The sequence below is a fragment of the Planococcus citri genome, chromosome 1 (genome assembly GCF_950023065.1).
Source record: "Planococcus citri chromosome 1, ihPlaCitr1.1, whole genome shotgun sequence".
Taxonomy (NCBI): Eukaryota; Metazoa; Arthropoda; class Insecta; order Hemiptera; family Pseudococcidae; genus Planococcus; species Planococcus citri.
The window spans coordinates 20,421,594-20,557,564 of record NC_088677.1 but is presented as its reverse complement, the minus strand read 5'-3'; the positions used below and the strand labels follow the sequence as shown (position 1 = coordinate 20,557,564).

The window sequence follows — 135,971 nt, the reverse complement described above, 5'->3', positions numbered from 1 at the left end:
AAAGTAACCAAAACAATGGCAAAACCAGAGCAAAAAACAAAACGAGAATTTTCGGCTACAAAGTAACGATTTTTGCAAGTTCTGGCAAAAAAAATGACGAAATAAAAACAGACTTGTTTTTTTTAGCAATTTATGGCAAAAAAATAGGACTTCGTGTTTATTTTTGAAAAAAAGTATGACTTTGGAATTTTTTTGCAAAATAGTGACAAAACACGAGCAAAAAACAAAATATAACAAAATATGTTCTAGTTTCCTATTTCAAAAGTTGAACTACAATAAAATTTTGAAACTTTTTGGTAAAAAATTTTGACTTTTTGACAATTTTCGGCAACAAAGTCAACGTAACGATTTTTGAAATTTCTGGCAAAAAAAATTAACAAAATAAAAAGAGACTGGTGATTTAAACAAAAGAATGGTTTTTTTGGAATTTCTGGCAAAAAAAATAAGACTTTGGGATTATTTTTGAAAAAAAGTAGGAATAACTTCGGAATTTTTTTACAAAACAGTGATAAAACACGAGCAAAAAACAAAACATAACGAAATTATATTTTCTGGTTTCTACAATTTTGAAACTTTTTGGGGAAAAACCGTGGCTTTTTGACAATTTTTGGCAACAAAGTAACGATTTTCGCAAAAAAAATATATGAGCAAATAAAAACAAGACTGATGATTTATAAGCAAAAGAAATGTTTTTTTGGAAATTTCTGGCAAAAATACAGGACTTTAGAATTATTTTTGAAAAAAGTATGACTGGATTTTTTTTGTAAAAAAGCAACCTCTTTTCCAAAATTTTGTAAGAAGCGAGAATTTTTGGCAAAAAGTAATTTGTCAATTTTAACAAAAAGCAGAACTTCTTGGGAATTTTGAACATTTCTGCCAAATACCCAAGTGAGGCTTTTGAATATTTAATAATATTAAAAAGCAAACATTTGACAATTTTAACCAAAATCTGTAATTTTTGGGAATAGTTAGCAATAAAATGATCCTTTTTTTTTTTTTTTTTTTTTTTTTTTTTTTGAAAATTAAGGTATGTTTTGTTTGTAATTTTTGGCTCATTTTACGTTTAAAAAAAAAACAGACTTTTCAATTACTAAAAAGCTAGAATTTTCGGCAATTAGCAAGACTTTTGGAATTTATGGTCATTTATGGCAAAAAAGGTACCTTTTTTTGCAATTCTTTATTGCAAAAGAGAGACTGTTTTTGTACAATTTTTCGGTTAAAAAGTGAGACTTTTTGGCACTTTTTTTACGAAAAATGTGAGACTTATTGGTAATGTTTGGGAAAAATGAAAAATTTTTGGAATTTTTTTGCGAAAAAAATGACAATTTTCAGCAAGAAACAAAATTATTTAAAAACTTGGAAAAGCAGGCTTTTTTGCATTCAAAATTTAATTTGTTTCAATTTTTTTAAAAAGTATACTTTTAAAAAAAATTACTTTTCTTACTAAAGATATAACTTTAGTAAGAAAAGTAGTCGAATCAAGTCCTCCCCGCCGCCATGAAATGATCACATGCGCTGAAAATTTAATGTTTTGATAGTCCAAAATTTTTAAAATTTTCACACAAATATATCATCAGGATTTTTTTTTGTAAATCCTTAAATTTAATTTGCTTTAGAGGGAGGTGGTAATTCATATTTGCCAGTTTGACAGAAACACATACCTAATTTTTTTGAATTAGTAAAAGCAGTTTTTTAAAATTAAAAATTCTTTTCAATTTTTTGTAAAAAATAATCAAATTGGATCACGGATAAATGAGTAAGTAATTGAATATTGTGTTAAAAATCCATTTTTGAAAGTTTGACATAATTTTAGCTATTTATTCAGTGACTTTTACCCAATTCGTTCGCAAGTATTCTTCAAGTTCAGTAGAAATTTCAAAGAAAGGTCTTTTTTCTTTTTTCAGTTTTTGTTTCAAATCTGACAGATCGGATTTTCTCATACAAAAATTTTTTTGGACCTGATGATGATGAAACCAAATCGAAAAAGCATTCAAAAATACATCACCAGCAAACATTTTACGACCCATAATGCATTTTTTTTCGATTTTTGACGAATTTTTAAAAATTTTTGGAGAAATTTGTCTCAATTATTCTTCAAAAGTTCGATTTTCATATAAGTATGTCAGAAATTGTTCATTTTTTCAAAATTTTGTCGTCGAAACATCCGCGTTGATTAGAATTTTATTTGTAGTTGAAACCTCCTCTATTTCTCATTAGGATTATTTTTTTAATTTGATGATTTTCCAAACGAGTCGATTTCAAATTGAAAGCTAAATAAAAAATAAAAAATTTGGCAATTTGGAAGTTGGAGCAGAAAAAATAGCAAAAATAATTTGTACAATTTTCGTCTAATTTGGATTCTACAGGGGTGCCCAAAAGTCAGTTTAACGCCATCAAAAGTCACATATAATTTAAGAGCTAAGCCTCCTAAAGAAAAACTAATGACATTGATCTGATAGGAAATTTCATTCTCTACAATTTTCTTTCGGATCATTTTTCTCTAGAATGCACCGTTCGCCGAAAAAATCAACTTTTATGTCAAAAAACGCAAATTTCAAAAAAAAAGGAAAAAAATTGGGGGAAAAATTTAAAATTAATTCAGCTTTTAATTGTCATAATTTTATGAAATATAAATGATCTTTTCAGAAAAAACACGTCAAATTTTTTTAATACAAGAACGCCAGACCTTTGAGTGGGAGGAGTGCTACCAAAATCAAATTTTGTAAAAATGAAAAAAAAATCGAGTGATATGTCAAAATTTAAATTTTTTGGGTCGAGAAACGCGAATCTGAGGTCATTTTTTCCCTCAGACCCCTCGGGGGCCATTGAGGAGGTGCTACTAAAATCAAATTTTGTATAAAAATGAAAAAAAAATCGAGTTATATGCCAAAAATGTAGATTTTGGGTCGAGAAACACGAATCAGAAGTCCTTTTTCCCTCACACCCCTCGGGGGCCATTGAGGAGGTGCTACCAAAATCAAATTTTGTATAAAAATGAAAAAAAATCGAGGGATATGTCAAAATGTAGACAAATGCTGTCAAAATGTAGGTTTTGTCTACATTTTGACAACATTTTTCCAGGTGGTTTCCTTCTCAAAAAAAAACTTCTTCAAAAATTCTAGACTAAATCCACCTTATTTTTTTCTCGATCTTAATAACGAGCTCATCCACTTTTTTTTGATCATTTTGGAAAATTTCGGAACTGGAAAAAACCGGCTCAACCTCAAACTCACACTTTTCAAAAAATTATTCGGATAAAACAATCAATACATTTTGATCAACGAACTCGTTTATTATAAAATGAATACTTAACAAAGATCATTAGTCATATTGTCATAAAAAAAATAATAAATACGTAAAAAAAATTGCAACTCGAGTACATCACCATCTGTACATAAAAAAAATACAATATAAAAAAATCCTTAAAATTATAAGCTCATTAGCTTCAACTGTAAAATACCAAGATAACCGAACACAGAAAAAAATATTATAAACAATGGTCCTTAATTTTATTATGCCCCCACGGAAGGGTTTTCTCCGAATTAGGAATAACGAATCTCTTATCATCATTGCAGTATAGATTCAGTTTACTCACCAGTTGCGTATAAACGTTGAATCTGACCGTATTGATATGATGCAAAATACTGGAAATATTCTCCAAGTAGGTAGTAAAATTGGTCATATCGTTTTCTTGTTTCAGGGGTTTATCATCTTCGACGACGTAACCGTACGATTTCGATTTGGTGCCTACGAACTCGAGCAATAGCTTACCGCCGAATAGGTCTTTGAATTTATCCATTAATTTGGCATTACGTAACGGAATCTGGTACCTGTTACAATCCGGGTAATCGCTCGTATCGAACAAATCGAGATGAGATTTAATATCTTGATACAAATCGTCCGTGTTTACTTGATAAATAAATGAATTCGTGCACGTGTATAGTAATTCGACGTTCGTATCGTAGGTAGGCTTCATGAAAGCGTAATGGAAATTATACATGGGAAGTTTGCAATACTCCAGGATACAGAATCCGAGGTGAAAAGGTTTATCGTATTTTACTCGAAGTTTTTCCGACTCGATCGCGACGAGATTTTCATTGAAGATGAAACTGGTATGATAATTAGGTAAATTGATATGATACTGAGCACCTCGTTTATTTTTCACGTTATCCCAACTCGAGATTAATTTGAGATCGGTTCTGGTATCGATATTTTCCAGCGTTGTCTCCAGTATGGATTTGTTCATCGAGTCGTAGAATTTCTTATGGAAATATTGGACGGAGTTCACGCTGAGGTTGTGATTCGTGTCTATGTACGATTTCAGCCATTTGGATTGTTCGAATTCCAGTATTCGATGGATTTTGGTGAGAATGAGACCGTTGGATAAGCACTGAGTTAAATTGCGCAGATGTAGAATGTAATTGGATTTATTCTGAACGCTGGCGATGAGTTTGGTATCTTTGGACGATTCGAAGGTGTTTTGTTTCTCCGGGCAGAAGGGGAAATCGCTGTGAAGATCGTGGATATGATCGGGGTATTCGAGATCTACCTCGAGAACGTATCCTGTAGGTCCGTCTTCTGGAATGTTTCGTACATCGAAGGAGTTTATTTCCGATTCGCTTAGCCATCGGAATTTACCAATTGGAAGCGATTGTGACATGGCCCAACCGTACAGGTCGTTGGCTGTCAGATACATGAGATAACTCGAGTCCTTATCCGAATCGTAGTCCAGCATGTATTTATTATTGGCGGCAGCTTTACGTTTCGAGCACTGCGACAGGCCTCCTCGAATACTGTTCTTGAAAAATTGCAGCATTTCGAAATCAGTCAGCAATTCGACGCTGGCATTGGTCGTTTTTAGCATCGCGTCCCAACTGAAATGCTGTACGTTGTAGTAATAAACCGGATCTAGGAGGTAATTCGACATACAGGTTGTTCTAAAGCTCTCGAAAACATCGGTCAGATGTAAAACATCGATTTTCATGCACAAATCGGCGTAATCGCCCAAGTTCTCGCATTTGAACTTGCCCCAGATGGTTTGAATTCGATGGTAATCGTCGTCGCTGAGCTCAACGCCGGATAAAGTATCGGTGAAATCTTGTTTGGGCGGAATCGAGCGGATTTCGAACGCAGATTCGTTACCATTGAGCAAATCTTTGGGAAAAATACCAGGTACTTTGACGAATTGCAGTTCTTCTTCGTCCGGGAACTCGATACCGAGCAGACGGAATTCCTCGTTGGTTAAATTCCTCGCCAAGACTGGCAGATTCGCAGCCAGGAATCGATACGAGTCGGTGAAACGTACTTTTACGATGGTTTTATCAACTTTGACTCGTTTGCTGAATGAAATACGTTTCTCACTCGAGTATGGAACGGATTCGATTTCATCTTTATCATATCCTACTTCGCGGATTAAGAAATTGGCGTGGTGTTCGGTGAGTCGATGCAGAACGACCGGAACGAAGAATTTTAATCGTTGATTGGCGTTATTACGAGGATGAGTAGGATCGTGACAGAACTCTGCGTATTCGTAAACCGGTTCTTCTGCATCCTTCGCAGCGAACGGTTTGTCGCAAACTTCGCATTTGGAATCTTCGACGGAGATCTTTGGATACGGAATCGATTCGGATATCTCGTGCGATTTATAACAGACGTAAATCCACTCGAGATCTTTCTGCAGTTGAGACCAAAACACGCTGATACAATTCGGACCGTGGTAAAGTCGTAATTTATTGAATTCCGAATCGAATGAGCAATGAACGTAGTAAGCGAACCCGTAAGGTTCGTGGAATGTACCGTATGAGGATGTCGACGAGTCAGCATCATCCGCAGACCATCCATTTACCGGATTGGCCAGTGTATCGAAATTAGCGTAGATGACGAAAGGCAGCTTGATGGTTTTATGGAATGAGCGAAATTTCAAGTATCGTTCGTCTTCGGGTAACTCGACGACAGTTTTGCTGCATTCGAGTTCTTGGTGAGTTTGCAGTTTCTCGTTGGAATTGAAATTCATCAAGCAACCGTCGCAAATATATTTTCGCGATTTTTTATGATTTATTTGACTGCCAACCAATCGACTCATGTCTTTAATCCAGCAATAGTGGCCTTCGCCGATATCGTTTCGAATATACAGCAGATTAATATGGTGTTCTTTTCGTTTTCTCGTGTGATAAACCGGTCCGATGATTTTTTCATCTTCTAGTCCGAAAACATTTACGCTGATGAGCGGATTAAGCGATTCGAATTTAGGTATATCGGTGATCTTCATCGGAAACGTGATTTCATCCAGAAGCAGCATTTTACTATAATGAGGATAGGAGGTTACTCGATCCGGATGTTTTTGACGGCCTACTGGGAACAACGCGGACATGATGGACCAAGCGAAGCAGGCTTTATCGTAATTGGTCACGTTGATAACGGCGTGTTTCTGTTTGACCCATTGGGGTAAAGCTATGTACGAAGATCCGTAGAAAGGGTCGTATTTGGCGACGTTGATTTCGACGAAATCCACTTCAACGAAAGTCCAACCAGAATCGTATTCTTGGAACTCTTCGCTTTGATTGACCAGTGGCTTTATTAACTGATCGTAGAATATCTCGGTGAAATCTTCGCCGTAATCGTAGATCAGGTTCTTCGTATTGAACACTTTATCATCGATGGAAGACGTATCCTTCATGTATTTCACATGCAGTTGTAAATTGAACTTTATAGCTTTGTATAATTGAACGTAATCGTCGATGATTCGAAGCATGAGGGTTTTCGTCGTTTCTAAGTAGTTTTTAATATCGTCTATATCCTTCTCGGTGTAAATTTTATAAGTCACGATTCGACTATTAAAAGCAGTCTTGGTTATTTCGACGTTGGCGTTGACTGGGCCATTTTTCAAAGCTTCGAGATGCTGGAAAGATTGCACGTGGTGTAGGAATCCGTCCAAGCCGACGAAAACGTCGCATATTTCGCATCGTTTCTGAGTCGAGGGTTTTTTCAGGGGAGGTTCCTCGAACGACGAATCGATGTCTGGATGGAGACGTTTGATATGTACGATTAAATTGTCTTTTCGTTTGAACGTCGTGCCGCAGTAAGCGCAATTAATCGGTTCGGGTTGCTTGACTGAATGCTTCGTGTCCAGATGACGTGTTACGTTGTATTTTTTGCTGAACGTAGCGTCGCATTTATCACATTTGTAGGTCATTATGGTATCACAGACGATGAAAGTTCTCACAATTGGAAAAAAATCCGATTTTAAAATCACGTAGTACTCACGAGTAATCGTTTGAGATGTACTCGAGCTGCTTCATTGCACGAATAGCACAAGTGATAACGATGGATTCAGTCGTTCGAACTGCAACAGGTGTAAAGTAAAAGCGATATAATTATCGTCTTAGGTATCGTAGTAATTACTCAAAGGTGATAAAAATACTCACAAATGGTTAAAAAATAAGTTATTTTCAACGATTCACCAATGCAACATATCGGAGTGAAATAGATTGATTACTTCGTTAGAGTAACTCGATGACGATGTGAGATTATCAATAAACCAACTCATGGATCAATTTGTTCTGTTCAACTGCGAAAGATACTAAATAAAAAAACGTTTTCGACTACTAAGTTGAGCATTTATGATTTAAGTAATCGTCAAGCTACTCACGTAGGAATGATTTAGAGTGTTGTCTAGGGCTACGTGAACGATATGCCTGGATTTCAACGCAACAAGGTAACATCTTCAGGATCGAAACTTTTTCACTGAAATTATAATAGGTACATATTGAAATTACCAATAAAAGCATTCGACTAACGAAAAATATCTTATAATGTATTAAATTTATGCGAATACTTACATTGAGTTGATTTGCAACTGGTTCTTATCACACGACCGTAGAAAAGAAACATCAAAAATTGGAACTGATTTTAGTCCATTTTTCGGTACGTTTTCACTGGTGAGGAACTGGGCACGAAATCGTAATCTTAATTGAGAGAAGATTTTAATAATACAAACGTGTATTTTAAATTTTAATGAATTTATTTCTTTAAAAAAGCTGTGTTACTTGTGTATTTAGCAACTAGTGGTTGACGGTTTCTAATCGAAATTTTTGTTGATCAAGGTTAGTTTTGTTGAAGTGTGTTATGTTGACACACATGTCGCACTATTATGCTCTAGAAGCGGGCTATTTCGTTCACTTGTTCAGAACGAGACGAACGAGAACGTCGAGAACGAGAGTCGAGAACTGCATTGATGATTGAAAAAGGAACTTCAAACTTCAAACTCAAAGTTCAAAGCTTTTTAATCTTTGAGGTTCAAAGTTCAATTTCAATATTTGAATCAGAATCTCAAAATTCTCAATGAACTGAACACTATAAATTCTTTGTGGTTGTACTCGTACTCGTTGTAAATTAAAATTATTGAAGGTTTGAAAACTTTTTCGATTTAAAAGCAGGGCTTAAAACCATTTGGATTTTATTGGTTGTTGTGGTAGGTGGTTTTTAAAGGACTCAAAAATATTGGTTTTTGGTTATGGTTTCTGAATTGGTTTTTCAATCACAGTTTTTCTGGTTCTGGTTTTGAAATGGTTTCAATTTTTTTTTAATATAGGTGGATGTGGTTTTGGTTTTGTAATAATACTTTTTTTTGAGGTAGTGGTGGTTTTTGATATGAAAAACCATTTCAAATTTTCAAATGATTTTGGTGGTTGTGATGGTTTTGATATCAAAAAATTTTGGAATTTTCAAATAAATTTACCAAAAAACAAATTAAGGTACGAGTATTGTCTGATTTGAGACCAAAAAACAGAAAATTTTCATCACTGGTCTGGAAAAATTGAAAAAAATTGCAGAAACCAAAAAGAACCATTTCATGAATTGGTTGTTATTGGTTATGGTTACATTTGAAAATTGAAATGGTTCTTGTGGTTGTGGTTTTCTCCAAAGAACACAATTATTTGGTGGTTTTGGTTTTTTCAATCCAATTTTTTTTCCAACGTATTGGTTTTTGGTTGTTGTTGTTTTTGAAATGTGTAGAAAGAAGCTGAAATGGTTGTGGTAGTGGTTAAAACCAATTGAAAAACAATGGTTGTGGTGGTTTTATTTGGTTTTGGTTTTGGTGGTTTTAAGCCCTGTTTAAAAGGAACTTCAAACTTCAAAGTTCAACTTCAAAGCTTATAATCTTTGAGGTTCAAAGTTCAATTCAATATTTGAATCAGAATCTCAAAATTCTCAATGAACTGAACACTTTATGAATTATTCTTTGTGGTTGTAAATTAAATTATTGAAGGTTTGAAAACTTTTTCGATTTTTTTCTGTTAGGTATTTACTATTATTTTCCTTTTTTTTCAAATTCCAGATATTGAATACGTACGTGGTGATTTTGTTCAATTATTTTTGATATTTCGATTGAATTGAGTATAAATAATGTCGAGACAAGAGAGACAGAGACAGAGACAAGCGATTGAAGCATTGCGACGTGAAGTCAAGACTCAAGATTCATCTATCCAAGCAGTTGACGGAGGCAGATGACTGAAGAGAGCAAATGACTCAAATGAGAAACATAATAAACTGCAAGAGAATATGGCAACTTGGTAACTCTATTACGCTCTCCGCAAAACCTGGAAATCCACCCTAAGGAAGATGAAGTTGTGCACATTGTGAAATCTGTTGTCACAAGTTCCGATTTCGAAGGACGTATGCGAATGTATTGAATAGGGATACTATACTTTTTCTAAGATTTTCTAAAGTCACTGATGTGTGTTTATTCTTCTAAAATTCTAAATTCACTGTTGTATTTTGTATTGGTCATTCTGGTTTTTATTCGCCTCATAAGCAAATGTTTAATGTATTTGACAAATGCTTTCGAAATTGCCTTTGCGGCTTTGCCTGTGAGTGTGAAGTATAAGATTTAAATATTAAGTAGGTACCTATGTATTGTTGTATTTCATGAATCTTTCAATAAAATTACGAAACTAAAGATTAGATTACAGTTTATTTATTTTAAATTTTAAGCAGAATTTTAAAATAAATTTAAAAAGATGCAGCTCCTGAAGGCGAGCAAGCCGTTCATTTTCATTTCGTTCATGCCGTTCGGCGTTCACTAGAGTTCGTTCACCCTAAATTCACCTTCACTTCACCAGAATATTTACTGCGGGCCTGCGGCCTGCGGCTAGAGAAACTTTTGGGAAACCAGTGACGATGAATTCTAATAAAATTGAATTTTTTTTTTTATTGATAAGTACTTAATTATAAAATTACGGTAAAATTGGGACTTATTATTAAATATTGGCGAACTCTCCATTGCCTCAGAAGCTAATTGCAATAATTTAAACAAATACCTACTCTTGCACTTCGCTGTTAAAAATATGCGAATGAATGGAAAAAAATTTCCAAGTAATGGTGAAGAATTGCAGAAATTCTCCGAAATTTTTTATACTATAGTAAAGGAAATTTCATCCCCTTTCCATCGGTGTAATTTTTTTCAGGATCCGCATACTCGACCCCGCTTTAAAAATCATCCCATGCATAATTTTCAATAATCTTCAAATACCAGTATTCATATTTGTCATAGTGATCGAGTAATCCTCTATTTAAAATACAGAAAATGAGAAAAGATATTAAAAATTTCGTTGGATAGCAATTATTTGTTAAGACGAGATTAGGTAATTAGTTTTTTCCGAAAAAAAAAAAAAACAGTTACATAAAGATAAAAATAATTTACAAAAGTAACAAAATTTAAATTTATTATGTTTCCAATGAACACAAGTGAGAATACATGAGAGTAAAAAATGAGTACCTGAAAATAAATTGAAGTAAAAAGCAAGAAATTTTTTTGGGGGGGGAGGGGGGGAAGTGACAATTTTTGTGAAGGAATATGAGGCTTTTCCGAAATTTCGACTAAAGGTGATTCATTTTCTTATGCATTTTTTGAACGTTAATCACATTTGATGAACAATCTGGATTCTGCAGTCTCAAAATCAAAGGGCATGAGTGGATAAGATGGGTGATTTGGACTTTTGTTCCTAGTGTAACGAAATCTTAGGAGTAGGTAAGTACCATTGAGGCATGTTCACTGACGAAGTTTCAGACCTCAATTGTGAGTGGTCCTTGAGTAATGAGCTTTTTACTCAAAATGGTTTTTATTTTTTTTCTCTAGATTGGCTTGACCGATTTCTTTCAAACTTGAACCAACTTACAGATCATCAAAAGGGCTTTAATTGAAAAAATTGACAGCTCACCCCCCCCCACCATTTTACCCCCTCCAAATATTAAAATCAAACTTTCAACCCCTTCCTTACCTAAGAACCCCAAGAGGTAAACTTTTTAAACCAACATTTTTAGATGCGTTTTTAACCCTAGAATAACATATATTTTGCTCAAAATTTTATTTTATTGGGCACATGGTAAAAAATGAGAAAAAGTGAGGGTGCTTAATGATTTTTATAGAGTAGTAATGAGAACAACAGAATAAGGATGAAGTTGACGTGATTCTTCCCATACTATTACTGTTTATATCGATATTTGACGATAATCAGAGTGCCAAATCAGTCGGACTCTTATTTCAGCATCCGTGCCCCGCCCCCGCCCCCCCCCCCAATTTGGGGGTAGAACAAAACTAGCAATATGGGTGTCTTTTTCATATAAATTGACCCTCCCAAACACGAATATGAACTCGAAATAAGCATCAGACTCTTCTGAATACCATATTTTGAGGGAATGGGCCTAGATGGGAAACTATGTACACTCGCAATGGTGTAAGTATTTATAGAAAAAATTCAAGTTGGAATAATGTAAGTAGGTATATCTACATCAGTTTGAATCATTTTATTCGGACAGTAGGTTGTTGCTCCCATATCGCAGCAATCATTTATTACTTGAGTATTGGAAGATATTTGGCAAGAATACCCAGACCTGCTCAAATACTGAGCAAAATTTTTGACTTAGATGACACTTTAACCTCTATTGATGAAAATAGTGATGCAGAATTTGGAGACGATGATGACTGATTTTTTAAAATATTGTATAATACCTCCTGGTTATTTTCTTTTATCCTTACATTTTTATTGTCTACTGTTTAGATTTTTTCATTGTAGTTGAGGAAAGCTCAATCTAATTCACTTTATATTGCACTTATCCTCTATAAATATGGTATTCAGAAGAGTCTGATGCTTATTTCGAGTTCATATTCGTGTTTGGGAGGGTCAATTTATATGAAAAAGACACCCATATTGCTAGTTTTGTTCTGTCCCCCAAATTGGGGGGGGCGGGGGCACGGATGCTGAAATGAGGGTCCGACTGATTTGGCACTCTGATTATCGTCAAATATCGATATAAACAGTAATAGTATGGGAAGAATCACGTCAACTTCATCCTTATTCTGTTGTTCTCATTACTACTCTATAAAAATCATTAAGCACCCTCACTTTTTCTCATTTTTTACCATGTGCCCAATAAAATAAAATTTTGAGCAAAATATATGTTATTCTAGGGTTAAAAACGCATCTAAAAATGTTGGTTTAAAAAGTTTACCTCTTGGGGTTCTTAGGTAAGGAAGGGGTTGAAAGTTTGATTTTAATATTTGGAGGGGGTAAAATGGTGGGGGGGGTGAGCTGTCAATTTTTTCAATTAAAGCCCTTTTGATGATCTGTAAGTTGGTTCAAGTTTGAAAGAAATCGGTCAAGCCAATCTAGAGAAAAAAAATAAAAACCATTTTGAGTAAAAAGCTCATTACTCAAGGACCACTCACAATTGAGGTCTGAAACTTCGTCAGTGAACATGCCTCAATGGTACTTACCTACTCCTAAGATTTCGTTACACTAGGAGCAAAAGGCCAAATCACCCATCTTATCCACTCATGCCCTTTTCACCATCATTAATAATTGATGTACCTATGTAACTTTTGGCCTCCTTTTTTTGAAAATTTTTAGATTTTTGACCTTACTAAATTTTAAGATTTTTAACCTCTTTTTTTTGGAAAAATCCGTACTATACTTTTTACTTTCAAAACGATCGATTAGGTACCTAATGGTCTTTCTGAACTATTCTGGAGCTGGATTTTTGAAAATGTACAACTGATGACGTCATTTGATTTCGATTCTAAACGATTAACAATGTTTTAGAGGGTGACGCTGCGAATATTTAAATTAAAAATTTGTAATTTCGCTTGTCAAAAGGGATTAGCGATGTTTGCTAAGTATCACGACAACAATATCGAGTCGTCGAGCGACGCCCGCGCTATCGCCATCGAATGCTACCGTCACCTATCAGAATAAAATTACTAGTCGCCTACTCTTGATTTGAATACGCTTTAATTATCCCCTTACCATGATTTTTGTATCGTAATAATGATTCAAATTAAATCCTGAAATGATGAATTGGGTAAAAACATTCTCTACCTGGATAAATCAAAATAAATTGTTTGAAAAATGTCTCATTTCCACATTAGAATTGTTCTACATAACCCCCCCCGCCCTTTTTCAAGAAAAATCCTTTGTTGGACTCCTAAATGACGTTGGCTCTCTTTTATGGAGCCCCCACCCAATCTGGGAAAAATAAAAAAATATGAAAAATTAATGTTTGTAGATTTTTGGAAATTTTTCATTTATCGCCAGAATTTTCCTGAATAAGCTTTGTTTCAACAAAACCCTTCCCCGAGTCTCCCAAATAATGATGGTTCCCTATAAAACCCCTCAAAATTGAAAAAAAATCAACGAATAATGAGAAATTCATATCTGTAGTCTGTACACATTTTTTGAAAATGTTTCGTTTCTGGACAGAATAAGTGCCTACTTTTAAATAACCACATTTTCAAGAAAAACACTCCTTGGTCCTCCGATAATTCTGGTCCCCTTGTATGAAGCCCCCAAAGTTGAAAAATATCAAAAATTGATGTCTGTAGGTCCTAGGTACAGACCACTGACCATATTTGATATGTTGAACAAAATACTCCAAAATAATACCCTTAAAATTTCATACAAGTACCTACCTAAAAATTGGTTGGTTACTTTTTGAACAATACACTGTCAAAGTGAACTTAAAATGAATAACATAATCAGATGTTTGACATTTTGATGCTATTTTAGGAACCCCTGCTGGCTGTTATACTGACGATCGGGAAAAAAAATTTTCAATCGTTTGCGCTTCTGCTAATAACAATCAGAAGCGCAAACGATTATTTGCCAAACGACGAAGGGGTAATAAATAACGAAAGGGGTGAAGATGGAGGGCAGAGTCCGAGCAAAGAGCAGGTTCACTCGTATAATCCACCAAACTGAAATCAGGTAATTAGGGGGACATTGTAACAAGATTCAAGATAGAAAGACGAAATGGACTCACTTCACTTCAATTTCAACAGGTTGGTTCAAGTCATTTTGGAGCCTCCAGCGACATTTTGAAAATTCCTACAGCTTACAGAAAGTTCAAGAACTTCCTTTAATGCAATTTTGTAGAAATTTGAAGTTTCAAAAATTTACTGAAGGCTCCAGTAATTTCCAAAAAGTTGCTGGAATCTCCAAAAGGACTTAAAATCTAGCTGCAATCGACATCGTACTGGATTGAAATTAGGTAGTTTACAGAATAAATTTCCGCTTTCCAACTACATTTGATGAAATTTTTTGGAAATTTCAAGTTTCAAAAATCTACTGGAGGCTCCAAGAATTTTCAAAAAGTCACTGTAGGTTCCAGAATGACTCAAACTCGCCTGAAATCCATTTAATAGTGTGAATTTGATGAAATTTTAAGTTTCAAAAATTTGCTGGAGGCTCCAGAACTGCTCAACACGGTTTGAAACAATTTCGAATCGATTTTGCCGGTCGAAAATAGGGTATTTGCCAAATTTCAGTTTCCTAGGTCAATTTGGAAAAAATTTTGATTTTGTTCATCATTTTTGGCTTAACTTAAATCTGATTTTTAAGAATTCCCCAAAAATCGAAAAATGCACTTCAGCGCTTGAAATTTCGGGTGCTGATAATTTTTTACATGTTCTTTCGATCTAGCTTTGTCCAGGTCAAAAAATTTCGTCAGAGTCTTATGTTGGAATTTGTAAAGCAAAATCTGCAATTTTGGCTTGACCTCAATATGGACAATTAAATTGTTGTCGCTCTCGCTCATGCGAGTTTTTTCTTGTACGTAGGCGAGTGAGTGAGTAAGTGAGAGAGTGAGTAGCATACAGTTAAGTAGGTCTAAGCATGTATTTCAATTACATTTAATTACTTTGTAATTTTCATTCAATGCTTCAAGTTTACGCGATAAAAACAAATAATTCAACGCGTTTATAAAATACGTAGAAACACATACGAAGCATACATCGCGCAAAATTATCAAAACGGCTGCTAAATACACAGAACCCAGATTCGAGATGACTGTCAATACAAATTGACATTTACACACCAACGAGTTGTTGCAAAAACCTGCAATGAAAAAAATATACATCTAAATGAAAATGTCATCTTCAACAATCACTAATCATTAGTAAGGTAGGTAATATAATAATGGCGTGTCCGGGGAATGGTGGTACGTAAACTTCAGACCAGGTACGAGTAAAAAAACACGTAAGATGAACAAGTTGCCTGTCTTGAAAATTAAAGGGGCAAAATACGTTTTTAAAATCTAAGAGCCAAAATCCAATTTTGACCATGGGGGTCAGTAAGACCTTGAAAAATGAACAAAATTACCTACCTATTATGTCTTTTTTCCCGAGAAAACGGACCACTCGGGGAGCCCGCTTAAGGATCTGTTGCACCCCCCCCCCGGTCGATCCTCCGGGACAACTTTTTTCTTAAAGGGAGAGTCCTAAGGAACATTTCTAACCCTTTTACTAAAAAAAAAGTGGCCCTACTTACAAAATGGCGGACATTTTGGTTGACAGGTCAGCCGAAATTGCAGAATTTGCGTTCCAACATAGGGAGGTCGAAAGATCAGGAAAAAATTCATCAGCTGTCAAAATTTCAAGTGCTAAAGTGCGTTTTTCGATTTTTGGTGAATTTTTGAAAATCAAATTTAGGCCAAAAATGAGGGGAAAAATCAAAATTTTACCAAATTGACCAAGAAAGCTGAAATTTGGAATATATCCTATTTTCGACATGGCAAATCGATTGGAAACTGTTTCAAACCGTTTTGAGCAGTTCTAGTGCCTCCAGCAGATTTTTAGAACTCGAAATTCCCACAAAATTTCATCTAATGGAGTTGGATAGCCGAAATTTACTCTGCAAACTAATTTCAATACGCTACGAAGTCAACTCCAGGGGGATTTCAAGTCTTTTAAAACGTAAGTAGCGTATTGAAATTAGTTTGCAGAATGAATTTCGACTCTCTATCTCCGTTTGATGAAATTTTGTGAAAATTTAAAGTTTCAGAAATCTGCTGGAGGCTTCAGTAATTTTCAAAAAGTCGGTGGAGGCTCCAAAACGACTTAAAATCCCCCTGGAGTTAACTTCGTAGCGTATTGAAATTAGTTTGCAGTATAAATTTCGGCTATCCAACTCCATTAGATGAAATTTTGTGGGAATTTCGAGTTCTAAAAATCTGTTGGAGGCTCCAGAACTGCTCAAAACGGTTTGAAACAGTTTCCAATCGATTTGCCACGACGAAAATAGGATATATTCCAAATTTCAGATTTCTTGGTCAATTTGGTAAAATTTTGATTTTTCCCTCATTTTTGGCCTAAATTTGATTTGATTTTCAAAAATTCTCCAAAAATCAAAAAACGCACTTTAGCACTTGAAATTTTGACAGCTGATAAATTTTTGCCTGATCTTTCGATCTACCTTTGTACGGGTTAGAAAATTTTATGCTAGTCCTATGTTGGAACGCAAAATCTGCGATTTCGGCTGACCTGTCAATCAAAATGGCCGCCATTTTGTAAATAGGGCCACTTTTTTTTGAGGACGAGAGCCAGAAATGTTCCTTAGGACTCCCCCTTTACGGAAAAAGTTGTCCCGATGGATCGATCGGGGGGAAGGGGGGTGCAATAGATCCTTAAGTGGATTTCCCAACTATAACCGGGTATGAGTAAAAAAACACGTGAGATAAGATGAACAAGTTGCCTATCTTGAAAATTGAAGGGGCACTATACGTTTTCAAAATCCAAGAGCCAAAATCCAATTTTGATCATGGGGGTCAGTAGTACCTACTTTGAAAAATGAACAAAATTACCTATTATGACTTTTGGTCTCAGAAAACTGAGGGAGGGTACCCCCAAAAAATCAAAAATGTTTATCCCTCCAAGTAAAAATAAGGGCCATCCTAGTGATTACAATACAACGAACCCCCCTACCCCCACCACCACAGTGATAATCTCCGATTGGATTAGAATGAAACTCGGACTGATCGAAAGAGAGCCTCAAAAATCTCCAAACCAACCCCCTTCATTTTCAGCTGCTCAAGTTGATTTTTTGATTTTGGCCAAAGACACACTTCTAGATATCCTGATCCACTCATACCATCATTGGCCGGATCCGGTTGTCCAGTCAGAAAACATAATTTTTTTCGTTTTTTTCTCATCTTTTTGGTGAATTTGAAAAACGACAGTCTCTCCCCCCCCCAACCATGTACAAACTCTTCAAAATCAACTTGAGCTGCTGAAAATTGGGAGATGAGGATTTTTCGAGGTCCTCTTTCCGACAGTCCTAGTTTCATTCCAATCCAATCGGAGATTATCGCGTGTGCTGGAGGGGGTGGGGTTCCCTTGTTAGTAGGTACTTAACCATACTTACTTAGTAGGGCGAATATGAGATAGTAAAAGATGCCAACGGCCGAATTTGTAGCATTCCATGCGGATGATTCATCTACAAAATATCGCATAATTCCAAATCCGGTACTGTACCTGCAACCGGAGACGCAAACTCGATAATTTTCTAACCCTAACGCTAGTACCATATTGAAGATGCGACAGCTACTGTACTCGGTAGGTACTTACGGTGAAGTGAGAACTGTGGAACAGCTCATCGCTGGCGATAAATCGCATAAAGCTCGGTAATTAGGTTCGGCTCGTTTAGAAACGCTGACGTGATAAGCGTAAACTGATAAGAGCAATCCGATTAGATTAATCGTTAGCAAGCTTTTATTTCCGATATCTCTGGTCGACGACCCATTGCCATAAATTCGCATCTCGTCTTGCTGCATCGCACTGTATGACGTCTGGTTACCTTATCTTTATTTACTCGTAAAATACTACCGACCAGTGACCGTTGATGTTTACTCTAACGCTGTTCACGTGAAAATCATCTCAGTTTTTCAGCAGCCCTGCTACTGAAATTGAATATACATAATATACATAATATTTTGTACATAGGAGTAGGTATAAGTAATAGGTAGGTATCGTATAAGCTGAAGTGCGTACACGCCCAAGGGCCAAGTACAGTGGTATAGCCAGAAGGAAGGTGCAAAGGGGGCCACAACCCTCCCCTTGAAAGTGAAAATTTGAAATAAAACATGCAAAAATGGACGCTTTTTCATTTTAGTACACATTTTTTTAAAAAAAAACTTTTGTAATTTTACCTTCATTTTTTTATAAAATTATCCCATATCACGAAAGGTTTTCTGAAAATTACTTCTAATTTCGATTTTTCATGGCTAAAAGTGTGGTTTTGCCCCCTCTTTGAGAAAATCCTGGCTACGCCTCTGGCCATGTGGCCAAGTAGGTACCTACGCAAACATGCTGAGGAAAAGAATAAAGAATACAAGAGTACAAATAGGTATGCAATGTAGGTACTCACCACTTATACGAGTATATGTAAAGTACACGTATCAACACCAACAAATCGTAAAATTGATAGAGCCGATGCTTCGCTAATCGCTTTACTAATTTAAAAGCTGCCAACGTAATATCGGACCAAGGACCAAGATTGGCACGCGGTCGCGGTCGCAGTCGCAATTTAGATCATCAAAGTGGTGACGCCTGGCGCAGCGCGGTACAGCCGCAGCCTCAGCTCAGCGCACCCACCGACCTTTTGCCAATTAATTACGTATTTTCGCATCTTCTTCGCATTTCAGGCTTCACGCTTCAGTCAAACTCTTTATTTGGTAGGTATAATGTATAATAATCGTTAATCGTGTTTGTTTTTTCCGTTTTTTAGTCGAGTCTTTTTAATAATAGTAAGGTCTTAATTTAACAAAATAAAAAAATTTTAAAAAAAGTTCATTCGCGTATTCTGTTGAAAGCAATTATACGATTCATGAATCATGATTGATTATTTTCTACACGTCCATACAAAGAAAGACATTTAGCTTAGATGTCCATTTATCCATCTGGATAATCTGGGAAACCGAGGAAAGTCAGGGAGTTTTGCAAATCTAAAAAACTCAGGGAATTACGCGAAATCCCTGGAATTTTGGAAAAATGCACCTTATGAAACACAAAGCACCAAGTATGGAAATAACATATCATAAAGTTTTGACTTTTAAATTTTAAGAGTTTTTGGATGTTTTAATTTTTTTTTTTAAATTAAAAAAGTTTTCATTCAAAGTTTAGCTTTGTTTCATATCCAAAGAACAGGAATGGTAGGTACTCGGTTACTTATTGTTTGCATAACTAAGATACTCAAGTTAGGTACTAATAGTAACTTTTGGTCACTTCTTTAAAATTTTGGTTACTAGAAGTTACTTTTTCTGAATTTTTTTTTCTCAAATTTCCTTATTTTTCAAAATTTTAATCAAAATTCTCGAAGAAAAAAAAATTGCTTGGTTAAATTTATGTAGATATGTTTCATTTTTTTCAAATCGTTGTGATATCATTTAATGCTATCTCTTAACTGCGACATTTCAGTTGAATTTTTTAAAATCGAAATGTAAAGTTTCTGTTTTTTGTTTTTTTTTAAATGTTGAATCATTATTCTTGAATATTTTCTCTTCTTCGCACTTAAAATTTCAAGAAACTACTGATGACAATAACATTTTTAAAAAGTTGAGATCAGAAAAACTGCATGAATTCTTACATTGAAATTGATGTTGGGTATTTTCTACTTTTCGAGACCACACATCGCTCGGGCTTGTTTTCTTTTCTTTTTCAAAATTAAAAATTTCTAAAAAAAAAAAAAAAAAAAAAACAGCGTTTAACTTTAAATTTTTTAAAGTGAAAAATTCAACTTCTCACATAATACGTAAGTATTGTTTTTCACTTTTTATGCTTCTCAAAAGTACAAATTTCCAAAAGTTTTTGCCCTCGGTTCTTTCGAACCAGCACTCTTTTTTTTTCAAAATCAACTTCCTGAAAAAAATGTCAACTTTCGCCCTTTCTTCGCTCGGCTCAATCTGTTTCCCGTTTTAAAATTTAAAAAAAATCACATTTTGGGCCCCCAAAAATCCAAAACATAAAATGAAAATTTCAAGGAGTCATAAATTATCAATCGGAAAAATTTATTCCTCCCCCCCCCCCTTATATCATGTTGGCAAATTTTCAGTGGAACCCCCTCCCTCCTCCCCTTCTCAAGAAACTTCTACAGTATGACGCAAGAGTATAGTGCCCGGTGACTTTTATTTCTAAGTGGAAAGAGCAAGCGAGATGAATGAAGCGGCGTTGAGTAGGGAAAAATAAGAGCGTTGAAAAGTGACCTTGAAAATTTCAGGCCCATGCACAGGGTGTTCACACTGTCCACGAATTGAAAAACCAGTTTGGTCAAAAAATTCAAACCGGTTTTTATTGGCGCAATGTATTCTACACACTAAGGCGACAAAAACGTGATATGAATTTTTTGAAACCGGTTCATTAATTCGCACCCAGTTAACACAAAATACCCAAAAATTGTAGATGGCGAAAAAAGCTTGAAACACAAGTTGTAGAGAGTGAAAAATTACACAATTCTGTCAAATCACATTTTGAAACCGGTTCATTAGTTCGCATTTAGCAACCAGTATTTGACAAGTGTGTGAAAAATTGAACCATTTTTGCTGATCAGATTTTGAATAGGTACCTATTATAGCTAATTAATTAACAACCCAGTATCTTTTCGATGGCTTGCTGCGAATAAATGAACTGGTTTCAAAATGTGATTACACAGAATTGTGTTATTTTTCAAACTCTACAACTTTTGTTTCAAGCTTTTTTCTCCATCTACAATTTTGAATAATTTTCGATAACTGGTTGCGAATTAATGAACCGGTTTCAAAATCCGATCAGCGAAAATGGTTCAATTTTTCACGCTCTACAAACTTTTGATGTAAGCTTTTTTCTCTATCTCCAATTTTTAGGTGATTGTCAAAAACTGGTTGCTAAATGCGAGCCAATAAACCGGTTTCAAAATGTGATTACGCAGAATTATGTTATTTTTCAAACTCTACAACTTTTGTTTCAAGCTTTTTTCTCCATCTACAATTCTTGGGTATTTTGTGTTGACTGGTTGCGAATTAATAAACCAGTTTCAAAATCCGATCAGCGAAAATGGTGCAATTTTTCACATTCTACAACTTTTATTTCAAGTTTTTTTCCCTATCTCCAATTTTTAGGTGATAGTCAAAAACTGGTTGCTAAATGCGAACCAATCAACCGCGGTTTCATAATGTGATCAGACAGAAGACAGAATTGTGTAATTTTTCACTCTCTACAACTTTTGTTTCAAGCTTTTTTCGCCATCTACAATTTTTGGGTATTTTGTGTTAACTGGTTGCGAATTAATGAACCGGTTTCAAAAAATTCATATCACGTTTTTGTCGCCTTAGTGTGTAGAATACATTGCGCCAATAAAAACCGGTTTGAATTTTTTGACCAAACTGGTTTTTCAATTCGTGGACAGTGTGAACACCCTATGCATGGGCCTGAAATTTTCAAGGTCACTTTTGAACGCTCTTATTTTTCCCTACTCAACGTCGCTTCATTCATCTCGCTAGCTCTTTCCACTTAGAAATAAAAGCCACCGGGCACTACTTTTGTGTCATACTGTGTATGGGATGGGCCCTGGCCACAGACCACCGTGCTCAGCACGTTAAAATTTTGATTAGGTATTGTCACTTTGTCAGCAAAATTACAATTTTTTGAAGGCAAAATTACGTGATGCACTCTCTGGTTTTTTGGTCAGCTCTTTTTTTTTAAATTGAAAATTTGTTAGTCACTTTTTTTGAGAAAAATTTGAGTACAATCCCTGGAAAAAATATCCAGCTTGAAGAGAAATGCATAAAAAAATTACCCCCCTCTCCAGCAACTTTTTCTTTAATTTAAAACCCTCCGTTGGTCGCATAACTGTCTCACAGACCAGTTGAGGTTGAAACCCCATCCATCATGTGGGTAGGCGTATTGGCATCATTTACGTGCAAGAAACACTGACGCGGCACAAAAATTGCCTACACAATTTTCGAAGGAGTAAATTTTAGAGATTGACCAAAAAACTTTCACCTTAAGGCGTTTTTTTCGTAGATACGTCATATTGATATTTGATATGTATAAAAAATGACCTTAAGGTGAATTACTGAAAAAAAAAGTTTAGGATGATTTTTGAATTCAAACTCGGTTTCAGTAAATTATTTATTTATCTATTTATTAAAAAAAAATATTGAAAAGTTTGCATTTTTACATTATTCACTTCAAGCTGAGTTTTGAACTTTGACTGAATGCAAAAAATGCCCTTTCAAAAAGTAATTAGGCAAATTTGACACTACGCTAACCTTTTTGGCCTTTAAAAGGCATCAATTATGCCAATTAATACAATAATCAGTGTAAAAAAATGACCCGGTCTGACAGACTGTTATGCGACCACTCACGAAAAAAATTGGATGCCACTACCGCAAGGTTAAGTACGGGCTGAGTAGGTATAAAAAATTGGAAAAAATGGTCTGGAAAACCTGGAAAATTAAGGGAAAATGACTAGCCAAAAATAATGTACAACCTGTGATTGCGTTCTACGAGTTTCTTCTTTCTTTGATTTGATTTACTTTTACTTATTAGGAAAATAAAAGTATTTTCTGCTTCTAAATACTTACTCGTTGTTGTTGTTGTCGTCATTTTTACTGGCATGATTGTTGATAATTTCATTAAATAATTTTGTTAAAAGACATAAAAAAAAGGAATTGAAGACTAAAACTTCATATTTCTTATTTTCAGGATATAAAAGAATGATAGAAAATGGGAACTGAATAAATGTCATCATTGTATTTGTATGTAGGTACTTTCAATGTGGTTGTGGATCTAAAAAAAACGATCAAAAACAGAAAATGATGAAAGGGCGTCCATTCTCATTTTCAATAGAGAAAAAAATAGAAAACGTTTTCAAAGCTTCAATAATACTCCAAGTTCAAAGTGTTCATTGAGAAAAGGAAAAATATACTGAAAAGACAAAAGTTCCTTTTTCAATGCAATCACAACGTTCCGAACAAAAACGAACTTCTAAATACACAAACAAAAATATCGTTTATTTAACATTAAAAGTAAGACTAACAAGAGAGACAGAGTAACATATGGCATACGTTGAGAATTACATATTATAGTCTTTAATAAAATGCAAAAGTCTTGCCTGGAAAATTACCGAAGGTATTTTTTTTCAATAGATAAAATGGAAGAATTATTGCTAAAATTTCTTAATTATAATATTCGTTGTTTGATTATTATTCAATTTGACTGATTCTTTCCATTTTATACTACGTTAAAAAGAGGTAACAAAGCGGAAACCGCAAAATAGCTGTGAATCCATTCGTATGTAGTTCCAGTCTCTAGTAAACTGATCGTTCCTTTCAACCAATATTATAGTTTAAAACGTGACTAGAAAAATAATACAGTTTAGGTGAAATACTCACGATACAAACAGTAACAAACGAAACGCGAAAAAATAGAAATAAAAAACACAGAAAACAAAATGTAAAAAGCGCTGTAAACTCAACAAATAAAGAAAAAAAAAGTGAAGAAAAACGACGAAAAAAAATCAAGTCATATCAGCGGTAAGAGCATTTGGAAAAAACATTTTTCGATAAAAAAGCGATTAAGTATAATAGGTAGAGGTACTTAAAAAATACAATATGGTAAGTGAATTTATTAATTAGGTAGGGTGCGTATCGTAGAAAATCATCGAAACAATATTACACCTTCCATGCCATCACAACTTTACGAAATGGGACAAACAGACCGCAATTTTTTTCACTAAAATGGAAGAAAAAATATGATTATCAAAAATTATGGTACAAAATTGAAAAAGAAAAAATTGAATTTACCATGAAAAATATCGTAATTCTTGGAATGTTCCGTCTGTTTCACCCAAACTTGGAGGTAGCAGTACACCGATGTACGGTTCTGATATACCCGGAATGTTTCCGACGAATTGGATTCTTCCTCCGACTACTCTACCTTCTTTATTGATTACTTTAACGAAGTAATTAATTTTCAAGTCGTGGACAGATCTAGCGATAAATGGCCTGGCTGAGAGCGGTGGCGAAAATTCTGTAAATAAATATAAAAATGTTAGTAAAAGGTACTGATTTTTGTTCGGTTATACATACATATATCATTCTATAGGTACCTAAGAATAAATTCGGCACCGAATGAGTACGTCCAACGTAACGATAACCAACATATGGCCAATCTATAGCGGTCAACGTAGAATCTATCGATTTCCTAACACATTCTTCCGATTCGTCTATGAGTGAATCTGTCGATTCTTCGCCGCTTTCAGTATCAACGTACATGTTCGGTAATGACTGGCGAGATCCTGTATTTTTTGAAAGGAGTGATTCTGTAAAATGAGAAACGTTTATGAAATAAATTGTACGAAACCGTAGCTAAAATTCAACATGAATTCGAACGTTTACCTTTGAAGGAAACTTTAGCCTTTGGTTTACGATTAATGGACGTAACGCTGGCATTTTTCAAAGTCGAATTGGAAAAAGTCTTGACGCTAAATTTATCTGGTAGTGGGTAATAAAACTGAGTCTCTGCGTTCGCCGAAGGAGAATACGATAATGCAGCCGAATGTCGTCTCAACGTAGGCGAAGGAGGAACGGATGAGGTACGATTAACGTAATACGCATCCAGAGAGTACATCGATGGTCTCCAAGATTGTCTTCGTTTGGCATGTAAATCTTGCGCCGATCGGTCTTGATCCGATGCGTACGAATTTTCGTAACAATTCCAATTAGAATTACTAGAGTTAGCCACTTGGAACTCGAATCTAGAATACGACGAACCAGTGCTAGCTAAAGCTGGACTTTTCAAGTACTTCATGGCGAAAGGAGTCTGTAAACCGGTGCTAGGTAAACGAACACCGTTATGGCATAAATGATCCACACTTCTCGATAGCTCCGGTACCATGCTAGTGAAATTTATATCGGATAGTAATATTCGTCTAGCTTCTTGCGTTTTTTCGGTCAATTTCAACGGAGGTTTTTGATGATGTTCTTTTATAGGTATTGCGAATTTAGACGGTAATGTGGGGAAGTTTTGAGACGCTTTGTTATTCACTAGGAAACTTTCAGATTTCCAACTAGGCGGTACGGCCGAAATATCAGTCTGGGCTTCGGAGTCGCGCATAGATGCGTTATTCTCGTTCAGTACAGGTCGCACTAAGCTTACCACAGGTTTGACCGGAGCCTGAGCTAACCTGCTGGTGGGTTTTCTTTTGACGGGATGGTCCTGCTTCTTGAGCGCATTACGAAATGAATTACTCAATCCGGCTTGACTGATTGGACTCAGCAATGTGTCTTCGTCTTTGTAAACTATACCGCATTTGGAAATATCAGTCTCGACTAAAACCGATTGCGTCGCGATACCGTGATGATTAATTTCCGACTTGGATTCGTACGGTTCGCCATCGTCGGAAATAGGCTCGAGTTCTTCGTGTAAACTTATAACTTTGGTATCTTCGGTGGTGAATATCAGTTCGATATCGTCGACTTCTTCGGACTCCTCTGAGTCGGTTTTAGTTTTGAAGAACATGAACTGATTATCCTCGTCGCTTTTTTCCTCATCTTTGGAATCATCTCGTACGTTACCATTGGCTTCAGGTGGTAACGGTTCGTTCGTCTCGTTTTCTCTGTCTTCGGTTTGCGTATCTTGAGAAATATTATCCATCGAGAAGCATTTAATTTTGGCACCACGATCGAATAATGTGTTCTTGTTTTTAGCAGCTAAGATCTTACGTCTTAGAACGTGGTTCTCTAATGATAATTGCTCGATAGCGATATCATATTTACGACTAGAACTCCGACTGGGTACTTTTTTCTTCAACAGATGCAGTTCACTTTGCGATCTTTCTAAAGCTGTCCTTAAACAAACCACTGTTTGGTGCAAAGCACGAACTGCGTTTAAACATTCATTATCAACGGGAACTGATTTTAATTCCGTTCTGATATCGTTCAACTTTCCGCAAGCAGCCATTTGATACACCTTTCCTCATACTCATGTCGAGTACGTGAAAAAGCTCCATTTGGATTACATTCTATATGCCATTAAACTGTAACGAAAAACAAAAGTTGTGTACAAATACTGCAACAGATAAGCATTTCAATTAGTAAATTTGGTCGATACTCTTACCTCGCTCGAATTGGCAAAACCTTGACACGAAATTCAACTTTTGAACGTTACACTTTGAAAGATTCGATTGATTTCTTCGAAAACATGAGAAACGCTTAATTGATTTTCGTTTTCCACGAAAGTTTTATTGAAAATTAGGGTTATCTTTGGATTATCAAAGCGAATTTATCCTATAAATAAATAGACAGCATAGGGGATAGAGGGAAGACAGAAATCTCCGCGCTATTTCGCTCACCTCCGCTTGTAGAGACTAGAGAGCGCAGCTGTTTTACTTCTCGCTGTTTTCCATTTCATTTTTCATTCAATTTTGAATTTTGATTGAATTTTTACTTTTGAAATAATGTAATGGACATGGACTAATGGAAAAAAGATTTGACCTGTAATAACTTTTGATAGAAAAATGCTAGACTAGAACATTGTTTGGGGGGGGAGGGGAAGACCATCGTGAGGAGGTTGAATGGGTGAAATTCCAAACCAGTGTTGTCATAACGAAATTTTTTTTTCGTTACGTTATATCGTTTCGTTTCAGATTTGTGAAATTTTTCGTTACGTTATTTTTCCGTTATTTCGTTGCACAGATAATTCCGTTACGTTATGTTTTTCGTTTAACGTTATTACATCATTTTGTTTTTCCGTTATTTCGTTATTTCGTTTCGTTTTTCGTTATAGCACAAAAATGCCCAAATTGGGGGTTTCTCTGAAAAAAAAAACTGAAAAAAGTACAGGGTTGGTCAGTATACCTAAATTGTACCTTCATTTCTCAGTAACTTTATGCAATTTCATTCCAACTTTTAAGCACTTTTCTCTATTTTTGCAACATTTTTTTAATAGGTGAACTTTTATGTCAATTGAGCCACTTTATGCAAAGTCAAAAATGAGCCCTTTTCTACAAAGTTTGTTCAAAATTCCGTTAAAAGGAGGAAAAATTTAAAATTTGAAAAAAAGTCTTACCTAGAGCCCTGCGCCGACAGCAAAATGATCGAATGATCGGCGGCGGCTACAGTACGCGCAGCACTGTGGCTGGCGGCGGAACCGATTCCAGCCGAAAGTCTTGGCGGCTGCCAAAATTTTGCTCGGCGGCGGCTCAGCCGGCTACAAAGTTGAAATTTTGGGGTAATTTTTCGTAAATTTTAAAATTACCCCAAAATAAAAATTGGAAAGCAAAATCAAATTCAACTTCTCAAATGAAAATACCAATTTTTTCCGAGCTGAAAAGATTGGCTGTTTTTAATGACGAAAAGTTTTGATTTTTGTTTTTGAAAAAGTCAAAATATTCGAAAAATCCTCCTGAAATTTGCTGATTGAGTGAGTTGAGCCGGCTCAGCCGAGCAGATTACTCGGCGGCGGCTGCGGCGGCTGAAGTAATTTTTGAAACGGCGGCGGCGGCTTGAAAAATGTTTGAAAAATCGGTGGCGGCGGCGGCGCGGCGCGGCGGCGCAGGGCTCTAGGGCCCTCTTACCTATTGAAAAAAAAAGTAGGAGTTCAATAGGACTAATGGGGCCAGTATAGGACCTGTTAGACACCTTGATTTTTCGATACATGTGACATGTGTATATTTCTGCTCATAAATTTTTACATAAATTTCATTTTCAAGTACAGTGTATTTTTCAATTTTCAAACCAACTTTTTCAATTTTTTATTGATTAATCATTTTTTAATCATTTTCCCCAAAAAATTGAAGAAAAAAGCGAAAAAAAAAACGAAAAAATAACGGAATTTTTTTCGTTTTCCGTTTCGTTATAGCATTAAGATTTTTTGTAACGTTATAATTTCGTTACGGTTTCTTCTGCAACAAATTTCGTTTTCGTTTATCGTTACGTTATTATAACGGAAAAAATTCCGGTTTTTTCCGTTTTTTTGTTTTTTCGTTACGTTATGAATAACGTTATGACAACACTGTCCATAGGTATTTGTAGTTTAAAAAGTAATATTCGATTCGCCATTCGGAGAAAATGTTGACCTTTTTTTGAGTTATTCAACTCATGAACTCAAAAGTTGACGACGTTGTAGGTAGAAAGATAATTAGATATCGATAATTCAATATCAAATTACCCGCTATCAAAATTAAAAATTAAAAAATCAATTCAAATTCAATAATAAAATAAGTCATACTTCACGTTACTCAAAATTTTTACTGAGTAGGTACTTACATAGGGTTTTAAACTGTGGAAATGTTCATTGATTGATTTCATCCAGAATCCTCTTCATTTTATTTTTTTATTTTAGGTCTAGCTTTCATGATTTGAAAGTTATTTGAGTTTAATCAAAGTTGTAAAAACAAGTGAGCGCGGTATGAATCAGAAATTCAGCCTTGAACTTTGATACCTTTTGAATTAAGTATAAAAGCTAAAGCTCTGATCAAAATTCAAAAAATCAAAATAAATAGAATTAGATTTCCAACATTTTGGTTTTTAATATGTCTACCTATCACATTAATTGTGTGATCATGATCACTAAAAATTTCTCGAGCAATTTTAATTCAAAATAGGTACATAAAATTTCTCCTTTTAGTCCTTTAGGGGAAACAAATTGCTTTGAAGAGTGTAATACGCCAATAAGGTACCCTGCCCAATTAACCGAATCACAAAAATGTTGAGCTTTTAAAGGAAAATCATTTTGAAAAATGAAAGTTTTGTAAAAAGCTCAAATTCCTAATTTCCAACAAAACAAAAATGAATATAAATTAGAAATTTTTGTCAAAAATAAATAATCCAACAACACGAGTACGAGTACCTAGGTAAAAAACATTTAGTCAAAAGCACGTCTTTTATTTCTGAAAATATTTTCATTTTATTACCTAGGAAAAAATTGGACCGAAATATGACACAAAATTGGGTGAATTTACGAGCTTTGTAGTGGGAGTGGGGGTATAACTAGTAATAAAAATATTTTTGTTTTGAATAACTTTTGAATGAGATAGAGTAGAACTCTGGGGAAAAACCATAGTGAAGAAGATGAAAAAATAAATAAAAACGCTGAAAATCTCCCATTTTTATTCCTTTTTAGTTTTTTTCACCAAAAATACAAAAAGTGACTGAAAAATTTGAAAAAAAAAGTTTGTAATTGTATAAGTACCTAAATACTTATGTTTTAAATAGGGTGTTTTTAAACTTTTTTTTTTTTTTTTTAACTTCCGAACTCAGAGTTTGAGTGACGTGAACTTCTTCACGATGGTTTTTTCTCCAAAGTTCTAGCATTTTTCTATCGAAAGTTATTACAGGTCAAGTCAAAGTTGCAACCACGCGTTCGCGAGAAATATGTATGAGTACTTGTAGAACAGCTACGTTCTCTACAAGCGGCGATCAGCGAATGCCGCGAATGGGACGGATTTTATACCACGGAGATTTCTGCCATCCTGTCTATAAAATCGTAATATTTATTCACGAAAATGTTAACTTCCTGGCAGGGACTGCAGGGTGTATGTCTGCGATTTCTACGGTGTAATACGCCGTTACGTCATTATAAACAGCTGAACAGGTAGGTATCGTCCTATTCAACGAATAACCTCGTAGAAAATTTCAAGTTCGAGCTTCCAGTTTTCCAGGTGTTTATTGTCCTTATGTGTTTTTATGGATCAAAATTGTAAATTTTTTTAAAAAACTTTTTTTCTCATAATTTTATGAGAGCGGATAGCAAAGTTCAATGAACTAATCGTACAAGAAGTTTACTCTACTTTAATAGATGAGTTTGGTAGAGAAAATAGGTAGTTGCGCCCTATATCTTTTTCCTCGCCACTTCATTAAATATTCATGAAATGAGGTTGTCAATAGCGACGTTTCCTTTTAAATAAACCTTTCGGCTCATCGGCTGTCTTATATACAGGGCGTTTAATAAAGCATGGGCAATAATTTCACAATAGATGCAATTCGAGTAGACGAACAAAAAACGTTATTATGATAAGTTGCCTATCTTGTAAAATGAAGGCACTATGTGCAAAACTGGAAATTTACGAATTTTGAAAAATTCATCAAAAATAAGAAAATGTTTGTATCAGTCAAATAATGTCCATACCATAACCCATAGTACTCGAGTGGACTAAGTAAAGAGTGGACGAACAGACGTGTTATTATGACCGATTGTCCTTTTTTTTTTTTTTTTTAAATAAAAATCATGTATATATTGTCAAGTATTGCGGTACACTTGTACCCACTCCACCACCTCAACGTGCCAGAGGCTTATATGAGGGGATGACCAATTGCCTATCTTCAAAATTGTAGGAGCAAACTTGATTCAAAATTTCCAAATTTAGAGTGCCTCAAATTTGAATTTCTAAATTATGCTAGTCCCTTCAATTTTGAAGATAGGCAATTGGTTATACATAATAACTTTTTTTGTTCGTCCACTCAAGTACTATGGGGTTAGGGGCATCATTTAAATATAATACAAACATTTTCTTACTGTCTATAAATTGAAGAAACTATCCCATTTTTGAACTAAAATTTACCTATTTTAAAAAATTCATCAAAAAAAAGATGTTTGAATCATTCAAATGATGTCTTTAATTCACATGCAGTACTCGAGTGGGTGAACAAAAAATGTTACTATGACCAATTGCCTATCTTCAAAATTGAAGGGACCAGCATCATTTAAAAATTCAAATTTGGGACACTCGTTTGGAAATTTTGAATCAAGTTTGCCCCTTCAATTTTGAAGATAGGCAATTGGTCATAATAACATGTCTGTTCGTCCACTCTTTAGTCCACTCGAGTACTATGGGTCACGGACATTATTTGACTGATTCAAACATTATCTTATTTTTGATGAATTTTTCAAAATTCTTAAATTTCCAGTTTTGCGGAGCACGTAGCGTCTTTATTTTACAAGATAGGCAACTTATCACAATACCGTTTTTTGTTCGTCTACTCGAGACTTGTACATTTCCTGAAACATTCATACTTCCATTACATCTGTTAATCCTTCGAGATGATTATTGTCGGCGTATCCTTGAATCATATGAAGAGAAAAAAAGAGGTGCATTTTGCATCGTAGAAGAAGAAAATTACGTGTGCGACGTAATAGGTAAGTATATTCATTGTTTAAGCATCGAGCATCGAGCTCGCGAACTGTTCTGTTGTAGTAAATTAAACGAAGGCTCGTGATAGCCGAAAGCCAACTGGGCTGCTGTGTTGTTTCAATTTCAAATAGTGCATTACGCGATCGAGGTTACTCGATGCATATCGTAGACAGAGAGGTACCTCGTGTACCTACTTGTAATTGTAACGATCAATCAAAACTATTTCGAGCATCGTATATTGGTGTACTCATATTCGCGCAGATACTCAAATTGCCTCAAAGCATAAGCATCCAGCTAGCTTGAATACCCAGGAGAGGCGACGGAGAGAATTTTTGAATGCATAATGACGAAATTGCACGTGTATCTGATCTACGTATGATGCGATGCCTATTACGTATTTTAACGAAACTTCATCTAATAGAACCGGTTTCGTCGTCTGTATAGTTCTGTACGCTGTGTACCTACAGCTACATATCGACGTCTAGCAGGCAATTGAACGCGATTCGAAGGAAGAGACTCAAAGAAGGGGGCCATTTATGATGCAGAAAACCAACACCGAATCGAACTCAACGCATACTTGAATAAATGCATAACGTAAACGTAGTATGTATTGCTTATGCAACCTTCGTTGATTATCACAACGCAGCGTACCTATCGTTACAAAATTGGTCAGAAACACCTATGAATAACAATAACATTGAAATAGGGAATTTTTCTTCGAGATATGATAAGGATGACTCACGATCGCGAATCAATTAACCATTTTATTTACATCGTCATCCTGTTACGTATTTTGTGTGATTGACGACGACATGACTAACCGGTTCACAAGTGTATATTGTCGACTGTCGTTGCAATGACACCGATCTCTATACTTAGTTGAATTTTTATTCAGTTTTTTGAAAATATGTGCTATTTACGGTTTAATTTTCAACAGGCGTGAATCCATAATTGGAAGAATTGGGTATGCTAATTAACGGGTCTTTGGGATGTCTCATCCGCTATGGAAGTTGGAAGCTCAAAGCTCTACACTTTGAAGAAAAGGAAAACTGAGTGAAGAAAATTGCCTAATCGAGGGTAGATACAGGTTCAGATACCTGCTATTTCACTTTTTTTGTGCGTTGAAATCTGTCTCCGAATACCTCGTCGCTCAGTCCTATCTAGTTTGGAATTTGATTCGGCGAATGATTGAATAGCCTGTTGAATGTAGGTACCTCGCATATCGCGTGAGCTCGAGTTCGAAGTTTTTCATTGTAAGTAGGTACTACATGTAGGTACACGAATCAGGAGCAGATTGGTTCCATTTGTCGATGCCTCGATGGTTACCTTTTACCACACCGAGCACGTTAATCTTATTACGAGCAATTTATCATAACATCTGCTTGAGCAGATACCGCAGTAGACCAAGATAGAATGAAGAGGATTTTTTTCTCTTTCTCATTGCTTTCACAGATACGTCTCTCAAATCTCGGAGTCGAAGTTGTTGGAAAAAAAACGCTTTTGTGGTTCCTATAAAAAGAATGTGTGTGCCTATTACCTTTTCCACTTCCTCTCGTTGTTGTACGACGACGTAGGCAAATAAAACCAACATTTCGAGTTTTTTTTTGTTTATACACAAACTGTCAACTGTAGGATTTTTTGTTTTTTTTTGTTTTTCGCGAACCTATTTACATTTTGCCATTTTGATTTTTGTATGTATTTGTATGACGTGATTGTACCGAAGAAAAGAGTTCTGTTTGTCAACAGAGATCCAAAACCTGAGAGGAAACCTCCTCATTCTGTGGTACCTACGTTTTTATTTCAATCGTTGTGAAATCTTTTTAAAACGAAGATCCTGTGACGGTTTGTTTTGGTATTTAGTCTAGTTTGTGGCCACTGTGCTGTCGCGAAGACCATTTTATTATTTATTACTTATACGAGTATTTAGACAAGGAAACTGTTTCCAAAGGTTTAGTTTGGGTGACTGATGTCGTTGTTTGAGGTAGGAAAGAGGAACCATGATCTTGGATTTTTTTTTGAATTGACAAAATAGGTAGGTACCTACTGGTTGAATGAAGTGAATACTGAATGTCAATGTGTTTCGTTTTCATCGCATTGATACGTCATTCATTTATTTTTTTAAATCTGTGATTATGAAAAAGTGAGAAATTGAAAGATTGTTCGAGATCATTGTTCAATTGTTGGTAGTTTTCAATGGGAATTGTTTTCCTATTGATAATTATAATTAATTAGGATTGCTATTCGTGTGGACTGGAAAAAAATCATCCAAGTTCTTGTAGATTCGTTAAATTCCTCGTTTAATCGCCTAAAAGTGGTCGATTTTCGTTTCTGTGTCAAATGAAGACAAAGAAAGAGGAAATACCATAATTATTGTGAAATAGGTATGGATCGTTATTAAAATATTGAGTACATCCCCCTTCATTTCTCGTTAAATTTTCGTAATTTTCGTTCAATTTATTCAATGTTCATAATTATTTTTTTTTTGGCCTGAAAAGTAAAAACTCATTTTAACTCTTCTCATTTCATTTCGAATTGTTTATTGTATCACGCAGAAATACCACAATGAAATGGATCGAAAGCAACGTACCACGTTCATTTTTTTCTCTGTTCCAGCTGCAGCCAGCAGATCTACAATGTCTCCACCAAAACCAGTTACGGAAATGGAAGACGAAGATGAAATTAACGTATAACGTAACAAAACGTCATCTCTGACAGGAAAAAATGAAAAAAAAACACAATGGAAATGCATCTGTGAACAAATACCGCGATTTCAAAGTAAATATTAACACACCGTTGAACACGTAGATTTCGTTATCTTTCGGCTTTTTGTTCATTTGGAGTGACATATATTTAACGTACTTATTTCGAATCAGCTTTCGTGTAAATATTTTCGGAATGATATCATCGTACGTTGGTATTTCTTCGACTTCGAGGCGATTTCCACTCCACTGTAGTCTTGCTCTCGATTAAAAATGCCAGACGTCAATTATCGTCATCGTCAAGCCGCCAGGTAGTTAGTCTAAGTCTGGGTCTGAACTGGTAATCATTCATGCTTTCTTCCATCATTGTCGTACTAGGTACAGGGTGCCCAGAAATATCGAGTACCCCTAAGAAAGTTTTTCATTAAAAATATAGGTTGGCAACATGAAATAGATGCATATGATTGGTGGAATGTTATCTCTCCAGTCCAACAACCAATCATGTGCTATCATTATTATCATTCAGTTCACTGTGACCAACCAAAGTATTTTAGTAGAAAACTTTTTTAGGGGTACTCGATATTTCTGGGCACCCTGTATATTTTGATCCACATTTCAACCGATCTTCGAACAGGTTAGTAATAGTAACTGATAGGAAAATACCACTTCTGTATGAATGAATATTCGTTAGTATTGTTTAAAAAAAAACTACGTGTGTATGTAATGTATAGATACATCTACCTACTTACTTGAAAGTCTTACATGAATTTCTACTTTTTTTCATTTTTTACGAGTAGGCCACATCAGTACCTACCTATTACATTACTCGCGTGCAAATTAGAAATATATACCGTACCTATTACACTATAGTGTTTTCTTTCTTTCGTTTAATTTTCATGAGAACTCAGCGAAATATGCAAGGTCGACAGCTCGTTCAACGTGTAATATTTGCATTTTTGTATAGGTTTAGGTAAGGTACTCATGGAAACAGAGTGAACTGTACCGCTACCCATTGCATTTACCTGTCTGTCTGTTCTCACATCGTCGTATAAATTATCATCGCAGTAGATGGGAGTGGTCATTGTCTATTTTAGCTACTGTAAACCGAGTTAATTAAATGAAAAATGATACAATAAAAGCTACCGAAATCATTTCGGAGATCATATTATAATTACCCAATTTGGTAACACTTACTCAACTACATACTTACTTACCTACATTTTCTAGCATTAACAATCAACGTCTCATAAGCTGTACTTTCAACTTTTGATTAAACACCTACCTATCAAGAAATTACAAACCTACGAATTCTTCAATCTGTGTCCAAGAATGCTTCTTTTGAGTATACAGGTTTAGGTAGGTGCTGTACTAATAATTCATTCCTGATAAACTATTATCGTTTTCTCAAGTAATCTGGATCTTCTTCTTGGACTCCTGCATATGCTTTCTTCACACTTACTCCAGATATTCAAGTTAATGTTGTGCGATGAATTGATATTGTCGAGGTGCAAATACTCGTTCTTAAATTACTTGAGTATGTACGTAAGTATTCAATATGAAAATCTCGGGCATAATCTGTTTAGCTACAATAGCTACATCTTTACACGTCGGGCGTCTCGCTCTAATAACTCCATAAATCCGGAGATAACGAAGTTGCAAAATTGCAAACTGAAGCAATTGCACACATCTACCGATCAACTTACATTTTTTTCAACATCCAGTGAGATGTAGTTGGATATATGTACTAGACAGGCAGGTAATAATTTTGAAAAGGAATTACTTACTAATAATATTATACATCCAATATTGAAAAGATTGCAAGTGGGTAGGTAACTAGGTATAGAGATAACCATCCCTATCCGCACGAAACTCAAACTCTCATGAGCCTCACTCGAAGATCACAGTTGCACTGATTATGTTCTTGTAGATTTTATAATTACTCGTACAATCATGTAACTATGTAATTAGGTATGTGACTTATTATTAAACCAGACACAGGCATGAAAATCGAGAGATATGGTTCCAGAATCTCGACAGTTAGCTTACTGTGTAATATGTTTCTGAGGTGTTGAGTGTTCATGCGACGACTGTGAGAAATTAATTCGAACGTGGAATGTTTTCACTGAACATATATTTTCAACAATTAATGCTCAAATATGAAATTGTTTCATTTTACTCGACAATAAAATTCTCCAAAGTAGTAAAAAAAAAAAAAAACAAGACGAAATAAGACGAATTAACGAGTTAGTCAGTTTCACTTTTAATTCACTTTCCAGTTATCCAAGATTTTTTCACCAATGTTTTCAGATCATGATTTCTGCGATTATTTTGTACTACAAAAAAAGGGAATACCCAACCATTTAATTGACATTTTTTTATTCATTCTTGAGGTAGATCTTTTATTCTATGTTGAATGGCCAAATTTCAAGATCTAGCGCCGTTGGTTTTTTTCCATTGATTTTTAACAAATTGATGATCTGAAATGTTAAAAAAATTGTTTAAAATGCGAGAAAAATTGTTAAAATGACATAAATTACAATAAAGAAAAGCATGAAAGTTCATATCGTAAAATGAAATAAAACTTGTGTAAGTAAAGATACCTACGTTTTTTTTTTTTTTTTTTTTTTTTTTTAAAGTTTGGGAGGTTGGAACACATTATAAACCTACAAAAGATGAATCCTCGGACATAAGAAGAATCCTCAGACAGAGTAAGATACCATACGCTGAAAATTAAAAAATTAAAATACCTAATACAAAATGAAACTTTTTTGAAAAAATTGCCACATTAATAATTATTAGCAATGCAAGAAAACGTCGACATAAAAATTTTCAAAAACTTTCACGATAAGTATTCAAAAATTGTTTGACCATTTTTACCACATTTTGAACTGAGTATTCTGCGAAACTTTATGATGATAGTTTCAATCATTTTTTTTTTGCAAAATTTCAATTAATTCAATTTGACATTTTTAGTTTTGAATTTAACCGTCAAGTTCTCCGGTCCATTCGGTCCAACGAACGCATGGAATTCTTTTCAACCTCCTACTTTTTCCAAGTTTTTTTTTCAATGTACTATAGTAGTACAACATACTATTATTATTAAACGAATACCTGTATGAGAAGTCGAAAACCTTGCAGCGGGGAACTGAAAGGTAGCTTGACGATAGAAAGAGGTGGAAACGAAAGCCCTACTCAGTGACGGCACAACAGTCATCGTGCATATCCGTACTGTGGACACACCTTGTGTAATTTTTATAGTTTTGTAATTATTTTTTATTAATTTTTATACGGTTTTGTGTGATTTTTTTCATTTGTTTTTATTAGTGGTGATTTAGTGGTGATCTACGGTGCAGTTCTGTGTTCGGTTTTAGTGATAACTTAGTGTAACGTTTTGCACAATTATTTCACGATCTGAGACGATCGAAGGAAGTTATTCGCGTATGTTATGTTTTGGTGTCGATGTACGAAGTTGTATTTATGCGATTATGCGATTAGTTATGAAATGCTGACCGGCGGCTGATTTTTTTCGCGAGAATTTGTGTTACTAATGGTTTATCGTAGCGTAAGATGACCGTTATTTTGAAATAAGCAAGCGTAGTCGTAGTCGAGCTCGAGAAACGCACTCGAGTGTTACTCATCCTGTGTAGTGTCTGTGTGTACTCTACGTAAAAATAACCTGTTGTGTTTTGCTCATCTCTTCCACTCTTCCTCTTCGCATGTACGTTGATTTTGATACGAATATGAGTTTTAATTGTGTTAGTGCTAGTGTTGAATCGCGATAAAGGCGATTAAAAAAATGCAACTCGTGAAATGATGCGTTACTTTTGGTCGTGGTGTTCGGTTTTGGCGACCTGTTCAATTCTAGTCATTCCAGTGATCGCGGATGTTTATGTAGATAAATATGCTCAAGATTCATTCTCGTATCGTACTACAGATAATGCTAACTCGAAATACACCGAGTTATCAGCTAATGTTATATCAAACGCGAAGATCACGCTGGAAAAACAGCTCAGTCCGTATATTGTGAAGAAGGATATTGAAATCGAGCAATCTGGAGAGCTTTGGATTGAACCCGGTGTCAAAGTTTTCTTCGAACCTGGATTCGGTATCACGGTTAGAGGGATCTTAACTGCGAAGGTATGTTTCGTTATGCTATAATTTAGTACCTACTTATTGCAATGTCTGTGTTGAAAGAAGAAACGTGAATCGTGAAATAAACAAACCGAGCTCGGGTCAGTGATAGGTAACTGATAAGAGTCGCGTGCATTGTGCAGTTCAACACACCTGGAGTATTCGAATAGAAATACCTTATACCTGGACAATACAATACCAATGTACCTATGTCTATGATGGGTTTGTTGGGTACATTGCACGATTCAATATTCATAATAGAAATAGGAATGAAGAAACAAGTGGAGACTGGGGATGAGCTGCTTTGGATTTTTGGGGTGAATTTACCCTACGATGCTGCTAAATGCCTTCGATTCAACTTGACCCAAATACCCTATGAACTTGAATTTTTGAAAAATTGGTGATTCCAAGTACGTAATGCTGATTCTTTAGTGTATAGTTGGGGAGCCCGCTTAAGGATCTATTGCACCCCCCCTCGGTCGATCCTCTGGGACAACTTTTTTCTTAAAGGGGGAGTCCTAAGGAACATTTCTAGCCCTTGTACTCAAAAAAAGTGGCCCTACTTATAAAATGGCGGTCATTCTGATTGACAGATCAGCCAAAATCGCAGGTTTTGCTTTCCATCAGGCAAAAATTCATCAGCTGTCCAAATTTCAAGTGCTAAAGTGCGTTTTTCGATTTTTGGTGAATTTTTGAAAATCAGATTTAGGCCAAAAATGAGGGAAAAAATCAAAATTTTACCAAATTGACCAAGAAAGCTGAAATTTGGGATACACCCTATTTTCGACATGTCAAATCGATTGGAAACTGTTTCAAACCGTTTTGAGCAGTTCTGGAGCCTCCAGCAGATTTTTAGAATTCGAAATTCTCACAAAATTTCATCGAATGTAGTTGGATAGTTGAAATTTACTCTGCAAACCAATTTCAATACGCTACAAAGTCGACTGCTGGTGGATTTCAAGTTACTTTGGAGTTTCCAGCGGTTTTTTGAAAGGTCGAATGGCGTTTTTTGAAAAATTGAAGTTTCCAAAAAGTGGCTGGAAGCTTCAAAACCATTTGAAACCACCATGTAGTCGACTTCATATCGCATTGAAATTAGTTTGCGAAGTAAATTTCAGCTTGCCAACTCCATTTGGTGAAATGTTGCGGAAATTTCAAGTTTCAAAAATCTACTAGAGGTTCCAGTAATTTTCAAAAAGTCACTGGAGGCCCCAAAATGACTTGAAGCCACCTGAAGGGTGTTAAAATTGGAGTGTAGAGTAAATTTCAGCTTTCCGTCTCCATTTTTGATGGAATTTTGTAAAAATTTAAAGTTTAAAAAATCTGCTGGAGGCTCCAGTAATTTTCAAAAAATCGCAGGAGGCTCCAAAACGACTTGAAATTTACCTACAGTACTTCGTAGCGTATTGAAATTATTTTGCAGAATAAATTTCAGCTTTCCAACTCCATTTTGATGAAATTTCGAGTTTCAAAAATCTGATGGAGGCTCCAGAACTGCTCAAAACGGTTTGAAACAGTTTCCAATCGATTTGGTATGTCGAAAATTTCTTGGTCAATTTGGTAAAATTTTGTTTTTTTACCTCATTTTTGGCCTAAATTTGATTTTCAAAAATTCACCAAAAATCGAAAAATGCACTTTAGCACTTGAAATTTTGACAGCTGATGAATTTTTGCCTGATCTTTCGATCTACATTTGTAGGGTTTGAAAAATTTTGTGCAAGTCCTATCCTGGGAAGGAAATATGGATTCTCAAAGAGTGGCCCATTTTTCAAAAAATCATGGTTTTTTCCTCAGGTGTCTAACAGGTCCTACTAGTCCTATTAATCCTAGGTACTAAAATCCTACTTTTCAACAATTTTATCCAAAAGACCTACTTTTTTCAATAAGAGTTCGTCAAATTTTCAATTTTCTCCCTTTTTTCCGGAATTTTGAACAAATTTTGTGGAAAAAGGCTTGTGTCGACTTTTTTAGATTTTGAATTACACATTTTTGAGAGCTTTTGCTCTTCTTTTCTCGCATACATCGAAAACTTATTGTTCAAAGTCAAGAAATATTCAAGTTTGAATTAGAAAAATAAACTCTTCTCTCCATAAAGAAACCTTTTGTTTTTACTTCTGAAAACATGATTGAATTTTTGAACGCTTTTGGCCTCGCTTTTCTCAGACTTGTTTACGTTTTTTTTTCAAGCTTGAATTTAAAAAAAAAATAATTATCATTCGAATTTTAAAATTTTGAAACATAAAATAATGAACTTCTTCATTCATCACACCAGAAAATATTGTTTTCATATTCCTCAAAATACTAATTTTTGAGAGTTTTTGGCCTCGCTTCGCTCGTGCTCATTTGATTTTTTTTTTACATTTTCAATTCTACAACGAGAAATAAAGATTAGAATTAAAATATTTTGAAGCAAATGAAATATTCACATTCGAAATTGAAGAATTCGAGTGTAATTTGATTTTAAGCGAACATGATGTGATATTCATAAATTTTTAAAATCTTTAAAGAGAAAATGGAAGTAAACTAAAAATTGAAGTGAAACGTTATATTTTTGATGTCTACGTGTTTAAATAAAATCATAAGGTGTTTGAAGACATTTTTTTTTTTTTTACAAAAATTTGGCTAAAAACTTGAATTTAAATTTTGACCCCCCCCCCCAAACCTTAAAAATGCCATAAGTGCTTGAAAAATGACCTACTGAAAGTCCTGCTAAAAGTCCTATTCAAGTCCTACTTTTTCATTTTGAAATTTTGTTGACACTCTGCTCTATTGAAACTGAAACACTGAAAACTGAAGAAAGCAAAAAAACTGAAATATAAAAGTTTTACCATCACTGCATTTCTGAAACTGGAGAAATATTTTGGAACACAGTGATGCCAATTTTTTAGTTATTATTGCCAAATTCAAAAAAAAACAAACAAATTTGATGGGTTTTTGGCTTTTTTAATATCGATTTATTTCTTCAGACGTGGTTCAAATTACGATTCAATTTTTTTGGCCCAGGTTCTTTTCATTAGACGACAGTGCTTCTAATTTTTTTGCGAGATTTTGCTCAAATCTTGAGAAATTTCATAAACGTTGAATGTTTTCGCCATTGTTGGCAAGTCGACTTCAATTTTACTATTTTGATTATTTTTTAGAAATTGTTAGACATCCTCTTGTTCTTTTTGAAATTTTAGAATAGTTCATGTAATTTCATGCAAATTTTATTCTATTGTGATAATTTTGATCAACTTTCTCATTGGTCATTTTATATCATTTTAACAAATTTTAAGGTTGTTTCGTGTAATTTTTGATATATTTGTTAAAATTCTATCAATTTTTTTGGTAATCTTTAGCAATTTATTTTTTGTAATTTTTACTGAATTTCATTCAGTTTGGATAGTGTTCGATCAATTTTTCTTTCTGAATTCCTCCGAAATTCCATCAATTTTTGGTACCTTTTTGAGTGGTTTTTTGCACAGTTTCATTCCATTTCGACAATATTTGATCACTTTTTCGTAATCTTCAATGATATTCATCAGTTTTTAATCAATTTTAACTATCTTTATTAATTATTACATTTCAACGAAGGGTCAGCATTTTCAGACAATTTCATATTTTTTTTGAGGGGGGGGGGGGACTTGAGGCCTTGTCAGTTTTCGTATTATTGCCGTTTCGATGAAAATGTTCTCGAAAATGAATTAAATTAAAATATATTTTGCTAAACTCGTTAAAGCGTATAGAAAAATTAACTATTTTGAATTTTCCTAGCTCTGTATTTAGCGGAACTGGCGGAAGGGAGGGGAGGGAGAGAAAGAATTTTGACTCCTGATGATATAATTTACGTTGTTCCCTCTTCCTCCAAGTGCAATGAAATCGTTGATTTTTTGATATTTTTTGGTCGATTCTCACTATCAGACCAAGAGGTGTAGGAAATGGGATCAAGAACTTTTGATTTCACGAGTATTTCCCCCTCCTCTTCTCATTTTCTAGTATAGGTCAATAGAGACATTATAATAGTCTCTATTTTCGGCCATAGCTTACCAATGCAGTGAAGAGACAATTCGATGGTAACGAGAACGACCGACTCTACACGTCCATAATCGTGACATGACAGAGTATTTCGGAATGAGAAAGGAAAGAAAAGCAACAATATTTTAAACGATGTTGAAAAATCATGACGACGAGGAAACAACACGTTGACAACAGTACCTTAGCTGAATACAAACAAAGAATATGGTATTTGAAAAAGAAAAAAATTCATTTGGTTAATGGCATTTCAACGTCGTCGTCGAGTAGGTGTTAGCAACGGTATGATACTCGGGTTTAATCATAATGACCCTTCGAGACCTCAGGTCGATGCTGTAATGACTCGTCATCGTCGTCACATGCGTGATAACGGAATTAATGATACTCATTTTTTGCCTATTTCTCGTATTCGTAGTATTGTGAGTAAGAATTAGTCTCCGAAGAATTGTGCGGTTTGTCATCAATACCATAATAATAATGCTATGAATAAGAGAGGAACGAGGAGAAAGATGAAATATGGGTGATTATTACATTCATTTCCAGTAATATTGCTGATTTATGTCAATTTTGGATTGATTACTGCTGGTGTTTTGAATTTGATGAAAATTGGTATTGGTAAACTTTCTATTGTTCGAATGAATGAAAAAAATTGTTGAATTATCAAACTATAGGTATCTAACCTACAGGTACGGTTTGAAGAATTATTCAAGCTTTCTTAGCGAGGCGACGCACTAAATGTGCTCCACTGTGTATTGTGTTGGAATAATGGAGAAAATAGGTTTCGTTCTCGATTCTTGTTTATGTACCTTACGATAGTAAGTGATGATTATACATAGAAAATGGTATACGATGCGTAATTCAAGTATTTAGTCATCGGTATCGTCATCTTGGAATATTCTATAACAACGAGTGAAATCTACTGCCACTAGTGTGTCGAATATGCCGAAACTTTCGTTCGTATATGCTTACGTTGCATATAGTACGGCATAATAATATGGCATAAATATGGAGTAATTGCCCTCCCCCCCCCAAACTGATCCTCCGGGACAGCTTTTCTTTTGAAGGGGACATCCTGAGGAACATTTTGATGCGAACTTGCCAAAAAAAGTTGGCCTTACTAACAAAATGGCGGCCGTTTTGATTAACAGGTCAGCCAAAATCACAGATTTTGCTTTCTAACATAGGACTCGCCCGAAATTTTTTGAACGGGACTAAGCTAGTTCGAAAGAGCATGCAAAAATTTCAAGTGCTTAAGTGTATTTTTCGATTTTTGGTGAATTTTTAAAAATTAAATTTAAGCCAAAAATGAGAATAAAAAATGAAAAAATTGACCTAGAAAGCCGAAATTTGGCATGTACCCTATTTTCGACCTGCCAAATCGATTCGAAACATGCTTCAAACCGTTTTGAGCAGTTCTAGAGCTTCCAGCAAATTTTTGAAACTTGAAATTTCCACAGAATTTAATAAAACGAGACTAGAAATCCAAAATTCACGCTGAATTCCAACTTGAACACTCTATTAAGTCGACTGTTGGTGATTTCAAGTTATTTTGGAGCCTCCAGTGAATTTTTGAAAATTCTTGGAGCCTCCAGTAGATTTTTGAAATTTGGAATTTCCACAAAATTTCATCAAATGCTGTTAGAAAACCGAAATTTATTGTGTAAACTAATTTCAATACGCTATAGGGAACTATCGATGCATTCAGTAGAAATTCAAAGGGTGGGAGAGGGCGGGAGATGAACTTTTCCCCCCAGTTAAAAAAAATATCCCTTTTTCAACATATCTTCTACATCGTTGCACGATCTTTAAAAACACCGGTAATAGTACCTAGTTACTTCCTCTTCGAAACACAACGCAGAATAATAAACGAGAAACACGCCTGGTGGTGCAGTTTTGTACGTATTCGATAATTTCACTCGTCAATGAAAAAAATTGCTATTACATCATTACCAAAGTGTATAATCATAGTACATAAACAAAGCTTAATTGTAGGACAACGAAAACCACCACAGCACAGCACCAGGATTAAATACCTTTACCTACTAGCGAAAAAAATTAGCTAACCTTGACCGAAAGATGGTACCTAAACCTATACCTAGAAATTTTCACGATTTTAGGTGTGACCGACCCGAGAACGCTGTATTGCTATACTAGTAGGTACGTATATTTTGTATTATAGGTAGGTTTAATTCGGATACATACAGGACGTAGGTCTACGTACTGGGTGCTCAAACCGCTATGGCAATTTTAATTTAACCAATTAAAATCTCATCGCATAAAACTTAACGGTAAAACGCCTGTAAAGATGATAAGCGAAAATTCCTCTCATAATTCATCTACGAGCACACCTCACAAGTCCATAACGACCAGAGCAGAAGATGATTAAAATCTTTAAATAATTCAGTCCGTATTTTTAAACATAATAAAATCGTAAATACAAATAGACTGTACTTGACTTGGTGGCTCGTAATTCGCTTCAATAACTCATACTTTCGGTCTGGTAAAATAGGTACATATCCCCCTCTCCCCAATCGAAAGAGTTGGGGGTCGAATAACCGTCAAACGATGCATTACTAATTGCTCCAGCACCGTATGGTTACGATGACCGGATACAATAGTGGTATGTTTTATTTACATTTTTACAAACAGGTGAATTAGTAGGTACTGGGTAAGTGGGTACATACATATGTATATTGAACCCATTCACGTACGTATCGGTCTCTGCAGTAATTTTTTCCACATGTATTAGGTGGTCATAGGTACATACTATAGTCCGGCGTATATGGAGTAACTGCAGCCCTCTTCTGATCCTCCGGGACAACTTTTTTCTTAAAGGGGACATCCTAAGGAACATTTTAAAGTAAACTTGCTAAAAAAATTGGCCCTGCTAGCAAAATGACAGCCATTTTGATTGACAGATCAGCCTAAATCATAGATTTTGATTTCCAACATAGGACTCGCATGAAATTTTTTGAACTGGACAAACCTACTCGTAGATTGAAAGAGGACGCAAAAATTAATCACCAGTCAACAATTCAAGTCCTAAAGTGCATTTTTCGATTTTTGGTGAATTTTTGAAAATCAAATTTAATCTAAACCAAAAATGAGAAAAAAAATAAAAATTTTACTAAATTGATTTAAAAAGCAGAAATTTGGCAAGTATCCTATTTTCGACGTACCAAATGGATTCAAAACGGTTGGAAACCGTTTTGAGCAGTTCTGGAGCCTCCAGCAGATTTTTGTACCTTGAAATTTCCACAAAATTTCATCAAATGAAGTTGGAAATCCAAAATTCACGCTGGATTTCAATTTAAGCACATTATAATAAAGTCGATTGCCGGTGAGTTTAAGTCATTTTGGAGCCTCCAGCGACTTTTTGAAAATTCTTGGAGCCTCCAGTGGTTTTTTTAATTTTGAAATCTGCACAAAATTTCATCAAATGCAGTTGAAAATGCGAAATAATACCAATACGCTATGAAGTTGACTGCAGGTAGCTTTCAAATCGTTTTGAAGTCTCCAGTGACTTTTTGGAAATTACTGGAGTCTTCAGTAGATTTTTCAATGCTCGAAATTTCCATAAAATTTTACAAAACCGATCTGGAAATCCAAAATTTACTCTACGAACTTATTTCAATACGCTGTGAAGTCGACTGTATGTGGTTCCTAGTCGTTTTGTAGTTTCCAGCTACTTTTTGGACTTTCATTGGCAATAAGATATTTTATTTATTATTTTTTTTTCAAAATCGGTGTATTCCAGACTGAAACATATTTTTGTCCATCGATTTCAAAATCCTTTGAAAATGTGAGAAATTACCTTACAGTTACCCTTCCGTCTCCATTTGAGATAGAAAGATGAAATTCAGTTTATACTCGATTTTTGACATTAATTCCGAGGTGGATTGCAGGCAGTCTGAATCCGTTTTGGTTTTAAAAACTTCTGTTTTGGTAAAATTTTGTGGAAGTTTTAAGTTTTAAAAATCTGCTGAAGACTTCAATAATCTCCAAAAAGTCGCTGGATCCTCCAAAACGATTTGAAATCAACCCGCGCTGGACTTGATAGCGTATTGAAAGTAGAGTGCAGAGTGGATTTTGGATTTCTAGCTTTGTTTGGTAAAATTTTATGGAAATTTCGAACGTTGGAAAATTTGCTGGAGGCTCCCGTAATTTTCAAAAAGTCGCTGGAGGCTCCAAAACGACTTGAAATCTACCTGTTGGGTGGAAGAAGTTATTCTGAAATGTTTAAAAATTAATAATAAAGATACTGATTTTCAGTATTTTTGGGACATTTAAGCCTTGTCTATCAGCAAAATTGAAAGGCCAAACACAATTTTAGAATTCAAAATTCATATGTAATATACATATTTTATCAAAATCTAGAGCACGAAAAATTTGGAAATTTTGAATCAAGTTTGCCCCTTCAATTTTTAAGATGTGATTTTTTTTTCTATTCTAGGAAAATTGTAAGTGTAACAAAATGACCAAACACCCAATACACGTGTCAGTTCATTGTTTCCCATTTATGACTAATCGCAGTACATACATATCCGTATGTATAATAGTCGTCCATATTCGTGCAGCGATTTGGTTTATGTGTTCTGTAAATTACTGACATTTAACTCGAAATGACACAGTTGCATTGGACAGTTGAACTTATAGTGACGGAAACATAGTCACGGTTTGATTGTCACGTAGAATCGAGAAAAAATATTCCCTGGGTCTGAGTGAGTACAACTGCATTTTTCTGTTCAGTGAATTCGTGTGATATTTATTCGTAGGTACATATAAACAATTGTGTACTTACAAATGTTATTTAATTGCTGCGTCAGCGTTAGGTATAGGTACATATCTTTGCGGTTCGGGCTACTTTTTTTCCAGATGGTACTAGAAAGAGTAATTTTTCGATTGGTTAGAATCTCTTTGGACGACAGTTTCAATGTGTGGAAAGAATTTTTTGATTGTATAAGGCAATAGACTCGATCAAGGACGTGTAAACTGAACATCATTATGTTCGACGATTGATTGGTGATGCGATAGTGTTGTAGATGTAGGAGATGTTGACCAATGACGAGGTGAGGTGAGGTACGTGCTGCAGAAGGTACAATGTGTGATAATCGTATAATACTCGTAACAGCAGCGTTGAGCGTATCCGAAAGCAAGTGTACGAGAGTGTAATTGGTAGGACGATCGAAAGTATCTGTGGCCATTGTTACGCTCGAAACGTCCATCAAAATGAGTATCATTTCACTTTTAACGAAATTATTCGCCGTGCTGTAGTCTTAATGAGTAATATAGACACGTTTGTACATATTACACGTGTGGTAGTGAGTTGTAGGTAGGTAAGGTATGGGTATAAGTAGACCATACGTGATATTTGAATTTTCCATTGAATTGCAACGTGTATCTACATGAATAGATAATAAAAAACACGTTTTAATCGTTTATTTAATAGATAAACAAAAGAATTAAAATTAGTTCGCATTAAGCGATGATTTTTTTCCCTTTACCTATACCCTACCTGTCTGTTCACTTCTTTGTTCAAAAACAAACACTTCCTGAATAGTGCTTTAAACTGGGGTCAACAGAGTGAATTCGAGCAGAGAATTGTCACTTCTGAACGGTTGCGATATCGCGAAATTAACCTCTCCTAAATGGTCGATCAATTTTGCAAAATGTATAGGATGACCGAAACAGTATCGAATTATTATTTTTTTTTTATGGAAATTGTTCTGCGACATAACTGTAGCGAATTTCCGCGTCAATGTATCGATAGTCAGTCTTAAGTCTATAGTAGAATAGAAATGTGTCTGCTGTCTGGTATTGTAATCGCTGTACTTCATTTTGTGATTTTTTTTCTTTTTGTGTACGCAGGGCGAACCTCAGGAAAGGATTGTTTTCACCTCGGCTGCCAACACCAATGAGAATTTGATACCTGAATCGAGCGAATACCTCAAACGTGTCCGATTAGTCGATGGGCCTAATGTTTTCACCGGCAGATTGCAGATTTACCATAATAGTCAATGGAGATCCGTGTGTACTAATTCCAGTGTGTAAGTATCTAAAAAATTTATCGCATGCAGAGTACTTACTTGATTAGTGAATACTTGAAATTACCTATTTTTTTTTTTTACAAAACTTACAAGAGAATCGAAAAATGAGCTCAAAGTAGACCATCGAAGCAAATTTCAGCCAATGAAATCCATTTTTTGATTTTTGGACGAATTTTTAAATTTTCATAATTTGGCTTCTTTTTCACAAAAAAAAAACCAAAATTTGATCAAATTAACATTAAAGGCTGAAATTTGTGTTAAAGCCTATTTTAGACCTGAGAAATCGATTGATGATAGTTTTGGAGCCGTTTTGCTGCTTTCGAGGATTTTTGGGATTTTTCTTTTACTAAAAATAATTGCGAAAAATTTTCTTTTTTTAAAGGGAAAATTTTCGAAGTCTTGACTTTCTTTATTGTTGAAAATTGCAAAAAAGTTTCGCCATTTTGCAAGAAAACCTTTAGTAACCAAAAAAGCTCAAAAAAGCTCAATAAGGTGACAAAATGGAAGCTAAATATTTTAATGTAGAAAAAAATCACAAAAAACACGACATTACAAAATGAAGTGTTCTGGTTTTTAAACTTGAAAAGTTGATCTATTTTGCAACGTTTTCATTAAAAAAGTACAAGATTTTCAACATTTTAATTGAAAAAAAAACTTTTGGCAAATTTGAGCAAAAAAACATGATTTTACAATTTTTGGAAAAAAATGATACTTTTTGAAATTTTTTGAAAACAATCAACAATTTTGAGCAATTCTGCTGAAAAGCGTTTTGGTCAATTTTTGGTAATAGAATTTGACAATTTCAGCTAAAAGCAGGCCTCTTTGGCAATTTCTGGCAAAAAAGGGAGACTTTTGTGTAATTTTTTGGAAAAAAAATTATCAAAACTTTATCAATTTTGCAAAAGTGAAAATTGTTCTTAAAAAGGAAGAGTTACAATAATTTCAGAAAAAATAGGATATTTTTGGGAAATTTTTAGCAAAAAAATACTTTTTAGCTTTTTAGAGATTTTTTACAATTTTTTGACTAAAAACAAGACTTTTGGTGGCTTATGGCTCCTCTCCATTTCTCTAAGAATAGTTTTAAATCATGGATATGTTTTTATCTCTAGTTAAAAGTCTGGCATAATGTCAAGAATTCATCAAATTTTTTTCCCAAGTTCTCAAAAATCAAAAAATTCGTATTTTTTTAAAAAAAAGCTCACTTTTGGAATTTTTGAAAAAAAAAAACAAAAATTTATGATAGTTTTTGGAAATTTTTAATAAAAAAGCCAGACTTTAATTTTGCTAAAAATCGAGAATTTTTCTCAATTTTTTGGCGAAAAACAAGATCAATAATTTTATAGCAAAAAAATGAATTTTTGGCAAAATCTTTTTACTCTTTCTATCGGTATTAGTGGACTGTCGTGTGTCGTACCCAAAGTCGCCGAATTTGGAAGTTTTTTTCATCAATTAATGCGAAGAATCTGCCTTAAAAACAATAGTCTGATTGAATATGGTAGCTAACGTGATTTGGTCATTTCTGCAGATGGACCAAGGCCGATGCTAGAACAATCTGCAGACAGTTGGGATTCCAAGAAGGGAGATTTTGGAAATGGATGGATCGCGAAACTGGTACCTTTCGACCGAGGCTGTTACTGGAGAAACCAGATTGTCGAGGAATCGAAGCATCCATTTTCGATTGCAAATGGCAAAACAGACAACTTGGATCTGGCGTATGTGGTGAGTATCATTGATGGGTATTTATGCTTGGTTTAGTTATGCAATATGCACTTTCCATGAAATGAGCTCTGATGAAATTTTTTTGGATACTTACATAAGTTCAATTCTGATATATTTATTATTTTTTTTGAGGGGGAGGATGGTTGGGAGAGGGGAATAAAAAAATTATTTTAATTGATTCGGGTGGTGCAAATTAAAGCACATGCCTAATTTATTCATTGTATCTCCGTTTGGTCAAATTTTGATTTTTCTTGGGAAATAGACATTATAAAAATTCTTTAAAATTTGGAAAAACGAAATTCGATAGGTACCTATGTACTTGAAATTTTACCTGGTTTTAGATTTTTGATTTCTGTTTCAATTTTTCTTGTTTCGTCCGAAACATTTTCCTTCAAATGATTAAATCAGCTGATTGCGATCTAAGATTCGTATGGAAGTACATAATTAATCATTCGATGCCTTACGATTTGCAGATTACCATCCAGATATCGGGGTAGAATGTGCAGCTCGTCACGAACCTCTGACAGCCCTCAAACACTGGAGAGGAATCCATTTTGAAAACGCAGCCTTCGAACGCACACTTACGCAACAGACCGCGTTATACGTGAGAAAATCCTTATCGAAGCTCGTAAACGTTGATCTCAGGTAAACAGACAATAACTTGATAATCGATAATGTTTTTGTATCTTTATGATTGAGGCCTTTTCGTACCTTGTATATGATATGATAGCATTGTGTATTACGAGTACTTGCAAGTGACGATGTTCCGGTATTGTAACGTTATCTTTATCTTTACACGCGACAGGAAAATATTTATTGTTTACTTATCACACAAAATGAACGACCACGCTTTACGATTGGAAAAGAATTCGTCGAGGTGGTGTTGGCAATTGTATGTACCTGCCTCTGCCTATCTATACTCTAAACGTGCCGGTTATGGATATCGCGTACTTGACGACATTACATTAAATTGCAACACACGTTCGTTCTCATCGTTCGATCGTTATTCGTAGAAAAATTTATTGAACTTGTTCGATGAACGAGTAGAATCCACGAGATGACCTTGGGATTTTATTGCGAAAATTTTCTTTTCGTTATATTCATATTATGACTGGACATATGATGAGTCGTCGATGGTGAATTTCGCTCCAAAGTTTGTTTAACGTAGCCTACTTGTTGATATTTTGTACGTAATTTTGAGTATTATTCATCGCGGAAATACTCTACATGACGAGTATAGGATCACTTGTCGACGTCGTCGTGAGCTAATAAAAGATAACACGACCTCAATGATACCGATTAATCCGATTTCGGCACCGATTTCGTAGCTTTCGCAGTCAATGGGACATGGACAAACACCTCTTTTATTGCCTACTTAGGACTTACCCGATGGTGAATTTTTTTCGGATAAGAATTGTTTGGGAGAAATACTTATCAATTGTCGATGTTTCAAGAAGAGATATCTGGCTGTACTCCAGGAACACTTAAAAATCGTGTAGGAGGTGACTGAGAAGTGCTGTAAACGCTTATTGCAATTAATGCACTTGTAACATTTTTAGATAAGAGATAAGGAACCACTAGCTGAAATTTGAAAAATAAAGAGATTGCCAAGTACCTACTTCGTTTTATAAGATGGAGTGATTTATTCGTTAGTTTGAAAATGAATCACTCTGAATTATAGAAACTCTGATAAAATATCTCGGAATTTGAGCAAAATTTTGCGAAAATTGGTTAGGTCTAGATTATTGAACATAAGCAAAAAATTGATCCGATATTCGTTAATAAATTGAAAAATTACATGGAGCATTGTAACATTGACATTGCAAAGAATCACCATAAATTGACCAAGTATGCAATAATATTTGCATTGAAATCCCTTCAAATAACTCTCTGTGTAAAGAAGAACATCTCCGGCCCTTCAAGCGACGTTGGCCTCCCTCCTCCCTTTCCCCTTTAGTTGAAAAACATGAAAAAATAAAGTCAAAACTGGTTGACAATTTTTAATAATAAAATCGAATAAATATTCGATAAAAATTTTCTACTCCTCGACCTCCCAACAAATCTTAGCCCCCTCCCTGTTTGGAGCCCCAAAGTTGAAAATGAAAAAAAGGAAAGAAACGAGAGCAAAAATACTTTTTCAAGCAGATTTTTTTAAAAGAAAAATTTCCATCATTTTTTATAAGTACATAGGAAATTAGGTATATATATTTTTAAAATTTTAAAAGGCTGCTTTCAAGAGAGTCAATATTATTTAGTGTTGGGGAGCTTTTTCTTGAAAAAGAAATGCTTCAGGACAATTCTGACGCAAAAGTTGAACATTTTTGAAAAATTTTCAATTTTGTGGAGTTCACTTAATGGAGGACCAATATTACATCATGAATTGAGGCGTAGAGCTGGGATTTTTATACAGAAATATGTTGAACATAGGCAATATTTCAAGCAATTTTTTCACCCAAAATATGCAAAAACTTTAGTTTGAATGATGTACCTATTCCTGAAAAGAATTTTTCAAGCTAAAAAACACGACAACTGTTAATTTAATTTCAATAATTATTTCAGGAATTTTCTTGATGACATTTTAGCAGTGTTGCAATTTTTTGAACAAAAAAAGTTTTAAAAATCTCAATTTTTGCAAAATTTCCGTAAATAGGTACCTATGCAAAAAAAAACAACAAAAAAATACCAGAGAATTCTCAAATCAAATAAGTACAGAAATATGCAGCTTTCCCCCCTAAAATATGCTAAAAATATATGCAATGTGGTCTGAAATTTGCAAAATGATACTGGGCTCAATCGTCAAGAAATTTCACGATTCGTGGATGAGATCTTATCAAATATGAATTTTTTCTAGTCCATAGGAAAAAAATATGCAAACCATAAAAATTCCAGCTCTAATCATGAGATATTATGAAGCTGGAATTATTAGGTATTGAAAATTCATAGAAAAATTTCACCATTTTTTTTTTCTATTCAATTTTTTTCCAACGTTTGGAGATACTCTATACAAGTGGATCTTTATTGCTTGGGGAACGTAGAAGGGATTTTATTTTTTAAAAAAAGGTTATTTAGAAGAATTCTTGAGCAAAAATCACATTTTTGAAATTGTTTCAACTTGGGGAAAAGTTTTCCTCTAATTTCCAGTTAGGAAGCTGAAATTTTCGGTGTTTTTCTGCCTTGAAAACCAACAACTATAGAGGGCGATAAAAAAAATTTCCAAGCAGAAATAAGGACTCTGTGTCTCCCTCTACATCTTCATGTCATGTGTAGTTGATTTTGAAAATGAGAAAAATTGATGTGGAAACTTAGAAAAAAATGTGTGGAAATTATTCATTCATTGATAAACGTGGGACACCTTTTTTCGATTTAAGCTGAATTTGTCGAAAATTTCTACCTTGAAATCGTAAAAATTGATCAGTCAAAAAATGATCTGGTATCGTTCATGCGTGTTACGTAAATTACGACTCAATTACTTTTACCCGATAAAATTTTACTTTAATTTATTTTACTACAATTGCTAAGGTAGATACCTTTTACCTGAGCTCGTTGAGTGTTTTCAAAATAACCGAACATACTTGTAAGTGCTCGTACTGGAATATTTTACAATGTAAACGCGATCTCGTGTACGATTTCTCGATAATAAATAACATTTTCTTGTTTTCTAGTGATGATAATATCATTATGTTCATTTTTTTTATTGCAGCTATGCCGGCTCCGGTTGGAACTACAGCGCAATTTCGGCTTTGCAAATCGAAGGCGTACCACCGGTCATTAGTTCATGTTCGATAAGTTTTTCAGCATTTAACGGTATCAACGTTACAGATCCTCAAGCACCTGTGACCATCGTCAACTCTACAATTTCAAATAACGGAGGTAATTTGTCGTATAATACCGTTTCCGGTACTCGCTACTGTCGTCGTCGTTGTACTTGAGTATTACTATATTTAAGTCGTGGAAGGCATAAGTTAGATATTCAGGTATTTTAGAAGGATTAATACGGATTACTCGCGAATCGAGTACCATACTCGAGAACGAACTGTTGAACGAAGGAAACCTATACCTACCTAAAAAAAAAACTGAAGCTGTAGGTACCTATCTACGTTTGTTTTCGTTCGTCAAGCATCGGTGACTGAGGCTTCGAGTTGAATTATTAATAATTTACATCCGTTAATTAATCGCCTTATTAATTGCCATCGATGTCTCGATGAAGAATATTATGACGATTACGTTTTAAAAAAGGGAACGAAGATGTGGCACAATTCGTCACCTAGATATTTCTTCGTTCATCTGCGAGTGCCTCTGCCTATGCATAGTAATGAATCATATTCGTGGGTGCTGCTGCTAATGCGAAAGTAATTATATTAACACAAGAATTGTAACCGACGACCTACGAGTATTTTAATGTTCATGTTTTACGATACGATTCCTCGTGACATTCGGATGATAGAGAGGGCCAGAAGGAGGAGTACTTACTACTTAACCCTATTTTTTATTTCTTTTTTGGTACCTGAATGAATTGCAGCTCGATTAAAAATTATAAAGTCGATAGTCGAATGCAAATACTCGTGAACCTGCAACACCATCGTAATCATCGTCATCGGTAGCTCTATGATGAAAAAAAAAATGTCTCCTATCGAGGTCATTAACACGATTGAGGTCGTAGTCGGATTTTTCGACCGGTGTTGAATTTTCATCGAATCATTTACCTATGTCGAGTAATTTGCGCCATCGTCTCTTTCGTGTGTACCTACTAAACCGCTGCTCCGGCGTGCTTCCTCAGTCTTTCCTTCCATCTCTATTATCCGTGTTGTTCTAATTTTCTCTAAACGAATCGGTGTACTGAAATGTTCTAAACATAGAAAATACACCGATTCACTCACACGACGGATAGAGGAGAAAGATCGTGATTTAATCGTACAAATAAGATGGAAAATACTCGGCTTACACAATTTAGCAACGAGATCGAGCGATGGATGGTGATGGTAATTTTTACGCGAAATTCGAAACGTGCACGAGTCAAATTATATTGGAGAAATCTTTTCTGTACACGACTAGTAAAATAAATGTATTTGTACCTATAAATAGCTGACAATATTCGATGAAAAATAATACCTATTTTATCTGTATCTGTTCGCAGGTTACGGCGTGTATATAAATTCGACTGTCGGAGGAGCCCTGCTTGAAGGATGTACCGTAGAACAAAATCAAGCCGATGGTGTGAAATACGTTCATCACGAAGAACCCGTATACAGTGTCGAGAGAAGCCACAATCCTTTGGATTTCTGTACCTTCCCAACGACATCCAGTCAGACGTTTCCAATTACTGTGAATTTTGATCAGAGTTTGTACGCGGCGCAAGCCAAAGAATGCCATCAGGTTTGTTGATATAGTGATACGTGCTGATGAATATTAATGTGTAGAGCTATACGAGTATACTATAGGAGGCGAATGGAATTGTCAATGGAGTAGAATAGTAGAATTTATAGCCTGGTTTGGTTTTCTGGAAAATCATTACGGTTGTGTGACTTGTGATTGGTTGGTATTGATGGAGAGTTGTTTGTATATGGTTGTTTCTTTCGAGTCCTCATTTGATGAGATTTTTCTTCGTGCTAGGAAAGAACTGGAAGGGGTGACTTGGATAGAATCGTGAGGTGTATAGCTTGAAAGCCAGCTAAAAAATTTATTTCAAGACTAATTTCTGCATAACCCTCCAAATTGGTCTATTTTTTCATAGGGAATGAAGTTTTGGCAAATCAATGAATTATCATTCCAATGTAAACGCTGAGGTCTTCCTAGTTCCTTTTTTATAGATTTCAATTTTCAACCTCGCCCTCCCCCCCCAAAAATTCAGATATCGAAGATTGTTGGTAGGCATTTGAGATGACAGAATGTTCACATAGCAATGATCATTACTCAGAATGAATCAAAAATAGACTGAAAAACGGGATGGGGAGAACAAGGGATGTATCCAGCCGGGGGGGGGGGTTAAAAATGTCTAAAAATTATTTTTTTCAATGGTGGTGAAAAAAAAATTTCGGGGAGAGGGCGATTGTGGGTTATAAATTCAACCGTTCGGGTTGAATGGTGCTATTTCACTAATCTATGGTCCGACCTCTTGAGGTCATTGACCCGCCTGTCTAGACACTCAAAGGTCACTAAAATCTGTCCGCCAGTTTTCACAAGGTCATCAACCCGTCATTTTTTTTCTCTCAAGGTCGTTAGTCTGACCTCCTGTCTGGCCTTTCGAAGTTGTATGAGGGCCTGTCTCTGAATGTCCAAGGTTGTCTGTTTGTCTGTCTGGCCTCTTCAGGTCATTTACCTGTCCGTCTGGGTATCGGTTTACTTTTCGACAATTATTGGCAAAAAAATGATCATTTTTTTAAATTTCTGCCAAGAAAGCAACATTTTGACAATTTTGGCATTTTTGGCAAAAAAACGAAACTTTTAAGCAATTGCAAACAAATCACGAAAAAGCCCGGAACATTTTGTTTAAAAGGTTAAAAAAATTACTTTTTGACAGTTATTGGCAAATTTTTGCCATTGCCAGAAAAGTGAATTTTTTCAATTTCTGCCAAGAAAGCAACATTTTGACAATGTTGGCAAAAAGCGAGACTATTAAGCAATTTTTGGAGGAAAAATGAGGCTTTAACTTTTTAGCAATTTTTATCAAAATAGTTGGACTTTTTCGCAATTTTTCATTTATTTTTTTTTTTTGGTAAAAAAAAGCATGATTTTTCAGCAATTTAGTACTTAGGGAAAAACTCCAAATTCTGGGTTAATTGCTTCAGAAATGAGAAATCCAAACTGTAAGAGCCGAAGCCAAAACGAAAAAAAATTCTGAAAAAAAATTAAAAATACCGAAATACCAATTTTAAAATAATTTCAGTATTGGTTTACTTTTTGACAATTATTGGCAAAAAAATGATAATTTTTTTAAATTTCTGCCAAGAAAGCAACATTTTGACAATTTTGGCATTTTTGGCAAAAAAGCGAAACTTTTGAGCAATTTTTGGAAAAAAAGAGGCTTTTTGGAATTTTTTGCAAAAAGTCGACAATTTTTAATAGTTTTTGGCAAAAGACAAAACTTTTTTTTTTGGCAATTTTTGACATTTTATTTTGGTAAAAAAAGCATGATTTTTCAGCAATTTAGCAGGAAAAAACCTTAAATTCCGGCTTAATTGCTTCAAAAATGAGAAATCCAAACTGCAAGAGCCAAAGCCAAAAAATGAAAAAAAATCTGAGAAAAAAATTGGAAATACCGAAATACTTACACATTTTAAAATAATTGAAGTACTGGTTCTCGGTAAGGTCATTGACCTGTTTGTCTAGCTTCTCAAGATCGTCTGTTGATCTGTCTGTCTGTCTGTCTGTCTGTCTGTCTAGTCTCTTGAGGTCATTGACCTGTCAGTTCGGCCTATTAAGGTCACTGACCTACCTGTTAAGGTCATTGACCTGTTTGTCTAGCTTCTCTGCTTCTCAAGATCGTCTGTTGATCTGTCTGTCCAGTCTCTTGAGGTCATTGACCTGTCAGTCCGTCCTCTTAAGGTCACTGACCTGTCAGTATGGCTTCCCAAGGTAGTCTATCTGCCTGTCTTGCTTCTTAAGGCTATTGACCCGACTTTTTAGAGGTCCTAATTTCTTTAATACAGAAAAATATTTGCTTAAAAATTTGGTGGTCGACGGTTCGAAAAAATTCAGTGGTTGTTGACGTTTGTTTGTGGGTTATGAATTCAGTGGTGAAAATTTTGTAGACCAACTTCTCTGAGTGAGAAATGTTTGTTAAATGATTTAATGTTTGAGGATTCCCTCCATTGATTCTATTACCATCAGCAGTTTTCATTTCGAATTTTCCAAGTCTCGTTTGCGTAAATTTTATTTTTTAGAGTAAGTAATTTTTCACTTAATTATTAAAATTGGATCATTTTTCTGTTGTGTAGACTTTTTACGCCAGATCAGGTCAAGTTCTGACCCTGTTCTTCAAACACTTACGCAAATCGAAGCAGGGTGCGGCTCGTATCGAACTATACGACGGTTTCAGCAACACGGATAATCTACTAGCCATCGTCAACATCCAAAATCTGACAAGACCCCAGTCTGTATCGACCACCGGAAGCAATCTGTTCATAAAATACGTAGCTGAAGCCCAAACCGAAGCTTTCGCCTCGGTCAATATCATCTCATCTTCTCGTAAGTGGACTTTTCAAATCCGATCATCTTGTATCCAGTGTTTTTTTTAACAATCTCGTATTAATTTTCGTGTTCGTTTTTATCGCAGAAAAATGGTACGATCTGAGCATAATCGACTCGAACGTAGCGGACAACAATGGACGCGGCGTGATGGCGGAGAACATCCAAAGCCAGCTGTATCTGAAACGAGCTTCGGTTTCGAAAAACAATCACGTAGCCGGAGTACATGTTTTACACGGCGCAGCCTACGTAAACGTATCCGAATCACGAATAGCTTTCAATTACGGCGACGGTGTTAACATAAGCTACGCCGGAGGCGTACGTAATATCTCTGAATCGTTCATATCGTCCAATCAAGGACACGGTATCGCTGTCTGGCTCAATCTGACCAAACGCAGCGATACCATAGTTCGGGAGCAGTGGCAACCCTTCGAAGAATACACGCACATTCCATCCACGCAGCAAACAGTCGTCGCGTACAATGAAATATTCAAGAATCTCGACAGCGGTATTTTGGTAGGCAACTTTTGCGGTAACTCGATCGTCAACGTGACCGGAAATTGGTTCAATAACAGCTTGGGTAATTGTATCGAGATACAGTCGTGCTGGATGAAAGAGAAAGATAAAGGCGGACATTTGATGACGGTGCAAATCGGCCATAATTATTTTTACGGTAATCGAAAACTCGGTGTCAAGTTATCACCTTTGGTCAACGCCGAAACAGTCGTCGAGTATAATTATTTCTCCAATCATTCGTTCGGAGCGATCCTCATCAGAAATGGATTGAACGAGCAGCTCATCAGGCTGCCTAGTAAAGCGATCGTGGAACATAACGAGTTCAGAGACAATAGCGGAGTATACGTGGTCAATATAGGATTATCACCGTACAGCGAAACGCAAAAACTTCTGTTCACTTTCAACGTTGTCAAAGATAACGATATCAAGGAACCATTCGGTAACGGATTCGATTCCAAATTGATACCCAGAAGCAAGGTGGCCGCTCCGGTCGTCGTATCGAGTGAAAATACTCACATCTATAGGAACATCATTTGGAATCCTGATTCTCGTTACGAGGTCGGATCTCATCTCGAAGACCAGAGTTTGGTCATCAATTGTACGCTCAACTGGCTCGGTACAACTAGCGAAGAAAATATTTACTTTAGATTATTCAATCGAAAAGATCGATATAATTTGGCCAGAATCGAATACATACCGTTCCTGCTCCATAGCAGTAATCCGGCCACTACACGTATTCTGGAGCATTCGACGTACGTGCCTTTTTTCCATAAAACCGCATCGAGGGCTATTGGAGGCGAAGTCGATGGTGTGGAGACGTTGAAGGCTGCTGAGTACATTGTCGAACGCGATATCAACGTGAGACCTGGTGGAAGGCTTCTGCTCGAACCTGGAGTTACTCTTCGGTATGTATATGGGAGATGATTTTTCGAAATACATGCGAGCATATGTTGGTGGCGATCTAACTTCTCTGTTTGTTTGCAGATTCCCTCCTGGTATAGGTGTTATGGTTGCTGGTAAATTGGAAGCTAAAGGAAGATCATCTAACAAGATCACGTTGACTTTGAAGGAAGAGAGGACCGAAGAAGTCGAACAACCACCTATTGCCGAATCGGATACAATGTCTCCGGTGACCATGATGGCAGATGAAGCAGTATCGAATGAGCCACCCAAAGTACATGTGAGGTTGCACGGAGGTGTTAAGCCGACCGAGGGTAGATTGCAGGTGCGTTCTGGTTTTTGTGATGTATTTTTGACAAAATTTAGTTTTAAAATTATAGTACAAAATCTAAGAATAACTCGTATTGGTCTATTTCAGGTCTACATCAATGGAAAATGGGGCACGGTTTGTAATTACGGATGGACGATCGAAGCTGCATCGCTGGTTTGTCACCAGCTACGTTACGTGTTGAATCCAAACGACTGGTTTTTAAGCAATTCGGAAATATCGATGTCTGGTACTTCGGATCCTGTTTTGTTGAGGTGAGCGTGAGCGATTGAATCACGATGTGATGTATAAATGAATTCTGTATTATTTTATATCTAATGGCTGTTCTGTGTTTTAGTAACGTGAAATGTACGGACGAAGATTTGAATATTTTGGATTGCAAAGCGGAAAAAGAATCCGAATTCGAGAACTCGTGCAGCCACGATTATGATGTTAAAATGAGATGCTACGAACCCGGTTGGGCTGGATTGAGATTCGGAGTATTGGCCGAAAGAAGTAATCTGCAGTATTTGAGTGTTGAACGAGCCGGACTCCTAGATTACGCTACTAATCTGTTGAAACCTGGTGAGATATTTTTTTAATGGCTTGAATTTAAATAAAAATTGAATTTTTGAAAACAACGTGCTCTAAAATTCTCGTAATTTATCATCAATTTTCAGTAACTTTTTGAAAATTCAAAAATTGTTATGTATTAGTATTTTTGGTGGAAGAAGGGGGGGGGGGTGCGTCAAAAATGCTGGATAATATTTGTATACCAATTTTTTTGGTCGAATTGGTGGAAACTAGTTTCCTCAAATCAAACTTCAACATCTCCAGGCAACCTGGTGCCTTCAGTGCAAGCTCCAGTGTGATTTTTATTTGCTTTGTAAATTTTCGAAATTCTTTCAAAAACCTAGAAACATTTCAAAAAAGTTTTTAGCTTATCTAGAGGGCGGTTTTATAGTAAATTTTCGCTTTTTCATGGTTCCACCACCCCCCTCCATTGTTGGATTTTATTGCATAATAATTCCCTGTCTTTTGATTCTCCCCTGGGTTCATAAAAAGTGGTATCGAAAACTTCCCAAAATTGAAAAAAAATCGAAAAAATGCGATGGAAAATTTTTATTGAAAATCATCTGTTTTTGTTGTGAAATCTGAATTTCTTTGAATTTTTTTCATTTTTTGGATTTTTAGGATGACTTGGTTACAAATAGGGCTGAAATTCTCTGGAATTATGCTGAAATGATGGAAGTCTCGATTTATGCCAAAAATAGCGAAATGTCCCGCCTTTTGTCAAAATTGCCACATAGTTTGGCTTTTTGCCCAAAATTTACAAAAATCTCGCATTTCAGCAAAATTGTCAAAAGATCTCACATTTTTTCCCAAAATTATTCAAAATCCTAGCTTTCTGACAAAAATTACCAAAAAGTTGCTTAAAAGTTTCGCTTACTCGACAAAATTAGCAAATTTATTCCTCCCAAAAATTTTTTTAAAAAAAGTCCAAATTTTCACTAAAATTATTCAACTTTTGCTGTTAGACAAAAATTCTCGCCTTTTAACAAAATTAATGTACAGACGTACTTTTTTTTTCCAAAAATTACCCAAACGTCTCACTTTATTGTCAGAAATTGCAAAAAATAATTATTCATTTTGCAAAGTCACAGGAATAAAATTGTCACTTTTGCTTTTTGACAAAAATTCTCGTTTTTTTTTTCAAAATTTGACAAAAACTTGTTTTTTTATTTTTTAAAAATTCACTAAGAATGTTTTTTTTTTACAAAAAATTCCAATTAAAAAAAATTGTTTCTTTTTTTCAGAAATTGTCTAAAAGACTTGTTAATTTTCCAAAAACTGATAAAAATTCTCAATTTTAAAGAAAATTGCAAAAAATTGTTTTTCTGTAGAAAATTAAAAGTCATACCTATACCTACTTTTCTAGTGAAATTGTCAATTTTGCATTTTGATAAAAATTCTCGTTTTTTTTCAAAATTCTCTAAAAATTTGTGTTCCTATTTTTCAAAAATTCTCTAAAAATTTGTTTTTTTTTACTTTTTTCAGAAATCGTCCAAAAGACTTGTTTATTTTCCAAAAATTGACTAAAATTCTCAATTTTTAGCAAATTGCAAAAATTTTTTTTTCTGTAGAAAATTAAAAAGTCATACTTAAGTACCTACTTCTTCAATAAAATTGTCAGCTTTGCATTTTGACAAAAATTCATTCTCGTTTTTTTTTTAAATTTGACAGAAAATTTGTGTTTTTTTTTATTTTCCAAAAATTTATGTACTTTCAAAAATTGTCCAAATCCAAAAGTCTTGTGTATTTTTCAAAAGCTGATAAAAATTCTCAATTTTTAAGAAAATTGCAAAAAATTTTTGAAAGTCACAATTTTTTCCAAAAACTATCCAAAAATTACGATTTTTTGCCTAAATTGACAAAAAGCTCCTCTTTTACTGAAATTGTGAAAATCTTGTTTTTTTACCAATACGTTGCATAGTTCAACTTTTTATTTAAATTGAACATTCTATTTTGTAATGTTCTGTTCTGTTTCTTACTTTTTGTCTCTTTTTTTGGTTACGTTTTGGTCCTTTTTTAGGTTGACAAAGTTGTTTTTTTAAAAATAAAAATGGAGTGCAGCACTGATTTTCCTTTTTTAAATTTTTCAACTTTTGGTGGCTCTTGGGTCGACTTTATTTTTTGTAGTAGGACAAAGAGGAGAAGGGAGGCTAAAATTTTCAGGATTTTTTCCCCCATTAAACCGACAGTATTACAGATTACAGATTAGGTAGAAGAAAAAAAAGTAAAAAAATTCTCTCAAGGCATGAATTAGGTTTCTGAGCAATTTTCGTTGGTTTGTGCTTCATTTCATTTTTTTGATTTTTGAATAATTGGGGAGGATTCTGTTCAGGAGATTCAATATTTTTCGGAAACTGGTGGAGGTTTTTCTCTTGATGAAAAGATCATTTAAAACGATTCTGACGCAGATTTAAGAATTTTCGATGAAAAAGCATTTCATTACATTTTTTTTTCAATTTTGAGAGCTCCTTCTGGGTAGACTAATTTTTTGTTAAAGAGGGAGAGGTATACATTTTTTAGGAATTTGAAAAAAAAATTGTAAAATGAATTTCATTAGTACTCACAGAATATTCTAATTTGTATAGCTTCTTACAAATTGACGAGATTTAGAATTTCGAAAGCGATGAAATTTTGAAAAATTGACCAAAATAATTGCTAGAAAGTACGTTTTGGGGCAGTTCAGCTCGCTGAATTCGAATCCGTGATTTATGCATCAAAATGATATGGTAATGAAATTTTTTTGAGCTATCAGGGCGCAGAAGAACCGTCAAAACCCATTTTTTTGATCACTGGGGAGGCTCCATTGCTCAAAAAGTGCTGAAAGTGGGCCACATATTTTAATGATCAAAAAAGCGAGAAAAAAATTTGTGAAAATTCGAGTAAAAAGTAGGAACCTTAATTTCTTGGCGAATTTTGTTTCTTCTGTACAAGTTGAGAATGCTGAGATGATATTTCAGAAAAATTTTTCACTCAGTAAATTGGATTAATCTAATCGACGTGTTTTGATTTACAGCTCTTCAAATCGATTTTAACCGTCACTCGTTGGAAAACGTTCAACTAAACCACAATCTGGATGATGGATTGGGTATCATTTACTCGGACTTGTATTCTCCCGGAATGACGAACGTGATTCGCGAATGTACGTTTCAATATAACGAAGGAGCTGGCATGAGCATCAAGCAGTTCGGAGCCAAAGTATCAGGTATGAGACCATTGAAACTTCCTTCGATCGAGTACTTCACGTAATTTTGAATAATTTCATTTACTCGTATACTTACTTGTTCGCAGATTCGTCGATATCTAACAACAAGGTAGCCGGAGTACGTCACGATCCGGTGATAAATGCCAAACAACAGAAAGAGATTGCCGGATGGTTCAAGATGGCTTCATCGGATGATACAGTCTTGGTCACTTATAATCCGCAGTTTTTACCCAGACTTGATGAGAAAACGGTGATTGATTTTGGAACCGAAGGAGAAACCAAGCATTTCATCACCGAACGAATTCATACAGCTCAAGCTATCAATAAGACGTATATATTGAAAGTAGGTACTTAAATGTAATCTATTTATTTAATAATTCTAAAATCAATATTGATATTTTATTTCCTCCTCGTCCAATCAGGCTAAACCGAATCACTACGTTTTGGGTATCCAAATACTGAACCCTCCTCATAACGAGAGCACCGAAAAAATCCTCATCTACGATAATCCAACCATGGTGGAGACAGCTCGTATTTGGGACCTGAAACGAGACCTTATGAGTTTTCCAACCACTAGTCGAACTCACGGAATTGTTTTGAGATACGAAAGTGGACTGAATGCGATGGGAAATGTGGTCATCGTGATTACTTGTACTTCAGGTATGCGTCATTTCCTCTTCGATCGTCGCGGTAACGTTCAATGAAGCGTATTAATGTCGATATAGATACCTACTCGATAACCAATCGTCGACTATTTAATTGAGCAGAATGATTCGATGAACTATTAATTTATGGCAATATAACAACGATGAGATGATTTCCGATACTCGTCATACTGATTGCATCGTCAGACAGTTAATGAATTTTTTTTTTCGATTGTTGCAGCTCGAAAGGAACCGAAATATCCTCGTTTGTTGAATTACGAATCGTTTCCAACGCTGCTTGTAACTAAATCACGTATTAGAGAGAATGGTGTTGGGATATGGAGTTCGTATTATAACAGGTATGGTTTTGAAATATTAATACAGAGTACATAGATCAAGTCAGTTGTAAAAATATTTTGTTGAATCATTTTTGTTTTTCAAACTACCAGTTATTTATCGGAATTCGGAGATCATTATTTGAGAAAAAGTAACGAAACGTTAGCTTTGGTCGATTGCGATGTAACGAAAAATGAAGGAGAAGTTATTCTGGTCGAATCTTTGATATCTACGTGGTTCTATCAGCAATCCAATATTTCCGAAACCACCATCATTGTAAACAACAGCCAGATATTCAGCAATAGACGAGGATTCAGGCAATTTAATTGGTAATCTATCCATTCCTAGTCCGAAAAATCTTCCATTTTTAATAAAAAATTCCTAATGTAATTCGCGATTGTTAATTTTTTCAGGGATCAGCGTAACTCGACCAACCTTTTCCATTGGCATTTTTACAAAAACACCATCAATCAAAATGAAGCCGGCGGATTCGAAATCATGTTACCTTATGTGTGGTCTTATAACGAAAATTATACTCATACCGTCGTCCAAGAAGATAACTACTGGGAATCGAATAGAAATTTCGCTTTTATCGTCGACGGTCACTATGCTCAGGTCAATTTGACCAGAAATAGTTTCCAGAATAACGATTGCAAAGGTATGCGTTCCTCTTGTTCTTGTTTCGTTCATTTTTTCTAAATTATTTCAATATTATCGATCATCTATTGAACTTATATATTCGCAGAGGGCTTGATATCATTACGTGGAATGGAAAAATCGATGAGTATCGCTGGAAACAAGATTACCGAAAATAAAGGCATTTATATGGTCGAATTCAAAGCGAACAGTCAGTCGGAAATACGAGGCGAACTACGCGCCGTATTTTACGAAAATATTCTCGAACGCAATACTCCTTCGAGAGATGATGTGAGTATATAGAGTTTGCTGCCTTGCTGGAATTGAACACCAGAACTCCATAATGTGTAATTTTTTTGTAATTTATTTAGCGTACCAGTGTGATCGTTTTCGATGGTATTCAACGAGTTCGAATCAGACGTAATCTTATATCGTCCAATGGTCTGACATACGCGTTGGTAGCCGGAGTGAAAACTGCCCGAATTGATAGCGCTTTAGACGTTTCGGATAATTGGTGGGGTACGACGGATTACTGGAAAATCAAGAAGCAGATATTCGATTTCGATGACTGGAACGATCACGCGTTGGCCAATTTCCAGCCTCATTTAATCCAAAATGATTTCAATTCTCCGATATCGGTATGTTTTACATCTGCGTGCTAATCTAATTTTATTCGAGATTTTCCTAATGACCTGTATTTCGAGTGAGTTGGTGCGGTTTTTTTCAACCTAGGGTGTCTATTAATAATTTATTAAGTTGGTGATCTGTGGGAACTTGAGTAAAAATTGGTAAATATTTTTGTTGTGAAGTCAGATCTTTGAAAACGTCTCAGGGGAAAATGATTATAGATGCGATCAGTGGGACATTTCATGGATCTCCGATTTGACTTTAACAGCTATAATCAGAGAGCTGGTCAAATCGAAGTTCTAATGGGATCAGTTCTGTTCAGATATGATCAGATGTATAATCGAGGATATTTGATTGGATCTGACCAAATTTGAATGAATCATCAGATCCGAACATTTTCTGAATCTAATTACGTAAGTCTGATCAGAACGGATTTGATGTCGATGGTGTTGTGGAAGAAGGGCCAAACTGTTTTTTCCGAGATTTTTTTCGCTCAGAGGAACAGTGCTATAACAGCCAGAGTTGGACAGATAAAAAGGACCAAACTGTCTCACAGCTAAACTGAATGATGCAGCTTGGCTCTGAAACAGTTTGGCCCTTTTTATCTGTCCAACTCTGGCTGTTATAGCACTGTTCCCCTGAGCGAAAAAAATCGTGGAAAAAACAGTTTGGCCCTTCTTCCACAACACCATCGATGTATTCAGTCAGACCGGATCGGATCCAATAATTTTCCCCTACCCTCGGATTACAAAATAGGGTCGAAATCTCCTCCCTGAAGAAAATTTTGAAAGTATGTTTTTCGTTTGGAATCTGATTTTACTGGTAAAAATTCCCGAGTAAAAATAAATGAAATGAATCAAAAATAATTTATATAATGTTGAATGAATTAAAATGCAACAGAATGGAGTTTAAAGTAAATTAAAACGAATTTTGAATGAGAAATAAAATGAGAAAAAAATGAGATTGAAATGAATAACTGAATTAAAAATCAGTTGGCGACATGAAAAAAAATTAAATTAAATTAAATGACAAAAAAAAACAAATTTAGATTAAACAAAAAAATTTAATTAAAAAATTTTAATCCGATCAAATTATTGTCGATAAATAATATTTCATCAGAACATGAAAATAGAATTGAATCAAATTACCTGAAATTAGAAATAAATTGAAAATAAATTGAAATGAAGGAAATTGATTTGAATTGTAGAAAAAATTATTCAAACTAGAATCATCGTTGAATTAAATTAATTGAATTAGGTCAAATTGAATTTCAACTGAATTAAAGTAAGCTAATTGAAAATTTGAAAATGAATTATGATGAGCAAAATTGAACTAGAAATGAATCAAAATGATTAAAGATTAAATTGCAAAAGTTTATTAATAAATTGAATTTGATATTGATGAATCAAATTGATCTGAAATAGAATTTAAAAATTGAAAACGATTACCTATTAACATTAAATTATTCAGAAAATTGATTTAAATGTATAAAATTGAGTTACCTATTCTGAAAATAAATTTAATTGAAGTGAATTAGATAAATGTGCAATGAATTCAAGTAGTAGTAACTAAATAAAGATTTGAAGAAAAAAATTAGAAATATAATTACCTATGTAAATATTTTAATGAAAATTTTAAAAACAAAACCGATTTGTATTTAAACAGGACCAGACTGAATTTGAATTCTATCAGAAATAGTTATGGCAATTTTATCTAATGAAATGATATATGTACCTGCATTGATCAACCTTGAAATTCAAATTTCAATACTACGATTACTTGAAAAAAAACTGAATTAAATAAAAAAGAAATTGAATAAATTGAATTTAAAATGAATTTTATAATGAGCAAAATTGAATTTGAATTTAACAAAAAAATACCTACCGAAGTAAATAAAATTCGTAAATTTTCAATCACCCAATCAAATGCAGATTAGAACTAAAATACAAATTGAATTTAATGTCAAATGAATTGTTAGCTGTTTAATTGATAAAAAAAAGAATTGAAATCAGTTAAAAATAAATTAAAGTGGGTAGGACCAAATAACACTAAAAATAATTTGAAAATTTTGAAATTGATATAAATTGCATTTTATTGAAAACGAAAACAAAAAAAATTACCTATGTAAAATCGCGTCAAAAGTGAATTAAATCAAATAGAATGTTATTTTCTAATTTAAATAAAATAGGTAACTTGAATTTATGAAGAAATTGATTAAAAAATTAAAAATGAATTGTTTCAAATTGAGTTATTAATCTGATCTGAATTCTGAATTTAAAGTAATGAAATTAAATGGAAATTTGAAATAAATTACTGTACGTTCAAAATGAAATAAATTAAAATAAATCACTTCAGGTTGAATCCATTTTAATTGAAAACAAATTAAATACGTGAATAAAATTGAATCAAGATAAATTCGGCACATTAAATTGAAAATGACTAATCCGTTGCTTTAAATTAAATTAATCTAAAAGTCAATTGAAGTGAATAGAGTTGAGTCGAATAGAACAAAATTCACCCTAAAACTAAATTAAAATCAATTTCTACTTAAATTAAAACTAGGGGGCTTGGCCCCATGGGCTGCTCGACTTTCCCCCCTCCCCCCCCCCCCAAAAAAAATGAAAATAATTCCCCTGAAAGTTCAAAATCGTTAATGAACTGGCAACAAATTTCTCCAATGTAAAAAATCCTTCATCTCGAGGTTTCCATTTTTAGTTTTCAGTTTCATTTTTCCATTTTTTTTCTTGTTTTCAGTTTTCGATTCAATTTTATTTTTATTTTTTTTTATTTAGATGTTTTTTTCAATTTTCTTTGTTTGTTTTCACTTTTATTATTATAATTTTTTCTTGGTTTTATTTTTCATTTTCAATTTTTTGTCTTCAGTTTTATTTTTGCATTTTTTCTTGTTTTCATTTTTATCATCATAATTTTTTCTTGTTTGTATTCATCAATTTTTGACTTTTATTCTTTTTCATTCCGTTTTTATATTTATTTCATTTTTTATTGGATTTATCAATTCCCATAATTTTTCTGTCATCATTTTTTATTGTTTTGTTTTTTGCTTATTTTTTTCATTCATTTATCATGAATTGATTTGTATTCCTTTCCATCCATATTTGTTTTATTTCACTTCAATACATTTTGCCTTTTTTTGGGGGGGGGGGGGGTAGGGGGGCATTATTTTTTCTCTTATTTCAATTTTCAAATGTTTTAATTTCCTTTATTTCTTTTTTTGTTTTTCAAGGATCGAGTTTCAGTTTTTTTTTTACTTTTTGAATTTCAAGATGAAAATAAAATTTTATTGTTAGACTAGGTACGTTTTCTTCTGAGAATTTAAAATCCCAAGTTTTCAAGTGTTAGCGTCATTTGGACTGGTGCTTTGAAATTCAAAATCACGTTGGTATGGTCTTGAAAATTTTTGACGGAACCCTCCCCCCCCCCTCCCGCCTCAAAAAAACAACAACAAACGTTCTCGTGTCAAATCTTAAAATTACTTTCAATTTCTATTATTTCAAGAATGTTTGGAATTTAAAAAAAAAAATGAATCCTTGACCTCTTACATTTTAAAAAGGGGGGAGGGAGAGGAAACATCAATCAAATCTAGACATTTCAAGTTATGTTTATTATTTACCCATAGTAGATTTTTAAATATTAAGTCTGACTTTTGAAAATTTGAAAAAAATCATTAAATTGTTGAAATTATGCCAAACTTTTAATTTTTTGAGAAAAAACTGCTGAATTTTAATAATTACCAAAATTTTGTCTGATTTTTCAAGAATTTGTAAAAATCCTTTCTGGTTGTTATCGGTGACATTATTCACAATCAACTTTAAATCAATAAACATATCTATTCAACCCATGATTTAAAACTTTCCTTACAAAGTAGACTAATCACTCATTTTAAATTTCGCAGGTTTCTTGGGATAACATCACCGAGGTCGATGTGAATAATTTATCCGGAAGACTGTTTCATTCATTGGTGCTGAAGAAACGCGACCAACCTTACCAAATCTTGTACGATTTGACTGTTATGCCGAATGTAACATTGACCATCGAACCCGGAGTAACGATCGAATTTGGTCCCAAAGTAGGATTACTCGTATTGGGTACGCTGATCGCTAGAGGAAAACCGGACGATGTTATTAGTATGATACCCTTTAGACGAGACTTATACCATAGTGAAGAATGGAGAAATGCCACTGTTGCTAAAAGGTACCTATCTTGTTCGAGAAGTATTTTTGGGTATTCCAACGTGAAATAATACTCCGAGCTGATTCTGATATTTGTTTCTCTATTTTATAGTAAAGTTCGTCTGTGTGCTGATAACGTCTGCACCGGTCCCAGGAGCGGTAAACGGGTCAGAGAAGGATTTTTGGAGTACTTTAACAGCACCACGTCTCAATGGGTTCCTATTTGCGATGAAACTTTCGTCGAACAGAATGCCAGAGTTGTTTGCCGGCAGCTGGGTTTGGATAGTTTGAACGTATGGGTATCAAAAGGACGTAGATACGAATTTTTACCAAATGCGTTGACTAGAATTTGGTCGTGGCCGGAGCAGTTGCAATGTTCAGGTGGGGAAATTTACCCACGATGGGGAATTTTTGAATTTATTTGGATAAAGATTGAGCTTTTTGCTGGCAATGAATTGAGAATGCAGTTCTGATTTGACTCAATTTGTTCTGGTTTTTGATCCGTAGGCGAAGAAGAAACATTAGACGAATGTCCACTACGATTGAACGAATTGCCTCACGTGAAGAGATACACTTGTCAATGGGATAGTTCGTTTGTCTTCATTCATTGCGGAGGAACCGATCGTACCGCTGAAATAGATTATTGGGGTGGTATCAGGTACTTCAAACCTCCACAATCACAATATTTCGATCTTCGTGTAACGAACAAATTCAACTAACTTGGTACATTTTAATTCGCAGATTCGCCAATAAAGAATTCGAATGGAATAACTACGGCCAAGTTCACGATCCGGTTACTCACGATGATTTCCAACAACCTGAATCTGTATTAGAGCACGTCCAAGTGATCGGCGCCGGAATGCTACACTATCATAAATCTCCGGCTATATTAGCCGTGGTGAAATCACCTCTCATATCCTATGTTAATGTTACCCAAAGCGCATCTCAAGGAATTAATCTAGTCTCGCCCGAACATAATGTTAAACTTTTGCATAACAAGTACGTCGACCATTTATGTGGAATTTTTATCAAGATACGCATATTACATTCTGGAAAAATGCGAATTTTAACGTGAATTTATTCTGATTGAATTTACAGAGTGGAAAGCTGTCTCGATACTGGAATCTCAATAGCGTCTTTGACCGGTGAAGGACGCGAAACGACGGAGAGTTCGTTTATACCTGCCGAAAGAGTAGATCTGCCTTACAATGTGTTCAGTATGTTAGATATGTGCGATCCTTTGAAGGAGATCGTACTTCAAGAACGTGTACTGCTCTATTATAAATACACTAATAGTCCGGTATCGTGTATTAAGATATTTCATAGCGCGTATCCGATGAAAACGTTCGGATTTAGGTAATGATTATTTGATTTTTTGATTTTTTTTTCAAGCTGTGTTCGTTTAATTAATCGGTCTTGTTTCGGTAGATTTTTACAATTGAACTTATTCAACGAAACCGATACTCTGTCTTTGTACGATGGCAGCATCTACAACGTGTCGTCGCCTATCATAGCTACTATCTCGTCCAAGAATAAAATCAAGAAACAATTCATTACTTCGAAATGGCCCAGTATGAGTGTGAAAATGATGGTCTCGGGAGCATCCCACTATCACGGATTTATTGCGGAAATTGTCACATTACCTATTAGTGCAATTACTTTCAGTGAGTTTTTCGATTTACTGAAAAAAAAATTGTTTGATGTGTTCAGTTCATAGATCAATATTCTATTTTTTTTTTTTAGATCGAGATATTCTACACAACGTGTCATCTTCGATATTAAAAAATAATTGGGGAGGAGCGTTGTACTATGTGAGTGCTGGCGAAGTGAATCCTCGATTTACGATGGAAAAGAATCAAATCACCGGTAACTGCGTCAGACTATACGGTAATTTTACGACTTGCGAATCGGCTGTGACGATGGATCTACAGAATACTCAAAATGTGTATTTTAGAGTGAGTGAAATTACGTTTTTTTTTTTTTCTGAAGATATTTTTGTCGAGATATCGGATCGCTTATAATAATTTGTGATTTATGGCGCTGTTGTAGAACAATTTGATTTCCGGAAATATCGGAGGATTGTGGATTAAAGCGGATTCAGAAGGATCGGCTACATCGGTTAAAGCGATCATCCATAACAATCTGTTCTCCAGTAATAAACGCAAGTCCGCTTTGAGAATCGAAGGCAGAAGGAGTAGTCCGTATCAGAATGTCGTTCTGTATCGTAATTATTTCGCAATCAACTACTCCCCGTATGAAAACGTGATCGTGCTGAATCAGGTAGGATTTCGTTGCATTTTTCAATTAGATTAAGTAGGTATGTTATTTGGTTATTGATAAGTTTATAATCTGAATTGCTTTACTCCTCTCCTCCTCTACCCTCCTACTCAAGAAAGGTTTCGAAAAATTATTATTGTCTGTATTCATTAACTCCCAAGTTCACCTTTTTAGGTGTATTTTTTTTCAGTGTGAATTGGAACCATAAAGGAAAAATGGAGGTTTCAAAAGATTAGCCTATTTTTCATTTTGGAAACTAGTAGAGAATTTTTTTTAATTCAACATGATTTTGAGAGTATGAAAATATGAACCAGTCTGAGGAATGTGATCGGTTCGAGATAAAATTCGGGTTTAATGATTTGAAATTTTAATAGCTCACATGGGGAACCTCTTGAGGTGTCACTCTCCGATTTGAACGGGATCGCGATTTTTGGAAAGAGCATAGTCTAAAATCCCCAAAAACCTAATTTTCAGCTGCCCCAGTTCATTTTTAGATTTTTGGCGAATTTTTGAAAATTAATAATTGACTGTTTTTGGCGATTTATGCTTTTTTTTTAAACGTACGTACTTGATCAATAAAAATGGTCAATATAAGTCCCAAAACTAATAATAATTACCCAAATCCAAATTTCACCATTTCCAGCCATTCTGGAGCCTCCAGCGCGATTTTTCAATTTCTCCAGAATTTTGAATTTGCTCCAGAAGGCGTGAATATGCAGTTGGGCAGCTAAAAATCGAGTTATGTATTATACTCGACCTGTTTAACGAGTTAAACCACATTTGAGCCGATTTTGGGAGTGACATCTCAAGAGTGGTTTTTTGAGGTGTCACTCTCGCTCCAAAACGGCTGGAAATGGTAGAATTTGCGCCCCAGGGTTTAATTCTTGAAGAAATACGGCCATTCGCGCAAATTTCAAAAATTTCCTCACAAACGGTTATCTTTTGATCTTTTGGATTTTTTAATTTTGAAAAAAGCTGGTCAAAAAACCACTCTTGAGGTGTCACTTCCAAAATCGGCTCAAATGTAGATTAACTCGTTAAAAAGGTCGAGTATAATACACAACTCGATTTTTAGCTGCCCAACTGCATATTCACGCCTTCTGGAGCAAATTCAAAATTCTGGAGAAATTGAAAAATCGCGGTGGAGGCTCCAGAATGGCTGGAAATGGTGAAATTTGGATTTGGGGGGTTAGTTTTCGAGAAAATACAGCGATTCGCGTGAATTTTGAAAATTTCCACGCAGACGGGAAACTTTTGATTTTTTTGATTTTTTAATTTTGAAAAAAGCTGTGAAGTCACTTTTGAGGTGTCACTCTCAAAATCGGCTCAAATGTGGATAAACTCGTTAAAAAGGTCGAGTATAATACACAACTCGATTTTTAGCTACCCAACTGCATATTCACGTCTTCTGGAGCAAATTCAAAATTCTGGAGAAATTGAAAAATTGCGCTGGAGGCTCCAGAATGGTTGGAAACGGTGAAATTTGGTTTTGGGTAATTAATATTAGTTTTGGGACTTATTTTGACCATTTTATTGATCAAGTACATGAATACTTTTTTTAAAAAAAGCATAAACCGCCAAAAACAGTCAATTTTGAATTTTCAAAAATTCGCAAAAAATCGAAACTGAACTGAGGCAGCTAAAAATTTGGTTTTGGGGGTTTTAGACCATGTTCTTTTCAAAAATCACGATCCCGTTCAAATCGGAGTGTGACACCTCAAGACCCACACATTACAAGATGTGTGTGGCTCTCAGGGTGTATCTAACAGGTAGTGGAAGTAGTGAAAAAATAGCGAATTAGTCAAAAAGGTGGTGAAAAAATGTAAAAATTCAAATAGGAAACAAAAACTTTCAAATCCTTGAAAAATAAGTTTATTTTTGATGAAAGTAAAAAATACTCTGTATACAAATTGTCTTCCAATTTCAATTTTTGTGAAAATTTCCCAGTAAAAAATTTGACTTTGTTAATTATTTTTCATGTGCGATGGCGGCGGCGGAGGGGGGGGGGAGGTCGAGTGGAAAGCCATCTGAAAATTGAGTTGAAAAAAGTAGTGAAAAGAAGGCGATCTTTTCAAAAACAATTCCACTATATACCATGAAATGACAAATAGGTGCTCTTTGTGTGAAAACATAGTCATAATTTGTGTAACAGGGTCCTAAACTTGAATTTTGTTGGTGAACGAATCAATGAACAAAGTAAATACTCCGCCGAGGCGAATAGAGCGAAATGGTTGTCATACTCGGAATCAGCATCCCAAAATTAGTACAAAACTGTCTTTGTTGTGGGCCAGTCACTTACTAAGTAAGGACCTGGGGTTGAATCAGACGTTGTTTTAAATCAGTGGCAGATTTCAGATACAGGACCTGGGGTTGACTCAGACATGCATTCAATCAGTGGGTGTTTTCAGACCCAAGTAAGGACCTCGGGTTGAATCAGACACTGTTTTCAATCAGTGGGTGCCTTCAGACCCAAGTAAGGACCGGGGGATGAATCAAACACTGCTTTCAATCAGTGAGTGCCTTCAGACCCAAGTAGGAACCTGTGGATGAATCAATCAGACACGGTTTTGAATCAGTGGATGCTTTCTGACCTAGGACATGGGGTTGAATTAGACACTGCATTCAATCAGTGAGTGTTTTCAAACTCAAGTAAGGACCTAGGGTTGAATCAGACACTGTTTTGAATCAGTGGGTGTTTTCAGACCCAAGCAAGAACCTGGGGATGAATCAAACACTGTTTTCAATCAGTGGGTGTTTTCAGATCCAGGACCTGGGGTTGACTCAGGGCCGTATGCTAAAAATTACCTTAAGGAAAAAAATTGCTTAAGACAGTTCTTAAGGAAAAAATGGTATGCTAAAAAGTTCCTTACAATTAAGAAAGGAAAAAAATAAGGATTTTTTTCAAGGTACCTACGGAGGTCAGACATGCATTCAATCAGTGGGTGTTTTCAGACCCAAGTAAGGACCTGGTGTTGAATCAGACACTAGTTTCAATCAGTGGGTGCCTTCAGACCCAAGTAAGGATTCCCGATGATTCAAACACTGCTTTCAATCAGTGAGTGCCTTCAGACCCGAGTAGGAACCTGTGGATGAATCAATCAGACACAGTTTTGAATCAGTGTATGCTTTCTAACCTAGGACATGGGGTTGAATCAGACACTGCTTTCAATCAGTGGGTGTTTTCAAACTCAACTGAGAACCTCGGGTTGAATCAGACACTGTTTTGAAATTTGAATCAGTGGGTGTTTTCAGACCCAAATAAGGACCTAGGGTTGAATCACACACTGTTTTCAGTCAGAGGGTGTTTCCAAACCCAATTAACGACATGGGGTTGAATCCCCGTGAAATTTTCGAAGTGCGTAAGTGCATGCAGATATGCATGCATAAAAAGAGACTTTTTTAAGACGTTTCAGCATGTGTTTACGCATGCGTGAATGCAATAGTTCCGCATGATTTTATGCGTGCCTTTCCCACTTCCTATACTACCTATAATAGTACTCAATTATGTGGCCTAACGCCAGGACTACAATTGAGGGAAAGATACTGTGCCTGTACTTTGGACTGCCTTGCATAAGTGGTATGTGGTAGTGTAGTTAGAAATGTCATCTCTTCCTTACACCCAAACTGAAAGGTGATGGAACCAGTTTTCTCTCTTGTTTCTCTTGGAATATTTACTGTTCGGATGCATGCTGCTGGTCTCCTCCTACCCCGCGTAAATAGTACTGCTAAGGGATGTTTCTTCATTTACAGGAGTACACCACTGTTGCGGGTCTAGAAATGGGTATTGAAGTATGCATATATGCCAATCTAGCCTCATTTAGGGAGGCAATTTTTTTTCATCAATTTTGAGTAATTTATCCCCCAAAAATACGTATGTGTAGCAAATAATTTTTCAAATTTTTTGAGGTCTGTTTGAGCAACATGTGACATGTTGATGAGTGTGAAATATTTTTTTGAAAAAGAAATTGATTATTTGTGAATGTATTTCCAGCAAAATTGTTACATTTTTCATAATGTTGCAAAAATATTATTTCCCATCCCAAAGTTAGTATGTAATAGGTAGGTATATTTTGTAATGTACCTCTAAAAAGTATGTTTTTTTCTGAAAGTGCTCACATTAAAAAAAGTGCTACATAATTGCATATTTATGCAGATATCAAGTGCATAAATGCACAGAAAAATACTATACCAAGAAATGCATTATCATTATTAATAATTATATCAAAACTCGCAACCTACTTAGTTCAATTTGTAAAAAAATTAAGAAAATAAATCCAATATGAATATCTACGCATTGCATAGATAGGTACACTGAGAGCTACATGCTTTGATGCATGCATAAAATAGTTGCAAAAATACATGAACTCCGAGATATGAAAAATGTCTGTCTTTATGCAGTTCAAAGTGCAGTGATAAACGCATGTAGTATACGCAGGTAGTAAACGCGGAGTTTTATGCATGCTAATATGCATACATTAACGCCTTAAGTTTCTCTTTTTATGCACAACTATGCGTATACGCTTACCAAACGCATGCATATATGCACCTTTGCACATTTCACAGGTCAGACCCTGTTTTGAATCAGTGGATGTTTTAAGACCAATGTAAAGACCTGGGGTTTAATCAGACACTGTTTTCAAACAGTGGGTGTTTTCAGACCCAATTAATGACCTGGGGTTGAATCAGACACTGTTTTGAATTAGTGGGTGTTTCAGACCCAGGACCTGGGGTTAAATCAGACACCACTTGTGGGCACTGGGCACCTTCCTTCAGACCCAAGTAAAGACTTGGGGATGAATCAGATTGTTATCAATCAGTGGGTGTTTTCAGACCCAGGATCTGGGGCTGAACCAGACACTGCTTTCAGTCAGTGGGTCTTTTCACACCCAGGACCTGGGGTTGAATCAAACACTGCTTTCAATCAGTGGGTCTTTTCAGACCCAGGACTTGGGGTTGAATCAGACACTGCTTTCAGTCAGTGGGTCTTTTCACACCCAGGACCTGGGGTTGAATCAAACTCTGCTTTCAATCAGTGGGTCTTTTCAGACCCAGGACTTGGGGTTGAATCAGACACTGCTTTCAATCAGTGGGTCTTTTCAGACCCAGACCCTGGGGACGGGTTGAATCAGACACTGTTTTGAATCAGTGGGTGTGTTCCGACCCAGGACCTGTGGTTGAATCAAACACCGCTTTCAATCAGTGGGCGCCTCCTTCAGACCCAAGTAAGGTTCTGGAGGAGAATCAGACACTGTTTTCAATCAGTGGGTGTCTTCTGATCCAGGACCTGGGGTTGAATCACTTGAATCAGACACTATTTTCAATCAGTAGGTGTTTTCAAACACAAGTAAGGACCTGGGGTTGAATCAGACAGGCCGTTTTCAATCAGTGGGTGCCTTCAGACCCAAGTAAGGACCATATAGACCTTGGGAATGCCAAAATTGAATTGGAATGCAGCACTGGTTGTGCCATCTTGGTTTTGACACAGTCTTCTCAGTTCTCCCGCTGGATTTCTTCTGATCCATTGCAATTGTGTTAGGAAAGATCTTGATTTTTTCCATTGTGTTTCTCAGCTCTTAAGCCGAGCCTCAGTTCCTATTCCTTATCCTCATAGTTTCATCATTTTTCCTTTTCTCCATTGATCTACCTATGCAATGATTCAATGTTTTTTGCTGCATATGCTATATACATCACTATATTACACCTTTCTCAAACACAATTCTTTTAGGTGATGTCAAATTTCACTTTGAATTACATTCAAAGCAACATTGGAAGCCATATTTTGGAAATATCTGGATTTGAACGAGTTCGTCAACCAACATTGCAGACAACTTCTCACAACAGCTTTTACTGGTATGACTTTCCCCAATTCAATTCTCAATTTTCGTTTTTCATACCTGATAATTTATTCAACATTTGTTTATAGGAATTATGCAGTGGAACGAGATTCAAAAAGTACAGTCTTAGCTGGAACAGCCGGACAGAGTTACATTGATAACATGTTCTCCAATCCGGATAATGATTTTGAAATGATCACAGTGAATTCTACAGTGTAAGTACCTTATGCTGAGCAGTCTTTGGTTTTGTTAATCATTCTGTAGTTAGGTTCTTATATTGATGGTGTTTTTTGTCCCCCCCCCACCTCTTATAAATATAGTTTGGATGTGTGGAATACTCCTTTGGCTCCAGTCAATGCTCGTTATAATTATTGGGGATTCAATGAAACCTATGCTGTTGGAGGGCGAATACATGATCACCAAGATGACTTCAGGTTACTGGAAGTGGATTTCCTACCATTCCACTTGACCAACGATACGCTTCTGGATATAAAATGCCCACCAGCTTGGAATTTGGTTGGTGACACGTGTTACATGTATATTGGTGCTCCGATGACTTTCTACGAGGCTCGTGACTTCTGTTCGGTAGGTTACTACGTATAAATACTTATTGAATCCATTTCTTTCTGTGAATTTCTTGTCTTGGTGCATTTTTTCACACGTGACATTTTTTTTCAGTCTGTAAACGCTTCACTGCCTTATGTGATGGTCAGCTACCATACTTTGTATCAATTCCTAAAACACCAAGAAGAAAGATACATGTTTTTCGACGCGGTCTGGGTCCAGAACTTGAACAGAATTAACACATGTACAGCTTTTGTGCGCAATACCATCGAAGAAGATGATTGTCAGCATTTGCATGCTTTCATTTGTGAGATGGGTAAGTTCTAATGTGTGATCTGCATTGGGGATGATGTAGTTATGTAATACTGCAGACTTTCAATTTGATTTTTTGTGTGTATATTTTACAGATCCTAAAGTAACACTGAATGTACTAAGTTGGAGACACGATGTGCTCACTATTGGAGTCTTTAGTTCAATTGTGTTGGCATTTTTGCTGCTGTCTTTGGTGGCTGTTTTATGGTATTCCAAGTCGAAACATCGTCATACAGAAAGATTACAGAGGAGGAATTCCATTCGACAGTCTTTGAATTCGTTGAGATCAATATCATCGTCTCAGACAGCTTTTAATGATTTTGCATACAAAAGAAGAACATTGTCTGTAAGTGTTGTTTATGTATTCCATTTTAATGTTGGGGTATTCTACACTTTGGGCTGTCTCCATTTGCATCAAGGTTGTGTAAAGGAATTTTTTGGAATATTTTTTCGGCTTTATTCTAGTCTTGAAGTGTTTTTAATTTGGGGGGGGGGGGGTTCTGCTTTGATTTTTTTTCAGTGTGATTTTTGTGGTTTTCTGTTCACTATTTTCAGTTCCTTTGATTATGTAGTATTTTTTGAGTGATGACTGAGTAATTTAATTTGTTCTTCTCATTTGTTCTTTAGGGCCAGACAAATCTCTCATTGACCAGAACACCCGAGTACAAGAAGATGAACAACGGCAGCGTTGACTCTATGGAGAAATCTCAATTCAACTCGTCCTTGGAAGAAGATACTCAGAGTTTCGATATATACGAAGCTCATAATCCTAACGCAGCTGCCTTAGCCACTGCTGCTGCAGCTACCGTAGCTAATAGAAATAAGAATAATTTCATCGATCTCTCGTACCAAAATCATGGTAAATTTATGTTAAATTTTTGCAATCTCAATTTTTACCATATTTATGTGTATGTAGGTAATTGAAATGATTTGTTTTCTCATTCTCAGGTTACCGAACTAATTCTAGTTTCGCGTCACATGTCGATGACGACGACGACTACAGATGGCCGTCCAGCAGCTACATGAATAACTGCTCAACGTTACCGCTGGCTAGTAATTTAGAAATATCGGCGAAAGAGCCGACCATTAGTACCATCAGCTCGAAGCAGGATTACCAACAAGAGAACGAATACCAAGAGTACTACGAAAGGCCTAAAAGTTCGGCTACCATTTTAGAAACCAATTTTGACGTGCCGAAGCCATCCATCGCGTCTAGATCTAAAAGCGAAGCTCTACTAGAGACTAATTTCGATTACATGATGCCGTCTCAGGATGTCAAGTACAGCGCTCACATGAACGATGTGTTTTCACCAGCTACCGTCAAGTCAAAAAGTCAGCCTTTGGAGACAGCCATGTGATCGTGATTGTTTTTTGGTTTTTACTCTATTGTGATATTAGTATATTAGGTATTCGGTTTTTTTTGTATTTTTTTTTCTTTTTTTTGAAAAACGATCTCGCTTGATTCAAGTTTTTCGAGCTCTGATTGTAATTTAGTCTATTTATGTATTTACTCGTACGTTGGTCAATAAGACCAATGATGTTCATTTTGTGAAGCTGAGATCGTATAATTTTTTTACCATGTGAACGTATGTAGTTTAAGTAAGAAGTTTTTGTAGTGCATTTTTTTGTAAGTTTTTTTTTTTTATGTACCCTGCCCATGTGCCCTCCGAAGATATTTTAATTGGGTAGAATGCAAAATAGCATGCCCGGCTGTGTGAGAAATTTTTTTGAAAAACTGTTTCCGTCCAAGAACGTGATTTTTTTTGTTCGATTTAAGAAACAGAACTCGTTTTTCAGTTTAATTGAGCGTTGTTTTTCTGTTCGATTATTTTTTTAAATCGCCATACTGAGTTTTTTCGAAATAAGATCCTTTACTGTCGCCAATTTTTTTTTTACTCAAGGGTGAAAATTGTATTTATTTTATATTTTTATTCGTGTATTGTGATATTTTATTTAAATATGTCTGAAGACGTAAAAGTATCCTTAGTTCTTTTTACATAAATAATTTGCAACTTGTGTTAAGAAAAAAGACTTGATTTTTTTATATTTATATACCTAATACTCCGTCCTTAATGTAGAAGATTCTTGTGTATTTTTTTTTTACCACTCACTGCCCTCCTTGTATGTAATTTTTGTATTTTATGTGATGTGTACTTTTTTTTTCAAGATTTCATTATGGTTACTTATGTACGAAAATTCGACGAATAAAATTTGTTATTCCAATACGATGGTTTTCAAGATTATTTGATTTGACTTTTTTCAAACAGACATACAGCGCCATCTATCGGTGAAAAAAATAAACTTTGTTCTGTTTTTGTTTCGAAAATCGAGGTTGAAAAAGTGGTGAAATGAGAGCTAGATATGCACGTGGCGCTATCTCTCGGAATATTACAGAACTATGATCGGAAAACAGGTTTGTAACACTCTGAACACTCTAAACACTGCAATTCGACGTAGTTCCGTAATATTCCGAGAGATAGCGCCACGCGCATATCTAGCTCTCATTTCACCACTTTTTCAACCTCGATTTTCAAAAAAAGCAAAACAAAGTTTCAGTTTTATTTCGATAGATGGCGCTGCATATCCGTATCTTTAGCACAGTCACAGTAGTTGCCTATTGTGATTTTTGCAGGGGTATATTTAATTTTTCACTCACAATGCGTATTTATTTCGTTCATTTTCAAATTAAATTTTTCGGAATAGACTTTTTTTTACTAATTTGATATTTTTTTTTTTTGAATTTCAAAAATTCAATTTTTCTAAATCTTGGTCTAAGGTACCTACTGTTTGAAGTTCGACAGTAGTTTTTATTTCACAACTGGCTACACTGCTTTTAGCCAAAATTGTCGAAGTTCTCTTTTCTGCCAAAAACATCACAAAATTTAGCCTTTTGTTAAAATTTATCGAGAGCCTCGTACAAAACCAGAATATTCCACAAAATGGTCGCTTATTTTTCCGAAGCTCCGAATTAAACATTGACGTCGCATAATTGTAACTCGAAAATTAATATATTTATTAAAATTAAAAACATAAAACGATTTTTTAAAAAAAACAACTATGTAGCGTTTGTGGTCGTAGTAAAACTAATACTACTTGAGCATTTGCATCATGCCAGTTTGTCGAAATTAACACACATCCAAACGATAAGTTCTGGGAGAGTATCGTACTACATCGCCGCCGACGTTAATCAAACACTGTCCCTGATGAGCAAACACGATAAATTAAAACAGCAGAAAATTTGGGGAGGAGAAATGCAGTACGTAATAAGAATAAAATAAAAAATGCTAGGAGGTATTTAGCGTACCTGATTCTTATGCGAATGAGTACTCAACATGCATTCGTTGACAAAAAAGTTGACTACAGCGTTGCCACCGATACCTGCAGCGTGTGATTTAACTATCGAAGTGACATCGGACAAGAGACTATTTACAAAATTATTCACACCACCGGTTTGCTGCGAAATAAGAGAAAATTTTTAAACCGAGGTTTCTCGAGGATAATGTATAACCTTACATCGTTTTGTTAACTAGTTAGCACACGTACCTCTTTCACCATGGTACTTTCGCGAATGAAGACGAAATTCAAATTACCCAAATAAAAATTTATACTAGCACCGGGAATGTACGACAATGAGGTGATGTGTATTTCGTTATCGAATAATTCATTCTGAAAAATTAAAAGCGATACATTTTTTAAATTTTTATAATAGTGCGCCATATGACAATAGAAGTAATTGCACCCCACCCCCTCCCCCCGCCGATCCTCCGGGAGAATTTTTTTCTTAAAGGGGGAGTCCTAACAAGGAACATTTCTAGCCCTTGTACTAAAAAAAAAAGTGGCCCTACTTACAAAATGGCGGACATTTTGATTGACAGGTCAGCCGAAATCGCAGATTTTGCGTTTCAACATAAGACTTGCACGAAATTTTTCAAACTTTACAAAGGTAGATCGAAAGATCATGCTAAAATTTATCACCTGTCAAAATTTCTAGTGCTAAAGTGCGTTTTTCGATTTTTGGTGAATTTTTTTGAAAATCGAATTCAGGCCAAAAATGAGGGAAAAATCAAAATTTTACCAAATTGACCAAGAAAGCTGAAATTTGGGATATACCCTATTTTCGACATGTCAAATCGATTGGAACCGGTTTCAACCCGTTTTGAGCAGTTCTGGAGCCTCCAGCAGATTTTTGAAACTCGAAATTCCCACAAAATTCCATCAAATTGGAGTTGTAAAGCTAAAATTTATTCTAAAAACTAATTTCAATACGCTACGAAGTATTGCAGGTGAATTTCAAGTCGTTTTCGAGCATCCAGCGACTTTTTGAAGGTTGTATGGCGTTTTTTTGGAAAATTGAAATTTACTTACAGTAAGTAGCTGGAAGCTTCAAAACCATTTGAAACCACCATGTAAGTCTGCGAAGTAAATTTCAGCTTGCCAACTCCATTTGATAAATTAATGTTGGGGAAATTTCAAGTTTCAAAAATCTACTGGAGGCTCCAGTAATTTTCAAGAAAGTCGCTGGAGGCTCTAGAACCCACATGAAGTCGTCTTCAGAGGGTGTTAAAATTGGAGTGTAGAGTAAATTTCAGCTTTCCATCTCCATTTGATGACATTTTGTGAAAATTTTAAATTTTAAAAATCTGCTGGAGTCTTTAGGAATTTTCAAAAAGTCGCTGGAGGCTCGAAAACGACTTGAAATTCACCTTCAGTACTTCGTAGCGTATTGAAATTAGTTTTTAGAATAAATTTTAGCTTTACAACTCCAATTTGATGGAATTTTGTGAGAATTTTGAGTTTCAAAAATCTGCTGGAGGCTCCAGAACTGCTCAAAACGGGTTGAAATCGGTTCCAATCGATTTGGCATGTCGAAAATAGGGTATATCCCAAATTTCAGCTTTCTTGGTCAATTTGGTAAAATTTTGATTTTTCCCTCATTTTTGGCCTGATTTCGATTTTCAAAAATTCACCATAAATCGAAAAACGCACTTTAGCACTTGAAATTTTGACAGGTGATAAATTTTAGCATGATCTTTCGATCTACCTTCGTAAAGTTTGAAAAATGTCGTGCAAGTCCTATGTTGAAACGCAAAATCTGCGATTTCGGCTGGCCTGTCAATCAAAATGGCCGCCATTTTGTAAGTAAGGCCAACTTTTTTTTGGGCAAGTTTGCTTTAAAATGTTCCTTAGGATGTCCCCTTTAAGAAAAAAGTTGTCCCGGAGGATCGGCGGGGGGGGGGGTGCAATTACTCTTATTGTCATATGCCGGACTATAAGTAGTTGTACAACCACGATAGAGGAAGAACATTTTATTGTAATCAACTTACTCGTTTCTTAGTCATCTGTTTTCGAGGCGTATAAGTAGTCAAAGCATCCAATGGTTCGAGATCCTTTTCGGTACTCGTGCTGAGGATTAAATCGTCGCTTACTGCAAGAAAAAAATTAATAAAAATCTGAGAATTATAAAAGAAATTGGATTACAAGTAACTTACATAAAAAAGGGGTTTGCAAAATGTTTGGGAATGTTCGCCGCAAAAATCAAAATTTTGTCAAAATTTGGTCACATTTTTTTTCAAAACGCAAAAATTTGAGAATTTTTTGAAATAACCACATGAGAATATTTGCGATGTTCTCACTGAGAAAATATTGCCAACCCTAAATAGTACATCAATCTATGTATTTGGAGCACATGGGTCCTAGAACAGGCCACTCCCCTGGGGGAAAGTTGAATAATATCAAAATTTTAAAAATTAATATTTCAGCAGGGGGGATAGAATTAGAAAGCTAGCCGAATGCTAAAATCTGAATGTCGACGATTTTTGTTTTTTTTTATCATTTATGAAAGCCAAAGTTGTATGATTGAAAAGCTAAAAGCTAGCCGAATTTCTCCTTTTTTTCAGTTTCTCTCAGTCTCAATTCACCTCATTTAAAAAAAAACTTGGAAAGCTAAAAGCTAAAAGCCAAAGGATTTTTGGAAGCTAAAAGCTAGCTGTTAAAAAGCTTTACGAATTTAAAAAGCCTAAAGCTAAAGTTTTTCACATTTTTTAGAAGCTAATATCAAGCCTCAAACGTGAGACCTGAAACCCAATCAGGGTTCAGGGCTTTCGGGGCTTGTGTAAATTACTGTTGTAATTAATTACCTACTGTGTTCTGTGTTATCTGTCCATTTCAAAAGTCAAGATTGTGCAAATTAGCGTTTTTTTGGTACATACATACATATTTAGTAGGTAGTTCATTGTTCATTAAAAAAATGGTACTTAAAAGATTTGGACAATTATTAAAATTTTCAAAAAAATTTTAATTCTGTTTTTTAAAAAAAACTGTTGTTTTTGAATATTTTGAAGAAAGCTAAAGCATATGCTAGTTTGTGCCAAGGTTGTAGAAAAACGTGTTTGAAAAAAAAATGTAAACATTTTTCTATCGTTTAAAACATTTTTTTTTTAATTTAAAACGGTTGTTTTTTTCTTGTTTTAAACAAAAATTCATTTTTAAAAATTGGAAAAGGTGTTCAAAATTACCATTTTAGTCTGCAGATTCTGAGAGCTAGAACTAGAGGATTATTAAGCACATTGATAAAATCCACATAAGACTAATGTGAATTCAAGTTCTCCGCCAGTCTTCTTGCAAATTAGGCACAAAAAAAATATCCAAAAATTCGGAATCTGCCCTTAAAATGTTTTTTTTTCCAACAGAAAATCAAATATGTAAGATTTTACGTAATTCTTCTTTAAAATTGCAATTTCAAACCCTGAAAAGCCCGTGAGCACTTCATTCAAGTCATGGACGCTAAACCCGGAAACCCAAACCCAAAATTTCCCGGCCCCAATCCAAGCTCAAGACTTGATAAATTTTTTATTGAAATCCAAAGCCCCGAAACACAAAACCCGAAAAAAAAATCGTTTGGGGCCTCATCCCTGCAGAAAATTGCCTTCAAACATGAATTCTGCGCTCTTAAATTCCGTAATTTTCAATACCATGTTGAATTTTTTGACAGCGCTCTGGATCCGAAATTATTTCAGGATTGGGTTTCAGTTTCAGGATCAAAATTTATTCATTTTGAGATTGATTGGATTTATTTTAGTTTTGTTCTTTTAAATTTTTATTTCGGTTTTGGGATTAAAAAAATTGTTTCAGTTTAGAGTTGAATCATTTCCAGTTTTGGGATTTTCATTTCACCAAATTTTAAGCCCCAATGGACTATTGGACCCTGCAAGGGGTCTAAAAAATGGGACGCTTTGACATGGGGAATTTGATGGCGTAATTAGTTTAATGTTTTAAAAGCTTATTTTGCTCAATTCGTCGAGTAATTTCTATTATAATCTGAATGAATAACCGGTTCTAGGACTTTTTTAGTTTCGGGATTAGGAAAAATAATGATTTCAGACTTCGGTTTTGGGATTGGATTTGAACCTGGATTTAATCGGTTGTGGTTTTGGAGTCTTTTTGGACCCACAACTCTGCATACAGCTAATGGGAAAAGATATGCAGTATTTTAAGCAAAAGTTGTTGCCATATCTAAACCAAAGATGACAGTAACTGATTATGCCAAGCAAAGAACCATTCAAAGCCAGTAGTAAAAAACAACTGAGAACCTGAATAAGCCAAAACTACATATTACAAGAAATATTGGTTCTAAAGAATAACACTGAGGAATCGATTGAATCATTGGAACTAGAAGAGCAGCCAAGTGAAGTGGCATTTGGGAACTGCTTCAAAAAATGGATAAAAGAATTTCTCAAGTTGAAAACAAACTCACAAATGAAGCTCTACACAAAGAAACCTTCATCATTTAGAATATCTCACAACTTAGTCATGGGAATTTAAAAAATGAATCAAGTGCTCTCACTGGAGAGATACATATTTTAGTCGCACTACTAAATAAACCTTTGGCGAGTAAAATTTTTAAAAATCTATTTCAGAAATTTTCACAAAATTTTGATGCTCAATGAAAAATACATTAAAACAGACTTTAGGAGATAATTTCGATATGAAAGGGACTGAAATATTTGCTTGATTGCAGAACTTTTTCGATTAAAAAATTGATGTTATCTTTACATTCACATTAAAGGATTCTAGATGCTGGACAAAGGGGTAGGGTTCAATTCGCTCAAAATTTTGTTTTAAAAATCAATATGATCTTAATTTTTTGAACACTATGCAGCCCCACTGACTTCTCTGCTCTTCTACAAAATATCGAAGAGAAATGAAAAAGCTCAAAAATTTTAAAAACAGATAAATTTGTAGAGGAGCAGAAAACTACCATAATAAATATTTTTGAATAACTTACATTCTGAAAAAGACGAACAGCTAGTAGAAACACTTTCGAGCGCCTTTTCTGATTCTTTTAAAGCCAATGCCATACCTGAAACGATAGAATAAAATAAAATTAATTAAATAGCTACCTTACCTCGTTACTATACGCACAAAGCCTGTAAAATTATATTCACTTACCGACGATTCTAATCTGTAACTCGTCAGGTTCCGGAATATCCATTTTGAAAGAAACTTTATTCAAACTACAAGGAATACGATTATGGATTTTCATATATAAACTCTGGAAAATAACACCATTACATAGTAATTAATTTCGCTCAATTTTCACCCCATCAAAATACTATTAATAATATTCGTGAAATATGCATTGTAATATTATTACTTACTTGAACGATACGATAAAAAACCTTATTGAAACTACTGGGCGGAGTGTTGCTAGGAATACGATACCGATAAACTTGAGTAAAAAGTTGTATATTTTTTTTAGGAACATAAGGTAAGGAACCGAAAATTAATTTCTCCGTAGACGAGACTAGAAATCCTTGCGGAGGATTAGGATCTATTAATTGGGCTATAATTTCTAAATCTTCTTCGTCATCTACCTGAAAATAAAATACAATTTCGTTAATTTCTAAAAAAAATATCGAAGTATTCACGTCAATGAGCATTTGAGCATTATAAAACGCTTACTTCAATAGCACATGTTTGTTTAGCGCCAGCAAAATATTCTAAATCAGGGTACTGGTGAGGTTCCTGAGATGCATCGGTACTGACGCTTTGAGATTTAGCATTTCCTTCGGAGATGTTAAGATGAAACTATAAAGAAGGAAAAAAAAGATTTGAATCCAACAGTGATACGGAATTACTTACACGACAATTAATATTAGGATACTTACATCGCCTAGTTGATAATGTATTCTATTCTTTTTAATCGTATCTTCCAGTAGTTTACGAGCATCGGTTAATTTTTTCTTAGATGCGGAATTTTGAATCAGGGGACGTCCCATCGATACAGTCAATTCAGGCGGTGCTGGCAACACTGCTAATAATATCGCCGTAGCGGTAGCGTAAGCTGATATCATTTTTTCACCGATTGCCACTTGAACCTAAATTTAACAAAATAGAAGAACATCGTGTAAGAATAATGCAATTTTATCGTACAGGGTGTTCCAGAATAACCTTTCACTTTTGTTTTATTAGTAGCTCTGAGAGAAAAATGGTTACGGAAATTTTTTTATAACCAAAATGAAGTAGAAATGTGCCGTTTTTAGACCATATATTTGAGTTTTCATTATAAATTAAGTTTTAAAAATTATTCCACCAAGATGTTTTCCATCATTTTTGACACAATCGACCAAACGTTTTTTAAAATTATTGAACACTTTGTTGAGCATTTCTCTTCTAATCAGTCTTGATTCACGAATAATATTATCTAGGAGCTGTTTCAGAGTCCTAGGATCATCTTGATATACTTTTGACTTGAGGTAACCCCATAAAAAAAAATCACATGCTGAAAAATCAGGGGATCGAGGTGGCCATGAAATTTCTGTGTTCAGCGAAATTATTCGATGACCAAAATGCTCACGCAATAAAGAAATCGTGTCCGTTGCGGAATGACAGGTAGCGCCATCCTGTTGGAACCAAGTAACTCTATACTTGTGTCTGCGTTTCAATTCAGGAATGAGAAACTCGTTTAACATTTTGCGATACCTCTCACCGTTCACCGTTTCATCAAACACATACGGTCCCACTATACCGAATTTAGCCACGCCCATCCAAACAGTCAACTTAGCGGAGTGTAGAGGTTTCTCGTGTATTATCATCGGATTCTCTGTCGACCAGTAGCGCATATTTTGTTTATTCACATCACCGTTTAGATAAAAATGAGCTTCATCAGTAAAGAGTAACGAGTTCAATGGAATCTCACCAGTATCAATTCTTGTAAGCATATCCTCGGCAAATGATTTTCTTCTCACAAAATCAGTTTTTTGTAACTTTTGAATGATTAAAATCTTATATGGATGGAAACTGAGGTCTTCAGATAAAATTCGTTGCAGAGAAGTTGGTTTGATTTTTAAATTTAACGCTCGTTTACGTATTGAAGTGGTAGGGGTAGTCTGTACTGAATGCCTTACTCGGTCCGTTGTTTCTGGCGTTCTTACTGATCTTTTCCGACCTGTAGGCTTATTTTTACAAGCATGAGCGGTTTTCTCGAAGTTTTTTACCCATAATTTCACTGTTGGCCTCGATGGCACTTCACTTTTACCGGTAAGTTTAAAATGTTTGCGGAAGGCACGAATTGCACTAATGTAAGAGTCATTATTTTTGAAAAAGGCCTTTACAATAAAAGCGCGCTGCACAGCCGTCCGCTTCTCCATGGTAAAAAATTAATACTGAAACATAATTCGGCATGTGTTGGCTACCTGGAACCGCTTTTACCATTCCCCTAACACCATTTGAACGCAGATCAGTGCTCACCAAAATGTGAAAGGTTATTCTGGAACACCCTGTATAACATTAAAAAAAATGAAACTTACGTTTAAGCCAAACAACGCATTCATTCCTTTGATCCTTAATTTATTGACTAATTGCCTATTCAATTCGTACTCCAGAAAAGGTAACCCGTCGGAAATTTCTCTGGCATTAAGTTCGCTTTTGCAGTCTCTTTTTAAACGATACACAAAAGCGTGTATAAAAGCTCCTTGTCCGATGACTGGCATTCTGTCAAATGGCTCAATGGTAACGAACATCACATCCGCAACAAAGCCTTTTCTAAATACATAACACGATATTTCGATTATTTAAAATGATTAATGAACGATTAATCAATGTGAATAGGTAAGGTTACTACAGACTATGTAAAGAAGAAAACTAACTTGCAAATTCCGCATGTTTTTATTTTTACTGGTAAAGGTAGACTTGATTTTCTGTACGGAATATGGTATATCGAGCAATTTATTTCTTCGCATGCAGCTTTTTCCGAAACAGATGGTAATCTTTCTTTATTCTGTAAGTAAATTTAATTATACTTTAGAAGAGATCACATCGAAATAGCGATTTCCACTATTTAATTTTTTTTTAATTGGAGGAAAAAAATTAATATAAATAGCGTTCGTCGCTGTATCGAAATCATACCTCGCTTTGTACAATATCTACAGATTTATTTGCTGGATTTCTATTACTAAAGTTCTCCATCAAGGAAAAAGTAGATCCATCGTAAATCTTTACTAACGCAGCAGTTCCACTGGCACTCAATACGCAAACTTCATCGCTGTTGACAAAAATAATTACATGTTAGAAAAGAAGTACATATAAAAGCGCAAATAAATCATCGGTGAGAGTGAAATTATTCAAGGGCGAAATAAAAATGAAAATCTAGTAACAAAATTCTAAACATCAGGTAAAATAAAGCTACAGACTGCAGACAAAGAAGACGACAAAAATTGAAAAAAATAAATTAATAAAAAAGTACTTCTAAGACTTTTTAAACGTTATATTTCTGAACAAAACCAATATTACTCGTACAAGTACAGTGAAATAACAGTGTATGTAACTGGTTTTTTGCGAAGGGTATTCCCGAGTCAAATAGGTGAAATGCCCCTGTCCCGGATTTTTTTCAAATTTTTCTTTCAGGAGGGTCATCTTCAAAACTCAAAAAACACTCAAAAATACTTATGTTTTTTTGGTCACAGCCCACTGTGGTTCAGATTGAAATTTAGCGCACCAAAAATCAAAGCTTTGATTCCTATAGCAGACTACCGGATGCCTATTTACTGGTTATTTGAGGAGCTGAATTCATTTTTGACGTTATTTTTTACCTAAGCCCCAAAATGGGCCCTCAACGGAGGGGGTGCTGAGTGGTAAATTTTTGAATTTTTTTGAGTAGGGTGTCAAAATCTACAAATTTTTGCCTTCTAAATTCATTTTTGCCCGTTATTTTTTACCCTAGTCCCAAAGGCCAAAATAAGTCCTAGAGGGAAGGGGGAGGAGGGGGGTGCAGAGTGGGCAATTTTTGAATTTTTTCAAGCGGGATGTCAAAATCTACATATTTTTGCCTTCAAAACTTACGCTGGTCCGCGATAAACAATCAATAAATAAATCCAAAAAATTTATCTAATTTTTGATGTTATTTTTACCCTAGAATCAAAATGGGCCCTCAATAAAGGAGAAGAGGGTGGGGGTGCTGAGTGATAAATTTTTGAATTTTTCGAGTAGGGTGTCAAAATCTACATATTTTTGTCTTCCAAATTCATTTTTGACATGATTATTACCCTAGCCCCAAAATGCCCGAGGGGGGGGGGGGTGCTGAATGATGAATTTTGGAATTTTTCGAGGTGAGATGTCAAGATCTACAAATTAATTTTTTAAGGAGGGTCTAGGGTATCAAAATCTACAAATTTTTGCCTTCCAAATTCATTTTTGCCCGTTATTTTTTACCCTAGTCCCAAATAAGATCTACAGGGAAGGGGGGATGAGGGTGCAGAGTGGTAAATATTGGAATTTTTTCAAGTGGGATGTCAAAACTTAGGTACATATTTTTGCCTTCCAAATTCATTTTTGACGTTATTTTTACCCTAGCCCCAAAATGGGCCCTCAATGGGGTGAGGGGGGTGCTGAGTGGTAAATTTTTGAATTTTTCGAGTGGGGTGTCAAAATCTACATATTTTTGCCTTCCAAATTTATTTTTGCCCGTTATTTTTTACCGTAGTTCCAAAATAAGTTCTAGAGGGAAGGGGGGATGGGGGTGCAGAATGGTAAATATTGGAATTTTTACAAGTGGGATGTCAAAACTTAGGTACATATTTTGCCTTCCAAATTCATTTTTAACGTTATTTTTACCCTAGCCCCAAAAAAATGAGCCCTCAATGGAGGGGGGGGGGGTGCTGAGTGGTGAATTTTTGAATTTTTCGAGTGGGGTGTCAAAATCTACACATTTTTGCCTTCCAAATTCATTTTTAATGTTATTTTTAACCTATCTCCAAAATGACTCCTCATGGAGGGGAGGGGGGTTGAGAGATGAATTTTTGAATTTTTCAAGGCGGTGTCAAAATCTACATAATATTTTTCTCTTCCAAATTCATTTTTGAATTTTTGACGTTATTTTTACCTTAGCCCTGAAATGGTCCCTCAAGGAGGTCGTTTTTTTCCTGTATACAACCAAGTTACCTATGTCTTTATTTTATGGTAAACAGTATATTTACAGAACTTTTTCAGAAGTTTGCTGTTTATCGCATGTGAAAGTGAACTGATTATAAAGTTTTATATTCAATTTAAAGAACTTTCATTTTTATTTTTAAAAAAAACGCTCTTTTCTTATTTAGATTGGTTTTTGGTAATTTTTACTGATTTCAATTTTTTTCCCGTATATTTATACCACTTTAAAGTTAAAGTAGGTACCTATATTCTTAAATTTTCAATAAAATTTCAACCAGTTTTTGGCGAATTGAGTACCTATTAGCGTTTTTTAAGAGTGTTCAACGATGTTTCTAGTAGGTATGCAATTGTTGCTAGATTTTACAGCTTTAGAAATCAAGTAATTTTATTAATGCTTTCAATTTGTATTTTACATATATCATTTGATAATGCTTTGAACAATTGAGGGGTTCCATGGAAAAGGGGCCTTAGTCACTTTTTTTTTATTTTCACAATTTTGAATATATTACATTTTTTTTTTATCAATTTCATCATATTCAGTAATATTGAAGTGTCCTTCCATGAAAAAAAAAACGAATTGGAAAATATTTCCTAGTAGAAAAAAATTTTAAGTCGATTTGAACATGTAAAAATCAGTTTAAAAAAATGATTCAGGTCCCTTTTCCATTTAACCCCTCAATTTTTACTAAATTTGTCAAAAGAGCCGTTCAGGATAGTAAGGTAGTGAAATCGGCACTTTATCCTATTATAACAAAACTCACCCCAAATGTTAATTTTAATGTAAAACAATCTCAAAGATTTTTTTGAGTCGACAGCTCCCCCCCCACCCAACGAGAAATCTGCCCATACGTGTTCAAAATTTTAAATTCTTTTTCGCCGGAGGGGGTGGTTCAAAAATTTAGAAACTTTCATGGAAAATGGTCACTAGGTAGGATAGTAACTAAGTACGTGTTTTTTCTCAAAAAAATTATTATATTTGTTTTTTTTTGAGAGGGGAGGAAAAGGGAAGGGGAGGAAAAGGGAAGGGAGGGGTTGAAAAATTTGAAAATTCGTAGAAAAACACGAGAAGGGGGTCAACTGCGAAATTTTTTCAGAAATTTAGTTACATCCTAAGGTATAGCATATATTTTTTAAGGAGCTCAAAAATCTATGCAACGTGCTCAAAAAATCAAAATCTTGCAAAAAAAATGTTTTTCGTAGTTTTTTTGGAGTGTTTGGACTTTTGCAAGGTCAAACTTTTTGGAAAAATTTTCAGTTTTTTGGGGAGAAGACGGAATATTTCATTAATTTTAATACTTTTTTTTATTTTTTATTTTTTGCATCATTAGTTTATTATTTATCTTTTGAAAATCGAATAGAAAAAAATCCTTTAAGAAAATTCATTTTCAAATTCAAAAAGGAGTCAAAAATATATCAAAAAAACGTGTTTCAGAAATTGTACCTCGCAATTTTCGTTGTTAAAAAAATAAAATAACTTTAAAAACGCCATTGGGGTACGTCTTTGTCGTATGAAATAATAGGCTGGTTCTATCCAAAACGATGTATTCGTCAATATGTACAATAATCAACTGTTAAACTGTCTCAGTACATACTTATGGTCTAGCTGGCTATGTACTAAATTAATAAACGATATAGAATCGTCATGTTTGAGTGTCCTACTTTTCATTCTCTCACTCCTCAACCTATTCCTCGAATTCTGACTCATCCAACTAGCTCACTCTCTGTACACACCTATTACTCATACAACATCTACCTCTTCCTTTAAAAAATAAGTGACCTCACTTATCAATACTTAGTCTATTATTGTAAAATTCTAAACATCTTATGCTAGGTTTTTACAAACAGTTTACATTTTTTGATGCTTATGGGTAAAAAAAAAAATGCTTATAAAATGAAAACAAGAATTTTTAAAATGAAACAGTGTTTTTCTGGTCAGTTTTTGAACATTATTGTTTACAAATAATGAGTAAATAAACTGAACTAAAAATTATAGGTTGAATAATTTCTCATGCTATTATAATTTACCAATTTATAAAATGTGACCAGTTTTTTCCCATAGAAATAACTATGTACAATGGATAGGTACTAAAAAATATTACTTAGTAACCATATAGGTATATTTACAACTTACAATCTGATTTCTGATCAGATGACCTTTGGGGATTGTGGTAATAGGGTACTCTACTTTTCCCCTAGTACCTCCCCTCTTGTTCATTCTGTCATGGTAGGGCCTCAGATGGTCCATACCATGTCCCTAAAGTTTCTTGATAGGTAGGTATTTTGTCATATTTGAGTAAATTTCTACACAAACTTATAGTAGGTATACTAAAGTTTCTAATTGGTAGGTAGTCTAATTTTTTCTCTCTTTGTCATTTTTCTTTTTTCTTTTTGCTTTTTTCACCTGTAGAAGGTGCCAGCTTTTTCTCTCTAATTTTTTTCTCTAATTTCTCTCTTTATTTCTGTAGGCCTACATTTCTGCTGATTTTTCTTATTCTATTTTTTTATAATTTCAAAATTCTATTCCTATTATAATTCTAGTCTACTTATTCTATCCACACTGCGCATTATGTGGAACCTTATAATAATATAAAATTAAAATTCTTAACCTATTTGTAATCCTATTCATTTCTTATCCTATTTTCTCAGCAGTTTTGATTTGGATTTCTCTGAATATATTTTTTCAATCTTCTTACATGTACTGTATCTTCTTTTCCATCTACCTCAATTTGGTAATTTAATGGAGTTACTCTTTTCAGTACTGTATGGGGTCCTGTATATTTTGTTTTCAATTTTCCCAAGTGTTTCCATGGTTTTTCCAAGAGTACGAGATCACCAGGGTTGTATAAAACCTCCCTGTGTTTTTGGTCGTAACTCTTTTTGTATTCATTCTGATTTTTCAAAATCAGTTCAGGAATTTCTTTTCTAATTTTTTGGATTTCATCTATCTGGGCTTGTCTGTCTTTTTTATCTTTTGTATTCAATCCAAGCTTGTTATCAATTGGTAAATTTGGTTGTTGGCCATATAAAATGTAATATGGACTCAATCCATTAAATCTAGCTACTGGAGTGGTATTGTAGGAAAATACTACAAATTTAATAAATTCACTCCAGTTTGTCCGATTTTCATTTACATAATGTGAAAGGGAGCTACAAAGTGTGCCATTTTTTCTTTCTACTGATCCTTGGCTCTGAGCTGAGTAGCTAGAGCTATAAATTAACTCAATTCCTAATTTTTTGCACACTTCTTGAAACTTTGAATTTTTAAAATGAGTTCCATTATCACAGGATATTTTTTTTCGGGCATCCATAGATACTTATGAGCTCATATAAAAATTTTATCACACTCTCAGCTGAAGCACTGCACACAGGCTTTGCTATAGCAAATTTTGTAGCCTGGCATGTACCTACCAAGATGTATTCGTGACCTGAGCTTTTTGTAAGTGGGCCAACAAAGTCCAGTTCTAGGTGTCCAAAAATTTCACAATTTTTCACTTCAATTGGTTTCAATAATCCTGGTTTTTTCCCAGTATCTTTTTTCCTTAGTTGGCAGGAATGGCAGCTTTTGATGTAATTTTTTACATCTGATATCATTCCTGTCCAGTAGTACCTTTTCTGGATTTTTTCAACAGTTTTATTCATTCCATAATGACCTCCCCCAAATGGGTTATCATGGAGAGCCTCTAGTATTTTTGGAATTAATTTTCTTGGAATAACAATGGATTTAATTTGACCATATGGTGTTTTTTGGTGAAATACCAAAATTCCATCTTCATTTATGTCATATCTTCTACTGGCTCTCATGTATTTTTTGTAATCTGGATTTGTGCTTTTCAGTTTTCCTAGTTTGGCTTCAATCACATTTTTACAAAATTCATCATTTTCCTGCTCTGTTTTGAAATCAATTTTTTCTTCTTTTTCTTCATTTTTTACTTCCTGTATTACATTTTCTGTGGGTATTTCTTCTTCTTTTTCAGGTATTTCTACCCTACTTAGTATATCTGGGACCACATTCGTTTTTCCTGGTTTGTGTTTGATATCAAAATCAAATTCTGATAATTTGAGAATCATTCGAGCCATTCTGGCATTTGGTTCTTTGGCCTTTGTGTAATAAATTAAAGCTGCATGGTCAGTAAATACTGTAAAGTGAATCCCAAATAAATACTCTCGAAAATGTTGAATTGTCTCTGTCAGTGCTGTAAGTTCAAGGTCATAAGCACAGTATGTTTTCTGCCTAGGTTGGAGCTTTTTACTGAAGTAAGCAACTGGGTGCTTTTCTCCTGTTTTTTCATTAATTTGTGAAAGTACCCCTCCTATAGCTGTGCTTGAAGCATCCTATTCTACAATCGTTTCTCTCTCTTCTTTATAAATTGCCAAAACTGGCTCACTTGTTAACAAGGTTTTCAATTTTTGGAATGCTTCTTCATGTTCTTCTTTCCATTTGACCTTTGTGGTAGGTTTGACATCACCCTTGGTGAGTTCAGATAGGCAACTTGAAATTTTTGCAAAATTTTTGATAAACTTTCTGTAATGAGAGCACATTCCCACAAATGACATCACATTTCTCACTGTGATTGGTCTGGGAAAATTCCGAATTGCTCTAGTATTTTTCTCAATAGGCTGGATTTTTTCTCCATTTACCTTATAGCCCAATAATTCGATTTCATCATAAAAAAACTTACACTTGGAAGTTTTGAGCTTAAGATTCAATTTATCAAGTCTCTGGAGTGTCAGCTCAAGATTTTTTAAAGCCTCCTCAAAGGTTTTTCCATATGAGCAGATATCATCCATGTAAGCCACCACTCCATTATATAATAAATCAGCCAACTCTGTGCTGATTATTTTACTAAAGGCTGCTGGTGAATTCATAAGTCCTTGGGGTAGTCTACAATATTCAAAAATCTGGTTATCTACAATGATAGCTGTCAAATATCTGGATCCTTCTTTGATAGGTATTTGGTGAAAACCTGAATTACAATCTAAAATACAAAATTTTCTGGCTCCTTCAAGTGCCATGAAAATATTTCCCATTCTGGGAACAGAATTTCTATCTGGGATCAATTTTTTATTCAGCTCTTGAAAATTGCTGATAAATCTGAATTTCCCATTTTTCTTCACTAAGAAGGCTGGAGCACAGTAGTTTGATTTTGATCTTCTCAAAATGCCTGCTTTTACCATGGCATTTATTTGCCTCCAAATTTCTCTCCTCTCAACAGGAGCTAATTTGTATGATCTTGAGGCTACTGGCTCATCATCTCTCACTTTCAATTCATATTTGTCCACATTAGCTTTGCTAACCTCCAGTGAGTTCATAGTGAACAAGTGTTTGTATTTTTTAACCAGTTTGATTACTCTCAGCCTATCTTCTGTCTTTAGATTTTTGGAAATATTGATAATATTTCCTTCATTATCTCTCACTTCATCATTTGCTGAAAATCCTTTTTCATTTGGTGTTGTTTTAATCACGTCAGTTTTCATTTCATATGCCTGCTTAATAATATGAACTTGGCCTATTTGCTGTGTTGCATAAATTCGTTGAGGTATGTTGGTGTAATTGTGTAGTTCAAGTTTCCACTCCCCTGTCTCTTCTTTGTTGGTAATTAGTCTTATTCCGGCTGTGTTATGGAATGTCTGAGTTGGCAAAATTAAAATTGATTCATTTTCTGCCAGCTCAGCATTCATATCTAGATTAAATACTTTACATTTGTTTGGTCCGATGATTATATCGTCTGTTGATATAATTTTATTGCTGACCATATTTATCAGTGGTCTATTAAAAAAATTAATCCATCTCTCATCCATTGGTATGTGAATGGCATTCCTTCCAGTTCCTATTTGTATAATCTTCTTGGAAAAATCAACTATAGCGGCATGTTCGAGTAGAAAATCTACTCCTAATATTACGTCTGAGCTTAAACCTCTCGTAACATTCATTTTTGCTGAGTATTTCTTTCTATTTAATGCAAATGTTTTCCTAATCATGCCTGTTACAACCATAGATGAGTCATTTGCACACTGTAACTGTGTATTTGAACTGTTTAATTTTTCATGGTCACCTACTAACTTTTCATTTATCAATGTCAGGTTACTGCCAGTATCTACCACTGCTTTGTATTTTTTATTATCAATGTAGATAGGTATTTCTAAATTTGGTACTGAAATTGTGTTTGCTTTTTCAATGTGGTGAATTTTTATCTTGGAATTTTCTGATTTTTGAGGTATAATTTTCTCCTTGTTCTGTTCTATGGTATTTTTGATTTGTTCATGTTCATCTTCGGAAAAATACCTCAATAAGGTGAATCTGTTGAAGTGTTCAATTTTTGTAAAATGTTCAGTTGATTTTTCATTGTGTAGGTAGAATACTGGAGTTTTGGTAGGAACTGGATGCCTTTTCTTATCTAGTTTTTTGACTCATTTTCACAGTTATCTGTATCATGTCCAAGGCGATCACAAATTTCACAATATAATTTATTTCTGCAATTTTTCTCCACATGTCCCCTGCGATTACAGTATCTGCAATATGGTATATCTTTTCTTTGGTCATTTCTTTCATCATCTGAATTTTGTTCATCCTGTCTATTTTGATTTCTGTAATTTTGATTTCTGTATGTCCTGTTATGGTATTTTCTATCTTGATTTCCTTGGTAATTATAGCCTCTTCTTTCACTCACCTTGTTTACAGTCATTTCAATAATTTTTTCTAAACTAGTTTCTTCATTTTCGTAATTTGTTGTTTGTTTGATTTTATTCACAGTTTGATGAATTATTTTTTCTACTGGAGTATCACTTTTCTTTTCATTTTCCATGATTTTTGATTTTATTGTCTTGATTTCATTTACTAGTTTTTCAATTTTGTCTTCAGTTTCCTTTTTTTCTCCTATTAGTTGCAAGTTGGCTTCATATTTTTGGATATTTTCCCTCAATTGTTTCAAAGTTCCATTTTCTCTCATCCCAATTGCAGAAATTACCTCAGGTTTTAGGCCTTTTAGGATAAACCTACAAATTCTTCTTTCTTCCATTTTTTCTTCACAAATTTTGCACAATTTAATCACATCTGTCAAGTATTCCAAAATACTTTCATTTTCTCCTTGGCTTCTTTTCATCAATTTCATTTCAGCTAAATCTTTACTTGCACTGCCATTAAATTCTGATAAAAATTGTGCTTTTAAATTTTTCCAGTCCTTTACTTCATTTTTGTCCATGTTATAGTAAACATTTAATGCCAAATCTGTTAAATAGGCAGGAAAGTATTTGAATTTTTTCACATCATCCCAATCATTTATACTGGCATATAGTTCAAATTTTTGAATAAATTCATCTGCAGTATTTTTCAGGCCAGAAAATGAACCTGGATGGAAAATGAGTGTTTCAGTTGTTATTGGAGTGTCTCTTGTCATTTTTATAAAAAAAACTGAGCTTTGCTGGTCCTGGATTTTTGCTCAAAATTTCAGAAATGTCCTTAGTTGATTTCTTGAAAATTCACTTTTGGTGCTTTTTCTTCACTTATGATTAAAATAATAATTACGCGAATGGTGCGAATATAATAATAATTAATTAATTCAACGAATTATTTACCATTTGTTCTCGGAGTATTTACCTTGGTTCTTCCTTGTTGGGTGCCAATTCTGTCGTATGAAATAATAGGCTGGTTCTATCCAAAACGATGTATTCGTCAATATGTACAATAATCAACTGTTAAACTGTCTCAGTACATACTTATGGTCTAGCTGGCTATGTACTAAATTAATAAACGATATAGAATCGTCATGTTTGAGTGTCCTACTATTCATTCTCTCACTCCTCAACCTATTCCTCGAATTCTGACTCATCCAACTACCTCACTCTCTGTACACACCTATTACTCATACAACAGTCTTATGGATGTCTACAATACCTACACTAGAATTTTTTTAAAAATTTGGTTCACATGGGGCTGAGAAAATGATTCTTATTGTGATTTTAGAAATGGTGGGAGGGGGTTTCCCAAAAACGGGGTGTCTGAAGTTTCTCTGTAGTAACCATCTACCTATACGAACATCAACCCGAAATCTCTCGGTGGCTATTTCACCCCTCTAGAGCACCTATAGCCTTTTTTCAAGCTTTAATAATTTTTTAAAAATTTAGATGCTTTTTTGTGTTTTTGCAATATTTTCAACATATTTTTGATATTTTTTAAAGCAATTTTTTCCAAATCCTACGTTTATAGAAATTTTTATACCTTTTAGATAATTTTCAGTGATTTTGTAGAGTTTAACTTCGATAAAAGAGTTTCCGACAGTTTTTTACGCAAATTTTCTCCAAGTTTTGTCAAATTTTACAGAAATACCTTCCGTAGAAAATTTTTATCAATTTTTAATGTTTTTTTTTTTTCTAAAGAAGTATTTCAGCATTTTTTAACACTTATTCGTGGGATTTTTGCAAATTTTTTTCGAATTTCCTTGAAGTCTTATTTTACTTTTCTTTGGTTACTTTCAATTTTTATTTTATTTTATTTTTTTTAATCTTTTTTTTCATCATTTTACATAATGGGGTTTTAATAATAGAATTTTTATCAACTTTCATCAAATTTAACAAAAAATTCCAAATTTCCATCAAGTTTTTTTTTCTGTTTTTTAAATTTATCGATGATGTTTTTGAGTCATTTTAGTGATGTTTTATGCTTGGAATTTTTTTCTTTTGCCGAAATTTCATGACTTATTGATAATCATCAGATAATACTTTTATTGTTCTTTTATTCATTCATTCATTCATTCATTCATTCATTCATTCACTTATTAATTTACCTATTATCTATACCAATTATTGACGTACAGATTAAGAACTCACCAAATAGACGTATTTTCTGTATAATTCAATACAACGTTGCAAGCTAAAGCTCTCATATGTGATTTAATTTCAATACGTAATTCGGTCCACCAATTATCTCTGGTTTCCGGCTCTTCTACATTACTAATTCTGGTCAATAACTTTACCGATCTAGCAGACACAGTACCTCCTACAACATACATAAATAATGTATTAACAAAAGGAATGTCAAAAAATTGGAAACACTCATAAAAAAATAATTACCTAAATGTAATACGAAGTCTTCCGGGTACACAGATAAGGTCAAAAAAGGATATTCCATCAGGTCGAGATTTTCTTTATGTATAACGTTGGCCCCAGGATTGGTTGGGGATTTCGAGACAGGTAAAACATCACTATCAGCAGGTACATTATCTAAAACAACACAAAGCACTTTTCGAGTAACACATCATTCTATATAGTTAGGTACCTATTTAAAATCACACACCTTAATAAGACAGAGGAAAGATACTCATCATAGGTAATAAAAATATTATTACCTTTGGCATCGGTGGTTTTGGTAAACACGCTGGTATCGGGCAGAGATGGTCGTTTTTTAGTCAGCGAATCAGCCGGCGGTACGGTCGACGATTCACGTTTAATCGGGTTGACGAGCGTAATATCGTCGCATTCTTTTTCACATTCCGATACATTCCTGTCGAGGTTATTAGCATGCATCAACAAGCAACTGGGGGTTAAAGCTTCAGGCGAAATGTTACAAATAATATCAGCTGTTGTTATTTCAACACCTAGATCGTCGTGTGTATTAGATACGGCGGTATTATCGTCGCTATTATTATACGAGCAAACGTCTGACTGCATTGCAAAAATAGGCTCTTTGAATACAGGTTCAGCATCAGCAATACTCGAAAGTGAACAAGATGCAGCGGAATCTTCGTCCGAATCATTCATCAGATCGTAATAGTCGCCAGCATTTTCCTTAATCGTTTTCAAAACGCTTTCGGATTTACTCCTTTTAATAATTTCGTTCAAACCGATCAGTTTCCTGATTTCGGGAGAGGCTGAGATAGGATAATAGTCGGGGATATGTCTACGGCGTAATTTACGAAGGAAATCTTTATCGAATTCTACGGTTTTAGTGTTTAAATTTTGCTCGCTGATGAATTTACGTACCGGAGAGTCTTCCCGAGAAGGAGGACTCATTGAAACGGGGGACATTTCGGATAAAGGGGGCGTTCTACGTCGACGTAAGTCTTCGTACGATATTGTTTCTCTTTCGTGAGTTCTAACAGGTGATATTTCGTATTGATCGGAAGAGTGTTTTTCGTAGCTGTAGCTATTTTGAAATGCTAGCTCTAAACTTTTGACCGAAGATGTTTCTCTCATCGCTGGGTCTTCGTTCATTCTAACAGGAGATATTTCGTTCTGCTCGGAAGAATGTTTTTCCATACAGCTGTAGCTATTTTGAAACGCCATTTCTAAACTTTTAACCGAAGAAGTTTCTCTCTCTGGGTCATCGTAGCTAATTATACACTCGTCGAGATTACGAATAATTCTCGTTTCCGAATCGTCCCTATTTATCTCCATTTCCTCGCTCTGTTGAACCGAATTCGACTCAAACTGAAAAACCAATTCCTCTTCCTGATTAGTATTATCTTCGGGTAATTTAGAATTAACCTCCGGATCGCTAACATTAAAATACTGAGTCTTGACGGCGGCAGTGTTATCGTAAATTTGACACGAAATGTATTCTTCGACCGAAGGAACTCTCTCTAAACTCTGCACTCTGTTTTGAGCTACGTACGAATCACATCGTGAAACCGATTCGTTTAATTTAGAAGAAGCTCGAATCATTTCATCTATTTCGAATTCTAAATTTCCACTATCACTTTTCTGTTTGTATTCTTCGATGACGCTAAACTTACGTAACGCTTGTAACGACTTTTGTTTATTTTTTCGCGAAAATTTTCTTCTCATTTTAGAAGTGGTGAAATACTTTGCGACGCTGAGTAATTTAGAACCACTTTTGACAATTGGGTTTCGATTTTTTTGATCGAGTAATGTTTCGATGGAGGTGTATCGACTATTACAACTAGTTTGACTGGCGAAGCTACATAACGACCATGTGTCTTCGGGAGCGATATCGCTCATGATGAAGTTGTTCAGTCTCAAAGACTCGGTGAGCGAAATAAGGCTGCAGTTGTCACTTTGTTGTGATAAATTATTAGGAAAAGCGCTGGTGATGGTTAAACTGGGGATTTTAAATTTTAAATCGGTTTGAGTGCTATATTACGAAAAAGATTTACGCAATTAATCGACAAGGCAAGAAATAAAACGTACGCATGAGTGATCAAACAGACAGAAAAAAAAATACAAAAAAATTAATAAATTTCAAGACTGCGTTACTCGAGGCAAATACTATCAACTTGAAGTTTGATAGTATTTGCTCGAAGTAATCCAAACTAAATACTAATTTTAGTACATTTCTATCGTGTAACTAAATACGAATACGAAATTTCAAAATTACACTAAAATTTCATCAACGAGAAGTGAATATATGAATGCTAGCTTATATGAAATGAAATGACCCAAAAATGGCTCGAGCGATGAAATGATAATTTTTAATACCCCATATCGCCTTGATAGGCGAACGATATAGACTTCTAAACAAATGATGGATTAAGAAGATGAAATTTGAGTGATACAAAGAGCTCTACGATCATTCAAGTACGTATAAAGTACACTAGAAACCGTAAAACAACTACACGATGTATTTACCTCATTCCAGTTTGATTTTCAGGCTGTTTCGATCTACATAATTTAACAGCAGTGCCAATCCCTCTGACAACAACTCCTCCAGTTTCGCCCTCCAGATCGAAAAACTGACGGTAACTAAATGTTAAAAAAAAATCAACGTTACTAATACGTAATTTACACGTAGGATTGGGATAAAATGTACACGTTACCCGATAACAGCGTTTCCACCCAGTTCTATAACTTTTAGTCCAATTTTTCTCTGCACTTCGCCGGACATCTTGTAAAACATGGCTTGTCTGGCTTCGTTCGAAGCTCGAGGAGTTCGTATTTTTTCAATCCATTGGTATTCCGGATCATCTTCGACTACGAGTTCTTCGACAAAACCGTATATATTTTCTGTATGGTATCCGTAAGGAATCATGCTACCTTTGGAAAAATATGAAAATTAATTCCCAACAGTCGAGGTGAACGAACGAGTATTAAGAGTATTATCGACGAGTTGAAACGTACAACTGAATACGTGAATTCCGCAAGACGATTGACGAAATTTATTGAAATCGGAAAATAATTCTAATTTAATGATTAGATTGATCTCGCCTCTGAGTCCGTGAATGGTGTCGTAGACAGGAAACCATCCAGAGATACATCCTGATCCTAGAATCGTACAGTAAAGGGTGAATTTATTCCAATACAGAATTTGATCAAAGAAAAGGTACGAAGACTGATTCGTCACACCAACCAGGTGATGAGAAATGACTAGATCTGAGCAAATTGTCACGTGCTTCGGTACAAGTGTTCAACAGCAGTGGATTCAAATTAAAATATACTTTTCCAATCATGTCGTTGGCCGAATAAGTGTCATGGTCCATCAATCGTACTTGTAACGGTTCGTCTTGTAATTCGGCATCATCCATCTAGAATACAGTAGCAAGCAGTGAATTAGCATTTTATTCTCGATCAAGATGAAACATGAAACCACTATATAGGGTAAAGTGTTACTGTACGAATCAACTTACTTCAAATTTATACCACTCTGAATTCCATTGAGGGTTCAATGACTTACGACATACATCTGTTTTATACGTGTTGTTACCCAATTTGATTTCAACGTAAGCGTCGGTCGTGTCTGCGGATTTATCCATGACGGGCAGATTTCGTCCTTCTAGGACTTTAACTTTAACGATACCCGGCATACTCGGTTTTTGACACGTGCTTCTTCTCTACGAAATTCAGAATAATTACAGCAGTAATAAACGTAACTTGAAAAAGTGTTCTAAAATTATTGCCAAATATATCATCTTGCTTCACGTTCGCGATTAGTGACAATAACATTAGACGATAACGCTAAAATAGAATTTACGACAGCGCAGAATCGAAAAGTGAAATCCTCCTTGTCAGTCAATGTTGTGTTTGGTCAACTTCAACGTTTATAAACTGAGAGAGGTTGTCTAGCTCAGCTCTAGAGCCCTTGCGTGACGTCACTGAAGGAAGCTAACTCCTTACCAAAGCAAACCAAAGCAGTAACAGCTCAAGTTTTTTTGAATTTTTTGGACTAACGAATGAGTTTGGGTAAAATTTTATAAGAACTTAATTTAAAGATATTGAAATTGGCTATTGAATGTACAAATGTGGAAAAATGTGGTTTCGTCAGCACTTCTAAATTATACCTAAATCAGCATAATTATGTGAAAACACAGCAGCTTTCTTTTGAATTTATCTGTCAGCGGAAATTTTCCCAAAAAACAGTCACTTCTTCGTCATAGCAAGCTGCATTCGAAGAATCGTGGTAAATGCTTCACAAGTGTTCGATTTGTTATTTATTATTCAGATCGAATAGCGAACTCGTAGCCCATAAGAGAAGTACACATAACGGAACCAATACATTGGCAACTCATAAATGCAAAACATGTACTTAACGAGTTTAATTCTCATCGCAGAAAACGCTCATTGTTCACCAATACAGGCACCAACAGACTCAGTTTAATTGTTACGTATGTGAGAAGAAATTCAAATTGAAATAAATGATTTACGTATTCATTTGGATACACATAGCGATAGCAAGAAGTTCGGTTGTTTCCACTGTAATAAGAAGTTTAGTTTTAATAAAACTTGACGAAGGTTCTGATCTCATTGTAGTTTGAAATTTTAGTCTATTTTTTGTTTTATTACCAATTTTTATTTTATTTTTTCCTCCCAATAAAATCGTTTTTGTTACCTACGAACGAATCACTTGAATTTCATTTTGTTCGAAGAATTGGAATGTAAATGAATTTATTGCACGATAAATAATGATTATAACAACGTACAAATATTAACATTAATAAAGATAAATTACACTGCTTATTTCAACAATTACAGCGAAGTACACACTAATTGATTTTTCAAGAAAAAACTTACACGAAAAAGTAAATAAACTCATTTTAAAAAAAAATTACGATACATATTAAAGCTTAATGTAATACTTAAAAACGCATTTTTTATGAGAAAACAAAGAAAATCATCATACATACTAATTAAGTAAAACTTTGAAATAGTTTTATTTCGTACGATATAAACAATTAAATAAGAAGAAAAAAAAGGTAAAATCATTTTGGAGGTAAATGCATAGTGCAATGTAAAAAAAAAGGTCGGTAACATATAATTTCATGTGTCATACATAATTCTTCATAAATTTTAAAAAGGCCCACAGAATTCTACATGTAACTTGTGCTCGGTCATTTTTTTAAATTAGCTGACTCGATAATTAATAACAAAAACATTATAAAACGAAGAGAAAAAAAACAAGAACTTTTGTATAATATTCTGGACCATTTCAAGTAAAAATTTGAATTGATCCAATTATCTTATAACGTTCAATGGTACGGTCAAATTGCGAGGTAACCTTGATATCAAACGTTCGCCAATATCTTTTGATACAGCTACCCATGAATATTTATCAATTGGATATACTTCTTCGAGGGGTACTCGAAAAGATACCAAAATTGTCATACAGAATCCATCGTGTTTACCAGTAGGTTTTCCATCATGTTCTACGTTTAGTATACCATGAGGTTTATGAGCTGGTACGTCAGCACCAAAAATTTCCTAGAACAAATACAGGAATCGATAAGTAAGTATTATGAATTATTAATGGAACGAAGTAGGTTTTTTTTTAAACAAAACTTACCACCATGAATTTACGTAAAGTCGAATGAAGATTCTTCATGTGATTAATTTCACATAATGGTAGATGAGCTTCGGTTTTTTCCGAAACCAAAACGTGAATTTTATTGCTAAAAAAAAAAAAAAAAGATCAATAAAAAATGTAATAATTTAAAAATACGACTCGATTGATATTAATAATTTACCTGCTTTTTTGTTTCACACAAACTACCAATCGTAGCAATAATTTTTTATGTTCTCTGACCACAGGCAGAACATTCGGATGCCAAATAGGTGACGAGGCCGGAGCAGTTTGTAATGTTTTCAAATACTGATGATACGCAACTCCTCGTTCAATTATTGGAAAAATATCGTTAGCTCGCAGATTCACTTCGCTAATATTTTTAATCCATTTGGCTTGCAAAGATTCGGAATCAGCATCAGCTGGTGTTTTTAATCTGCCTCCGACAACGTTACCGGTCATTACGAATCTGAACCACGCTTTGCTGGCGCACTCCACTCCTAGTAAAGTGGTAGGTTCCATTTCAAGACCTGTTTCTTCTAATACCTCTCGTTTAACGCCTTCCTGCGGACGAATAATGAATGAAAACGCCAATTAGAGTAATTAAGATTTCAATTCTCTTATTCTAGATATACACATACGAAGAAAGCGTAAAAATAATACGCGTAAGAGTTATAATAATAATCGAGCACGGTGTTAACAAGATGTGTGTGTATTTCTACTATGGGCATTCTTTACATACCAAGATATTTTCACCAGGTTCAATACGCCCTGCAGGCAAATACCATTGCCCCGCACAGCTACTTTTCGCTTCTTGCATCATTAAGAATTCATCATCTTCGTTTATTAATATGGCCAGGACGATGTACGTAACGGTGCTTTTCGTGATGGGGGTGTAATCGGACGGTGTACTAGGGGTGATTCCTTTGGCAGCTGAAATTATAGTTTGGTGTATTTTAAAAACAACCTTAGGTGAATAGGAACGTATTATAAGATAATTTAAACTGGGTAAAATTGTACTTTAAATCGATCAGTATTTTTTTTACTTTTTAAATTTTATTACTAACCAACGACTTCATTCTGATCAGCTAAGGTGAAATCACACAAATCGTCGTTGTCTTCGACTGATAATCCATCCAATAATTTTGTAACGTTGCCTTCCACCATTATCACCTGAAATTAATAATAAGTAGGTATGTAATATAGAAAGATTATTCAAAATAAATGCCACATTAAAATAGGTACATTCTACATGGTATGGTTCTAAAATATAACATGATAGACTGACGTGTTCTTACAAATATTTCAAGTCTTCAGAGATGTCTGATCAATCAACAAAAACAATTCATTATTTCATATTTTCGAAAAAATGTCCACTGAAGTTCATGTTTTCGAAAATTAATTTCAAATAAAATTGAAATAAAAGTAAAAGCACAACAATCACATCAAAATGTAAATATAAATAAAGGAAGAAATTTTAGCTTACGTATTTACATTCCACATTCCCGACGATGTACAACCACAACGAAACACGAATACAGACAGGTGAACTTCGAAACGAACTGAGTGAGATTGCTAGAACAGTGTTAGTCATTATGTGCTTTCGTTTTCTCTCTTGTCTTTTATTTCTGCATCGTGGAGTATCATTAAAAAGACGAGTTCGATATTAATTATTTAAAGTGCATGTGTTGCTCGTATTTGCATTATACCTACCAACATTGTAACTACTTTAAGAGGAGGATTAAGGGAGGAGAAGAGTGATTGCACCTTCAATATATTTTAACAAATATTCCGAATTCGAATTGGTCGATAAAATTGTTACTTAATTTACCTACTGACAAAAAAATCACAAATCTATCCTCAAAATTTTTATTTTATTTTTCAAAAGAAGAACCATAAATGATCCATAACTCTTGAAACATTTTGTTTTTCAGACAACCAAAAACTAAGGATGATAAATTTCCAGAAATTTATATTTTGGAAACTTGGCGAAACTTTCTGGAAAGTTTACGGAAATTTATATTCGTTCAAAATACGAGATAGGACATACTTATTTTGAAAAAATGTCAGTCTGAAAATATCATTTATCAACTACTCGTACAACTATAAATAAACAATGCATTTTTAATTTTTAAAAAATTTTTTAAAACTTTCCTTCATTTATTAAACAATTTTATACCTACATATTCTGCAGAAATTAAATGCTTTTTTTTACAATTTTCTCGCCATTTACAGAAATTTTTCTTCATAAATTCTCATGGAAATTTATGGTTTTTAAAGTTTCCAGAAATTGTCCCCACAAATTTCCAGAAACTTTCCGTCGAAAATTTCAGCTATTATTTATACCAAAAACCAATAATAATTTGATTTAGTTATTGGTTCATTTTTAAAAAATTTTCAGGCAATTTTTCGTCTATTTTCTGTTTTTTCCTTTCGTTTTTTCATTTCAAAAATTTAAATAATTGACCTGTGATTGAATTTGAAAAATGTTCAGATCAGGAATCTGGATTTTTAAAATTAAAATTGACGTTGATTCTACTTTCAAGTCACAAATTTTCCAAAATTTTCGTACTTGCTTTGCTCGAGCTATTCAAGATTTTACTTTAAACAATTTTAAGAAAATGAAAGGGGGCATCTTGCACACGATTTCTGGAGGGTCCATTTAAAAAAGGGCTTGTGATGAAAGAAACCCCTGTTTTTTTTTACTTGTCAAAACACAAATTTTCGAAATCTTTTCCAACTTCTCGCATAACAAGTATCGTTTTTATGCCTCTCAAAATACAAATTTTCAAGAAGTTTTGCCCTCACTTGGGCCAATTTCCTTTTTAAAAATTAACATCCTAAAAAAAATCTTTCCAATTCAAATATTTTTAAAAAAACATCGTTTTTAGATCTCTCGAAATCAAATTTTTTTAAAAATGTTGTTCTTGCTTCGCTCGGGCCAATTTGTTTTTTGTTTTAAAATGCAAAAATCACATTTGGGCCCCCAAAAATTCAAAACAAGAAAATGAAAATTTTTGTAAGTCACATGAATATGACATCAATTGGCAAAATTGATATTTTCCCCCTATATCAGTCGACAAATCTTCAGTCAAATCCCCTCCTCTCCCTCCAACTAGCATGACTTCAATCGATTGTAATTAGTTGAAAAATTAAAAATTAAAAAAAAAAAAAAGGTATTTATAGGTATGCATAATTTTTGTAGGTATTCATTTTTTTGTAGCATTGTAGAGATAGGTACCTACATTATTTATAAGTGGTAACTTTTGCACAAAGTTCACGATTCTTTTTGAATTTTTATCCATCCTGGATCATTATTTCCAAGGTATTGTTGTCGATGCGATATTAATTATATGCTGAAAGTAAGTTTACATAAAACTTTAAGAATAGGAATGGAAGAGAAGGTGTAAGAAGTCCAATTAGGTACTAATGTTGATAAAATTGTTTAAATGCTGTAGATTTTTCTTCGATTCGTTTTTATTTGATTGGAAAAATTTGATTTGATTAAACGTAAAATAGTTACCTATATTTTATTATTGTTTGCTCGAGAATGCACAAACACTAAACAGAAGTCGAAAAACTGAAATATTATTTAAAACTGCCTACATTTTTTTTATTATTTGTGTTACCTACGTGTGTGTGTTAGTTCAGGTCTTCTGAATATTTATAATAAGCGTGATGTAAGTTATTGGAGCGAATAATTTTCTTAACGAGCAGATAAAAACCATGATATTTCCCATTATTTTTCATACGTGTAATTGTAATAACTTGTAACAAAATGTACTTATCTAATAATATGAAATTAGGCTACGATAGGTATCAAAAATATGGTCTCGTTAATTCGTTATCCATAGCCACAAGCGCCTTGAGAAGTTGAGATTAACCTAATGAATGACTCGATGACATTAATGAACGTTATACAGGGTGTCCGAAAATTCAAAGGGTTAATTAAATTTTTTAAAGTTACGATCAAAATTCATTTTTGACCACGACGACGTGTCAGAACATCGAATTCGAAATAAGGGCAAAATTTTCTTACACGATTTTTTCGGATACCCTGTACTTATGGCTGTATGTTAGAAATGCTGAAAAACAGCAAATTCGTGAGTCATATTTTTTTCTAACAAAGCTGTTTTTGTTTTTGTTTTTCTTGCGAATAAAAAAATGTAAAAAAAACTCGAGCAAGGTAGCAAGCCAGAGAATAATGTGAAGGGAAAGAATGAAAAATATCCGATGGAATAGCAACACTGCGAATTATCAATGCTTGCTTTCGCTTTATCATCATCAAACTCAACGTTACTAAAGAAAGAGGTTTCTCATGCTTTGATCTTTTCGGATGCCGCCTGGTCTAAGTTCCCTTCCTGCCGCACTGGGATGTATGACGTCACGTGGTTGAGCTCTCCGCTGAAATTTACACACTTTAAATTGAAGCGTTTGGCGAATTTTAAAAATTTTTATAATTATTTTTAAATACGGTGATGTGTACGCGATTTTTTTAAAAAGAATCCTCGAGGGAATGATAAATTCTGCCTAATGAAGAAAAGAAAAACAATTTTGAACAAAAATTCAACGTTTTATTTTTACGTAGTGTTGAATGAAAAAAGTAGTGAGGTTGTCTGTAGTTTCCTCTTTTTTTTTTTCAAGGACAAAATGTATTGTATACGATTTTTAAACACGGCCAGTTTTTTAAAATGTGAAAAATACTGCATAATGGCGAAAAGAAAGATAAAGTCGTGTGAAAAACAAAAATCACGCAATTTATGCAATCTCAAAGCCAGAAGAGTTGTTTTTTGGCTAGGTAGGTATATTTTATTTTATTTTTAAGAAGATGAAAATGGATGTAAGTGTAGGCAATCTATTTTGAATTAAATTCAGCGCATGAATGATGAAATATTTACCTATTTTGTTGAATTAAGAATTTTTTAAACTTTTATTGTTCGAAAAATGCTTCAAACTTATATCAAATAATGATACAATACTTGATTAAACTGATGTTAAGTAAAAAACGATCGGTATTTCTATTTTCTTACTGAGTTACTGAACTTATTATTGTCATTTCACACTATGTACTTCCTACTTTGATTTATTATTATTACTATTATTTTTTTCGTTAAATTTCAAGGCTCTTGTTTGAAGAGCAGCCATAGCAATAGTTCACATTTCTCAAAACCAAACATTCAATATTTTTTTTAATTTGAATTTTTTTACGTTTTTTGATCAAGTAGGTATTTAGAAAATTTGAAGAAAAATTAGCATCACTAAAATCCAATATAATTTTTTAATTTTCAACTTTCCAAAATATGTTCCAAATGAGATTTCATTTCACATTGGCTTCTTGTTAAAATTTCATTTCATGGACTATTTGTTCTTTAGTTTGAAATAAATTTCTCTCTTTGTTTGTTTCGTACCTATTTCATTTTTTTTACTTTCAAAAAAAGTGACGTAGTATGATAAAAAAGATTTACTATTTATGTGTACATATTTGGACTGTTTTATTTTTAAAATTATTTTCAATAATTTACACACTAGGTATGCCTGTTCTTTAAATTTTAGTAGGTACATACATGATAAAAATTAAAAATGGGAATCATTTTTCAAAAAATTTATTTTTAGTTGGTAAAGGGAAAAAAATAAATTTTTTAAAAAATTGTGTATTTTTGTCATGAAAATAATGATTTTTTCAAGATTTTTTCCGGTGATTATTTTTGAAAAAAAAATGAAAAAAATCATCGTTGGTTTGCACTCTATCACCGACCTCGATTGAATGATAACTTTGAACTGTTCTGGAACCTTCTGCAAATTTTTCTCAAAAATAATTTGCTGACAAATAGGTTTGGATTTCAACCGGCACAAAAATATTTTGAAAACATGTGCCTTAAATCTTTAATCGATTGAAAGGAGCATAAAGATAGTAAAACTGAATTCATCGGTGCTGAATTTCATTTTCAACCTATTTCCAGCATTTTTACCTATTCAACAACTGGGGAATCTGAAAATCCGCTGAAGGTTCCAGAACGATTCAAAATGATTACTAATTGATTGGGAAGCTCAAAAATAGGGTACCTACTTATGAACAATATTTCAGTTTTCTGGGTAAATTTTGTACAATTTTGATTTTCCCAATTTTGACTCGAATTGGAATTTTCAAAAATTCGCCAAAAATTGAAAGATGAATTTTAGATGCTCCGGCTCGTGCAATGAGGTTGTTCTATCATTAGATATCTTTTAATAAATTGTTTGCATTTTTTCTCGATAAGATTATTTGTGCATCCGTTTCCTTTGCAGTAATCAGTTAATCTCCTATCAAAAATGTTTAAAGTTATAATCACAAAATGCAAACTCACGTGCTATGAAGAGCTGTTTTCTGTGGAGCCAAAGTAGGTTTTGGTAGTAAGTGCGGTATGAAAATATTAAATGCATGTAAACCGATAAATTCAGAAGGCAGCGGATAAATAATTTCAATGCTTATAATTTTTTGTCATCAAAGTGTATTTTTTTTACCTATGTATTACCTACCTACTTGATTGTAGGAATACCTGATGGGCTTTAAACTTGAAATACATGGCTCAAGTGTACAGTTGAACTGCATTGTCAGTTCTAAGAATAAGAAACATCAATTTACTCACTAAATCAAAAAAAATTCCAATATGGTTCAATTTTATTGCAAATATGTGCAACACGTCTACCTAGGTAAAGAAGTTTTGAGAATGAGAAGATGTCCATGTAACAAACGTTTTCAGTGTTTCTCAAAGTACCTACCTACTTAGGTATTTATTAAAACTCATGGGGAAAAGTCTCATTGAAAACACGAATTAACTTTATTTTATCCATTCAAATGTCATTACTTTTTAGAATACATACTTACTTAAATCTTGACAATTTTAAACTTCCTTTCGGGAAAAAAATCCAAAAATTCAAATTTGAAAATGTTGATTCGAGTTTACCTCTTTGATTTTGAAGATAGGCAATTTGTCATTAAAACATTTTTTGCTCGTCCACTTGAGTACTATGGGTTATGGGCAACATTTGAATGATTCAAACAGTTCCTAATTCTAGATAATTTTTTGTCAAAATCAGTAAATTTCGAGTTTTGCGAAGCATGTGGCTCCTTCAAATCACCAGACAGGTAACCATGTCATAATAACGTTTTTTGTTCGCCTCCTTCAATAAAATCTTACACACAAGGAATCGTCTAGTTTGATCTCAAACCGTCAAAAAATATCAAAATTCTCAACCCCCCTCCTCCCAAACCTTTTTTCTGAACTTGGACGTACCCCAATCGCCATATTTTTTTTTTAGAAACTTTTGGCTAAAAAAAAAAAACATAAAACAAGCGCCGTTGACACAAATAAAAAGTATATTTGAACGAAATATGGAACGTTAAAAATTTGGTGATTTTTTTGTTTGTTATTTGGAAATTAAATTTCACTATTGACTGCAATCACCGCACATCGCATAGCGCATACAGTATTACTCGCTACTGCGAGGGAATGATCTGATGGCGCAGATTCGCACTTGACGCCGTACAAAACACTAGTATTGTGTAGCCATGTACTAGTCCGAGGTCACTGACCAATGGCCAGCCACCTGACCCATCGTCCATCGGCAACCGTTCTGTACCATCTGCTGCTTATGGTCCTACCAACCTGATTACCCAGGTTCATTGGCACTGCCTACTCTGTGACACTGGTAGGTTGGTAGGTAGGTGGAGGTACACATTCGCATAGGTATTATGAACTAACTACGCTACGTTCTATTTTTCTTTTTCTACATTTACCCAGGAGTAGGTACACCTCTGTACCTCTACATGCCTTATCTACATTATCTAGACTTTAAAGCTATTTATGTTGAATTTAACTGTTGTAGTATGAATAGCTGTTTTTTTGGCGTTGATTGTCACCATACCGAACGCCGAGCCGGCCTTTGGCCTGATATCACTTTACTGCCAGCGTCATTTCGTTTCGGCCTCCGTCTGACCGTCACTCAATCTTTCTGTTTCGCTACGTATGACTTTCATTCGGGGTAAATTGCCGTTAATTTCAAGAGCCACGCCACGCCGCACTGAAGGGGTAAAAGTAAAAATGATGAAAAATACACGAATGCTACGGCCATCGCATCGTGACCCAAATGCGAACTCGATCCAAGTCCAATGAGGTTAGAGATTTCACGACACGATGAAAATATACGACACGAGAAATGCTATCCAATAGGTGGATGCTTTCCGACTGACGCTATTCGATTTAGTGTCATTTATCGAAAGTCGTTCCAAGTTTAGGGGCATTTTAGCGATTTCGTTAGTGTTTTCTACGCCGTCGACGTGTTTGGCCGCCATCGTGGTGTTTTTTTCGGATTTCGTCACGACGTATTTATTCTTGACAATGGGGTTCTCTTCGGTACCGTACAGAATGAGGGTCCAACGTTCTAGTTTGGCTGCGAACAAATTTCAAAAATATAAAATAGGTACCTACCTAATTTATTGCAAACGGATATTAAGTAATTAGTAATTACCATAAGATCGACCGTCGTTGCCAATCTCCAGTTTCCATATTCCGTGCGGAGATTCGCCCCAGCAATGCACCGTCATCAGAGTCCAATCGGGGAATCCTTCGGAAGAATGGTCGCGTTCTCGTTTGGTCAACAAAATGGATCGAGTAGCGTTAGGAGAGATCAGAGCTATCCTTAGGTCGCCTCTGCGTTTCGTCTCCAGCGATATTCGTACCTGTTTAATATGCGACGCAGATCGGCAATTATGTATTTGTAGGTATGGTTATGGTTAGAGTGGGCCTAATGGTATGCATTAGCACCAGTACGAGTGCAAATAAGTAGGTATAGAGACGAAAGTGGAGGTATGCACCTACCTGAACATGCTCCAGACTGTTTATCTTGTTAGCTTGGGTGACAAATGTCTTGAAAATTTTACTATCTTCCGGAGGAATCATCCTGCTGCAAACATACAAACAATAGCCAGGTTAATAAAAATTTTCAAAATTTTCTTATTACCTATTTCTGATACCTCAACAAAAAAATTAAAGCTCGAAATTTACATCTACAACTATGTCAACCAATTTTTCAGAATTGAAATTTCTGTTTTAGTGTTTGAAAGTTCAGTAAACATTTAAAAGTATGATCTTGTTTAAAGAGGAAAACAAATTTTTTATGGCATTGGTGAAATTATTCATTTTCCATAGTTTGGAGTTGTCAACGCTATGTGAATGTGAAAGTTGATTGTCCACAAACATTACCTACTCGTATTAACACCAACCTCGACCAAATTTTCAAAGATTTCTCAAATTTAGAAAAATTACGTTGATATTGCGGATGTAATTTGTTGATGTCGAATTTCACATCAACATTAACATGTTGTTGACATGAAAATTGAAAATGTATTAGGCAGGTAGTAAGGTAGTTCAGTAGGTACTTTTAAGATAAGTATCGCACCTTTTTCACTATAAAGGATTTATGTTCAACTTTTAATTTGTACAGACTTTTCTTCTGTACCTCTTTTAGAGGTGGCCTTGGTGTTACTTTCAGCACAAGCAATGACCACCTTTGAGCAAATCGTTTTTGGAAAACATTTCTAAATTTGAAACTAAAATTTTATAACTTTACATAGCAGGAGATTGATGTGAATTTTGATGCCAATGTCAATCCATGCTCATCTGTCACATTTTTTGGATCTCACATGTTGATGTTAATTTTGACCATGTTGGTGTTGAGCCAATTGTCAACATGAATGCTGATCAACATTGGTTGACAATCACAGGGTCAAAATGCACATCACCACGTGGGCACGTGGATGGCCGAAGGATCAACATTTACACTATTTACAGTAAAAGCTCATTATAACGCTTTCAGTTATAACACTGATTTCCTCTAGTCCCTAGACAACCTCATTTAAACCAGTGTAAAATTAATTGCGATATAACGCTCATGAGCGATTATGAATCACATTTTAATTTCATATGATCGGAAAATGAGTAGTTTCCTAGACAGTTTTGTGGTTGGAAAATACGTCTTTAACGCATCTATCAAAACAAGTGCGGAAAGTAGTTACTTTCCTCCCTAGGGAGGAAAGCAACTGTTTTCCGCATATGTTTACAAATTCGAAATTAACAATTTTTTAAAATTTCAGCATTTATTTTCCTCTCATATGAAATTAAAATAGTATACGCGACAGGATTGGACAGTAACGCGATTAACTTGTGCGATTTAAGTCACTCGGCTTCGCCTCGCTCCTTAAACTTCGCACTCGTTAATCGCATACTTTCCGCTCCTGTCACGTAATATACTATTATTTAACGCTCTAAAACACAAGAAAAATCACATTTCTTTAATAATTTCACAACAAAAGACCAATTTTTTGGCCTTTGGGACAAAAAAGCTTACTTACATGTAAAAATTCTCACTTTCTGAAAATTTTGGCCGCAACAACAGTTGTTTTTGCAACTTTTGCAGATCTGATTTTTAAAAAAGTAAAAAAAAACTTATGGCAAAATTCTGCCAAAAAATCTGTTTTTTTGATTTTCTACAGTTTTAGATGTTTTAGTTCATACAAACAAGTAAAATTATTTTTTGATAACTTTATCAAACTTTAATAGAAGCTGGATTACAATTCTTACAAAAAAGGCAGGTAAGTACCTATCCAAAGTTTTTACAAAATAGTAGTGTTCTAGATTTTTCATCATAATCTTGAGAAGAAAACTGAAAAGTAAAATTTTTCAAAATTATGGTAAGCAACTGATTACTTTTTGGAACATTTGGAACAAAAAAGCAAGGCTGGGCCCAAGTGGCCCAAGCACACAGAAAATTTAGCAGTCCACTGAGATATCCCATTTTAGCAGCCCTGATTTTGGACTCCTCAATAATTAATCAGCCACATTTTTTTCTCCCATTTTTTAAAATGCAGGACACTGGACACTGAGCATAAAAATTCATTCAGAAATTTTATGAGTGACCCAGTTTTTACCTCATTGGCCCAAATACTTACATCGTGGCCCACCAAGATTTTCTTGGTAATTAGGTGGAAGGCTTTCTGAAAATTTTGACCACAGAATACAGTTTTGTTATTCAAATTCAAAACAAAATTCACGTTTCCACTTATTTTACTACCTACACTGTTTTTGCTTTAAAACAAGAATTTGCAGTATTTATGCCTTTGACTATATATACATGGACTGCTATCTTCTATTGTTGTTGAACAGGAATCGTGAAGCCAAAGCAATAGAGGTACTAGATCGGGACATGGGCTCTGAGCATGCGCGAGATTTCGTTGCAACGAGCGTAGCGGTCGTTGGAACGTAGGAGGGTGTTCGTCGCTCCTTGGTTCACCGTGATTGGAAGGTGCGAGGGTGGTTCGGATTCCTGCGCGCGCATGAAAATTCCCGATGCTCCCGATCTAGTACCTCTATTACTTCGGCTTCATCGGCAACAATGAAGATAGCAGTCCATGTATATATACGAGGGGCGTCTCAAAAGTAAGTTTCGCTATTTTTTTTCTCCGGAACTACTGGACCAAACTGGATGAAATTTTGGGGATATTTAATTTTTGAGTTGCTGGTAACACTGTAATTTTTTCAAGTCTCTATGTTGAAGTGATCGCGTGCAGTAGCTTCTCAAACATAGAGCGATGATTTTAAGTGTCCTTGTCTCTAAATACCTTACATGAAACGATTATTCAACGTCTATTGGAAAAAATTTGGTTCAAATTCACGAAGAAATGTGTCGAGTGCATAGACCAAACGTTGTGAGTGTGTAAATGGTGCGTTGGTGGAGGAAATCTTCGGAAGAATTTGCCAAAATGAACTTACGCTCAGAAAATTCACAATTTGACGGGAAAAGATCGCCTCAACGACAGTCTGACGTCATTTGACAACATTCAAAGCATAAGTGAGCGCTCCGAGGAATATTTCCACCGTCAACGCATCGTTTGGACACTCGTGACGTTTGGTTCATGCACTCGACACATTTCTTCGTGAATTTGAACCAAATTTTTTCCAATAGACGTTGAATAATCGTTTCATGTAAGGTATTTAGAGACAAGGACGCTTAAAATCATCACTCTATGTTTGAGAAGCTACTGCACGCGATCATTTCAACATAGAGACTTGAAAAAATTACAGTGTTACCAGCAACTCAAAAATTAAATATCCCCAAAATTTCATCCAGTTTGGTCCAGTAGTTCCGGAGAAAAAAAATAGGGAAACTTACTTTTGAGACGCCCCTCGTAGTCAAAGATTTATGCTCATCACTTCATCAGCATTAAACAAGACTTTTGCTTATAACATGTTTCTGCTTTTAACGTTCTTTTTTCTGGTCCCTTGAAGAGTGTTATAACTAGCTTTTACTATGTATATTATATTGAAATTAGCATGGTTATTGTTGTATGGGTGAAGAAAACTAAAAATACCCGAACCCATACCCAATAAAACTATTTTGAATGCAAATGCTCAATAGGTTGGGCAGGCTTGTAAATTGTAGGACCAAACCAAAAATCCAGACTGATAAAATTTCCATAATGATTCAATTTCTTTTGAAGTTTCAATATTCCGAAATCAAAAATCCCATTTTTCAATTTCAACTCATCTAGGTAATGTGTTAGAAGTTTTTTTCTTTCTGAAAAATGAAGACGGTTTTTTGGACTTGAGCTGTCCCATGGGCCATGACCAGTTTAAAACTTTCTGGTCAGGACCTCACTCTTAGGACTGAACCAGACTGACCCACAAAGACGACAAAAAAATCTCAACAGAATCAGAATGGCCAGACCGGATTGTTTGAACGTTTCAAACAAGGACCTTGATTTTGGAACAACCACAGGTGAGATTGGGTACTATATTGATACCTACAGCCTCCTACAGGTATTCCACCATTATTTTATCCAAAATGAAAAAACATAAAGAAAATTAAAAATTATTGATGGAATCCTAGTACCCACGTCCCACACCCTTACCCAAAAATGTTGAACACTAGTAACGAAGTAGGTACCAGATTCTCTGAGACCAGGAAAGTTTGGGTTCCAAGTCCTGCTACTAACTAAGCTAACTTTTAACTACACAACGCAGGACTCTAGTATGTAGGTAGGTACCTACTTGTAGTTTACAGGATGCACTGAAATACCGAATACCCCAAAGAAAATATGTTAAAAATATAGGTTGGCAACGTGAGATAGACATATGATTGGTGGAAACGTCATCACCTTCTTTCAAAAACCAATCATATGCTACATATGTATCATTATTATAATTCACTGTGACCAACCAACACATTTAGCAGAAAACAATTTGGGTGGGGGCTTGATATTTCTGCTCATCCTGTATATATGGGTTTGTATGAAGGTAATATTTAGGTAGTTTACACATACACATATGCGATATGTGGTGGACATAGGTACGTACTTGGAAATCTCGACAGAGGGGTACGTTTCGTATTTCAGCTGAGGTCCGACATTTTTCCATTTACGTGCCAATTGTACCATAGCGCCAGCATCCATCAGTCCGAATCCAAAAGAATGACTGACTGCAAAATGATAAACCAAAACACGCTAAGATAGGTATTCTGTAGGTAATGATTTGGGGTATTGTGTAATGTCGCTAATGTGTAGTTGTGTACTGACCTTTTCGGCCAGCGCCATTAGTCTTCCAATCTGCGGATTTCAAAGGTTTGGGTCTGGCTGTCGCGACTACGATATGTTGCACATCTCGCCAAGTCAGCTCGGTATTCGCCTCTAAGGTCAAGGCAACGATTCCTGCAGCCAGTGGAGCGGATGCCGATGTACCGCTGTGGTTGCTGGTGCACTCGTAGTGCAGATCTATTGTACTAATCTATGAAGCAAATAGAAATTAGGTGGGTACTGCAATGGGTACATAGTATTCTATATATTGTATACTCTTAGGTGGATAGGTAGGTACCTGAGCTTCCCAAGTGGATCCACCACTGTACGTGGTAGCCAATGTGGCGGCGCAGCTCTCCGAGTACCATGGAACTTTATCAGATTCGGTCGCGCTGCTTACAGATAACGTGAAAATCGAGTTGGTGTATCCATCGCAATTACAATTATCGAACTCTCGGCCCCCGTTACCAGACGCCCAAATAAATATGGAACCTTTGCCACCACGACCCTAAAACATAGCCTATGATAAAAACTAATACCTAAGATATGTTATGTAGGTACCATCGGCACAGGCTGCAGCTGAGGCTTACCTTTGAGACACCTTCAGTGAACGCTCGAACGGTCAATGGTCCAGGTCCATCGACAGTCATGCCGTCATCGTCGGGGCCCCAGGATCCGCTGTATATATCGATATGTTGATTATTGAAACTCAACGCTCGTGCTTCTATCGCGTCGCTGACATCACCGTCCAGCATTCTGATACCTGTACAAAAGTACATAATTAAGTATCTATAAGTGTAGGTACTAATTGGGCTAACGACTATGTATCAGCAATTCAGTCTGCAGATGACAATGGCGTCATGACACGTGAACTTGACAGGTACATAGCTTGGCTAGTTGGCTACTCACCTCCTATACTGGCTCGAAAGGCTACTCCGACGCCGCATCTGTGATTATTGGCTACAGCAGCCACCTCGCCGGCGCATCTGGTGCCATGTTTGTTAGTGTTGGAGTAATCATATCGAGGAGAAGGATCGTCATCGTTACTGTTGATGTCGTAGCTCGCTTGTGGATCCTGCAACCAACAATGATACGTTAGGTATCGTACATTGTACTTGTACAACAAACACTTATTGATGAATAAGGCTAAGGCTAAAGCTAAGTGAAGGCGATCACGTACGTAATTTGCCACCAAATCCGGATGATCTTTCTCTAAGCCGTCGTCGATTATCGAGACTACAATACCCAAGCCCGAGTATCCGCTTTCCCAAGCTCCGTAAACGTTTAGATCTCTGTCGCTGCCTCGATTCTGAAATCAAAACCAAAATCAAAATTAACCTACGTAGTCGTCATCATTTGCATGGGTATTATGAACTCGTATTCGGCACTTGGCGCTTATTTTCTATAGGTATAGGTGCGTAATACCTACATTATAATATATTATTTCTTGTATTTTAGACTCTCTCCCCTCCCTCTTCCCCCCTCGAAAAATCATGGCCCGGCACCAAAACCGCAAACCAACATTTTAATGGAGTAGGTACCTATCTAAATTTGAAATCTCGTGATCGCAACTGCGACTGTTGACCAAACAGCTTCTCATTAGCGACTTTTTGAAAATTCTTGGAGCCTGCAGTAGATTTTTGAAACCAGAAATTCCCATCAAATTTCAACAAATGCGCTTGGAAAGCCGAAATTAACTTTGAACTTCAATTTAAACAAGCTATCAAGTCAAATGCAGGTGGATTTCTAGTCGTTTTGGAGCCTCCAGCGACTTTTTGAAAATTACTGGAGCCTCCAGCAGATTTTTGAAACTTGAAGTCATTTTTTTCAAAGTCGAGGTATCTGCATTTGATGAAATTTTGTAGAAATTTCAAGTTTCAGAATTTGCTGGAGGTTCCAGTGATTTCCAAAATGTCGGTGGAGGCGTGGCGGCTCAAAAATGACTTGAAATCTACCTGCAGTTGACTTGATAGCGTGATGAAATTGAAGTGAGGAGGGATTTTGGGTTTCCAGCTATGTTTGGTAAAATTTTATGAAAATTTCGAGCATTAAAAAATCTGCTGGAGGCTCCAGTAATTGCCCAAAAGTCGCTGTAGGCTATAAAACGACTTGAACCCACCTGCAGCTAGTCGACTTGATAGCGAGTTGAAATTGTACTGTGGAGTAAATTTTGGATTTCCAGCACGTGTGGTAAAATTTTATGAAAATTTTGAGCATTGAAAATCTGCTGGAGGCTCCAGTAATTTCCAAAAAATCGCTGGAGGCTCCAAAATGACTTGAAATTTATCTGCAGTCGACTTGATAGTGTGATGAAATTGGAGTGAAGAGCGGATTTTGGGATTTCCAGCTCTGTTTGGTAAAATTTTATGAAAATTTCGATCATTGAAAAATCTGCTGGAGACTCCAGTAATTTCTCAAAAATCGCTGGATGCTCTAAAACGATTTGGAATCTACCTACAGTCGACTTAATAGCGTGTTGAAATTGCAGTGTAAAGTAAATTTTGGATTTTCAACGCTGCCAAAAATTTTCAAAAAGTTACTGGAGGCTTCAAAACGACTTGAACGCACCTGCAATCAACTTAATAGCGTGTTGAAATTGGAGTGTAGAGTAAATTTTGGATTTCCAGCTCGTGTGGTAAAATTTTTTGAAAATTTCGAGCATTGAAGATCTACTGGAGGCTCCAGTAATTTCCAAAACGTCACTGGAGGCTCCAAAACGACTTGAAACCCAACTGCAGTCGTTTCATAGCGTATTGAAATTAGTTTACAGAATAAATTTCGGCTTTCCAACTGCATTTTTCAAGTTTGAAAAATCTACTGGAGGCTCCAAAATTACTTGAATCGCCAGCAGTCGACTGAATAGCATGTTCAAGTTACAGTGTAGCGTGAATTTCGGATTTCCAACTTCATTTGATGATATTTTGTGGAAATTTCAAGTTTTAAAAATCTGCTGGAGGCTCCAGAACTGCTCAACACGGGGTGGAACCCTTTCCAATCGACTTGGCTGGTCGAAAATAGGGTATATCCCAAATTTCAGCTTTCTAGATCAATTTGGTAAAATTTTTATTTTTTTCTCATTATTGGCCTGAATTTGATTTTTGAAAATTCACCAAAAATCGAAAAATGAACTTCAGGACTTGAAATTTTGACTGGTGATAAATTTTTGCATGCTTCTTCGATCTGGCTTTGCCTATTTCTGTGATTATAGAAATAATTTTAAAAGTTAAGACGCCCAACTGAAACATGCTTTGGTGCATATCTATTTACTCATAACGTGTAAGTGACGGAAGCTGCATCCTGCGTCGAGTCGAAAAAGATGTCATCGTTCACAACACAAGTTGAAATTACAAATAAAATTATAGCACGTTGTACTCGTACCTACATATACAGTCTCGGTGAATTGCTTATTAAGTACTCGCAGTCGTAGCACTCGTATTACCTAAATTTATAGTTAGGAGTTACTCTTGTACTTATTATAACTCATAAGCGACTTCCTGAAATGCTGCGGGGCTTCAATAGGTACAGCCGGCTCGCCGGCCGGCGATGCAGTGTTCACCTAATGTGAGTGTGCCTTCCTAAAGCATTACTTCCTAGCACCTAGCATCTATAGCACCTACCCAATACACATGTAGGCTATAACAGAAGTGATGTATGTAGGCAGAGGGCAGCGGTACGTATGATGATTGACACTCTATACGCATTTGACTGCGTTCAGTCTCACGCTGTACATTGTTCCTACATTGTATATAATCAAGTAGGTCGTTTTACTTCGTTTAGCTATAATAGCTGTGAAGGTATAGGTATACCAGACTATACTCGTGAATCTTGTCTGCTGACGTAGAGTCAAGTTCGAGTATTACCATTACCTCATTGGGATATGGAGTATGAGTACGAGCACGAGTCTAAATACCTTTTTACTACTCCCCAATTTCTCAGCTGTTCAAGTTGATTTTTTTGATTTTTATCGAAAACAATTTTATGATTGATTATTGTTCTATTCATCAATACAAAGAAGTTTAGTCCAGATTATCATTTTCCCCCTTCCCCTTTTCTGAGGATCTACCCCACCTAATTTGAAAATTTGTCCATCTCTTTACCTATTAGTTGAACAAAAAAAATGTTCGAACGAAAAATTGTTCCTTGAAATTTCCTCTACTATACAACGTGGTTAGTTAAAAAATGCTTAAATCAAAAAATAAACTCCCCACGTTAAAAATAAAGTGCGTTTTTTTTACTTCTCGAAACTGAAATTTTCGAAAACTTTTGCCCTCATTTCGTTGACCCTGTTTACTTTTTTTTCGAAATTGGAATTTCTAAAAAAAAACCATCATTCAAATTCTAAAATTTTGAAACAAAAAAAAATCGAATTCTTCACATTAAAAAAATATTGCTTTTTCACCTGAATTTAAATCCGTATTTTGGTTGAAGAATTTGAACGATAGAATGATCATTTTTCAGAAAATCCAAGTTCGAAAAAAAAACAAACAAGCCTGAACGAGCTGAGCGCAAAAGCTTTACTTATTCGAAAATTCGTATTTTGGTATTGGTGAAAGAGCCTTTTTTTTATACGACTACCTATTTCTACGTAATACGTATTTACTTATTTACAAACCAGGTACCACATTTGGCGCCACTGGGGATCGTTCTTGGGAAATGGATTAGCTACGAAGAGTTTATGCAGAAACGCATCCGGGACTCTGGATCCACGAGAGTCGGTTTTATTCTCCGATCTGGATTTGCTAGATGGAAAGGACAGCGTTATCACATCTCGTTTGATTCGTTTTTTGGCCACTTGTTGCTGCACGTACAGTACCTAAGTAAAAAAAAAAAAAAAACGTCACTAGTTTCCTTTTCACATAAGTATAGGTACATATGAGTAGGTTGGTGGAGTGGAGGTACTCACTTGAGGATGCGCTTCCAATTGACTGCTGTAATATTGCTCCTTAGCCATAGATCTTTTCTTCACAGCAGGATGGTGCAGATGATACGTGTTGGGAAAGATCTGCGGGCAAACAAAATCAACAATTTACGAATTAGCGTATGGTCCATGGTAATGTGTGTAACTGTACTTATAGTATAGGTGTCTACTCGTAGATGTCTGTTTATCAAGAAAAATAAACCAAAAGAGCAAAGAAGAAAATGCCTGATGCGGAAAAATTGAGTAATTGACAAGAGTAAGTCTGAGGTTTGTGGCTCGAGCAACAATAAAATTTAACAATAACTCACGCATGCCAGTCATCGAGTCCACAATTGCTTTTTCTATCCTATAGGTACGAGTAGGTACCATTGCAGTGTATTGAGAGTAAATCGTATCATATGTATGTACATAGAATTATGTCACAGCCAACCAACCAGACCAGCCACAAAATATATAAATGCAAGTAAGAAAGCAAGTTCGGTAGGTACTCGTAAGTAGTACACAGTTATACATTGTATACGTAGTAGGGCCAGCAGCTGAGCAGTGAGCGTGGGCGTTGAAATTTTGGCAGTTGGGCCCGGTGAGGTGCGGTGCGGAGGCTTGCCCATCCCCGTGTCGATGTTGTTATAAATAAACTAATTTGCGGTCGTAAAAATTACGCTCGCTAATTAATACGCTGCGCTTTTTGATTCGCATGTGTATTGACATATATTGCATCGCCATCGCCATCCAAGCGATCCATATAACTAGTCTGTATGTGTACTCTGCACATCACACATACGAGGTGGAATTGCTCTGGCTGAATGTTGATTTTAGGTTATTCCTACACCTTGAATTGATAGTAGGTACAGGGTGCCCAATAATGTTGGGCATAGTTGGTGAGAATTTTGCTAATTGGTTTGCAGCATTCAATCAGCTGCCAACCCACGAAAATTCTTGTCAGCTATGCCCAACATTATTGGGCATCCTGTACTACCAATTACTTGGAGGAGTTCATCAGAATTGTAGAGTATATTGTAGTTTACTATATAGTCCGGCAATCCGGCATGCATATGACATGTACGAACTAATTGCACCCTCCCCCTTCGATCCTCTGGGACAGTTTTTTCTTGTGGGGACAACCTAAGGAACATTTCAAACAAACTTGTCAAAAAAAAGTTGGCCTTATTAACAAAATGGCGGCTATTCTGTTTGGAAAGTCAGTCAAAATCACAGATTTTGCTTACCAACATAGCACTCGCAGGAAATTTCTTAAACTGGACAAAACTGGATCGAAAAGTATGCAAATATTTATCATTAGTCAACATTTCAAGTGCTCAAGTGCATTTTTCGATTTTTGGTGAATTTTTGAAAATCAAATTTGAGCCAAAAATGAGGGAAAAAATCAAAATCTTACTAAATTGATCTAGAAAACTGAAATTTAGGATATACCCTCTTTTCGACCTGCCAAATCGATTGGAAATTGTTTCAGACCGTTTAGAGTAGCTCTGGAGCCTCCAGCAGATTTTTGAAACTTGGAATTTCCACAAAATCTCTTCAAATGAAGTTTGAAATCCGAAATTCACGCTGCACTCCAACGTAAACACGCTATTAAGCCAACTGCTAGTGAGTTCGAGTCATTTTGAAGCCTCCAGAAAATTTTTGAAAATCCTTGGAGCCTCCAGCAGATTTTTGAAATTTGAAATTTCCACAAAATTCCATCAAATGCAGTTGAAGATCCGAAATTCATTGTGTAAACTAATTTCAATACGCATGAAGTTGACTGTAGATGAATTACTACATACAAGTTATTTGAAGCCATCAGAAACGACTTTTTGGGAATTACTGGAGCCTCTAGCAGATTTTCAAAGCTTGAAATGTTCATAAAATTTTAACAAACAGAGCTGGAAATCCAAAATTTGCTCAACATTCCCAATTCAACACCCTGCGATCCTTTCTAGTCGACTGCAGGCGGGTTCATGTGATTTTGGAGCCTGACTTTTTGAAAATTCTTAGAGCTTCCAGCAGATTTTTAAAACTTGAAATTTCCACAAAATGGCATCAAATGGAGTTATTCAGCCCAAATTCAGTCTACATATATCTACTAATTTCACTACGCTATCAGCGACTTTTTGGAAAGTACTGGAGCCTCCAGCAGATTTTTCAATGCTTGAAATTTCCATAAAATTTTACAAAACAGAGTTAAAAATCCAAAATTTATCCAACATTCTCAATTCAACACGCCATCTAGTCGACTGCAGGTGGGTTCAAGTCATTTTGGAGCCTGTAGTGTCTGTCATCTTTTTGAAAATTCTTAGAGCCTCCAGCAGATTTTTGAAACTTGAAATTTCTACAAAATGGCATCAAAATGGTAGTTATTTAGCCGTAATTCACTCCAGAAACTAATTTCAAAACGCCATGAAGCCGACTTCAGGTGGTTTCGAGTCGTTCTGGAGCCTCCAGCGATTTTTGAAAATTCCTGGAGCCTCCTTCAATGCTCGAAATTTCCATAAAATTTTACCAGAGTTGGAAATCCAAAACTTGCCTACTCTACTCTGCAATTTCAACACGCTTTCAAGTCGACTGAAGGGGTGAGGAGGGGGGTTGAAGTCGTTTTGGAGCCTGCAGTGATTTTTAAAAAATTCTTGGAACTCTTCGATTTTTGAAACTTTAAATTACCTTAAAATGACATCAAATGGAGTTATTCAGCCATGAAGTTGACTGAAGTGGTTTCAAGTCGTTTTTAAGCTTCCAGCTACTTTTTGGACCTACCCGTTATTTTTTTAAAAGTCGGATATATTCCAGTCTGAAATGTATTTTTGTCTATTGATTTCATACTTCTTTAAAAAGTTGTCAAGTTACCCTTCAGCCTCTGTTTGAGGTAGAAAGACGAAAATGCAGTTTACAAGCTATTTTTGAAAAATAGTTTCAATCTGTTTTGAAGCCTCCAGCAGCATTGTAGAAATTTCAGATTGTCAGAATATGCCACAAAATCCGTTCGAACCAACTTTTACACGTGGGTATACTGTGCAGAGTGAATTCTGGATCTCCAGCTCTGTTTGGTAAAATTTTATAAAAATTTCAATCATTGAAAAATCTGCCGAAGACTCCAGTAATTTCCAAACAGTCGCTGGAGACTCCAAAATGACTTGAAATCTACCTGCAGTCGACTTAACAGCGTATTATAAACTTAGTTTACAGAATGAATTTCAGATTTCCGACTGCATTTGATAAAATTTTGTGGTAATTTCAGGTTTCAAACATCTATACTGAAGACTGCAAGCATTTTCAAAAAGTCGCTGGAGACTCCCAAATGACTTAAACTTGTCATCAGCCGACATATTAGCGTGTTTAAGTTGGAACGTGCAGCGTGAATTTCAGATTTCCAACTTCATTTGATGAGATTTTGTGGAAATTTCAAGTTTCAAAAATCTGCTGAAGGCTTCAAAACTGCTCAAAACGGGTTGAAACTGTTTTCAATCGATTTAGCAGATCGAAAATACGGTACCTACACATATATGCCAAATTTCAGCGTTCTAGATCAATTTGATAAAATTTTTATTTTTTTTCTCTTTTTTGCCCTTAATTTGATTTTCAAAAATTCACCAAAAATCAAAAAATGCACTTTATCACCTTGAAATTTTGACTAGTGATAAAATTTTTGCATGCTTTTTATACAGTTCAAAAAATGTTGTGGGAGTTCTATGTTGGAAAACAAAATTTGTGATTTCGACTTACAAGGGAACTACCTGAACCGGCAGAAACGAAAATGAACGAATCAAAGCTAGATCGAAAGGGGACTACCTCAGGACCCCAAATCCAAAATTTTAAGTGCTGAAGTTAATTTCTCGATTTTTGGTGAATTTTTGAAAATTGAAAAATCCAAAAAATTATCAATTAAACCAAAAATAGAAAATATTGATGAAAATTGAAATTTTCTCGGGAAGTAGTTCAGATGGCGTCTCTAACTCATTTACAACTATCGAAATTCGCTAAAACCTCAATTCCAGTCATTCTGGAGCCTCCAGCGATTTTTTATCATTTCTCCAGAAGCTTGAAATAGCTCTGGAAGGGCTAAAAATCAACTTCAGCACAAATCACTTTATTTGGGGCCTATGTGGGTTGCCTTCAACCGTTTTTTGGGGTTGTCGCGAAAATCGGCGTCTGCCGGTTCAGATGTGTATTTTGCCCATTGACTTGCACATGTGCAGTACCAAGCAGGCACATATATAGGTACTTTCTTTGTGAACTGGCAGATGCCGATTTTCGCGAAAACCCCAAAAATTGGTTAAAGGCAACCCACATAGGCCCCAAATAAAGTGATTTGTGCTGCAGTTGATTTTTAGCCCTTCCAGAGCTATTTCAAGTTTCTGGAGAAATGATAAAAAATCGCTGGAGGCTCCAGAATGACTGGAATTGAGGTTTTGCGAATTTCGATAGTTGTAAATGAGTTAGAGACGCCATCTGAACTACTTCCCGAGAAAATTTCAATTTTCATCAATATTTTCTATTTTTGGTTTAATTGATAATTTTTTGGATTTTTCAATTTTCAAAAATTCACCAAAAATCGAGAAATTAACTTCAGCACTTAAAATTTTGGATTTGGGGTCCTGAGATAGTCCCCTTTCGATCTAGCTTTGATTCGTTCATTTTCGTTTTTGCCGGTTCAGGTAGTTCCCTTGTTAGGTACCTGTTGAAATTAAAATGGCTGAATTTTTTTAGTAGGGCCAACTTTTTTTTTGAAAGTTCTTGGATGTCCCTTTTGAGTAAAAAGTGGTCCCAAGGAATGGGGGGGGGGAGGGATTGTCAGATGCCTGACTATAATATGTTGGTTTTCGTTATTGAAGGAGAGAATATCGTCGTAGTGGATCCTTTTCCTTAAAAAGTTGCTTATCAAAATCTACCCGTATGATCTAGCTATAAGCAAGAAAGATGGTGGGGGGGAGCATAATAGAAAAAGAAATCGTTGCTCGTTGCACCTTGCATTGTTTTTATGTTGTTTGTGGTTAGATTTTAAAGATTAGCAGATACAGGGTCCATAGTCACTAGTCAGTGACCGGTGGTTGGTGCAGTGCTTCACTCACACTCGCGCATTGCTCTATACTCGAACAAATGAACACTATACAAATATTAAAGAGGTACCGTTTGATTTGTATACAGAGATAAAATGAAGAGAACGGTTTTAAAAAAACAAACAAACAAACAAACAAACAAACATGAAACAAAAGTACCTACAAAAAAAGAAAAAAAAGTCGTAGCAGTCTGCCGCTACGTAAGAGCCAAATTTTTGTGTGAGAAACATTGAGGGCTCTTGAACTACTCGCACCCTCGCTTCGCTCCTGTGCTTCGCCTATGTTTGAGGGGGCTTTGTCCCCCCCTGCACCCCCCCTTGGGTTTCGCCCAATTACCTCCTGCTGATGTCTTTTTTTGTGTTCTGCGCTTCGCTTGAACTACTCGCACCCTCGCTTCGCTCCTGTGCTTCGCCTGTGTTGGGGTACACCCCCCTTGGGCTTCGCCCAATTACCTCCTGTTGATATCTTTTTTTCGTGTTCTGCGCTTCTCTTGAGCTACTCGCACTTTCGCTTCGCTCCTGTGCTTCGCCTGCGTTTAGGGGGGACGTTGTCCCTCCTACAACCCCCATGGGCTTCGCTCAAATCACTCCTTCCACGATTTCTTTCTTATGTTTGGGGGGGACTCTGTCCTCCCTGCACCCCCTTGGGCTTCGCCCAATTACCTCCTGCTGGTAACTTTTTTTCGTGTTCTGCACTTCTCTTGAGCTACTCGCACCTTCGCTTCGCTCCTGTGCTTCGCCTTCGTTTAGGGGGACGTAGTCCCCCCTACAACCCCCGTGGGCTTCGTCCAAATCACTCCTTCCACGATTTTCTTTCTTATGTTAGCGGGGGGAGAGTCCCCCCTGCACCTCCCTTGGGCTTTGCCCAACTCTCTCCTTCCGCTGTTTCCCTCCTATATTCGCGGGGGGACTCTGTCCCCCCTGCACCCCCCTCGGGCTTCGCCCAACTCTCTTCTTCCTCCTTCAAAAAATGTGGTAACAAACCTGTCTTGACCCTGAAACAGGTCAAATGGGGGTGGAAGGTTGAAACTGGCAAAAGGCACTTCGGGTACACCCTCCCAATGTACTGTGAAAATTAGGACCCTCTAGGTCAATTTGGAGGGGCTGTAGGTCTGGCTAAATGTCAAAAAACACACAAAAATCCACTTTTTTGACCCTAGAGAGGGGTCAAATGGGGTTGGAAGGTTGAATCCTGCAAAAAGCATTCAAGGGGCACCCCCTTATTGTATGCTGAGAATTTGGACCCCCTAGCTCAATTTTAGGGGTGAGGGGGTCAAAAACTGGGGTCAAATGTGGTTTTTCCCAACTAAAATGGAGTGGGGATGACCTAGGAAGCTGAAAGTTGGATATGTTGATCACAATAGGGGTACTGACCAATGGTATGAATTTGGACCCTTTTCATTCATTTGGGGTCATATTATGCCCCTCCAAAAAAATGACCTTTCTGTAAAAATGGGGTTGGACGGTTGAAACATACAAAAGGCACTTCGGGTACATCCTCCCATTGTACTGTAAAAATTTGGACCCTCTAGGTCAATTTGGAGGGGCTGTAGGCTTGGCTAAATGTTGAAATTTTCAAAAAAAACACGTGAAATGGATGAAAAAATCCACTTTTTTGACCCTGGAGAGGGGTCAAATGGGGTTGGAAGGTTTAAACCTGCAAAAGGCACTTCGGGTACATCCTCCCAATGTACTGTGAAAATTTGGACCCTCTAGGTCAGTTTGGAGGGGCTGTAGGCTTGGTTAAACGTCAAAAAACACGCAAAAATCCACTTTTTTGACCCTGGAGAGAGGTCAAATGGGGTTGGAAGGTTGAAACCTGCAAAAAGCACTCAAGTGGCACCCTCTCATTGTATGCTGAAAATTTGGACTCCTAAGGTCAATTTTAGGGGTGAGGGGGTCAAAAATAGGGGTAAAATGTGGTTTTTCTCACTTAAAATGGGATGGGGATGACCTAGTGAGCTGAAATTTGGATATGTTGATAATAATGGAGGTACTGACCTATGGTATGATTTTGGACCTTTTTCGTTCATTTGGGGCCATATTATGCCCCTTCAAAAAAATGACCTTTCTGTAATTTTTAACTTTGACCCTCCCCACTGCAGGGGTCAACTCTAGCTCCCAAAAGAACCCTATTCTCCAAGTTTTATCTCATTTCATTCATTAGAACGTCTCTTGATTAAAAAAGTAAAAAATTCAAGTTTCGGTGAAACTTCTATATAAACATATTATAAACATATAAATATATATATAAAAACTGACACACCGGGAATCGTCTAGTCTGAGCTCAAAACGTCGAGAACTATCAAAATTTTTGACCCCCGACCTTTTTATCCAAAGTTGGGCCTACCGCAATAGCCATCATTTTTTACAAAAATTTGGCTAAAAAGAGAAACACGAGGTAGCCAGGTAGGCTACGGTAGGTAAATATGTGAATAGGTACTTGTATACCTGCTGTAGGTACAGGTAGAAGTTTAGAAATGGTTGTTTGAATTGTTGAGGAAAACATGAGCAGGACATGGTACGGGGCCCAGTACCTAGCTGTAAATTTATTACTCATCAGACGCGAGGACGAGGATGGCATCAGGCATCAGGCATGGACCATGGAATGGCCTACCACGACAAGTGAATCCAGATGAATGGGTTGCTAATTCTTGATCCTTGTACATACCTAGTTAGTTGTAGTTAACTACCATTACATAGCTCATAGCTTTAGCCAATACTAATAGGTAGGCATTCAGGCATAGGCACATTAATTGGCCTACATATACTCGTAGATATATAGTACCTAGCACCTACGAGTTTTGATTATTGATATCATATCATAACTTGTAATCAAAGAGTACGAGTAATAGTAGGTATTCGTACCGAAAACTTGTAGACAAGCCAACAGATCAGTGATCACTAGATCTGATACGTATCATACATACTACGTAGTATATGTACAGGTAGAGAGGTACCTACATATAGCAAGTAAAACTCGCACTCACCTCGTCCAAAATAATGTAACCTTGTCTTTCCAAAATCTTGTGAACATGGTACGATTCGCCTTGAATCTCCGATACCCACGTATTAGTATAGTGATGCTGCGGCGATGTCGATGGCGCAGGATTGCTCGCAGTATCCACCGCCACCACCACCATCGGCTCTCCTTTCATCAGTTCTTCGTGCTTCAATCGAGACGCAAATTTGCTCGAGGAGTTTTGTACTTTGACGGCGGACGCCGACACCGACGCCGACGAACATATTACAAAAAAAGTAAACACAACCACGGTAAAAATGAAGAAAAACTTAACGAAGTAATAAAATACAGCCAATAAATAAATGGGTAGTACGAATCTGGACGTTAGAATTGACATGACGACGCGATCTGAACGAAAATTCAGAAACACTTTGACCAAAAGAGAGGAAAAAATTTTCACGCCGATGCCGACGACGACGTCGACGGTCGTCGCGGCACTATAGATCTATACGAATACATGTACGTAGTACTACATACGTACGCTCGAATCAACAGCGTATTAGATGGCGACTGGCGACTACTAAAGAGTAAAAACTACATAGTTAGGTTAGAAGAACCGAACCAGCCGAGTCGCACTGGCAATCGCAACGCAATCACAGCCGAAGCCGGAGCCAGAGCCAAAACCCGAACCGCGTCCACACTTGCACATCTCCGCACAGTGCACACATGTTTACCAGACGAGAGACTGTGCTGTGTGAGAGATGATTGTGAGATCCGAGTTCGGAGAAGATGTGTAAGAGGCGGTGGCAGGCGAGAGAGAAATAATAATACACATACTGCAGTAGGTACTAAATTACTAACGCGAGAGGAAAGATTCCACCGCCGCCACCGCCACCCACCCCCCGACCCCATTGATGTATCGCCGAAGGGAAACCCGCGACCACGACCGCGAAGTCGCGAGATGCTGCCACGACTGACCCCTCTCTCGTATTCATATTCTGACGAATCATTTACCTTGATCTCCGTATGTTTGTTATAATATGTTACGAGATAGGATGCGATGCGATGCGCTAGGCTACGTGTGCGAGTCCGAAGTCCGAGAGTACCATGACTGACTGTGTATAAATGTAATAATACGTAGATCCACAATTTAGGCTATGTGACCATAGCCGGCTGTATAGCCTATGTGTATGTAGCCTAATGCTTACTCGAATTCGAATCGAATCGATCCATTGATCTATCTCCCAATAAGCTGTACAGTGTACACATACATATACGAGCATCTATGCAATATGGGATGCGCCGACTATGCCATTTGCCATTGCCAATGCCAGTCCCCAGCCCCAGCATCCGAGCATCTACACACACGCACACACGTAGCTGTAGCTGGCAACACACTCACTTCACTACCTTTGACTAAGACTAACGAGTAGACATACCAACACACCGCCACCTCCATCTCCACTTTCATCATCATCAGCATCAATTCATCGTCGTGGTGATGGTAGTAGTGGTGGTTGTCCCACGATTGTTTACGAGCTTAGATGAATCTCTTCCTTCTTTTCCTTTTCCATCTTACAGGTCACGTCGTTTGGAGTAAAATCTGGTGCTTATACAGGTAGGTATACCTTTACCTTTACCTAGCCCGATTTCGACAATACTTCACTATGCACAGCCGGGGGTGAGGTGGGATAGGTGGATGATTGCATAGCAGGGATGAGCTGAACTGCAGCCATAAGAAGTGCGCCGACCGCTATCGTCACTTCGTCAGTGTCAAACTGTCACTGTGTCAGCTATGCAGATGCACCATTACAGTTACACTCCCTAACAAGGGAACCTCTTGAGGTGTCACCCTCCCATTTGAACGGGGTCAAGATTTTTGGAAATAGCATAGTCTAAAACCCCTAAAACCAAATTTTCAGCTCCCCAAGTTCATTTTTCGATTTTTGGCGAATTTTTGAAAATTCAAAATTGACTGTTTTCGGCGATTTATGCTTTTTTTAAAAAAAAGTACATACTTGATCGATAAAAATGGTCAAAATAAGTTCCCAAAACTAATATTAATTACCCAAATCCAAATTTCACCATTTCCAGCCATTCTGGAGCCTCCAGCGCAATTTTTCAATTTCTCCAGAATTTTGAA

General features: G+C 35.3%; 7 protein-coding genes and 1 long non-coding RNA gene across 13 annotated transcripts; 1 reads left to right on the top strand and 7 right to left on the bottom strand.

The window, feature by feature from the left end:
- Positions 1-3,271: 3,271 nt before the first annotated feature.
- LOC135849786 (uncharacterized) lies at positions 3,272-8,148 on the bottom strand. Of its 2 annotated transcripts, XM_065370366.1 has the most exons (5): positions 8,046-8,148; positions 7,839-7,964; positions 7,649-7,743; positions 7,425-7,567; positions 3,272-7,342 (listed from the first exon to the last, which is right to left on the bottom strand). In XM_065370366.1, the coding sequence occupies exon 5, from the start codon at positions 7,190-7,192 to the stop codon at positions 3,488-3,490; it is 3,705 nt and encodes a 1,234-aa protein (XP_065226438.1). In that variant the 5' UTR covers positions 7,193-7,342; positions 7,425-7,567; positions 7,649-7,743; positions 7,839-7,964; positions 8,046-8,148; the 3' UTR covers positions 3,272-3,487. The 2 variants fall into 2 exon arrangements, with proteins under 2 accessions (XP_065226438.1, XP_065226437.1); XM_065370365.1 differs by having other exon boundaries at positions 7,425-7,579; positions 7,839-8,110.
- A 7,003-nt stretch (positions 8,149-15,151) lies between these two features.
- On the bottom strand, positions 15,152-18,848 carry Vkor (Vitamin-K epoxide reductase). Of its 2 annotated transcripts, none has more exons than XM_065370367.1 (4): positions 18,696-18,848; positions 17,897-18,228; positions 17,694-17,803; positions 15,152-15,389 (listed from the first exon to the last, which is right to left on the bottom strand). In XM_065370367.1, the coding sequence occupies exons 2-4, from the start codon at positions 18,100-18,102 to the stop codon at positions 15,175-15,177; spliced, it is 531 nt and encodes a 176-aa protein (XP_065226439.1). In that variant the 5' UTR covers positions 18,103-18,228; positions 18,696-18,848; the 3' UTR covers positions 15,152-15,174. The 2 variants fall into 2 exon arrangements, with proteins under 2 accessions (XP_065226439.1, XP_065226440.1); XM_065370368.1 differs by having other exon boundaries at positions 17,897-18,225; positions 18,696-18,838.
- Positions 18,849-23,295: 4,447 nt separating this feature from the next.
- LOC135849785 (uncharacterized) lies at positions 23,296-26,625 on the bottom strand. Its single transcript, XM_065370363.1, has 5 exons — positions 26,423-26,625; positions 24,703-26,342; positions 24,414-24,626; positions 24,109-24,334; positions 23,296-24,037 (listed from the first exon to the last, which is right to left on the bottom strand). The coding sequence occupies exons 2-5, from the start codon at positions 26,264-26,266 to the stop codon at positions 23,977-23,979; spliced, it is 2,064 nt and encodes a 687-aa protein (XP_065226435.1). The 5' UTR covers positions 26,267-26,342; positions 26,423-26,625; the 3' UTR covers positions 23,296-23,976.
- A 10,696-nt stretch (positions 26,626-37,321) lies between these two features.
- On the top strand, positions 37,322-81,370 carry LOC135849784 (protein bark beetle-like). The gene is made up of 34 exons (XM_065370362.1): positions 37,322-38,272; positions 48,146-48,324; positions 49,850-50,043; positions 50,517-50,688; positions 53,744-53,913; positions 55,178-55,416; positions 57,978-58,227; positions 58,316-59,648; positions 59,728-59,968; positions 60,062-60,225; positions 60,309-60,535; positions 63,537-63,725; positions 63,812-64,068; positions 64,148-64,385; positions 64,611-64,728; positions 64,819-65,034; positions 65,119-65,363; positions 65,451-65,632; positions 65,713-65,979; positions 69,882-70,180; positions 70,271-70,539; positions 70,666-70,816; positions 70,900-71,157; positions 71,257-71,514; positions 71,587-71,822; positions 71,902-72,113; positions 72,208-72,438; positions 78,161-78,285; positions 78,359-78,484; positions 78,590-78,854; positions 78,948-79,149; positions 79,241-79,491; positions 79,773-80,004; positions 80,094-81,370. The coding sequence occupies exons 1-34, from the start codon at positions 37,946-37,948 to the stop codon at positions 80,501-80,503; spliced, it is 8,733 nt and encodes a 2,910-aa protein (XP_065226434.1). The 5' UTR covers positions 37,322-37,945; the 3' UTR covers positions 80,504-81,370.
- A 764-nt stretch (positions 81,371-82,134) lies between these two features.
- Positions 82,135-105,548, bottom strand: LOC135849779 (C2 domain-containing protein 5). 2 transcript variants are annotated; one of them, XM_065370356.1, is made up of 20 exons: positions 105,146-105,548; positions 104,869-105,043; positions 104,640-104,783; positions 104,339-104,555; positions 104,151-104,264; positions 101,912-103,656; positions 101,637-101,786; positions 101,394-101,562; positions 90,552-90,687; positions 90,293-90,423; positions 89,954-90,188; positions 88,313-88,522; positions 88,107-88,232; positions 87,803-88,018; positions 87,594-87,696; positions 87,430-87,504; positions 84,470-84,570; positions 82,689-82,811; positions 82,450-82,599; positions 82,135-82,345 (listed from the first exon to the last, which is right to left on the bottom strand). In XM_065370356.1, exons 1-20 carry the CDS (start codon positions 105,320-105,322, stop codon positions 82,271-82,273), a joined length of 4,572 nt encoding a protein of 1,523 aa, XP_065226428.1. In that variant the 5' UTR covers positions 105,323-105,548; the 3' UTR covers positions 82,135-82,270. The 2 variants fall into 2 exon arrangements, with proteins under 2 accessions (XP_065226428.1, XP_065226429.1); XM_065370357.1 differs by having other exon boundaries at positions 101,912-102,066; positions 105,146-105,542.
- Positions 94,096-101,387, bottom strand: LOC135849783 (uncharacterized). The gene is made up of 2 exons (XR_010559612.1): positions 98,486-101,387; positions 94,096-98,455 (listed from the first exon to the last, which is right to left on the bottom strand). It is a non-coding gene; the product is annotated as an uncharacterized LOC135849783 (long non-coding RNA).
- A 1,250-nt stretch (positions 105,549-106,798) lies between the features above and the next one.
- LOC135849781 (8-oxo-dGDP phosphatase NUDT18) lies at positions 106,799-108,936 on the bottom strand. 3 transcript variants are annotated; one of them, XM_065370359.1, is made up of 6 exons: positions 108,779-108,936; positions 108,360-108,465; positions 108,035-108,225; positions 107,477-107,856; positions 107,296-107,401; positions 106,799-107,213 (listed from the first exon to the last, which is right to left on the bottom strand). In XM_065370359.1, the coding sequence occupies exons 1-6, from the start codon at positions 108,884-108,886 to the stop codon at positions 106,968-106,970; spliced, it is 1,137 nt and encodes a 378-aa protein (XP_065226431.1). In that variant the 5' UTR covers positions 108,887-108,936; the 3' UTR covers positions 106,799-106,967. The 3 variants fall into 3 exon arrangements, with proteins under 3 accessions (XP_065226431.1, XP_065226432.1, XP_065226433.1); XM_065370360.1 differs by having other exon boundaries at positions 108,787-108,888; XM_065370361.1 differs by lacking the exon at positions 108,779-108,936 and adding an exon at positions 108,591-108,770.
- Positions 108,937-114,631: 5,695 nt separating this feature from the next.
- Positions 114,632-134,582, bottom strand: LOC135849780 (furin-like protease 1). The gene is made up of 12 exons (XM_065370358.1): positions 133,857-134,582; positions 125,802-125,900; positions 125,511-125,711; positions 122,079-122,207; positions 121,808-121,973; positions 121,489-121,661; positions 121,197-121,406; positions 120,902-121,109; positions 120,684-120,804; positions 116,151-116,235; positions 115,801-116,011; positions 114,632-115,722 (listed from the first exon to the last, which is right to left on the bottom strand). The coding sequence occupies exons 1-12, from the start codon at positions 134,223-134,225 to the stop codon at positions 115,457-115,459; spliced, it is 2,238 nt and encodes a 745-aa protein (XP_065226430.1). The 5' UTR covers positions 134,226-134,582; the 3' UTR covers positions 114,632-115,456.
- Positions 134,583-135,971: the final 1,389 nt, after the last annotated feature.

Excerpts from the sequence above, each read along its gene's own strand:
- LOC135849784 (XM_065370362.1), top strand. The coding sequence starts at position 37,946 with ATGATGCGTTACTTTTGGTCGTGGTGTTCGGTTTTGGCGACCTGTTCA. Across the intron at positions 64,069-64,147 it reads ATAAGACGTATATATTGAAA|GCTAAACCGAATCACTACGT; the intron begins GTAGGTACTTAA and ends TCGTCCAATCAG. Across the intron at positions 78,485-78,589 it reads ATCACAGTGAATTCTACAGT|TTTGGATGTGTGGAATACTC; the intron begins GTAAGTACCTTA and ends TTATAAATATAG.
- LOC135849781 (XM_065370359.1), bottom strand. The coding sequence starts at position 108,886 with ATGACTAACACTGTTCTAGCAATCTCACTCAGTTCGTTTCGAAGTTCA. Across the intron at positions 108,466-108,778 it reads GGAATGTGGAATGTAAATAC|GTGATAATGGTGGAAGGCAA; the intron begins GTAAGCTAAAAT and ends TATTAATTTCAG. Across the intron at positions 107,402-107,476 it reads TGTGTGAAACAAAAAAGCAG|CAATAAAATTCACGTTTTGG; the intron begins GTAAATTATTAA and ends TTTTTTTTTTAG.
- LOC135849780 (XM_065370358.1), bottom strand. The coding sequence starts at position 134,225 with ATGTCAATTCTAACGTCCAGATTCGTACTACCCATTTATTTATTGGCT. Across the intron at positions 125,712-125,801 it reads AATTGGAAGCGCATCCTCAA|GTACTGTACGTGCAGCAACA; the intron begins GTGAGTACCTCC and ends TTTTTTACTTAG. Across the intron at positions 116,012-116,150 it reads ACAGTCTGGAGCATGTTCAG|GTACGAATATCGCTGGAGAC; the intron begins GTAGGTGCATAC and ends CATATTAAACAG.
- LOC135849779 (XM_065370356.1), bottom strand. The coding sequence starts at position 105,322 with ATGCCGGGTATCGTTAAAGTTAAAGTCCTAGAAGGACGAAATCTGCCC. Across the intron at positions 90,189-90,292 it reads AAAACATGCGGAATTTGCAA|AAAAGGCTTTGTTGCGGATG; the intron begins GTTAGTTTTCTT and ends TTATGTATTTAG. Across the intron at positions 88,019-88,106 it reads AACAAACATGTGCTATTGAA|GTAGATGACGAAGAAGATTT; the intron begins GTAAGCGTTTTA and ends TTTTATTTTCAG.
- Vkor (XM_065370367.1), bottom strand. The coding sequence starts at position 18,102 with ATGCAGCAAGACGAGATGCGAATTTATGGCAATGGGTCGTCGACCAGA. Across the intron at positions 17,804-17,896 it reads TCCACAGTTCTCACTTCACC|GTACAGTACCGGATTTGGAA; the intron begins GTAAGTACCTAC and ends CTCCGGTTGCAG. Across the intron at positions 15,390-17,693 it reads TCTCATATTCGCCCTACTAA|GTTTTTGCAACAACTCGTTG; the intron begins GTAAGTATGGTT and ends TTTTCATTGCAG.
- LOC135849785 (XM_065370363.1), bottom strand. The coding sequence starts at position 26,266 with ATGGCTGCTTGCGGAAAGTTGAACGATATCAGAACGGAATTAAAATCA. Across the intron at positions 24,335-24,413 it reads GGTGCCGAATTTATTCTTAG|AATTTTCGCCACCGCTCTCA; the intron begins GTACCTATAGAA and ends ATTTATTTACAG. Across the intron at positions 24,038-24,108 it reads GAATTACGATATTTTTCATG|TGAAAAAAATTGCGGTCTGT; the intron begins GTAAATTCAATT and ends CTTCCATTTTAG.
- LOC135849786 (XM_065370366.1), bottom strand. The coding sequence starts at position 7,192 with ATGACCTACAAATGTGATAAATGCGACGCTACGTTCAGCAAAAAATAC.